This window comes from Thermobia domestica, chromosome 3 (assembly GCF_964235325.1).
Source record: "Thermobia domestica chromosome 3, izTheDome1.hap1.1, whole genome shotgun sequence".
In the NCBI taxonomy this organism is placed as follows: Eukaryota; Metazoa; Arthropoda; class Insecta; order Zygentoma; family Lepismatidae; genus Thermobia; species Thermobia domestica.
Genome location: NC_137456.1, coordinates 38947374 through 39091552, shown reverse-complemented (window position 1 = coordinate 39091552; position 144179 = coordinate 38947374). Strand labels below are relative to the sequence as shown.

General features: G+C 35.6%; 5 protein-coding genes across 9 annotated transcripts in view; 3 read left to right on the top strand and 2 right to left on the bottom strand.

The window, feature by feature from the left end:
• Positions 1-45915, bottom strand: part of LOC145680307 (uncharacterized) — a 47175-nt gene extending 1260 nt beyond the window's left edge. Inside the window, exons 1-7 of one of the 3 annotated variants that reach the window (XM_081750672.1) lie at positions 45796-45915; positions 40297-40481; positions 29681-29941; positions 14840-15139; positions 13282-13590; positions 11118-11888; positions 1-8601 (exon numbers count right to left, since the gene is read on the bottom strand). The exon at positions 1-8601 is cut by the window's left edge and continues 1260 nt beyond it. In XM_081750672.1, the coding sequence (XP_081606798.1) occupies positions 8414-8601; positions 11118-11888; positions 13282-13590; positions 14840-15139; positions 29681-29941; positions 40297-40468 (2001 nt within the window). In that variant the 5' untranslated portion in view covers positions 40469-40481; positions 45796-45915 and the 3' untranslated portion in view covers positions 1-8413. Of the gene's footprint in view, positions 8602-11117; positions 11889-13281; positions 13591-14839; positions 15140-29680; positions 29942-40296; positions 40482-45581; positions 45730-45795 lie in introns of those variants that run through there. The other 2 variants (XM_081750673.1, XM_081750674.1) reach the window with 2 other exon arrangements.
• On the top strand, positions 22266-26443 carry LOC145680308 (uncharacterized). Its single transcript, XM_081750675.1, has 2 exons — positions 22266-22878; positions 25772-26443. The coding sequence occupies exons 1-2, from the start codon at positions 22275-22277 to the stop codon at positions 25792-25794; spliced, it is 627 nt and encodes a 208-aa protein (XP_081606801.1). The 5' UTR covers positions 22266-22274; the 3' UTR covers positions 25795-26443.
• A 3078-nt stretch (positions 45916-48993) lies between the features above and the next one.
• LOC145680306 (uncharacterized protein C16orf52 homolog A) lies at positions 48994-63810 on the top strand. The gene is made up of 3 exons (XM_081750671.1): positions 48994-49235; positions 52685-52897; positions 59501-63810. Exons 1-3 carry the CDS (start codon positions 49133-49135, stop codon positions 59686-59688), a joined length of 504 nt encoding a protein of 167 aa, XP_081606797.1. The 5' UTR covers positions 48994-49132; the 3' UTR covers positions 59689-63810.
• Positions 63811-75546: 11736 nt separating this feature from the next.
• On the bottom strand, positions 75547-107110 carry LOC145680304 (ribosomal RNA-processing protein 7 homolog A). 2 transcript variants are annotated; one of them, XM_081750667.1, is made up of 7 exons: positions 106935-107110; positions 94425-94564; positions 90623-90748; positions 88154-88277; positions 86174-86339; positions 83419-83549; positions 75547-80078 (listed from the first exon to the last, which is right to left on the bottom strand). In XM_081750667.1, the coding sequence occupies exons 1-7, from the start codon at positions 106969-106971 to the stop codon at positions 79993-79995; spliced, it is 810 nt and encodes a 269-aa protein (XP_081606793.1). In that variant the 5' UTR covers positions 106972-107110; the 3' UTR covers positions 75547-79992. The 2 variants fall into 2 exon arrangements, with proteins under 2 accessions (XP_081606793.1, XP_081606794.1); XM_081750668.1 differs by lacking the exon at positions 106935-107110 and adding an exon at positions 106772-106912.
• Positions 107024-138390, top strand: Naa60 (N-alpha-acetyltransferase 60). Of its 2 annotated transcripts, XM_081750670.1 has the most exons (7): positions 107024-107243; positions 110237-110302; positions 117650-117761; positions 120296-120460; positions 123536-123762; positions 127971-128075; positions 134179-138390. In XM_081750670.1, coding segments are annotated over exons 2-7 (771 nt in total). In that variant the 5' UTR covers positions 107024-107243; positions 110237-110300; the 3' UTR covers positions 134339-138390. The 2 variants fall into 2 exon arrangements, with proteins under 2 accessions (XP_081606796.1, XP_081606795.1); XM_081750669.1 differs by lacking the exon at positions 110237-110302.
• Positions 138391-144179: the final 5789 nt, after the last annotated feature.

Below are 144179 nucleotides of genomic sequence, written 5' to 3'. Positions count from 1 at the left end.
CTGAAATAATCTTCCAAATAGCTTTATACGCATCATGCAATACACGAGTAATTCAAGATTATTCATCCAATTCGAAATGAAATGAAATCTCTAATGTCTCACATGATGTCAAAGGTTACAGCAGACAGAAAATTAATGTAAGTGAATTATTATTAAAAGGACTGGTCAGAGTGGTAATATGCAAAGAAATGGAGAAACTCCGAGCAACTCATGACACAACACTAGCCACCATAAATTCAAGATATACTCCTGAGTCATATGTTTCTTCATCCTATTATGAATGACTATCTTTTCTGTTTATGAAAATAAAGCTATTATATATTCATAAAATAGAGTGCAAAATTTACTTTACATACCTCACAGACACTATATATGACCTTCTATGGTCAAACAAACGAAATATGAAATTAATTCTTTGAGTTTTACGTCTCACGGTTATGTTGGGTAGACTAAAGGAGACAGTGATAAGAGATGAATGAAATGGTGGAATGAGAAAGTGGGAGGAAACGGGAGAACCCCGAGAAAACCCACGCATACGGTATTTGTCCATCACAAATTTTATGTGGCGCGAGCTGGGATCGAACCAGGGACCCCATGTACCAGAGGTGAACACTGTACCACAGTCAAACAGACGAGGTTTAAACAATTCCTGCACTATGGTCTAATATGTCTGTTATCAGTGAAAGGAAGGCACGATAAATGCGAATATTGAGTTCATTTAACGTTGGGATAATGATAGCACATACAAATTATTCTTAATATGCACGCAAACTGAAACTTCAGAAAACAAAATGCCTTTTATTGGCTATTCCTATGTTCACACTGCCTTTCTCGTAGGCGTTGGTAAATAAATCTACAGTGTCATTTTTTAAAAATTTCTTTGGACAACTATTTCAGATATCACTAAACCTAACAGTGATTTCTGGAACACACACTAGATTCCTAATATTGTTATTGGTATACTTATTACTACGACTCATTGTGCTTCCACAAGATAGAAAGATACGTTGTTATAATTACTCTTTTGGATTGGCTACAATGGACATTTTCCATTTCTATTTAAAATGTTTTTATAAATATACCTCATGTTACCGATTGAATGAGAGAGATCTAAACAATTTTTACTCTACACGACAAAAATAAATATATAATAAACTATATTATTAGATCAACATTCGTGTTACTCGGATATACGATATTAACCATAATTTCGTTCTTAGTATGACCACTTCTGTTTTGCTCCACTTTGTCATAAAATAACAGGATAAAACTACTTTGTGTTTTAAGAAATCAATATAGTAATTACTAAAATAAAGTGACTGAAGATATAACATATCCGATACTCTTATTCAGTTGGCAACATACATTAAATATTTTAAAATAGTCGACTAAAAATCTTGATAAAGACTGCGTGAACATCGTTATTTCAACCAACCATTTAATGAATCTCTATATAATTAGTCTGGCTATGTTCTTAAAACTTTCTATTATTGTTACCTTCGCAGTCCTTTTAAGATTGGCCTTTCCTATTTAGAGCATAAGTTCATACTTCTTAAATACTATAAGAAGATAAATAAAGATCATTTCCTTAAGTTTGATAGGATTATTATTTTACAGTTTATATATCAATTTTATATATCAATTATTACTATTATTGTTTTTAAATATTTACGAAAATGATATAAATATAAAAGCGATTTCAAGAAGTTTTGTTGAGCACTTTCTTCACGAGTTAAAAGTTGTGTATTTTAAAACTGGCGTCTCAAGATAATGTTCTATAACACCGTTTCTCGTCTCACCTTCCATGTCATCTACCAATTACATTCTGGCTTTCCTTAGAACCTACTTTAACTCTGTTGCTAATCCCAATAAACTTATTCCAGTTTATATTACATACTGGCCGGATCACTTGCACTCCATCTATCGCGTTCAAGAATGATTTATACAAGGAACTACCTTCATGATTCTATCTACAACAGATATAATTGTTACAATATTATCTAGGTTGGTTGGTTCTATTGGAGAGTGTAGCGTCCCTTCTGAATTCGGATTCCACCTACAGTTTAAGGTGGAATCCGAACCACCATAATGAGCTCTTCGAGGTTCACCGACCGAAAGTTAAACCCAGAACCCCGCACCCAAGCCAAGCGTGCTAGCTACTAGACCGGCAGGGAGGGTTGTTACAAAATTAGCGTAGTATCGTCTACATCCATCATGAAATGTACTTAAATCAGGATAATTTAGGTAATAAAGAATTTATAAATTGTACAGCAGCTGGAGAAAAAGGCACGAAAAAGATTATTTTGCATTGTAAATTTTAAAAGATACAATCAACTAATTTTCGTGCTTATTATTCTTCCACAAATTATTTATAGTATTAGTGATATTACAAGGAATTAGGTGGTGTAAAACAGTACTAATTAAATTTATTTAAGAGGTATTAAATGACAAAAAAGGCTGGGAATGAATCCGCAACGCAGAACTATAGTCGTCTCGATTCACTCTTTGCCGTGAGTGAATCACGATAAGGAAAGCAAAAAGGGAGATAGTGGTGATGGGATCTGTAATCTTGAACCGCCGATTTTAAAATAAAATTGTATAACTGTAATGACACACGTTATGGTGAATAAATTGCTTAATAATGCTATGTTTTATTATTATTACTGTATGTATTTTGAAAAAAAAAGTGAAAATAAATTTAAAATACAATGAAAAATACTAAAGTTGATATTTTTTCTAGGATGTATTCTAACTTATGATAGAATACTACACAACAATAACTAAAACAAAAGCTTTGAAAATACATTGATATTTCTCTCAAATCTTTCTCTTAATAATTCGACGGGACATCTTCAAGCTCCGAGAAGCATTTAATTAAGGAAAAAATACAAAATAATTTCTTGTGTACATTTCAAAATTATTACACTGTCAAAATATAACACGAAGACCTCTGCTGAGAGTTACGTACACATTGGTAAGTATACTATTATTTTAATATTTACATAAGCAATATATATTGCGTGATTGTTACGTTACTTATTTTGTATTAACTATCATAGAAAATCAAATGGACAATTATAGTTTTTTTTTTTTTTTTTCCAGCAGTATAAATACCACTGTAGTCCTCAGCTGTTACAAAATTATCTTCAGTACTCTCAATATTTAAGTTAAATACTAAAATACACACTGAACTTCAAAAGTGATGTATAGAAGAACAATACGCCAGCATTGTTAATACTTTGAAAATATATATTTATAAGAGAAATAAATAAATAAGTACTCGGTAGGTACTTTCTTATCAATCTTCTTTTATCGTGACTATAAATATTCAGTGGTAAGTTAAAGCCTATATAAAATTTGCCTTTGTATTAAACACAAGTTTAATTTTTTGTGCTACCACACACAGTCATATTTGTACTGTTATCTAGTGGAGTGACTATTCTCACATCTTTGGCTACAGTTGCAAGATTTTTTACGCAATACAGAGTAAAATACTCAACTAAAAATACAGAGTGGAAACAATATTATTCCTGAATTTATGACTAGAACATATAGCAATATGCCCCTCAACTATAAACACCCCAACTAGACATGCAAAAGATTACTTATAAGTATATATAATATGTATTAACTATAATCACAAAACACTCTTTTAAAATACCACAATACTCTCAATTTAAAAGATCAATTTATTTTAATATTCAAGCAATTCAAAATTCATACACACATCACTCAAACAGACAAAAATAAACAAACACATGCTACATTTACATATAATATCAACATAAAGGTTTTGGAAAAATATGACATATACTTTGTAAAGCTCATGGTAAAATAATTTTCTTTGATATTAATTGCGAAGTTCTTCATTTAACAGCTTTAATAATGCCGGAATGAAAGTCCGTGTAATTTACTCTGTTTTAAAGTAAACTTAACTTGCGTATCAAGAACAAATTACATTTAAGCTAATCTTTGTAGCTGACTATCAAAGTAACTAAGTCTTCACCCATTCCACTGTTTACTTTCAATTAGCATCTCTCTCTTGATGAAATGACTTTCATTAATATAAAACACAATGTATCACGAAATGGCAAATATTTTATAAACTATGCTTTGTCCTATCATTAGATCCTTATACAACTCCGAGGTTATGAAGGACGGGTTCAATTATTCAAATGGAACCAGAATCACTAGTAAATTTTGTATTCCCACCAGTAGTTAACGTGCACCGAAAGATTACAGAAAAATTTCATTTTTATATTCATATTCAGACTTCTAAATATACATGACAAATACAATTGAACACTACAAATATTGAGAAGGAAAGTACGAAACGATATAGCAGGGTTGGGATGGAGAGTCACTACTGTTTTATCAACTGTAATTTCAGTCTAATTTCCGTGCAGACCACTGATGATGCATAAAAAGGAAACTAAAACACGATATCACACCTGACAAAACATAAACTTAACGAAGTCTATTTACTGGAATTGAAATGCTAGATTAGAGATGCTATCTCTTAAAGGAAAACTGATAACACAAAGGAAATGCACTTGAAACACGTCATAAGTCGAAAGGAATATTTCACTCTCATTCACAGACAAATGCGTAACAACAAATGGAGAAAATGCACTTCAGTTTAAAGGTACAAAAAATAGGAATGATGAAGGCTGGTATAAACGTCACCACAAAGGAATAGTCCGTTCGTTTAGTAACAGCAACACATTTTTATAATTAAACTTCAACACAATGATTACGCCACCACGATAGACCATAACACAAACACAAACAAACACATTCTCCACGGAATATAGACAAAAAAACAAATTTCTAGTCAGACATGTGGTTACTGCATCGAACAAAAAGAAGCCAATTACAAGGGATTAGTTTATTTTCAAAATTAAGTGAAGTGTATCTTGACTCATTTATTTTATATCAAATTCAAAAAGAAAGAACATTCAGTGTTCCTTTAATCGGCAAACTAATTTTAATTAATTAATATAAAATTAGTTCGTAATTCATACATAAAGAAAACTGAACTACTTCGTGGGTATAGAATATTAAATGAGAAAAGAACAGTTGACAGCTTACTGACTTACAAAATGTATTATACAGCTCTGAGTTTAAAAGATTTTCTTTTCCAGGATACTAAAGCTGAATGTGTTTCCACTTATATATGAAACCAGAAAATTTAAGTGGTATTTATTATTAACAGAAACATTTCCATGGTAAAGCGACTGAGATTAGTGAATGATATTTTGGTTGGAGAGCCGAATCTCTAATTATATATATGACCGGATTTAGGGAGGTGCAAAAGTGCACGTGCACTCCCCCCCCCCACTTCGTTGTAAATATGCACTACCTAAAGTTAGAAGCTAGCAGTGATTTTTGCAAAATCAGTAGTTTAAGTCAATTTTCTGAAGGTTGAAGCAAAGAATTCATCGACAGCAAACACTTGGCATTTCCAAAGGAATTCCGCATTCACATCACAGATGCCTAAAGGCATTTAAAAAACTCAGATTTAATTCAAATGTACTGGTAGTTATTGGTGCATTTCTCTCAGAGAATCCTGGATCCGGCCCTGTATATATATATATATACAAAATTGTACAGTTAATGATGAAGAATAATTATAGAGTGTGGGTCATACATACAAACATATCCATTTCGAATTGCTTTACTGAATAAAAATAAGGGGTAAATCTAATATTACCAACCACTCTTGTCTAACACACCACACATAATTTTCCATCTTGTTGTCAAGATCGGAAAATCACTCTACTTGTCAAACTATTGTCGAGAATTACCCAATCATCTTTATCTGTCACAGCCTTAATGCAGAAAGCTTCTTTTCCTTATTTCTAGTGTTCATCAAGCAGATTCAGAAGGAAGTTTGACTCTAACTAAGATACTCCTTCTCACTTTAAAAATCTACAAGTAGCAATCACCAAGGCACGCAACACATCACACCTTATTAAGAACTCCATTTGAATACATCATGGATGCAAAAACACGAAATTATTATTATTACTATTATTACTGATTATATACATTTGTAATTTTTCCAAACGATTATGTGGTCAGTGGATGGGAAGAGTGATAGAGGGAGACCAAGTAGGAAATGGATGGATATGGTCAAGGGTGAAAGTGGACCTGAAAAGTTAAGGGGGACGGATGATATCACGCCGTCCCCCGTGCCTATCTTTGCCTATTGTAATTGTTTAGGTAGTGGAGGGACGCCATACATATTTTCCGGAAGTGGGTGAACGACGTCCCCTGCGTTCCTCCTCACTTTTACCCCTGGATATAGTTAATAACGACCTCAAAAAGAAAGGTCTAACAGGGGAAGAACTCCTCTATAGGGCTTTATGAAGATTCATTAGAAAATTTGACCACACAAGAGGAAAAATATGGGAAAGCAGAAGATTGATTTTAATTTTTCTCGTTACGTTATAATGATGATTCGGAGAATGGTAGAGTAAAATCTATTTACATATCTGCTTCTTTAAAGGAACAATCTGATTAGTATTCCTATTCTTTCTGTAACTTTTCGTAACTGTACTTGGAGAATAAAGTCACAATAAGCTGGGACGATGTTATATGTATTACAAAAATTGTGTTTCTATTAACGTTAGACGTGGAAAGGAAGATAAGAACTGAGATCCTATAATTCTGTATGGAAAAACTTTAGTTTGCGAGTAGAACTACTACTTTTACAAAAAATGACATGAAATCTTTCAAGTTTTACGTCCCACGATTATGCCGGTTAGGCTAACGGAGACGGTGATCATTAGAAATGAAGGAAAATGGTGCTATGAAGAAAGTGGGAGGAAATATGAGAAACCGAGAAAACCCACACACATGGTGTACTGTCCACCATAAGGCTTACTTGGTGCAAGCTGGGATCGAACAAAGGATCTGAGATGAACAGTCTACCATTGAGTCACCGCGGTCCCTACTAGTTTTACAAACCCTGTTACCTGTACTTATATTAAACTCAAAACGAAATGAGATATTTGTACGGTTGTATAGACTTTAATTAGGTCAGTAGCTTAAAAAAATCTTGTACCTAGCTTTGTTCTTTCCCGTTCAATTTGGAAGTAAAACTGTCATACTTGCTACTTAGACGCTTACTTCACTAAATATTCTCGTTGTTTAACGTTCGTATTAAAAAAAATACCGTATTTACACATTTATAACACGTACTCGGTTTTCGGTAGAGAAAAGCTTTAAAAAATGTATCCCCATATAATGGGTATTATAATTCAGGTTCAAGAAGTGGTTTTATTTGGTTGCTGGCCATATATAAACCAAGACGGAATTGTTCGAGGCGATCACCTACGAAACCTGCACCAATACCTTGTTTCATCGTCTGTTGATATTTGTGTGTTAAACTCAGTGACTGTGAAACAGCGTGTGTTTTGTGTAGCTATGAGAATTATCTCGTATAACAAACATTTTTTTTTCTGGTTAACTTTTTTGTTTATTTGTTTGTATACAAGTTATATATGAGTAAATACGACATTACAATCTACACAAAAACAAAAAATAATGGAGACTAATATGGAAAATGGCTTTCTGCTACACATAACTCATTGAACAAACTTGTTAAAAAATCTTTTGTATATGATGCCGAATACAATCACACAAATTCACTTGCACAAATACTTTCGTACACACTCATTCACATGTATATCTTATAGGAATATTCAACTGCAGCCTTGCTGACGTTACACATATAATCGAAAATGAAATCTCACACTTATCAAATGTTAGTATGTTGGCAAGGTAATTAAGTGGAGCTAAAACCAAAAAGATACCTAGAGCATGCAATAAAAACACACACCCATCCATACACATAAAAATATATACCACAAAAACGGCACACCGTTAAGTTATTTTTATATTATTTATCACATCAGCTGCAGGTAAACAGGAGATTTTTTCAATTTCTCTCTAATCTCGACTTGTCGAAATTTTGTATCATATCAAAAAGTCAAAGACATGATGACGTCTACGATTAATTATTACGTTCAACATTAAAATTATAAAACAGGCATGAACTGGAGAACTGCATATTTTTCTGTATTAATTTCAAAATTGCTTACTACATAAATAATGCTAAGAGCAAATTCTGGAAGAAAATTTTCGAACTGGAATATAAATTACAAAGTACACACCTAATGAACAAGTATAAAGGCCAAGTCTTACATCTAAAAATATGTATTAGTCAGCACTCAAAATAGTAATCGCTTAAATATAAATCACGCTTGGTAAAGATGAAACGCTTATTAGCATCTCAATATGTGGTTGTCTTCGGAACCTCTTAGTTTTTATTACCACACATTTACCTCGAGATTCCAATAATACATTCATACTTCTTTTGCTTCCATTAATATATTTGACAGAGATTTCACTGGCGAGTTACAGCTTCATAAAGCTTTGGAAGTTCCTCTTCCAAGTGTATCACTTTAACTCTAGATTCCAACTGCCATTTGGCTACCATTGACGGAACAGTTGTTGAAATCTCTTTTTGACGGTAAGTGCTAAGGTAAGAGATCAGCTCCTGTGATCCGTCTTTATTCAGATCGGCAATAAGCACTGCAAAAGAGTAGACATGTTAACAATAAAATAATCACTGATATCATAAAATTAGGTCTATAAACGAGAATATGATAAAGTATTTTATATATATCAAATGTATTCTGCACTACGGTAATACTATATCGAACAGGATTCTTCCAAGTTATTTTCTGTAACATTTCATATTAAAATGGAGTAAATGTGAACGAATGGTAAAATTCTTGCTCGTATTCGGGAGTCTCCGCCTTCGAATCCAACAAGTGGTTGCCCTGACTAGAGTTTTCTCAGTTCTAGCAGATAAATACTGAAGTGGAAAGTTTTATATATACAATGGATGATTTCATTCCAAAGTTCAAGGCAGCGATTTCTAACCGGTGTACCACCTTACTTCGTACACAAATGTTGCGACAGTATAGTTAGGAACATTTTGGAGATATAAATGAAACGTTCTGAAATTATATGTATATAAAGTATGCCCGAGCTTTAAAGAATTGGAAATCAGTGATCCTCAAATGTCGACATGGTATTTCGGAACAGAACTTTTCAAGTCACGCTATGAAACCACTCTATTTTACAAGTGTTTTCGTTAAGTATTCTGCCTGTAACAAATCTTTCAATTAAAGCGATAATCATGTAAGTATTTATAGTTTGGATGCTTCCGTTTTGTTCTGCAATAAAAGTTTTCCTTTCGAGATGGCTGACTCATTATTTTTACAATGCCATGCGTTGAAGAAACGCATGAGTAGAGCGGATTACAAACTTTGTCTTAAGCTGTAATGCAATTTTCCAGTAAATCAGGAAAAGTTGTTCCAGGAGTGTATAAAGTCATGAACAATACTTACGCTGACAGTTGTTTGCGCCGTGGATACATATTTGACTTGTTTTCAAAATTTCAAGAAGATAAAAATACGTTGGAGGATAAATCTTGTTCTCGTTAGATATACATGCTGTTGGAGTGACTTACTAAGATATGTTCCTAAGAGCATCACCATGAATCGACAAAATTACAAAGAAAGTAATTTAATGCTTTTGCACCCGTCTTATCAGGAATAGAACTCTTACAGAAAACCAAGTGACTTCTGCTTCATCAGTGGCTTCGAAACTGATTTGTATGTTCCTTATCCCCACAGATATTTCTTTAAAATAAAATACATAAGATAAAATAAAAATAAAACTTTTGGCTTAGAAAGGAACCATCTGAGATCCTGGAATGTGTTGTGGCAGCAAAGATGAAGGAAAATCGCGTTCAAAAACCGAGTTTTTCAACTCTACAACACATCATGGTATATAAAAGAAAGTATCGTAATTGGAGATTATTCTGAATTAGTATAATTGAAAAAGTCGCATAAAGTTCTTTGTCTTCAGACAATACTTACTCCTCACTAATTAACAAGCAGAGTGTATTTTTTTCTCTCGTCTCTACGGACGCCTGCAGCACTTTATTTTTTCCAAGGGGAGGGCAAAATGCCGATTCCAAGGGGATGCAAAAGACTGACACATATGCACAGTCGCGATTACAATCACTCTTTCATGCATGCGTACACATAATACATAAAACAACAATTATTTACGCACATATTCTTATTAATTACACTAAACTACAATACTATAGTATTTTATGTAAATATATTAAGTACGAGGAAGGATAAGAAACTATACAAGGCGATATTTCTGGAGTTTCGTCTGTAATAGAGAAAGGAAGAGTGTGCGGTACTTTTAATACATGGAGTTGGCAACTGTGCAATTTCACCCACCCGCCACCTATGGCCCTAGTTGTACGTAAACACAGATGGCGACACGTATGGAAAACAAGTCTCGCGAAGAAATCCGCTCATTTACTCGAATTTCTGTGGGCGAAACATGTAACAGCAACTGAAATTCACCGGCAGCTGGTAAAGGTTTACGGAGAGATTGTAATATCTCGTCAGCATATAATAGAATGGTGTTGAAAGTTTGCGGCTGGTAGAGAAAACGTCACCGACGAGGAGCGCAGTGGCCGACCCAACACGGCATAAAGAGATTTGAACACAGCTCGCGTGGAGGAGCTGATTCAGGACAACAGGAGGATCACGTTATGGCATCTGATGGCGAAGGAGGCCGTTGTTTCGCTTCAGATGAGGAGGTAAAACATTTGGTGACAACTTGGTTGAACAAGCAAGGACAGGATTTTTACCAGGAGGAAATCTTTAAACTCATCCCATGATGCGACAAGTGCCTCAACCGATATAGAGACTATGTCGAAAAATAAACTTAATGAATGTACTATCTGTTTGCTATATTGGTTGTATGAAATAATAATATACTCGTTTCACTACAGGCTTTGTAAATGTACTTTCTGATCGCTCCTCTTATTATAGTATGTGAGAGCAAATTAGTATGTTTTAACATGTTATTTCTAAAAACTGAATATCCTTCGAAAAATGAGAGGGGGGGGGGGGGGCAACTGCCCCCATGCTGCCTGGTAAAGCTTCTCTTATTATTTTACTACATCTCCAACTAGTGCTATAAATAAAAATAAAATATTTTTCACTTACATGAATTGTCCTCCTGTGAAATGGTTGGTTGACAAATATTTTCCCCATTACTCTTGTCACAGATCTGTATTACATCACTTTGACTGGCATTAATCACATGAATATCAGTATCATTGAAAGTGAGTAACACAACGCGTTCTTTGAGCTCGTGGATGACAGTTGTGTTCTTTGGTTTTCCATAAGCATGACGTGGAGATCTTTTGTCAATATGCGAATGCTGCATCTCGTTATCACCAGGGACGTAGAATTTAGAGAATTTTGTATTGAACAAGACTGGCTGGATACCCTCAAAATTTTTATCTTCCATGTACGATGGCTTTTTGTCCATCTCAAAGGCATCTTCATCTACAAATGTTTTGCTTCCAGTTCTGCCTGCTTCCCTTAGTTCAGTCTGCGGGCTTCTTTTGTTGTTCGATCGGTCTTCAACATCCCACTGCCAAAACTTCATAACAAATCCTCGTACAGAGCCAACGGTGCTTTTGTTGAAATAAAATGAAACAGGATTGACGCCGAAAGTGTTTGCACTATTGTAACTCCAAATTGTTGCATTATGTCCCATTCTATCATCGGTGATCTGTACGTGTACCTCACATTGTGGACAAGTACCTTTGTTTACAATCGTTAGATGATGATTACTGACGGTCAGGGAAGACGGTCGAGATGACCTTTGTTGCTTGATTCCCCCCTTTCGTGCTGAATCAATCATAAATTTCCGAGAATCGTTTGATATTTTGCTTCGTAGTTCTTGGACGCTCATTGTCTTCACAGATTCTGCAAAGGAAAACAAAGGAAACATGGATTAACATTTATTTATCGAGTGTGCACAAATAAATAGTTATTATTATTTATTGCCTTTTTTCTACAGCAGCGAGGTTAGGGCCATAAGGCCCTCTCTCTCTTACAACCAACTATTAACAAAACAATTGAAAACTATTTGATACAATAAGAAAACACGATAACATTGATTCATATTACACACTCATATACATAAACACAAAACACACACAAGTTTAATAAGTATACAATATGAGCATAACTAATAAAATACAATAACGTTCCCGTTTCGTAATCGGAAGGTCCTGATCCCGAGGCCGGCCATCCTGGCTGATCGGCTGGTAAGGGTTTTCAGTTCCATCAAATGAACGCTTAGGCATAAATTTTAAATATACATATACATGACCTGGCCGACTTACTTTCTAATTCCTTTTTATCTTTTTAATGTAAATGTTTCCAATACAGGGAGATTTTCGGTGTTTTATATGAAACTTTGTTATTAAATGAATAAAAGAATATTAACAACTGCACGATCAATTCGGTATCATCTTAGTAAATCACTTATACACAATTTCTATGTCATTTTGCTGATTAAAATATTCAAGAAGGGAACGTTTAACACACTTCTTATTGGTATGAGTAGTCCTGAACTTTATTCTGGTAGATCTAGTCTACAGAGCATAATAGTGAGACGTAAAATAATTTACTAATAAACATACGGAAGAGTTGAAAGAAGTCGGATATATTATTGGAATAAAAAAACTTTCTTACGAAATATTAAGAGTAAAGTATTACACACGAGTTTATTAATCCACATGCACTTATTTTTAAGTCAAATACCAAGAATATGGAAGTTGCTAACGCTGGATTTGGAAATGTGGGTACCAATGATCCTAACTTGATCGAGTTGGCACAGAAAAGAATCTACTATTTCTGCAGCGATACAACGAGAAGAAATCAGTGGTTGGCAAAGTGTGCTTAAAACAAACTACGCGAAGTTGTCACAAAGTATTGGGTAAGATATGCATATAAGATTGTAGCTGTAACATACTGTATGATCCCGACTTAAAAATAAATAAATAAAATAAAATAAAAACACTAGAAAGTTAAAATCTCAAAGACCAAGTGAACCTTTAAGGCTAGTTACTACAATTATTTGTATGTAGCTGCCCTCAGCGAAATAGAAGATGTCTTTTAAATTACATATACAGCATTAGTAAAAGATTTACTTTTTAATAAAAGTTGTACTTCGTATATTACCTAACAACAAAATACGTAAGTCATTAAACGTAAGTAATGCTTGAAACATTAACCTCAAAAGTTCACATTTTCTTAATATGATCAAATGTTACTTTTCAATTTCTAAGATTAACATCTATCAGCCAATTACCTGCACCAGATGAATCCTGACATGTATAGGAAACTGTCAGATCTTCAAGCATCAAATGGTGGACAGATGTGCAACTAGGCACTGTGTACGGCTGCCCCACCAAACTTCCCATCCTGCCAGAGACTAGGAGTAATACATTATGCGATTCTGGTTCTGAGGAAGTAGCGTCTGGAGACGCCATACTACAAGCTACTGCCAATTCGTTTACTTTGTCTCCATCTAGATCAGGTAAAATGAGTGGAAAATCTAAATGTCGGAATTTGGTCTCATTGAATTCACCATGGTCATGCAAATACCATACAGACAAACCTGGAAAAATAAACAAACAATAAAATAACAGACTTTCTTTTTGCATACTTGTATTACTTATTTTACTTACATTCTATGAAGTGTGTTCAAGTTCTAAGGTCTCCTATTTTTTCAGATACGGTAAGAAGATGGAAGGATGCAGTTCAATTTAAAATACGTGGATACTGTTTGTGAGTTCGTGATACAGAAGTTAACACCGCACAGCACTCGTAGTTTCTACAGTGCTAGAGTATCTAGTGTTTTCGATACTACAAATAGCGACATTCAATGTGTAAGAACTGCGTTATGTCATCCTGTTTCTCCACTTGCGTGGTATATCACTTAGGGCTAAGAATATTCAACAACTCGGTGAGAGATGTAGTGAAGATATAATGGATGTAAAAAATGTGTATTTATAAATGCGAAAGTTTAAAGAAGATCGAAAGTCGTGTGATAACCACGGCCAGGTCGGACCAATAATATGACTGTGCAAGTGGAGGAAGTTGTTATGGAGGATTGCGAAATAAGTGTGCGTGATATCGCCTCTAGATTTAGCATTTCCATTGGATGGTTGAGAAAATGAGAGATATCTCTTATCATTTTTGCTCTACGGAAACCAGTATTGAAACGGAAGTAATAGTAAATTTGAACCACGTCCGGTTCCAGTAGAATACTTTGGATAGCCATGTTATATTGTCCTGAGACGTTGAATCGTTTTGAGAAAAAATACACTTCTCACTATTTATTACTGTTTTCGTTCTCTGACGATAAACGTTGAAACCGGAAATGCCTAATTTGAACCACTTCCAGTTTGAATAGAGGATTAACGGAGGAGATGGAACCTATTCTTCGGACGCTGAACCTGTCGACAGACGAACGAACAAAGCCGTTTTGTAACTTTTCGATACTTACAAATAGCATAGCTTGGAAGTCTAAAAATAGAAGACAGAACTTGAAAGCACCTCCTATGACACGAAGATAGACCAGCCCTCCCCGTTGGTCTAGTGGCGAGTATATGTCTTATAGCCTTCAGTAAGTGAAAAGTTAATTTCTTTATTCAGAGTCTTCGAAGTTCTTCCACTCTTACGCTTCTCGATTTTAATTTACACTCATACACTTGACCAGCTGAATTGTTTCAGTATAGAATGCCACAAATCATGGAATAAGATTTCATAACTACCCTCGTTCTACTGTGAGGGCTACTAGATCTACTTATACATAAACTGATAAAACAATCTATCTATATATAAAAACTGATAACCAAACTTACCAGTAAGAGGATTTACAACAGACAGCAGTCCATCTCGTCCAACAACTATACAGTCGTTTACATTATCCCCATTAACGTCGATTAAATCACAGTTAACAGACAATGGCTCTTTGTAGAATTTGCTCATCCACATCAATTGACCATCCACACCACTCAAGCACACGAGACCACCACTATTCTTGTTTGACACAGGTGTTCGGGAATAACGACTAGATATATTCTTCTCTCCATGGAACATTACAACAACATTTCTACCAGTCTTTGAAGCATTAGGAACAACTTCAATATACCGTTTCAATTCTATAAGAGGAAAAAAATACAAATTGTAAATAATACTACTACGCTTAATGATACTTCGCAACGGACACATTTTTATATGTAAAGTGAATCTTACCAAGCTACACAATCACTTAAGAAGAGTGATTATTACCACTGCTTAAATCTGGAGGGAAATAGATATTAAAAACAAGAATTTTAGGAATAATCCAAAAAAATGCATCAAAAGATTGTGATCTTGGCCAATAACAACATTTTTGAACGGCCCCTAAATCGAATTTTCGTATTTTCAACGAAATAAGCACATCATACGGGAGTTCAGTAATAGTTTGGGTTTGACTATACTGTATGTAGTTCTAGATGTACGGCGTACAAGAAAGATTTCAACTGAATGAAATATATTGGATCTTTGATCAGGGGCCACAAAATTTTTGAATGGCTCCTAAATCGATTTTTCGTATTTTCTATGGAATAAGCACATCATACTGAGTTGTGATAGTTTTGGATTGGGTACACTGTATGTAGTTCTCCAGATATAATTCATTTAAGAAAAATTTTGATTGAATATATTGGGCCTTTTGATCCAATAAGAGTTGCTTGCAAAACATTCCTACATTTCAATTAAATTTTAAATTCACTTGATTCCTTTCACATCCTAAACGGGATTTTATAAAAGCAATACATCAACTTATTGAAATATGAGCTTATGTCTGATTTGCTAGAACACTTATTTGCTTTCTATTTCTTTTACGTATACTTCTGAAACATTCTTAACACATTTAATCTTATCATTCGTATATACCAGCGCATGTTAAAAAATATTTTAAAAACGGCCAACTGGTTATAGCAAAGAAAAGGAGAAAAATTTGTAATAAATAAATTAAAATTTTTAAATAAATCTTACCTAATCTTGTCCCTCTCATCAACCTGGAAACGAACTTTTTTTTTTTTTTTTTTTTTTAAACATAGATTATCAATTTGGAGAAAGAAAAAATTCTGTTAGTCATTGAAGAAATACTACTAATACTAAGTATTAATATACATTTAATGCCTTTCTAGCACAACGGTATTCATTATTTCAGGTGTTATATAAACTATCCGGGAACTTGCAGCAGCAACACTCTGATAAAGAGACTTCAATTTATTACTCAAGAGCAAGGAAGAAAAATTCTGTCCTTTGTATTACATCTGATATTCTAGAAGATACGAATAAATATTTATTATTTTACTGTAAATAAATAATTATCTTCGAAAAGAACTATTTTATTAAAGGACTCCGCACAATACTTATGGAAATTGAATTTCGGTGGAAGTGCTTGAAATCGTAATATGTTGTAGATGTTACGATCCTTTAAAAAGTCTCAATGGGCACAACCAACAATTTCTGACCGTTTGGCCACTACGAGGCCATTCCTTGAAAACAGCAAAGGATAACGATATTCTGGGATTTTGGTGAAATTGTATGAAATCGTGAAAAGGTTTCGATCTTTCATCCTATCTCACAACCCGGAAAAGGGATTGAGAGAATAGCTGCCACCACCCATTTACGCATAGGTAACATCCCGATATCCATATTGTGGGACGAAGGGAAGTCCTGGTAAACCCTAGACAGGATGACCGGCCTGGACCGAACCTCTCGAATGGTAACAAATGCTCTACCACCTGATCTACAGTTGCTCGGAAGCCACAAATTAAGTCTTTCCCAGGATCACGACATCTGTAACATATCACAGTTTCATTCATTTTCACCGAATACAGAATATAGTTATCTTTGGTTGCTTTCAAAAAAGTGGCCCTGTACTGGCTAAGCGGTCGTTGATTGATGGTTGTGCCAACTGAAACTTTTTTCCTCAGAATCTCAATATCTACAACATATCACGATATCAAGCAATTCCACTGAAATCCAATTACAATAAGGATTGTGCGGGGTCCTTTTCAAATGCATTGTTGAAGTAACAATTCCAATAGATTTGACAATAGAGTGTATGTCAATGAGGACTCATCATTTACTTGATGACATATACATATGCAACGTTACTGTCAATTTAATGGCAATCAATTAAGGAGTTTGATGTAATAAGGGCATAAGCGAGTTTACGCCCTGTTTGCATCAAACGCATTTGTGGCTTTTGCCATGCTTGTTTAGCCTCCTGGTAACATTTCAATTCAAGATTGGAATAAAATGCTGCATATTACAGTTTTATGTAAGAAAAAAACACTATTTAAATTTTCGACATCGTTTTTCTCCAACTGCATGTTTCAGACTTACGCCCTTATTGCATCAAACTCCTCGATTGTAACAATTTATTTAATGGAATCTCCGATTGTATATAAGTGTAATTGTTATAAGTGTAAATATTTCAAGCGTTTGCTTATTTAGTTATTTAACAATTGATAATAAATAAATATTTAGTCTGGAGTTTTTTTTTTTTTTTTTTTTTAATATATAGACTGCAATCTATGCTCGATCCTTCATGACTAGTTCTTTTAAGTTACAGATGCTCCATCTAAATAATGATATCATTATTATAATTAATAGCAACATAATTTGAATGTACATTCAATATTTTTATCATTCTTTTTCCATTGCTTATATCATGACCTAAAGCTATACTTCCATATGTATGAGAAAATACATCATTTTTACATATGTATAAAAATAAATAATTTTATTTTCATTTTACATATTGAGTTTATATTCATTTTACAAAGGATAACTTCCTATTGGGTCAATCCATCTGAAGTGGTCCAAAAATTGTGAAAATGTTTGCTCGATCATCTCCGAAAATTCTAAAAATTTGAGTGTGACGAACCGTGTGTATGAGAAAAACTTTTGCGTCTAAATAAATATGCAGGGTAGCAAACCAATACATGAAATCACCAGAAAAACTAGAGAAAATTACACTTTTGAACAGGCTGTATTTTGGGGCATAAAGTGGGGGGTTCATAAGTTTTGTGCTGAATACTATTGCATGTAAAGATTGTGCAGAAATATTCACAGCTATGATACTACTGGCATCTTAGATTTATGGGGGTCTGAAACTTGAATTTGAGATTTTGATGCCATTTTTGGGACGTAATATCTCAGGAGGGCAAAGTGCTAAAAATTGCTGCTTATGCCACAAAGTAATCCTGCAAACTATTGCAAAAAAAACATGACTGACATTACATGGAGAAAAAAAGTGAGGACATGGTAAAAACGCGAAAAAAGCACCTGCGTAACGATGGTCGTAGCCCGGAAAAATTTAAATGTTTGAATATGTTTCATGCTAAATCTCAAAAACTACGCATGGTGCAGCAATTAGGACCGCTTTTGTTTGTGTTCAGTTGTGCAAAAGCTTGCGAGTGGCGTTTGTTCCATCTTTCTAGCTCCATGATTATTGCCACATCTATATGGTAAAGGGGTTAGCTCCCCCTTGCACTCACGATACCCATCGTCGAACTGGACTGCGGTACTAAAACTCCAAAATGAAATTTCGTGACCTTTTTTCACCAAACCATAAAATTCTGTAACATTCTCAAGAGCAAATTTGGGAGCGAATTAGGCCGAATTTTCATGCATGCGATAGAAGTGAGCTTTGCTTGCAATTTGGTTGCGTCAAAAGCCCACCAGAGACATTTTTGGTGGTGAATTTTGACGTTTTACAAACAAAATTTTCCAGTCTGTACTTACATTTGTACAGATTCAAAAAAATCGTGGCCCAAAAGCTAAATTTCTTGAGTTTCATGACCGTTTTCTGATTTCATGACTTTCGTGGGCGAGAGACACCCTGTACAATTATGCAAAATTTCAACTTTCCACGTCAACCGGAAGTACCCGTCATTTTATGTCAGCTCATACAGTTTCATATATGTACTAGCCTGTGGCTAGCTGGGGGCTCCGCCCCTGGACCCCGCGTTTGCTCGGCCTACGGCCTCGTTTCTCTTAGGTATCAGCCTTTGCATGAACAGTAAATTTCGCGCATTTGCTCTTCATATTTCCTGAATTTGACCAGCTGGGGGCTTCGCCCCTACAGCCCCGTCTTTGCTCGGCCTACAGCCTCGCACTTTTTAAACCCACAATTCTACCGAATTTCAAGTTTCTTTTCCTATTTCGACTACCTAAAAGATAAGATTTTGTATCCCCCCCAAAAAAAACGCCTATTTAAATAACATGGGGATTTCTTCATCCCTCCTTTAAAAACTTTAAAAATTAACTATTCACTTTTGGCAATTTTCCTGTCGTTTATTCCAGGAAGATTACAATCATGCCAGATTTCATCATTCTAATCCTTCCAGAAGTGCCTAAACATTTTGAGGTTGTAACCCACCCAAGTTTCATAATAAAATGAAATTTTGTAAAAGGAAAATTTTTGTGAGATGAAACTCCAGTTTACTGTTAAGTTGGTTCTTTTCTTGGAGTTGGAAGCACTGCTTAACCTTCGGTTAGATTGCGTGAGTCGTCGATCGGGATGACGTCACGTTGCAGCCGAGGTTCTGGCTTTAAGACTGAAGCGCTTCGCAGTGTATAAAATGAGGTAAGAGTGATAGGTCCTCTGAATGAATTAATGGGTCTTTAAATTAATATTCTTTCCGTATAATCGTATAGTTTAGTTAACTTCTTTTGAAATCTATAACAATTCCTGACTATGGTTATTATTTAGAAGCATTATTATTATTCAATATATTTTGGAAGCACATATTTCTAAAAATATTGCGAAAGGAAAAGTAAGAAAGTAAAAATAGTTAATTGAATAGTTCATGTTACTGGTTTTGTGTAGGCAGAATTATGCCTTGAGTTAAAACATGTTAATTCTTGTTTTCCTTGTTAAAACTAAAGTAAAGTCGCTAGTCAGGAAGTTTAATATATTGAAATTACGGAAAATATTAAGGCTAGTGGAGACTTCAAATGAATGATATATGTCTTAGATCCGCTTTTGAAAAAGGAAAGAAAAAAGAAAGGATTTTATAGAATTACAGTTGAGCTATTGTTCGTAATTCATGCATTTTGACCCATATTTAAGAAATCATTTCCTCCCACATTTTCATTCCAAAGAAAGCCACTTTGCAGTAACTTCGAGTTCCATACATTTTTGATTATATTGTTATATAGGTTTCTAAATTCTATATTTTGGATTTACGATTGGTTATAATAATACTTCAGAAAATTTTGTTACTTGGGAAAAAAAAAATCCTTTTGGGAAAAATGTTACTTGCTAACGGCGATTTCGATTAATGATATTATTACTTGTTAAAATTGTTGAATGTTTTCTATATTACTATTTATATAACACGTTTCGGATTTGTTATAATAAAAATTTTCCATTTTGTTAGAAAACTTTTTTACATTTTACAAGTAGTTCTAGAAGTTTTCCTGATTATCTTAATAGTGATATTTTTGCATACAGTATAAGCCTTTTCCAGTATTGAACCTCACTCTTCACGTCGTCATTATTCTCAGCCGTGGGGGAGTGGAATTCTCCTTTCTCTCTCCTTTTAAAATTCTTGTATTCTAAAGGGGGAAGTGGGGTGACGTCCGTTCTCGCAGGACTGTGGGTAGTGGGGGCTATTTAAAGATTATATGTGTATCGTTCATCCGTTACATATATAATTTTTAACTAAAAATAAATTTTATACACTGCCCTGGAAAGGCAAATTTATGCTGGCTTCGAGGTCCGGTTCGGGGAGGTCCAGCAAAAGTGTTCCCCTTTATATTCTAAAATTTATGTGTATTTCTTTGGTGAAATTAACCTCTAAATTAAATAACATATTTTCATTATATTATGCCTTTCTTGTTGAGTAATATAAATGTTGTATATGAATGGTAACGTAAAATACTTAATACAGTGTTGCCGGGGTCGGATACAAAATTTATGGTTTAGTAGGTCATTGAGTAATAAGCAGATAATTATTGATAAGGTTGTAAAATTAATAGTAATTATCCTTTTGGTTTCTTTGAGCTTAATATTTTGTGGTGTTCTTGTAAGGATGGCACAGTCAAAGGAGACGCATGTAAAGTCTAGATTTTCGGATTCTTCAAGTTCTAGTGGGGATGAATTTCTTGGATATTCTTATGAATTTAGTAATCCTATGTTTGATCATTCAAGGCCTTCAGCCCATATTCAAGTGAATCATCACGAACCTTTACTAGGTGGTCAAAGTAGACCATTTCAGGATCAAAATTATAACGTGGATCCACAAAGTAATGTGGGACACAGTACACGGTTTGCGAATTCCTCGCCTAATTTAAGAGCAGGAGGGAGTCTGAGCTTTCAAAATAAATATAGAGACCGACCATTTAATATGGCAGCTTCATTAAATTTAAATTTTGAGAAATTTGCTTCGGAAGGAATCTATAAATCTTTGTTGCATGATATTAATAGTCTACCTATAATAGATGGTACCAATACTGAGTCTACATTTCAGTTTTTATTAAAACTTGATAGTATTGTCAGAGGTAAGGGTTTGCCTTTAGATCTTGTGTTGGTAGCTTGTCTTTCTCGTACTAAAGGAGAAATGCAAGAAGTAATACAATCGTTTATTGGGGACGCTTCCCCTTGGCAAACAGTTTGTAGACATTTAGTGGTGCGATTTATTTCCACTATTGGTAGAACACAATTCATGCGACTATTTTTCTACGTTCCCATGCGGGAGGATCATTCATTATATGAGTTCGTAGATAATAAATTATCGATTATTCACGTACTTGATATGTCCTTTGATGAAGCCACCATTTGTAGTTTAATTACTAATATGGTAACGCCTTCTGCCCATCAATTTCTAGCTGAAAGAGGTATGCCTATCGATTTAAATCAATTGTATTTAGCTGCAGAACACTATGACGCCTTGCATAGATATAGGAAAGATTATTATCGATTACGTAATCAAGGTAGTAGCGTACGGGACTTGGTACCACCCCGTAAATCATCTTCCTTTATCGGAGCGAAGAATACAAAACAGCAAGTAGTGTTGCAATCTCGTGAACCAAGAAATTTACATAAAACTTTAGTTTCTCCAGCTATGTATTCTTTACCATCTAACTATAATAATCTTGATAAGGCGGAATTTTCTCATAACCATAATTTAGAATCTCAGTACTTAACTCATAATAACTCAGATGTAAATCAGAATGATAGTGAATTGAAAAAAACTATTGGCGATTTCTGTTTATATTGCGGGTATGCGTTTTAAGTGCTTAATTGATACTGGGAGTACGAACTCTTATTTGGCTCGACATCTTTATGATGAACTTAGAAAAAAATGTAAAATAAAAGCAGAAAAGGTGAACGTTCAGACTATCGGCTTAGGAAATGTACAAGTTAAAGTGGATATGAGAGTAAGACTATATTTTAAAATTGGAAGACATCAGTTTAGTGAAATTTTTTTCATTGTGGACTCTAATGAGTTTGATCTTCTGCTTGGAAATGACTTTCATACAAAATACAACGCCATAATAGACATTGCTTGTAATTTATATAATATAAAAGCTCGGAAGTTAGTGGTTCCTATGATCCGAGCTGATGAACTTTTGTGTGTCCAGACTTCTCTCGCTTCTGCATATACTTCTAGGAATGGGGTGAGTGGAAAGCAGCCGCCATGCGACCTTGGTTGTCCGAAAGCTACACCTCAACCTAGATCTTTTGGTAATTCTCATCAGATTTTGACTCCATCGACATCAGTAACCAGAGACAGCGGAGTTAATACCACGTTTGACCCAGGAGTGGAATTCGTTTTTGATCAGTCCATATTGCATCCACCGGAGACTAAACCGGAGGAATCTCAAGGTAATTATACGGTTCCTGATCAATTATTACTATGTGATTCTAATTTACAGGAATATGTTAATAACTTGTTAACTTCATATTCTGTTGTTATTGGAAACAAAATTGGTAGAGTAAAAAATTTCACTTACAAAATTGAACTTGCCGATAAAACTCCCATTCGATTGCAACCTTATCAGCTTCCAACGCATAAGCAAAAGGAATTAGATTCTTTTATTGCCCAGCTTTTAAAAGACGATATTATAGAGGAAGTAGATTATTCTCCCTACACATCACCCTGCTTTCTAGTAACAAATTCAGATGGAAGCAGGCGGCTTGTAATTTCATACGGAGAGGTGAACAAAAAGGTTATGGTAAACAGCTATCCTTCTCCTAACATGGAGAATGTAATATCTAGTATCTCGGACAATAATATCTTTTCAAAACTTGATTGTAAATCCTGTTTTCATCAAATTCCTCTGTCTGAAGAGAGTAGAAATATTACTGCTTTTGTGACAAAAAATAAAATCTATCGATATAAATCGGTACCAATGGGATTAGTGTTATCACCTTTTGTTTTAAGTAATTTGATGTCAAAAGTCTTTGAAGGGTTAATTGGTAAGAATTTAGAGATATATTTTCATGACATAATTTTATTTAGCAAAGATATTGAGAGTCATAAAGCTCTATTAGAGGAGGTATTATCTCGACTAAGAAATTGGGGAATTACTATATCAGAAAAGAAGTCCTGTCTATTTCAAACTAGTATTAAATATTTAGGGTTTCGTTTTGAAAATGGCAACATGTCAATAGACCCTGAGAGAATTAAAGCTATCCAGGAGATACCAAAACCAAAGAACAGAAAAGGAGTGAACAGAATATGTTCATTTTTCTCGTTCTATTCTAAATTTATTTATGGGTATTCAGAGTTAATTGCTCCCCTTCAAGAATTAAGATCTGTAAAAAAGCCTTTTAAATGGACTAAAGTTCATGATGAAGCCCTACAAAAATTAAAAGATGCCTTTTGTAGTCAGGTCATTTTGAAAGTCCCAGATATGAATTCCAACTTCGTAATACATTGTGATAGCTCTTTGCGTCATTTTTCTGGGGTTCTCAGCCAATATGATTCGGAAGGGAATCTTAGACCTGTATCAATGTTTAGTCGGGCAATTCCACAATCTGATTGGAGTAAAAATATATACGAATTAGAACTTAAGGCTCTTTCTTTATCTTTGGAAAAATTTGAGTATTACTTGGCAAATCCCTTTGTAGTATATACTGATAGTAAGAGTTTAACTTGGTTACTTAATAACCATAAAAGACAAAGGAGATATGGAACAATGTTAGAGAAAATCTCGAGGTTTAAATTTCGTATAGTCCATGTAAGATCAAAAATAAATAGTATAGCCGATTTCCTTTCAAGGGTTGGAAACCATCTAGAATTCTATACAAAAGACGATAATACAATAGAAGTCGTAAAAGATCATAATAAAACAGTAAACTTGTCTTTCCTTAATTTTTGGCAAAATCCTGTGTTTAATGTGCCTCTTACAGATCACCAGAGGAAGGATCCTGAATTAAGAGAGATTATCAATAGGTTAGAGCAAAAGGAAGAAGTTCCTCCGTATGTATTAAGAAATAAGATCTTGTTTAAAAAGACTAAAGGTAAAGGGAATAATGGATTTAGAATTGTAATACCTAATTCTTTAATTCAGTCGATTATTGAGTATTCTCATTGTCCAATAATTCATGGTGGGCATATGGGATATCGAAAAACCATTGCTAAGGTCGCTGAAAAGTATACCTGGCCTACTTTATATTCTGACATTAAGAATTTTATACAATCTTGTCATTTGTGCCAAACCTGTAAAGATTCCAATCGAAAACCTATGGGTCAATATTTTACAAAAAAGGTACTGCACCCAAATTATACTTGGTTTATTGATATTGCGGGGAAATTGCCTAGTAGTTCTGGATTTGAATATATTTTAATTGTCACTGACGCCTATAGTCGCTTTGTCTTTTTAGAACCTTTAAGACGACTAACCTCAAAAATCATCTGTAATAAGTTACAGGAATTATTTCTTCGATACGGCTTTCCTGGTAAAGTCCTAAGTGATGGCGCTTCTTATTTCGTGAGTGATTACTTCTTGAAATTCTTGTATAGCTATGGCATACAGAGTGTAAAATTCTCCCCATATAACCCACAATCGAACAGAGCCGAACGCACGGTGAGATCGGTTAAAAATTTAATTCGTATTTATGTTGATAAGTCTCAACAGAATTGGGCCCAATTACTATCTAAAATTGCTTTTACTATTAACATAAGTATGAATGAAACTACTGGGACTAGTCCATGTGAACTTTATATGGGACGAAAATTTTACCATCCATTAGATGTTAAATGGTTGATGGATTTAGATCTTTTAGACGATGACCAGGATAAAGAGCAAAAATTAGTTAATATAAATAATAATATTGAACGCGCTTGGAAACATAGTGCGAAAGTTTATACTCAAAAACATAGTCCTGTTAATTTAAATATTGATGATTTAGTATTGGTTAAAAGGTTCATGAAAATTTCAGCAGAGAAACATTTCAATCCAAAAATCGCCCCTCAGTGGGAAGGCCCATACCGCCTTATTTCTAAACCTACACCAAATACAGTTTGGCTAGAAAATATTGAAAGACCATATGTTCATATAAAACGCCATGTTCGTTTTTGTAAGAAATATTTTCCACCAAGACAAGTTAATCAATCTAACCCATAAGGTAACACAGAAAAAAAAGATGATTTGATGTAAGAATTGAGGTTAACTAAATTATTAATATTGTACTTATATATATATTTATATATTTTAGGATGTTTGTTCGAACAAATTTTGTGTGTTGTATGTATTTTTTTTTATTCCTGCAGGAATGCCTCGTCCGAGAAAGTGAGAGGTCAACCCTTTTCATTTTGTAAATACCTCATCATCATCCTTTGTGTATGTTGTGTAAGGAATTGGAAAATTTACTGTAGAAGTTTGTAAAGAAGGCGTTAGCATTTGAATATTTATGGAAGATTTGGTAATGTATTGAAATTATTTTATTATTCAACTTGGGATTTGTTATGGTTAGGAATTTTTTTTTTGACCGACCCTCGGATATTATGTAACCCACCCAAGTTTCATAATAAAATGAAATTTTGTAAAAGGAAAATTTTTGTGAGATGAAACTCCAGTTTACTGTTAAGTTGGTTCTTTTCTTGGAGTTGGAAGCACTGCTTAACCTTCGGTTAGATTGCGTGAGTCGTCGATCGGGATGACGTCACGTTGCAGCCGAGGTTCTGGCTTTAAGACTGAAGCGCTTCGCAGTGTATAAAATGAGGTAAGAGTGATAGGTCCTCTGAATGAATTAATGGGTCTTTAAATTAATATTCTTTCCGTATAATCGTATAGTTTAGTTAACTTCTTTTGAAATCTATAACAATTCCTGACTATGGTTATTATTTAGAAGCATTATTATTATTCAATATATTTTGGAAGCACATATTTCTAAAAATATTGCGAAAGGAAAAGTAAGAAAGTAAAAATAGTTAATTGAATAGTTCATGTTACTGGTTTTGTGTAGGCAGAATTATGCCTTGAGTTAAAACATGTTAATTCTTGTTTTCCTTGTTAAAACTAAAGTAAAGTCGCTAGTCAGGAAGTTTAATATATTGAAATTACGGAAAATATTAAGGCTAGTGGAGACTTCAAATGAATGATATATGTCTTAGATCCGCTTTTGAAAAAGGAAAGAAAAAAGAAAGGATTTTATAGAATTACAGTTGAGCTATTGTTCGTAATTCATGCATTTTGACCCATATTTAAGAAATCATTTCCTCCCACATTTTCATTCCAAAGAAAGCCACTTTGCAGTAACTTCGAGTTCCATACATTTTTGATTATATTGTTATATAGGTTTCTAAATTCTATATTTTGGATTTACGATTGGTTATAATAATACTTCAGAAAATTTTGTTACTTGGGAAAAAAAAAATCCTTTTGGGAAAAATGTTACTTGCTAACGGCGATTTCGATTAATGATATTATTACTTGTTAAAATTGTTGAATGTTTTCTATATTACTATTTATATAACACGTTTCGGATTTGTTATAATAAAAATTTTCCATTTTGTTAGAAAACTTTTTTACATTTTACAAGTAGTTCTAGAAGTTTTCCTGATTATCTTAATAGTGATATTTTTGCATACAGTATAAGCCTTTTCCAGTATTGAACCTCACTCTTCACGTCGTCATTATTCTCAGCCGTGGGGGAGTGGAATTCTCCTTTCTCTCTCCTTTTAAAATTCTTGTATTCTAAAGGGGGAAGTGGGGTGACGTCCGTTCTCGCAGGACTGTGGGTAGTGGGGGCTATTTAAAGATTATATGTGTATCGTTCATCCGTTACATGGTGTATGCCCAGAAAACCACCCTAAAGTTTGAAATTTTTATTACTGGTGATTCACTTAGATAATACTAACGAATATGTACAAGCATACCGAATTTCAAGTTTTTGTTCTAATTCAAAGTACCTAAAACATGAGATGATACGTCAAAAAAACACCCATCTAAATAACATGGGGAAATTCTTCATCCCCGTTTTTGGCCACCTAAAACTTAAAAAGGTTTACTTTTAACAGTTTTCCTGTCGGTTAGTCCAGAAAAGCTACAATCATGCCAAATTTCAACTTTCCACGTTAACCGGAAGTATCCCTTTAATTTATGCCAGTTCATGTAGTTTTATATATAGTTAGGATAACGTATTATATACCTTCTAGATCGTAACGATAGTAATAATTACTGGTATTTATATAAAATATAGCAGAAATCTGCATGCATATGCACATCATTTATCATTTTCATCGCACGATTATATAACTACGAACTAAATTTTTAAGTGAATTTATTCATTAAAGCAGTACTACACGCGAATGAAGTTACAATAGGAATTCAACAAAACAAGCTACGTTATAAACATGGGCTTGTACATATGTTACGTTCCTCAAAGGCAAACATAACTAAAATCAACAATACGTATATTTATTAGTAGTTATTTATTTTAATGATACGACTTGCGAGAAGTAGGGTCGTAACAAATTTTATTGTTAATTCCATACAAGTACATACCTTGGCTATTTTTCTACATAATCACCATGAAGCTTCAAGTATTTTTGGCAACGTGGTACAAGTTTTTGTAGACCCTCTGCATAGAAATCTGCCGCCTGAGACTTCAGCCAGTTGAAAACTGATTTCTTGAGAACTTTATTGCCATTGAAACGTTGCGAAGCAAGTCACCTTCTATACAAGTACACACTGTGGCTAGTTTTCTACATCGTCACTATGAAGCTTTAAGTATTTTTGATAGGTGGCACACAAGTTTTTGTAGATCCTCTGTGTAGAAATCTGTTGCCGGATTCTTGAGAATGTCATTGTCATTAAAACGATGCGAAGCAAGTTGCTTTTTCAGGCGAAAGGAAAGAAAGAAAAAAAAAAAAAGAAAAAAAAGTGGAGGGATTTTGGACTTTCCCATCACCTTTTATTATAACAGTTTTCTCTTGAGTCCAATGACCATGCGTCTTAGGACGTGTTGGATAGATGCCTCTCAATGACCATGCATCTTAGATAATTTAGTAATTAGGTGCCTCTCAATGACTGAGTGTCTTAGACAAGAAGTAAAGGAGCACAATGGCCAGGCGTCTTAGAGAGATGATGGTTTGATCAACCGGACGAGATTGATGCCTTTTGTGCTGTCTAGTCTCCTTTTATGGAGAAATGTTTTCCGACAGCTTGCCTCTGCGTGACTTGCCGACGGTTGGCGATGCGACGTCTCCTTCATGAGTGTCGTCTGAAGTGTGTTTACTTCAAGCGCGTGGTGTAGAAACACGTGGAACCTTACATATTTATTTATCTATAAGTAGTATGTGCGTAAAGGAGAATGTCTCACCGTTAAGAAAAGACAACAATAGATACAATCTGTTAATTAACAGTGGAATTTACTACATATACAATACACAAATAATAATTCCTTCCAGCAAAACAAAAACTGTCAATTATTATAGGCAAAAAACATCTATCTTTTCAGCGACAAAAAAGTTCGTTTTTCTCGATTTTCTCAAAACTAAACACGAGAATTTAGCTACAAACATATTTTGTTCTGTTTGATGTGACCTATTGACTGATTTGTGTCTTGATCTTCGGATAATAATTTAACAGAAATTAAAATTTAGGGATTATTCATACGTTTAGGTTGTCTCTCCCCATCGTGCTTGTGCTATAATGGAGATCTTGATCTTCTCTTGAAAAGTTAATCCTTTTTCCCGTATTCATAAAAATGTTAGAGTTTTTATCTTCTTGTTAAAGCATAAATTACAAATGCTGTGTTTTAATACACTCGAAGTTCAAGTTATCATATTTTCATATTTTGAGGTATTCATATTGAACACAGCGTTCATAATGTATGCTTTTTTTTAAAAAAAAAAAAGAAAAAAAATGCTCTATCTTCTAAGAAAAAGAGGAAAATTACAACTTTACATTAAGAAAATCAAACGGATATTCAACTTAAAAAGTTTTTTCAACAGGCCACGCTTGACCCAATTTTGGAAGCGAGAATCAAATTTACTTTTTCTTTTTAATGGAACTCTACAAAAATGAAGGAATCCTACATGTTGGTAGTTTACCAGTAGAGTTATGGCCATTGAAGAAGTTGCCGGAGAGCAGCGAAACAATACAACGTAAGGTATATTTATTTGTAAGTTAAAAGCTAGCCACACTTAATCTGTGTTAAAGATAGTTTTTCTTACCTATTCCATCCATCCTCTGTTCCCAGGAACTCTTGATCGCTGGCCTTTGAGGCCCGCATGTAGCTAAATCACAAGGTAACACCCACAAAAATATCACAATTGTCAATACACAGCATATCAGAGAACATACGAAGCACGCTTTTCTCATAAGTGACATGCGATTGGTATTGGTTGCTTTCCCTGATGACGGAGGCAATTGCTCTGTAAATCCATTGATAGCCACTTCAGGATTACTTAGAGGCTTATACTCCATTTTCTGACCTGTTAAAAAACAAAAATAAAAAAATACAGTGTACAGCAACAACAACCACACGCTAAATCCTTTAGCTTAAAAAAGTTTCCTAATCATTATACAATATACATTTTCTACTAATTCTCAAAAACTCAATTTACTAAAAATACTAAAATTAATCATTTTATGATAACAACTTAATTCGTTAACTTTATTGCATTTACTCATTCAAAATATATAGATCGTATGGTTCTTGGTAACGACAAGAATCTTAATAGCCGTCGGGAAGTGGAATCACTACCTAGCACAATAAGCCATAATTACGTGACATTATGAGCTCATGCAAGACTATTTTCACGCGTCGAAGAGTACAGTAGATTTCTAATTCTACGGAAGAATTAACTCTTCTTTCTGGTTTTATTGTTGATGTATGCAAATTATATTCTCGATTAAAAACACTCGTAAAAGAGGATATCGCAAAAATTTTAACTGCACATGTCTAACGAGTCAGTACGTTGGGTTCCGCGTTTGTTGATTCCTCTTCAGAGATAAACACGGGGTGATATCTTGAGTCATTTGTTGAATCTTTGGGACCAAGATGAGGAGGATATTTTTGCCCGTCTGATATCTACGGACAAATATTGGATCTATCTATATAATACTGAGACAAAAGAGATCAAAAGAAGTGAAAGCATTTCTCCTCATTTCCAACCCAAAAGGCAAAGATGCAAAAGTATGCAGGGAAGATTTTTTTTTTTTTTTTAAACTGTCGTGGGGTCATTTTTACATGGGAAGGGTGGTACTATCACTGGCACATACTAGTCAGTGGAAGCTACTGGATGTAGCTTTGAAATATAGCCGCAATAGCCCTATTCTCCTGATCTAGAACGAGGCGACTTCTTCCTGTTCCAAGAGATGAATTCACTTCGGGGTCACAATTGTTACAATACAGAAAATGTTATAATGGAGGTGGAACAATGGTTTTCCATGCAATCTGCGGAGTTCTACAATCACGGCCTTGACGTATTTTAAAATGAAAAGAAAAATGTAACTCTTCACACAAACTATGTAGAAGTCTTAAGAAGAACATAAAGTTCAACACTCTGCCTCTATTAGTTGATGGTAATAATTAAAACTTTTCGACATTCCCTCGTAATAAGAAGTATCAATGGAAAGAAAAGCCTCCCCCCAAACTTTTCAAGTTCTGGTAAAGCTGGCACGTCGTTAATCAATTTGCCGCTGGGAAGATACGCTACCAACGACAAGAATTTTATGTCCTCCATTTTCCGTCCACCAGTTAGCAAGTAACGTAATTTTCAATGAAAATCTGGTAAAGAGCCACCCTCTGGGCGCTCAATTTGTACGTAATACTCCGACTTTAAATAAATGGATTGCACCTATAAGCAAAAGTTATAAGGTCTTGCACCAGAACGCCTTGAAACAGAAAGCAAGAACTAAGAGCATGCTTTTACTTTAATGCTTAAAAGTTACTTTGAATAAACTGACGTTATTGCATTAATTAACTAGAACATTTTGAAGGATTCCAGTCATACAAGAGTATGTCAAAAGTTCTGTAATATTTCTGTCATTTACTTGCTTTACGTCAAAATACAACGAAAGCCTGATACATGAAGTAAAGACCCATCGTGTTGCCTATCTAAACACATCTATTGTCGGTTCTTCCATCACACTCTAATACTAGTTCTTGTCTTTCGAGATGATGAAGTTCTGTAATATAGCTTCTTCTTGATTGTTAAAAAACTGCGAACTCATAATGTGTGCCATGGATTGAAATTTAGGACACAACCTCGGAATTCATGATTTTCGGCCTTCCTGACCTTTGCTGATTAACGAAGTTCTTGCAACTCGAGCGAAATTTCTCGAACCAACTGACTGCTATTATGTGATTACCTACCCCTTTAACTTTTCGAACAACGAATGTTTCCGGTTGCTCTCACGGCGTTATAATTCAGTTCGAATTCATTAAGCTTTCCTGAATTCGACTTTGTTGTATCTTCACTTTTGCGGCTGAAATCACACACAGAAAGCAACATTACAGAAAATTTAAAGGCACAAATTACTACATTTGTACCTGTGCTAGTGAGCATCTTAGACAGCTTTACATGGTTCGGTCACGTAACATACATGTCGTAAAAAATGCAAAACTTATGACTTATCCTTAACAATCAACAGCAAAAGCATTCTTCCCTTTGACTGCTAAAACTAAAATACATCAGGTCAGGTCCAGTACTTTTGCCAGTATCACAAACACCTTGACAGATGCAACCTAATTTACACCTAACATTTCAACCAAGGAACGATAGTTGATAAGCCTGTAGAGCACTGAAACAAGCTTTTGCTGTGGATTTGACGTACAAAGAAATTTCTCTAGTCTGACACTATCTCTATTGTTTGGAGGGTTGTCCAATAAGTACCATGTATCAATGACATTAGGATTAGCTCTGTATATAATGTATTACTTCAATATATCATACGTAAGTTAGGAAATGATTGAAATTAATTATGGAACGATTGAAAGAAATACGTTTGTAAAGCTTTGTCTCCATTCATGGATCTACTCCAATTTCCTGTCAATCTCGTCATTCGAATATCTGGAATTCAGCAAATATTCTGTAATCTGGGCGCTTAAAAAAGAAGAAAATGTAATAATAATGAAACAAATTCTAATTAACCTACATATTCTTCGGAATGGAAATAATATGAACTCCGTGTTACACACAGTGTAGGATATATAGAGAAAAATTCAACTTTCTAGAGTACTTTTTTTTTTTTTTTTTTTTTTTTTTTTTTTTTTTTTTTAAGTTTTACTTCTCTTCTCACGCTTTTAGATGCTGAGTTCCAGAAAATCCTGTCTCATTCATGGCCAAAAGTCTGAGCAGAACATAGTGGAAAATTTCATTTGCATACGTCAAATTGTTTCGAATATATATTGAATGAAGAAGAAAGATTGAAACCCCCATTTTGCTTAACATTTCACATTTCATTGAACACCATCTTCAGACTAGTGTTCGATGACAAAATTTGTACAAAGTTTTCAAGTTCCTAATCCGAACAATTTTGAAGATCTGTTAAATAACAAAGAATCCTTCAAGACCCCTTTTCCCTCTTAAAGGTAGCTTTCCTTAGAACTCTATTGTCTTCAGTCTAGAGTTCAAAGATAACATTTGCAAAAATTTCAAATACCTACACAGGAGTAGTGGAGTTCCGGTAAGAGTCGAAGAAGAAGTTCACAGTAGGAGACACATTTCCTAAAGCACACTTATCACTAGCTTACGGTTCATTGGCAAAGTTAGCACGTACAAAATTCTAAGTCTTTAAGAGCAGTAGTTTCGGAGATATGGTGAACAGTGGAAAAAATATAAAGGTTCCAATCCCTCCCCTCCCCCTCCTTTCCATGATGTATTTTGCAAGTATAGTCTTATTTCCAGCCTAACGTTCAAAAACATCTAAAAAAAAAAAAAATCAAGTTTTCCAGCGTCTCCCCTCCTAAGCCGTATGGGCCGCAATTCGTAAAGCTTATAATTGTACTTAGTCTGTAATATAAGAACATTTCTACAGAAACTCAAAATTTAGAAGTTTCGAAGAACTGTTGAACAACAAAAACTAACATTCAACAGTCCTCCTCCTCTTGGGTCAATTTCATAAAATTCTGTTTATTGTAAATATTTGTTGAAAAAGTTCAATTTTCTATTTCAAATGTTTCAGAGACTTGGAAGTAGCATATATTACTTTCAAAAACTCCTTTCTACCCTATTTTCCAATTAGTCTGTACCACTCAGAGAAGATTCCTACAAAATTTCACGGTTCTACGTCAAATAGTCTCGCAGATCTGGTTAACGGCTAGAAAGATTCACTCTCTTTTTTCCCTGCCCAGGGATCCAGGTTTGAAAATCTCAGTCTTATTATTAATCAGAAAACACAGAGAATATTCATATAAAATGTAAAACTTCAATGCCTAATTGTATTGGAGATGAAAGAAAAAAAAAAAATCAAGTCCCTTTTGCATCATTAGAGTCGTACTTCACAAAATCCCATCTTATCTACAGAATGGAATGCAACGAGAATATTTAAAGAAAAAAAAATCTAGGTTCATGCATAAGTTTCAGACATCTGGTAAATCTTTTAAAAAATATTACACCCCGGCCGCATATCTATCCAAATCAGATTTTACGTAGACTACGATGCAAGAAAAATAATTAAACAAAATTTCACGTTTCTACACTTATTAGTTAAGGAGATCTGCAGAAAACCCAAAAAACATTCATGTACTTCTCTTCTTCCTTAGGGGTTGCATTTAGCAACACATCGTCTTATCTATAGCCTAGTACCCAAGGAATATTTGTATTCAATTTCAACGTTCTACGCAAAGTAGTTTCGGAAATCTGATAAATGCCAAAAATATTATATCAAATTCAAGTCCCTTCTGTTTGGGGTTTACATTTCGCAAATCTTGTCTTATATACAACCTACGACCCAAAGAGACTATTTAAAAAAAATGAAGTTTTATGCCCAATCGATTCGAAGATCTGTTGATGGTGAATCAGTGGATTTACTCATACATACAAGGTGGTAGGTAACTCCACCGAAAATTTTGGGAAGTGATTTCTTATATGAAATGAAAGAAGAAAGTTCTAATAAATATGGGACGAAAAACGTCTCCTTTCAGAGTTATGAACCGCCGAAAATTCGAAAATTCACGTTTCGAAACGCTCTGCTTTATAAGCTATCAGACCGATCCCAAGTGGTTTAAGGAATTATAAAGGAACTAGCATGCGCTCTATCTAAATATCTATGTTCTACCGTGGTCAGTTATCGGCGAAACGAACTGTAGAAAGGAAGTTGAGGTATAGGGATACTCGTTTAAGTACTAATGGTGCGTTCGTTTCGCCGATAACAGAGGATGGTAAAACATGGATATTTAGATAGATCGCATACTACTTCCTATGTAATTCCTTAAACCGCTTGGGATAGGTCCTATAGTTTCTAAGGCAGAGCATTTCGAAACATGATTTTTCGAATTTTCGGCGGTTCATAATTCTGAAAGGATTCGTTTTTTCGACCTATGTTTATCAGAACATTTTTCTTTCATTTCATATAAATCACCTCAGAAGGTTTTCGGTGGAGTTACCTACAACCCTGTATATTATTTGTTTATATCTACAGGCAAGAGAGATATAATTGAATGGGATGCAGTAGGCTATAAGAAACATTCTGTATATTAGAAACGAATTGCCATACATATGTATACACACAACTAAATAGAAAAAACATCAGTTATTCGAGTATGATCACGACTTATCAATACTTCCAACCAATCACATGACAGCATGTGGTGCTAAGGTCAACGGAAACTTTATTTCAATCTGATACAGAAGTTTATCCAGTTGAATATTAAAGTTGCAACATACGAGAAAATGAGAGAAGAACTCAAAAGTTACAACTGGTTGAATGTAGATAGCACTTTTATGCACAAGGCAACTGCGATGAAGTCAGTGTGGTTAAGTTTCCAGTAAGTATTTTAGCTGACAGACATACAAAATAACAAGACTGTTATTCTTAGACATTAGTCACCGAGATAAAGGATATATTGGTGTTACTGACACTGACCAATCCATTAATAGCGTTCGACTGTCTATCAGTGAATACTCCCTGACTGTGGAATCTGTGCACATTATTATTATTATTATTATTACCCAAGTTACGAACTCAGATTTAATGCGAACAAATATGAAAAGCGCTGGGACTCATCAGGAAGAATCCACAAGACGGGAAGTTTGCGTTTCCTTTATTGTACTATCCGCATATCTCTTTAGGATAACATCCCTTGACACATGATTCTATCGGAAAATAGAAAAAAAAAAAAAAAAAAAAAAAAGGACCTGAATACCTAGTGATGCATTCGATAAGATTAAGCAATGCAAGTGCAGTTAACCCTCCATTTAACGGCCTATTGAGGCGAAAGGAGTTCGTAAAATTGGACGCTCATTAAATCGCGAATTGTGATATGAACAATATTTGTAATAGAATATTACTGGAAATTGTGTTGTATGATGCAAATGTACAATATTTAATGTACACTCATGTTCAAAATTATTGTCGCATGTCTATAAATATGTTGTTGTAGGAATATAATTTGATAACGAATTTGCCCGGTATTTCTTATAATGTTAGTATGTGTATAATCGGCAAAGACATGTATGTGGCAAATTTCATGTCAAAATAGCAGTAAATACGAAGAAAACGAAAATAAAACTTTCTTGTCCATTTACCAACATTTTGCTTTACTCATTCTAATTTTCGTATTTATAATTCTTTTCCTATGAAATTTACCACAAATATACATTTCCAGATTATACACATTGTATCAGTATTAAAAGTACCCTGCTAAATCATTATCATAAAAAATCAAAGATCTAAAGTGCCTGAAATGCTCTTAATAAGTTAACACCTTCGGATATGACTATATTTGTTACATTAGCCAAATTCTGTCCGTTAAATCGTGAGTTGTGTTTGAAGTTCGATTAACTGAGGGTTTGCTGTACTCTTACAATGTTCAAAACTTGAGGGAAATACACTGTCTCGTTACTGAATAAGAACCAAGAGTAAAATTAATTGCTATGAATTAACTCATTCCCCAAATGCTTTATTTATATCATACACTATGTCTTGACCACTGATCGAACACAGGACTATGTACACCAAAAACGCATTCAGGTAATAAGAAAGGCACAGTGAGTTGGGGTGTTGTGCATTTATATAAATGTAAGTATGTAGTGCATGGTATTTGTTACTCAAATTTTAAGAAATCAGGTACAAAAAGTAGTAAGTTAGGCAGTATGTCAGGAGAGACATTTCCATGGCCCGGAAAGAAAGGGTTGAGTGGGAACAAGTTACCACAAGAAAAAAATACTAGGTAATACGACATTCTCCAATATTTTGAGAGTTTTCAATGTATTATTACTACTGTTTTCATTTTTTAAAATTTGATTTAGATATAGGCAAAATAATGGGAACAGTTATAATAATAAACTAATTATGCTATTAATAATTTCATTTTCATGGTATAAGGCAATTACGATGGATGTGGAAGGTTTATCTACAAACATGCTGTTGCTAGTATTAAATTACCTGACAACTTTCGTACTTTACAAAATAGTTACATACACTATATGCACACCGTGCAATAAATTTACTTTCCACCTACCTACAGATGAACTGACATTATTCGCAATATAAGTATCCGCTTCCATAATTCACAATATCAAATAGACCTCTAAGTAAAATCGTAAAAATGAAACAAAAACTTAAGAGCTGTATTCTTCAACTTTGTGAGAGATTTTAAAACCCTAGTCAAAAAGAATGAAACAGAACAAATGAAGAATTAAATAAAATTTAATGTAGTAAATCAAAAATCACTGCATTTAAATCCGTCAAATATTACGCTAACTATTTTATCACGAATCAAATGTCAGTGAACGTTACACCATATAAGGTAAAATTCTTTATTGTGCCCTCGTTGTTCAAAAACTTAACTTTGTTAAAAATACAAATTTTTAGGTCTTGTGATAGCAAGACTGAAATAACGAATTTTCAAAGAAAATGTGTTACTGTCTTTTAAAATGTTGGTACTATGTTTTCCAGAAAAATCCTCTCCCATTTCTATTCATTATAACTTTGTAACGTATTGCACAATAGTCTTTAAAAATTCACATCGCACCACTGTGCACTGAGATGATCCCGAGACTGCGAGCAATTACTGATTCCAAGATATCAAATCAGAAGAAGAGACAGTGCGAGCTGTGGTATGAAGAACTGAAGAATCGTGAGTTCTGGTGCGTCGAAGTTTAACAGTGTGTGTACATATAAACCAAACATTAAATAATAATAATAAAAAGAAGTGGCACATAATTTCAGACAGACGGTATCACTATTTCACTCTCGCAGTCAGAAGCAATTTCGATTTGCTCTCTTTGGAACTGTCACCTCAGTCTTGATTCACGATAACCTGCACGGACAAGTCGCTGAACTGTAACCAGCCCATCAGTTCGATTGGTCAGGTTGTATACCTCACAGGATGTGCCGGTGACCACAGCGACACCTACCATTCAGATACAAATCGTGTTTTAAATGGCTCCCTTTTTCATACCAGATGTTTTCATATTTTTGTTCATTCCCTGTACACCATGGGCTGATATGTCACCAGACATGTTTTCTGTAACTTTTGAATGTGTAAATATCAGACAGAATTATACGCAGAAACGCCAAGAAATCTGGATGACATTTAAGTAAATATATTTTAAGTCATCGCAGCAATTTCGGATAAGCAGCAACAGAAAGCATTCTGAGTTTCAAGACGAGCTTGCAGGAATGCATAGATATGAATAGGGTTTAAACGGAAGAGGAGATGATGATGCCAAACAAAGTGCTATGCCGAAAGACTTTAATTTATTGAAATATACATCTGTTCGTCACAAAGTCATAATGAAATGAAATACGGTAAACACCTTTGGAAAACTGAGCATTACGGTACTCAAAAGTGCCTACGCAAATGAGGAAAACAAGGAAGTTTTTTATTCTTTGCTTCAAAGCAATTGTTTAACATAATTCCTTTATCTTATTCAGTCAGTAGAGATGATATTTGATGTATCATTAATAGAGTAGGTATGAGTAACTCATTCCTGGTGCGCAGGATTGACCACACACACACATATATATTATGTTTATAGGCTTCCTCGTTTCATCTGGTTATTCATTATTATAGTAATACTTTTTATTATTTCTATTGTAATTTCCAAAATTAATTCTAATCGCATGCTTCACCCATCGATAACTTCTTCGTTTACCCTTTTAAAAGCTGAAGATACGGGAGAGGATCAAATAAAAACCTCTAAAATGCAATCAAATGCCGTAAAGTTAGACCATTGCTTCGATACGTGGCAGTAATATGCCTTGAGTTGCACTTAATGTCCGACAGTGGCAAAGTGTTCCTGGAAGAACGACGAACGTGGCAGCGTCAGTATCAAGATAACAGCCCCACTGTCCATATGCACCGCGTTAGACCAGCGTTCGGTGATCAGGTATTTCACCAGTGAAAGTGTGGACCCAATTGAAATTCATCGCAGGATGGCAACAATTATGGTGATTCGTGTTTGTCCCTGCAGCAAATATACGTGTGGTGTAGGAAGTTTAAAAGTGGCATAACATCTGTGGAAGATGCTCCTCGACCGGGAAAGGGTCACCGCGTAATGAAAAACATTGCGTTAGCGGAACAGCTTGTAAAGGAAAATAGGCTTATTATGCTAAAAGAAATCACCACAATCGTGAATATTAGCTTTGGTTCAGCTCAACACATTGTGCATAATGTTCTGCACTTCAATAAGGCATCTGCAAAATGGGTCCCACGTAAGTTGACTGCTGAAATGAAAATTGGACAGGATTGTTACAGGCGAAATATCTACCAGAAATAAACAAACAAACGAACGAGAAAAAGAAAGAGCAAGGAATGGCGGTATAGCTCTTCGCCGAAAGCAAAAACATTCCGCACTCAACCATCAGCAGAAAAGGTCATGCTCACTCTCTTCTGAGATGTAAAGGAAGTAATTTCGGAACAGTACATAGAAAAAGGAATGACAGTAACCATTTCGTATTCAAACCTGCTGAAAAATTAACTTGGCCCTGCAATCACGCGTAAACGACGTGGACTTCTATCCTCAGATGTCCTCCTACTGCATACTGCCCGTTTGACCATTGGGACTATCGATGACATCAAATTTGTGTCTCATTCATCCACACTATTCACCAGACCTTGCCCCAATTACTTTCATGTGTTTGGAGCACTCAGAAGCTATGGGAAGCAAGCATTTCAATAGTGATAAAGAGGTGAAAAATGCGGTGCGCGAGTGGCTACAATCTCGACTAAAACAATTCTTGCAACGTGGTACCCACTCTCTTTCGAAGCGAAGGAATACTTGCATTCAAAGTCAAGGGGACTACGTTGAAAAATAAGACGCAATATTCTCCTTTTCATTGTCAGATTCTAACATGTATTGCACATTTAAGGTTTTCACTTGATCCTCCCTCATAATTGCACGTGGAGTTGAATTAAAGCTTCGTTCCTTTCTATTACTGTTTACTCATTATTGTCTCTAATATTGTTTGTATGTGAACGCACTTCCAAGAAGCCACAACTCTACGCTAATTTTTATCATTCTCATTGAAGAGTCAAAGATAATTCTCAATCCAGCTTTAATTTCTAGCGCGAACAATCTTTGATACAGAAGGGCTTAACTTACAAGAGATTCGCTATCTTACTCTATATACAATACCACATATATTACAGGTAAAATATTATTTTTGATCTTACCGTTTCGTTTTTCCAGGGAATCTCTATTTACAGCTGCTAATGTCTTATTTATACCATGTTTACCATGTTGATGAGCAACACTATTTAGTTCTTCCTCTGAAGAATCCGTGTCACTGATGCTCTGTGGAAGGGGAGAGTATACAGCTCCCTGAGTTGTATTACCTCCTGACATCTAGTGAAGACTTCTGAAAGTATATGGACAATGATTGTAGTTCATCAATAATAGCTCTAGAGCATATGCCGAAAAAAGAAACAGTAAGTGGACTATAACTTTGAACTGTAATTGAAGTACAGAGCAATTAACGAAAGCAGAGTGAATAACGTTTTCTGCAGAGTCCGCCTGAAAAATGTATACACGCTTTGTCATCCTGTATCAGGATACTGGCATTGACAACTGTTCTGCAATTTAACTATGTTGTAGTATGGTATTTCGCTCACCAGATGTCGGTACTGTCAGCACGGTTAGTGAGATAAGAAAATGACAGGAGCACGCTTGACGTCCGAGCAGCGTAAGTACGTTTTGAAGTGTTTTATCAGGTTTGAGAATGCCATCGAAGTGTAGCGTCAGTGGAGAGAGGAGTTTGGTACTGAACCACCAACCCGCCTAACAATCAAACGCATTGTTGACAAGTGTGAGGTGCATGGAACGACGTGCGGTCGCTGCAGCTACAGCGGTCAATGTGTCAATTGAAACTGATGCACATGCCTCCGTAATCTTCTGGCGAAGGTTCTCGAGTGTCCCAAGCAACGGCCAACATTTTGAACATCTAATGTAAACATATGCTTACTTGGAGGTTTGTAACACGTGTACGGCTTGTGCATGTACAGATTTTCTTGCAATATTTTCTCAGTTGTTCTGGAGCGCTTTTTGTATCCAACGATATTTTCAACTCCTTAATAAGAGAAATTACGTGATCTTTCAAATGATATGTTCATCTATGTCCTTCGACTTCACAGGGAAAAAATATAGCGATTTAAGTAAATGACTGTATGTGCGTTCTCAAAATTGGCTTTCACCACTTTTGATAGATATTTCATGGATTAGGAATATACTTATGTCGGTTTACATTACATTTTCAAATCTTTTATCAAATTCCCAGTAAGTAAAGTGAATTTCAATATATCGGCGTTGATCACAGCATTGTACTGCTTAATTGAAGTAAGATTTGGCGTTGCGTTCTTTCACCTTCGTTCAAAAAACTTTTGAATACAGTAAACTTTCTAATCTTTCGGAGGCTTTAAAAAAAATTAGCCAGAGGTAACACGAAAAGATAAAACAAGGGCCCTCAAATTTTCCTATAGTTACTATTATACCAAGTTTCATGAAAATCTACCATGGTGGGGTGAACACTCGGGAATAGAATAAAACAACTTTATTGTTCTGTAAACATGATTTCGGGCATTTTGCAACTGATGCATATATAACACTTGTGTACCGATCGCTTTTAGGAATTCACGTATATACACAAGTTTCCTGGATTGGCCCTCTTACTTTAGCAGAAGCATGATGTTCTAATATCTGCCCGACAATGTTGCTTTACACATTCCAAAAAATCTACAGAAAATGCCAAGGTTAGAGCATTGTAAAAGAGGATGTTAGTAGGGTATTTATCAGCTAGAACTGTGTCAGTGCGAAATTATTAGTATCAGAACAAGATGATTTGGAAGAGGCTAAACATCACTCTCGAATCTAACAACAATTATTGCCCACTACAATTTTCAAAATAGACCAACTGGCTACTTCAGACCAACTATTGACCAAATCAAGGATAATTAATGTCTATAATATCTCTACACCTTTAATTGCTATTTACACGGTGTTTATTACAATTTATTATGCCCAAGCTATTGATTTAGAACTGTGCGTAACTGAGGAACAAATCCCCCTACGTCATAAGTCATAATATTTAACATGCTTATATAACAGGTCAACATTATGCCAAGTTTGATCCCGATCGGATGAGTTTCGTTGAACTGGTACGATATATATAGTGTCCTTGAAAATAAACATCTGCTATCGACAAAACGTACTATGCATTCAAATGAAGATATAACGTAACAATAATACTACATCAGCTTGTCATTATTGAACTTTTCGTTTCGGTGGGTCAATTGCTATCTCAAAACATCATCGTAAAGACTGAATATGTAAGGTTTACAGGAGGAAGACAGAGTAGTGTAGTGGTTAACCCATCTATACAACAAGCGAGGACCCGGGTTTGACTTTCGTCGTAGTTATATTTTTGTTCTTTGAAATGTCACCAAGGGTCAAAATTAGGTGTTGGGAAAAATAAGTCAGCTGTACCCTTCTAACAGCTGCTCTCTTTCAGGGATGGCATTTTAGTACCTCCACCAAGTCCATCGACGGCTCCGGTACTGTGACTTATAGTGTGTCACCGTAAATCACCTCGTTTATGGGTATACCCACCGTCGCTAACGTGCCTGCTCCGTACGGACGCATCTCCTCCCTACTGCTCGAGCGCCCTGCTACGCTTTTGGCCTGACTTGATTAGATAGTATTCATGGTTAGATTCTACCATGTAAGATTTCAGTGAAATTGAGGATAACCTCCGAACTGATGGGAACTTCTGTTTCCTCTGAAAAAGAATAAGAATCATTAGGACGACGACATATATGCTGGCTTAATTTGATGCTAGCCATGTATGGTGAGAGACGATGAGATGACTGAAGTTTGAGACTACTGCAACGCACCGATGAACACGTAGTGTTTCCGAAGATTCGTTTGATAAAGGAACGACTAGGATTTTTAGATCCTAACTCTTAGATGGTGAGGAACTTTGAGATAGTAATAACCAGCTTCACAAATTCCAGCAGCGTAGGCAAACTGAGAGTACGAATGTGGAAGTGTTAGAAGCAGTTCACTTGGCTTCGTACTTTTAATTTGAGATAATTCTACTGCGTGTTGCTTGCAACTTCTGACTTACTCTCCTCGTCGATTGCGTTTAAAAGACTTCAACAAGAAATTACTACACGGCTAACATTCAGGAGACGATGTGGTTTTATTGTGAGTTAGACTGTTCTAATGCTGTCCAACTTAAACAGCTTCTCTGCTGATTGTTTCCACTAACAGTGTTCCATTTCTTAATTTTCTTATATCTTTCACCTGTCCAACTGTGTAATTTATTACTATATTAACAACAAAAGAGAACAAGCCTTTAATCACACTCGGACGGTTAGAATCATTACTGATACTTTGAGCAGACTTTTTAATTGCAAAATAGCGAACCACTGAAGCTGCAATATAGTATAGTCTTTTTTACAGAATATAAATATAGTCTTTTCCATTATATCAATACTTATAGAACCTCCCTGCATTTGTTCTTGGGTTTCGGAGTTATTTACGGGGAAGCTTGGCCATGAAGAATTTGATGACTTAATTATAAGTGTTCTTTTTAACATAATAAATTAAAAAAGTGTGCTCGCCCTAACACCACAACAATGTGTTTGCACGAAGAACTAACGCTAGTCCCTTACCAATCCCCTGGGCACACCCTCACAGAAGGATCGACATGGAGAAGAAGAATGGAAGGTGCACCAATCATTCCTGTCGACAAAAGCATATAGCCCCAGAATAGAAAGGAAAAGGAAACCAACTGATGAATTACCAGAAATAACAACATAAACAGAAAATGATTAAGAACAGAAAAATGGTGCGAAATATTTTTAAACTTTTCTTTTTTGCATTTTAAGGATTCTATTATAATAAAGTAAACAAACACTGGGCTCACACAAACAGATCAGGATGGTGCACGTCACGTCTACTTCAAGCAAAGGAAGACGTCCAGTGATTAAACCCGCGAGTCTTGCAGCGGTATTCGCAACTGAAAGGACAGTCAAAGAACATGAAATTAAAAGGTAATCAAATGAATGATAAAGCTGCTTTCTCATCCCCACTCCCTTCCGACGAAATGAGAAGTTAAATTTAAACTAAACACACAAAATTGTTATAAGAATGATCGCAAGAAGCGCAACTGAAAGGTGATGTTCAAACATAACAAAACCTATATTCCGCGGCGAATTGCCAATTCCAATATTTGGAATAATTTTAGAACGGAGAAATGATTCATAAACATCTGTCCATTTTCTCCCATATTCGAGACGACTTTTACGACTGCACTGAATTGAAAAAAAAAAAAAAAAAAAAAAACTGAACCTGGTATTGTTCATATAAGGGCAACTCCATTAATTAGGAATTGGTAATGTCATGTAATCTGAACTCTTAAAAGATTGCATTTATACCTCGAATATTTAACTTGTACTACCTCGTCAGTGAATTCAGGGTAATTAGAAAGTCTGAAATGACTACGAAGAACGGTATACAAATCATACTTGCTTCCACAATCACATATTCAAATCTGCGGGAGTCACTCGGGCATAATAATACTAATCAATGTATCAAATAAGTTAATTACTATCCGCAAAGAAGAGGATTGGTTTACTCTTGTTACAATATAAACAATGTGACAAAATCACTTGTTCTGCACATAGTTCACTCTTGCCTAACAAATTTCAACACGATACACACATGTTCTAATGCGGACTAAAGTTCTTCAGGATAATAAATAATAATGTATGAGGAATTGGCTACTGGGGCATTTATTCCAAAGTTGGGCGTCCGCTTTCGCCACGTTTTTTCGCTGTTATCTCCTCTGCACACTTTGTGTAATTTGTTATTAGGTTCATTAATCCATGCTCTTCACAAACTTTTAAAAGATTTTGCTCGTTATCAAGTATTGCTTCACAAATGTTAAAACTGTTAGTTCATTGCCCTTGTACATTCGCCATGTTGATAACATAAATGCTCGTTTCTTTCCCACAATGCAACTGTTTGGTTACCTTGCGCCAAGTAGTTCCCTCCGCTCACCGTATAGTCCCATGTTTATAGCCGCATATATATAACAAATAAACAGATTTTTCGAGAGACTTATATATTATTAAGCACACAAAAGATCAAATTATCCATATCTTTCCTGTAAATTTTAAAAATTTTGCTGGAAACGGACGCCCAACTTTGGAATTTAACCCGCTACTGGTATGAGATACATTTACCAGTAATTTTTATTTGCCTTTAGCTCTAGCTACACAATGACACATGAACTATCTCCTAGTCACCTCCAACTGCTGCTCACGTGAGCTGGTACTAAACAATACAATACACGATCTCTAATCTTAAAAGACCCATTATCTTTCATGTGGAGATAATATATACTCCTCTGCCTCCTAAGTGAAACAACTATTTAGTACATAATTGAAATAGAACATACGCACATCACCACTGATTAGATTAATCGGAAGTATCTATAGATTTCCCTCATAATTTCGACATTTACTGCAGAAGTACGAAAAAACACTAGTATTTAGTTAACTTGAATGTTTGTACTGCTATATAACATATATCAAATAAGTTATTTATAACTATTTCACTACTTTTAAAACAAAAATTATTAGTAAGTTTTCAGAAACAAAACATTTCATTACCGTCACTGTTTTATAGTTATTCATCTGTTTTCCCCTGGCAGTATCGCATAGTTGCCTCATTCATTTTCTTTGAAGCACCACAAACGCAACGCGAAAAATGTTACTACTGTCTTGAACAAGATTTGTCGTCAATTTATAAAGGTACTAAACGTGTATAATGAATAGATTCGATTTGTAGAAAAAATAACAGTAATTAGTACAGAAAAAGTAATAGAAAATCTACGAAGTAACTAGGAATGCAATGGATGTACCCGATTGCAATGAAATGAGCTGAGCGAGCTTAAACTACGTAATCATTCCTGGCCATTATGCAATAATAAATGCCATTTTTAATTGTTGACAAAAAAATCGCGTGAAAACTTTTTCCCCATGTTAAGTCTATGCAAGCGTTTTTCGGTGACTATTCCTCGATGGTACATCGGATTTTTTATTTCGACCTATGTTGTCTCTCAGCATGACATACTCTATCAGCGTGCTAAGTTTTCTTGAGATCGGCCAAACGGTCTAGGAGGAAGCGTTTTTCGGTCATTATTCCTCGATGGTACAACGGATTTTTTATTTCGACCTATGTTGTCACTCAGCACGACATACTCTATCAGCGTGCTAAGTTTGGTTGAGATCGGCCAAACGGTCTAGGAGGAAGCGTTTTTCGGTCATTATTCCTCGATGGTACATCGGATTTTTTATTTCGACCTATGTTGTCACTCAGCACGACATACTCTATCAGCGTGCTAAGTTTGGTTGAGATCGGCCAAACGGTCTAGGAGGAGTTCGCGGACAACCAAACGGCTAACCCGAGTATAAGAGCTTCGCTTCGCTCAGTTCAATAAACATGATAAGGTGCAAAACATGAAAAGTAAACGTCACAATCAAAGCCGGATCCAGATTTTTCTGAAGGGGGATGCACCAATAACTACCAGTATATTTGAATTAAATTTGAATTTTTTAAAATTTCTTTTTAAGCACCTGTAGTTTGAATAGGGAATTGCCCTGGAAATGTTCAGTGTCTGTTCTCGGGAATCGAACCCATACCTTTCCGAATTAACGCTCTACCTACTGAGTCACGACCTCTTTGTATCGGTATAATTTTCAGTATATCTAGTATAGTTAGCTTGCTGCTTAAGATCAGGAATTTCTTTAAACATGGACACTTGGAATATGATGACTACTTATATCGTACAGAATTCTTATGGAAGAATTGCTACTTTTATTGGTAGATTTTCATTTTAGATAGTGCATATTTACAAGGAAGGGGATGCACATGCACCTGTGCACTCCCTTAAATCTGGCCCTGGTCACAATCAGAAAAAGATAAAGCCAAAATCAAGAAAGAAGTTTAGACAATAAAAGAGGGCTAAATGGACCGGGCTAAAAAGATGCGGAAAGGGGGAAAATGTATGATGAAAATAAGTAAAGGAAAGAAATGGATATAAGACCGAGTAAGTATACAAAGAAGATGCAAGTACGTGTGGTGTATGATGTACAGTTTGGTTCTTTTTACGGATTCGATTCCTTGCAATCCATTCCAAACAAGGATTCGTTCCCCCGATTGCGACAAGTTATATGGTTCCGAGTTTTGTGGCTTTCCAATCTGATTCCCCTATACAAGGATTCGATCTTTCCTCTGGATCGAATTCTTTAGTTCCGATGAACTGAATAATTCCAAGTTCTTGTACGCCTGTCCAAAGTGATACTCCTTTACAACCAAAAAACTTTAGTCAACTGATAAGTTATTGCAAAGCTTCATTTTGGAAGGTGGGGAGGAAAGCGTGCAAAAATGGGTTACTTTTTCGAGACACGTACAGACAGTGGTGCTATTCTAATTTTTTAACAATCGGTTCTCCTCTCTCTCTCTCCATATATATATAAGGCGTATTCCATAAGTAAGGGCCATCGATGTATAGTGAAATATGGACAGGCTGGAACACAATTTCAAGCATGCAACGCCAATGACAGACTATTGACGTAGCCACTCAGTGGTTGTCTTCAGTTAGTAGGAGTTTGGTAGTCGTAGAAGGCAGATCGCAATGACCGCGAGAATTGTTCCTCCCTCTAGTTGTGAAGTGCGCGGTGTGATACGATTTTTGATTGCCAAAGGAACTTCTGCTGTTGATATCCATCGGGAATTGTGCTTAGTGTATGAATCTACAAATAATAAGTGCAGGAAAGGTTCGCAAATGGAGTCGCGAGTTTCAAAATAGTGGCACCGATGCGCAAGATGAAGACCGGAGTTTCAGGCCTGGTGTACAGCCGGATGACCTCGTAAAGCAGGTAAACCAAAAACTGCAAAGTGATTGGCAATTGACGATCAATGCTCTGGCTCATGATTTTTCCCATATTGCACGAACCACCATCTACAGGATTTTCACACAAACGTTTGGATATCACAAGTTGAGTGCAAGATGCATCCCGAAAATGCTAATGGACCAGCACAAAGAGCAACAAATGTGCAGTGCCCGACAGTTTTTGGATCGCTATCGACAACAGGGAGGTCGCTATTGACGACAGATTTGTTTTCCCACATTGTGACGGTTGACGAGACGTGGATCTCATACACCAACGCCGAATTCAAACAACAGTCCATGCAGTGGCGCCATTCAGGTTCCCCCAAACCAAAAAGGTTTAAGCAATCGCCGCACTCGAGTCGCAAACATATTTATCTATTCTATTGCGCAGTAGATTTACTTATTTTATTTTATTTATTTTGCTCCCTGTCGTGCACAGGTCCGTATCCAGGGGGGTCTAGGGGGGCGCCCCCTAAATTTTTGCTGGCCCCCTCTAAAATTTTACGATAGGCTTGCAAATGAACTATAATATAGTGATGAACTATATTATGGTTAGATCGTGACTCCCTAACTTCAGCCGGGCCTCCCCTAAATTTTTGGGCTGACTACCGGCCTGGTCGTGCATTGTCCATCTGATCTTAAGTATTCCTTTTGTAGGATCCCATCCATATCAATGCATCAACATGGACCACAATTGCTTCCGTCCCGTGGCATCATCAATCGAACCCGTTGCGCAATCCTTCAACTCCATTGAATGAATCCGTCTTTTGATTCTGCCAGAATCAATCCGGTTCTTTTCGGAGAATCGAACTTTTCATCCTACTTAAGGATTCGGTCTTTTGGAACGAATCGTTCCGGAACTACCAATCAGTCACTTTGCTGAAAAGAATTCAGCAGGAGCGCGTACTTGCGTACGCTATGTACGCGTAGAATGTACTTTTTTCTAATTGTCAAGTATTTCTTGCATGTGAAAGTTACGAAAGAAAATGCCAAATGAAACTACACTCGTTACATTTTTTTAGTTATTAATTACGTTCTTAAGAAAGTGAATCATGGATAAGCTGACAATAATATCAGGAGTATTATTTACAGCTGCTAATGTTTTCGCTGTAGTTAGTTTGGCAATGCCAGACTGGATTGTCACTACTGTGGGAGGTTAGTAAGCAAATCAAATCAAATCAAATGTTTGTTTCCTATGCAGATGAAGAGTACATTAACTTTTTTGTGCAGGTCAAGGTAAGGCACATAACTCGATTATAGGCCTGTGGTGAAAAATTATAATTCATTAATTGTCTTCCAAATCATGTACACTGGATCTGACATTACACCATTTAGCATAAAAGAAATTTAAGGGGGCTACTAGAAGTATTTCGTGAAAAATTGGTACTGGTGTGGTTTTGGAGTACCACATTTTGGAAGATTTACGGGTAAAATTGAATATTTTGTATGAAATGAGAAATTTATAAGGAACTTATTTCTGCAGGCGAGAAAATCTTGTACAAAGTAAGAATATAGTATACATGAAGCTGCATCAGGTCCCGAAGGAGCAGGACGCTCATACTTTTAGGGATTATTCATTGAGTATGTACGAACTTACAAAGGGGGTAACAAAGCGACTTTTATTTACTTATCGACTGGTACGAAAATAAAAAAGAACGTACCTGTACTTTATATCTGCATGTGTAGTGCCCTTGTACTTTATCTCTGACTGTGTGTGTGTGTGGGGGGGGGATTTAACGCATATCGCATGTCTTGTGCACATGGATACTTCTTACTATTGCACTACGTAAAAAATTTATGGTATTTCGTGTAGAAGTGGCAATAAGAACACAGAAGAAACGCAGATCAAAGGGTTCCCATGTATACTATTGTGGATAAAATAAGTGAGGGCGGTAGGGTGCGGTCTTGGGAGGCAGGTGCGTCAGCGGTGGTGGGTATACGTATAAACGAGGATAGTGGAAAAACACTTTGCATGTCATAAAATGCATGGCTTATATGATTCACAGTTTTGGGAAAGATGTTAAATGCCTTCCAAAAAAGTACCAAAATGTAATAAGTTAGATTAGGTTCAATTAGATGATGTTCTTTTCTGTAGTTTCAGTTCGTTTCCAGTTAACGACATACTATTTGTCTGTATAATAGACCATGCCTTTTACACAATTTCAATAACTGACACTCCTTATTTGTGTATAACTCGGTAAAACTCAAACACGATTTGTCACAATATTGTCATTTACGCACTATTTCCACACTGCCTTTCCCAACAACCATAACCTGTGTGCCAAATAGTCCCTTTCGCCTCCACATATGGTGCTGCTTACAACAAGTATTTTCTTAAATTGAACTATTCTCCTCACAAGACTTTTATTCACTCTTCGTCATAAACCAAAAAAAAAAATCTCCAATTCATCTGGTTAATTTTCTAAAATTGGTCCGGCGGTACAGCAGTTAACCCGAGTATCCATAAGTAGGACCGCTTTAGAAAGGTATAGTAGAGTAGAGTCGTGTTAATTTACTGTGTGGTACTCCATAAGCAGTACATATTGAAATAAAATGTGTTTTGAAGGCAGACTACATACTGATCATTAATGTGCATCAAAATGCATGTGTTTTTTTTTTTTTTTTTCAGTATACTCGCCGCTGACGTGCCTGCCGCCGGGTCCTACGAACGCGCTGCCGCATGGGCCTCACTAATGCGCTCTGCCCTGACTCGGTTAGACAACATTCGTGCTTTTTAAGAACCATTTAGCACATGTTTGTTTGTGTTTTGAAGTTGTTCGTACTCTATGTAGTTTTTATGTCAAACTATAAATCCGTTGAAACATGCTTACGTAGTTAGTGAATAATATTAATAATAACAGGAAATTAACAGAATTGAAGGAGAGAAATGAAACAGGAGTAACTGTGAGTAAGGTATATTAACTAACTCACTCACTCTATGGCCTATGGAACGTGGAGGTTCAATTCTGCGTTCACAAAAGCTCTACACTGACTTCTCTGTGAGTAAGGTATATTAACTAACTAACTCACTCACTCTATGGCCTATGGAACTGGGTGGTTCCATGCCGCGTTCAGAAAAGCTCTCCACTGACTTCTATCCTTAGCCAGTTGAATCCAGTTTTTACTTTGTATCCCTGTTTCTGCGAGATCCATCTTAGTATTATCCAGATTCCAAAACCTACTTCTCGCTAGTTCTTATCTTTTTTGCAATATGTATTGAATCCGCAAGTTGTAATGTACTTCTATCATTTCCAATTTCGGTGGAAAGATAAGGATGGTACCTAAAGGTATTCTTGGGATGTTTAATTAATTAAAAAAAAAAAAGCAAAAAAAAAAAAAAAAAAAAAACGCTTATCTCTGTTTCAGTTTTTACTTTATAGTGATCAACATTGGAACCAGATGTGGTTGACTTCTGCCATTTTCAGTTTGAATAAAAGGTTAAGAGTAAGTGTAATAACTTTTCGTAGAAAACTAAATCGATTCTTTAAAAAAAAATAAAATAAAATAAAGATAAATAAATAAAGTTTTTGATCTATGTAGATCAATATTGAGACTGGAAGTTGTAGTAAATTTATATCACTTCCGATTTTACTACATTGTTAAAGATGGAGATGAAAGTTCTTGGGACGCTGGAACAATTGCAAGAACTATGTCTCGCTATATGTTACTGTCTTTGCTCTATAGTAATCAATGTTAAACCGAAAATGGCTAATTTCTACCTCTACCCATGGGTAAATCATCTTTATTAACGAACTTTTCGAAATAATTATTTTAGCTATCGATCCCAGGAGACGGAATTCAATAATTCACTTGCATTTAGTAGTTCGCGTGTGAAGCAACAGTCGTACGGGCGTACGAACTAATATTACAAAATTGTAAATCCTACTTCGGTGAGCCTGATAAATTGACGTGTGTTTGTCATATTTGGTTGTATTAGGTAGTAATCCTGTGGAACAGAGAACGTTGAAGTATTGAAAGTCTAGGTCGTGTTATATGAATAGTTTTCGTTATGTTGAGAAAGTGGTATCGGTATACCTTGATACTGAAAACAAGAAAACATCGAAAATTATCCAAATACTGAAAACTATTAAAAATTCAACATCGAAAAATCCCGACATTTCAAACTATCGATCGATACATCGAAATATCGCAAGTCCTACCCTCGACCCTGTGCGCGTGCTAACCAAACTCACGAAATCGGCGCTCACGAGTTCGGAACTCAGTCTCACTCGACCTCAACCTCACGAAGTGAGCGTGAGGTCGAATAAGTGTGAGATCAGACTAGTGAGGTGAGCGTGAGGCCAGATTGGTGATGTGAGCGTGAGGTTAGGTCAAAGTGGTCACCTCTTCTTACCTCAGGGGCCGCGATGGCTCAGTGGTAGAGCGTCATTTCTGGTGCTTGGGTTTTCTTGGAGTTCTCTCTTTTCTTCCCATTTTATTCATTCCACCATTGCCTTCATGAGTAGATTATTTGATCACTTGAAAAATGCATTGAATTGTGGTAGTTGTGTGTAAATGTAATATGCTTGTAGGGCCTTCACTAGGTCTCAATTCGTAGTCTTGTCATTTTCGTATAATTAATTAAAGATTTTATTTTACTTCAGGTGATACAAAGCTAGGTTTAATGTGGACTTGTATGACCTTATACAATAGACCACAGATGTGCTTCACTCCTGATCTCCAACCAGAATGGCTGCTAACGTTAATCTGTATTTTCGTTGGCTGCATCTGCATCACCACTACAGTCATCCTTTTGGCATCATCTCACTGGGATAGAAATGTTATTCCGTACGCACGATGGGTTGGATTCACAGCAAGTATGTATTCATGTCTTATAGTTTCTAGTAGGCTTAATTTTAGTATATAGTGGCCATGTGGAATTAACGTCTTTCATAAATATTATGAAAAAAAGTTTCACTCACCTGATGCGTCGTATTTTAAGTTTTCCGATCACTGAACAACCACTGTTTGTTATGTTTTTTGAATCGATACATTTTATGATTAAACTTGTATTGACAATCTCAATTTTTAACGTGTTCTTGTCCATTGTAAGCCTACAGATACTGTCTCTGATGACAATCCTGTAAAATCCGATTTTTAATAATTTTCAGAATATCTGTAGCCTGTAAAAAGAGGCTTGTAAATAATTTTTCATTTTTAGCTCTTTTCAATTCATATTGTTATGGTCGTGGGCGGCGATTAGGGGAGGGGCAAAGGGGGGGCAGTTGCCCCCCCACTTTTCTGAAATGGCCTTTTAATATATATAGTTTCAATCAGGGAAATTCGTATATTAACATTGATATACAAATATTCAGATCATGTCTTGCCCCCCACTTTTAACGTCCAATCGCCGCCACTGGTTATGGTGGTATATTTACTACTTATTCTATAGGATTTTCATTAAAAAAAAGAAAAGGATGTATGAAGTGTGTTGAAAAGATATCGAATCTTATTTTTTCCCACGTAAACCAATGGAATGCGGGAGACTTTCTTCAGTGGAGATGTAGAGGGGACACTCGTGCGCAGTCGTGATATTTTTTTTCAGCTCGTGGAAAGCGTCATTCGCTAGCAGTCGGCCAACAAGTAATGACGTGTAGTGAGCGGTCGTCGGATTTCAGTTTTCTGTGAAATGACAGAAAAACTTGAGCAGCGATATTGCATGAAATTTTACCAAAAGCTTGGCGATACCCAAGCGGAAACTATTCAGATCGGTGCATTCAATTTTGAACGAGAATTTGGGCATGAGTAGACTGTCCGCGAAATTTGATTCAGGATTTCGTCACCAAATACAACATTGCTTTGAGTCGTGAGGCTCCCTACACACCCGACATTGCTCCGTGATACTTTTAGTTATTTCCCGAGCTGAAAATGGCACTAAAAGGGATCCGATTTGAGTCAAGAGAAGAAGACATCATGCGGAATGCGACGACACCGTTCCTCACCATTTTAAAAACTGTGTTGCAGAAGTATTTCCAACAATGGCGGGAATCCTGGGAGAAGTGTGTGAATTACCAAGGAGACTATATTTTGAAGGGGATTAGTGTTCCGGATTTCCAAATCAATAAATGTATTTTTGCCAATCAAAGGTTCGACACTTTTTGAACACACCTCGTATATTTCGAACTGAGTGCTCTATAACAACAAAGTTTGCTGCTTGTAGTCACAGTAAACCACACGCAAAGGAAAGGACGTGGCAGGTAGCCTGAAGTTGATAAATGGTAGTGGTGACGGGCGTAGTCAATGGTTTTGCAGGGATACTACCCGTGGATCCATGACTACGAATACACTTCCGACAGCTGCTCTTCTGCTTCTTCCCTTTTCCTCCTCTGTTTTTCTCAGGTTGTAAGACTGTGTTCCTACGTCATAATTGGAAATTACTTCGATCTGTGGGCTTGCTGCATTTAAATCACGAAGCTTTTCTTGATTCGACAAAGGCAAAAGTGGTTGTGAAAAGTCATGGAAAAACTTAAAAATAAGACGCATCGGGCGAATGAAATGTTTAATATAAAGCATATGTAAATAAGTAATATTTTTTCTGACCAGAGTATATACTTATTTATCAAAATTAAAATACGGCTTAACAGTTTCAATAACTTACTTTATCTTCTTCAGACATTACTTGGGAGAGATGTCTTCATAATTTCTTGTTGTGGATAATTTAATGTTATGAAGATATCTGTTCCAAGTGATGGCTGGAGAAAGCATATATGCATAAATCATTGCACATTGTGCTGAACAAATGTGTTCTTATGAAATAAATTGACGCATATAACAACCTACTACTCAATGTATCTAAATGACATAATTTGTCTTTTAGCCGTATTTAATAAGATTCAGCTAAATATTAAGTATTCTTACGAGGGGCAGTCAGAAATTTCCCGGAATTTTCTTGTAGCTTTTAATAGGGTTACTTAATCGTCTTCAACAGTAGGCACCTTCGAAATACACACAAGTTCTCCACCACTCCTACTATTCTTGAAAAGGCCGACGAAAGTCCCCTTATGATAACTTCCGAAGTTCAGTCATTATCGCGTTGGTATTGGTCCCATCTTTAGCCCATCTTTGAGGCTCATTTTCAGCTTTGAGAAGAGCCAAACATCCGATGGAGCTAAACTGTTTCTAAGGCTATCAAAGCCTCTGAAGCAGATTTTCTCTCAATATGCACATGAACTTGATATTTTGGACGTTACTCGAACTGCGACATTGTGCCAACTGATCACCACACATTCCTCGTTCTGCTGCATTACTCATATACTGCCTGTTGTGATGTGTTAATTAATACTTATCAGATTCATAATTAGGCAATCTAAGGATTGTACTGTATAAGATTCATTGTGATTGCATAACAAATACCAAAACTAGAACAACATTCCGGGAATTTTTTGACTGCCCCTCGCATATATCCATAAATATAAACATATTGAAGAAATATGTTTCAATGGTAGATGTTAAATACTGTTTAGCGCTCATCGCTGGTTTAGTGACCATCGCCCGAGCCGTGGGTGCACGAGGTCCCAGTGCTCCCAGTCAATTCCTAATCGGAGAGACTTATAAAAATTTTAACGCATTATGGTGGTTCGGATTCCACCTTAAACTGTAGATCCAAGTCTCATATAGCCTTGGTGCTGAACAGGCACACTAAACTTCAATAATCAAACAAACCAATTAAATGCTATTTTAGTACATATTTATTATTTTTTAATATTCTGTCTGTTGTTGAGCGTAAGCATCCCACAAATTATGCTTTCATAATTGATTTGAAGATGTATTCCTTGCTAAAGAGAAGTGTCTTACCAATCGTAATTCTAGTATATGACATTGTGTAAATTCTAGAATATACACAGAGAAACGGTTCACAACACGAAGATTATTCATTCATATTTACAACATTTTGGGTACTGAATAAAGTGGAGTGCAGGATGATAAATCAACTTAGAAGGCTGCAATAATATATTTAAAGCCTTTATCATATATACGATTCGTTATATCCGTGCAGCAACTGTTGTTTAATTAAATCAATTAAAACTCAGTCACTGAGTAGTAGGTTTTTAAATGTATTCGTACCTAAATTAAAAAGAAATAATAATAATATTTGGGGCGTTCAGAGCACAAGGGAAGGGAATCAAGTGTAACTGCCGAAGTTGTGAGAAGGGGACAAAGTTTGTACGGTATGCGTAAGTGCATGAAAAGATAACAGTGTTTTCTTCTTTGCATTATAAGAGTTATTTACAAATATCTGCACATGAAACTTTAAGTTCTGAAAGGAGCTTTAGATAGAGATCTTAGAGATGGAATATATCTAAAGTGAAAAAAAATAATACGTTATAATAATAATAATAAAAAAAAACTTGATTCCCTTGTGCACTGATCGCGCCATTTATCCTGTTGTGTGTTTGATATCATTCCTTAATAATAATAATAAAGTTGAATTTCACCATGGAGATAAAATGTGTGCTTTCATTAAATACGTATATGTATATTGGTGCGGAATATAAGTAAGAACATCCAATAATCGTATCTTATTTGCCTATTTTTTTGTGCTACGTCCTAGATAAACAAATATACGTCATCAACTTCTTAATATTAGATGTAGTGTCCAATACAGTACGAAACTCCTGTTTTTGTATGAGGGAAATATGTGTGTCTTGTGAATAGTTGTCATGATCAGACATTGTACAGAATTAAAACTTGATTTTACACTACTTCACTTAGAATAATTTCAGTTTTTAATTATTAATATGCGTCTTGTTACGTCATTAAGTATCTTGTACAGGATCATTTTGGAATTACTTGGATGTTCATGTAGTTTGCAATATAGAACAAAATTACGGCACTTAGGGGGTTCTTTAAATGTATGGATAGGGACACTTTCATTTATAAACATTCAAGTCATTTTTAGATTGAGTCAAGTTAGTGTGTGATGTATTCTTTCATAAGATGTACAGTATTTTCTTATATGAACGCTAGCATACCCACGCTACCTACAGGACAGCCAAACTAAATGACAAATACTGGTAACAATAAATAAGTGTAATATTATATTCTAATGGAATTTGAAATTTGAGAGTGGCAAAGTACAACGACACTGGAAGTGTAAATTCATTAGAAAAGCTTGCTAGAGCAATTTTAAGACTAAGAAATGCGACTGAATTCATCCACCTTCTCCAGATTTAATATATTGACATCTGTCTCTGAGGGATCGCAAAAGTTGTGGCGATACATGAAAAATCAGCTACTCTGGCGCCGCTTCGGGATGAAATTGAAACTATATGATTAACAAGAAATGCACTGAATATTTTGGCCAGCATTCCTAAAAGAGTAGTTTCCTGTAATAAATATCTGGACGGTTATGGTAACTCCTTTGAATTTCTGTTATAATTCTAGAGACTTCTATTTATCCGATATCTCGGTATAAATTTAAAAGTGGGTCAGAAACATGGACATATTGCAAGAATGATGAAAAAGGACTGGAAGCTTTCGAAATGTGGGTGTAGAAAAAATAATGGAGAAATTAGCTGGGTCGAGCGGAAAATGAATGAGAGGGTGTTAGAAATTGTGGGGGAGAAAAGAACAACTTTAGATATTATATTAACAAGAGGAAGAGAAATTGGTTGGGACATCGGCTAAGAAGGAACTGTATCATGAGGGACGTGCTAGATGATATGGTGGCAGGAAAAAGAGGGAGGGGGCGAAGGAGACTACAATTAATGGACGATACGGGAAGAAGAGGTTAGCGGAAGGCCGTGGAGCCTGGAAACTTCTCAGTTGCAGTAAGTAACCTGCCAATAATGACAGAATACTCATGACGATGACTGCTTTTATACTAGTTTTCCATTTGATTTAGTGTCGTGAATATTGAAAACTGATCCAAGTATATCTTTTCGCCTTATATTTGGAAGATAGTGGCTTCGATCCCCGGTTTGGCTGCTACAGTTCATTTTGCTAGTTTTCTTCGTACCCCCAGATAAGTGGTGAAGAATTTAAATCAAGGTCTTCGCTAATATACCTGGGGGCGACTGAGCCGTAGGTCACAGTTTATGCAAGAGTAGTGTAGTGGCCAAGTCAGACCCAAATTTTAAGAATTGCTGTTAAATGTTACTCTTTATTTAATGAAGTTGGTTGGAGTTCTACATAAGCCCTACATGTCTGTGTCTGAATGTTCTGCTCTTTGAGTTCTAGCTCACCTTAACGTTATAAACCACTTATGTGGGTTGGAATGGCCAAAGTCTTACCCCTGTGGTTCAAAAATGGGTATGGCAATCTGGTTGTTTCGAGCTGGAATAGAGGAACAATTTGAGAATTAGGGTTATGCAAGGATTGTGTATTTATAGATTCATTACATAGGTAGTCACTTCTTAATTAATATTCCACCAACAGGGCTCATAGCGAGTCACTTTTTTTAAACTAAAAGTTACTTTTTTTTTTTTTTTTTTTTCAAGTTGGTCACTAAAAGTTACTTTTTTTCAAATTTGAGGTAGAGTGACTTTTTCGTGTAATTTATCTTTCGCAGTGGCAGTTTTCTAAGAAAAATATAAAAAAAAAATTAATGGAAAAGGGCAGAAACTTGTTACTCATTACTCTTCTGAAAGCTTCAGTACTTGCTGCCACATGTGAAACAGTCAGCTTTATTCTCACTACAGCTTTTATTCTATCTAAAGCACAGTGGATGGTTGGTGGATGCTTAAGCTCTCAAGGTGGGGTTGAGAACCCATCTGTGTCTATTCTTTCTTTTATCATAATAGTCTTTTAGTTTTCTCTCGTAATAGTTAACGCTTCGCTCAACGTTGTATGTGTGTGTGTTTGTGTGGTTCATAATGTTCGTCTTGTGCTATGCTTCTTGTATGCTCTTCTTAAGAGTGGGTGATGAATATTTCGAATATTTCATGGCTTTGAGAACTCTCAACATTGAAGTTAAATATAATGTCTGGGATGAAGAAATTCGGAAATAGGCCAGAACTGGTTCCACTTACTCAGAAGCTTCTTATATCTGCTAAGTCTGCTTACCATAACTACAAAGCATACTTAGAAAACCTAAGAAAGGAGGAAGCTCAAAAAGAAGAAGAAAAGATGAAACAAAACAACAAACAAAGGGAGAGGTAATGGAGAAATTGACAAACGAAAAAAGCGGCATAATGAGATTTTGGTCGTTTTTCCGTGTGCTTTTGGTCACTCTTCAACTATTTACAAGAGATCAGACCACTATGAGCCCTGCACCAATATGATGCACTGTGACTCTTTACAGTCTCAAGGAGCTAATGTTACGGTTCAGTGCCAGAAAACTCCCTTAAAAGCAAATAAGCGAAAGGTTATACTAAATGCGTCCTAAGAAGACAAATAAGCGAAAGGTTATGCTAAATATATCATAAGAAAAATGCCTTTTTATATTCAAAATTAACAAAATATATTATTTTATTTTTCAGTGGTGCTGTTCTGTTTAGCTGCCGTTATATTTCCTATTGGCTTCCATGTTGAAGAAATCGGAGGACAGCCCTATCAGCTACCCAATAGCTATCAGGTTGGAACGTCGTATATTCTTTTTGTTCTTGCACTGTGGATAACAGTCATTTCAGAGCTTTTCGCTGGAAAAGTGTGTCTACCACATTTTTAAACTAAGTATTGTGTGCTATGAATTCCTTCATAAAGACTACTTTGTTTACCGAAGAACTGAATGGACAGTTCTATTGTTGAGCATCATTGAAGGTAGTCTGTGGATATGCATGTATAGAGTCTTCCGTTTATGATGGATCTTCCATACATATTCATGTTATTGTCATAAAGTGTTCCACTCGAATGTGCAAGTCAAACTAACTTAAAACTACAAACCTGAGGGTGTTAATATAAAACTGAGAGTGACAGTGAGATGCTGTGCATATGATATAGTAAAATGCTTGTAATGTATGTATGTAAAAATGTGAGCAAACTACTTGTATATATGGTGTATACATCAGTAGCTTTCTTATTGTTTGTAGTTTAAGTAAAGTGGATGTACCAGAACAATGGATTAATCATTGTAATGTTTTATTTATTTATTCATATATATATATTAACATGTACACTCATGTCCAAAATGAGTCATGTTATGTCGCATATCTATAATTGTCTTCTTGTAAGAATATAATTTGATAATAATTTTGCAGGGTATTTTTAATACTGATACTATGTGTATAATCGGGAAATTTATATTTGTAGTAAATTTCATAGGAAAAGAATTATAAATCGGCCATTCCATTCTTACGGACGGGACATTTTAGCTCACGATTGTAACAAAAAAACAAAATTCTAAAAAATATACAGGATTGTTTATATATCTTAAGATTGGTAGCTGAGCCCTTTTTATCTAACCTTATTTTTTAATAACAGAAATCGATTTTACCGTCTTTATGATGATCAGTAACTAAACTTACGGACGGGACATAATTTGGACACATGTTGTTGTAGACGTCAACTTGAGCGTCATTTTCTGCGAATTGCAAAATTTTAGCAAGCTTATTTTTTTTTTCTGTTGGGCTTAAACTATTTACCTACATGTTGCCTCACATTTCATCTCAGAAAATTTATATTTCACTCAATAAAAAAAAAGTCAGTAATCTTACGGACGGGACCAAGAATTATCTTACGGACAGGACAAAAAAATAATTGCTAAAAAGGGCTTCTTGGAACACTCTTTACTGTCTGAACTGAGTTATTACCCACAAAAGAACTAAAACTAGACATAATGTTTACAGATTCGAGAAACAGAAAGGAATTATGCACTTGAACTCTTTTAAAAATTAACACAACTACATGTAACAAGTACATAGCATATTAGTCTTTTAAATTTGCAATATTACTAGAAAACTACAAATATTCCGTCTGGCCTACGATATTAAGACAATGAGATTGGATGAGACTTGTAACTTCACAGAATTTTTCACTACAAAAATTCAATAACATCATTCTTCTCAACACCACCTTAAGTGACAACAATTGTTTGTGTGTGTGTTTAATTTCTTCGAACACTTTAACCAATTTGGCTACTTTTAATGTCACTCTGATTAACTTATTGGGGGTTATCACATTATTATCCGGAATCCGAGTAAATATCACTGAATTTCACTTGCGCAGGCTTTCGGACGGTCTTCAATCTCTTCACTTGGATCTAAACCTGAAGATTCTAGCTCAGCGTGCTTCCACACTTCGTAACAACTTGTCTCACATTGAACAGTTCTTCCGGTTTCAATCTGACGCTCATCAACAGGGCGAAAATAATGTCGAGACTGAACTTGCGGGATAGAACAAACGCGGGTCCACCTTTTCTCGAGAATATCCCTGTGTTCACTCACAATTTCTTCACCAACGAAGAATAACTGAATTCCGTCGGGCTTACAAAGCTCAGTGCAGCATTTGAAAATTCTTTGCTGTAGAAACCTCCATCTGTCGAGACTTAACCCTTTCCCACACCATTCTCTTGAGTGCGCCTTCTACACTGTCCACGGCTCCTTTCCCGTGAGAAGTTGCAAAAAAGTTCCACTCACCAGTCACCCCAAAGTCATTTTTTATCATACACATGTTTGCCAGGGTAAATTTATTTTTGAAAGAAAACATCTGAGCCATCTGAGAAAACATTCATATGCTGAATTTTGTGTTTTGCCTTTAAGTCAGTAATTAAAGTTTTCAAAAAGATCCACACACAGGACTTGCCGTGGCTCGTATTGTTACTAATAATCGCATAGCACTGCTTTGAATTTTTCATCCAGGCCACACCACGAAAAATAGTGACTTGAGTTTGGTTCCAATGTAGTTCCCTGTATTTCGTCTTGTGCCACACAGGAATAATTTTCTGCAAAATCTACTTGCAGAACAACTTCACCACACTTCAAGTTCTCTTTTTTCATTTGAAAGTAAGATTCTTGGGTCATCTTAACAAAGCAGCGAGTCTTAAATTTTAACAAGCTTTCTCGTATCACATTTACTGCATCTGGGACAGTCCCATGAACAGTACAACGAGTTGGGTGTCCGTTCACATCAACCCACTGCTTCCAAAAAATTTCTTCACTTAAATCACAATCACTACCAACAAAAGCTGAAAGATCTGTTGTACAAAGCTGGCAGTTTCGAGTCATGCAATTTTCGTTGGTCACATCACAGCAAACGCCTTTAAGATCTTTGGCGGTTTTAGGAAAACCATGTATTGCCTTGACCAGTTCACTCACAATGAAATTGAAGTTCGCGTGAAACTTACAGACACAAACATTATGTGGCATATTAGAACTAAGCATAATGTGTGTTGGTCTCAATTCGTAGAGCTTACTTTTCTTTACTTTAATTTCAGGATACTGTGTATGAAACAAAGCAAATGTTTGTTTTACTGTCATTAAAAGGTGTCTTTTTTTTTTTTTTTTTAATTTTTCCATTATCAGTTTTAACGCTCTTGAAATCGCACTTTCCAGGAGCTTGCCTACTTATGTCGTCACGGCTGTAAAAATCTTGAACCTTTTGTATAGTTTCGTTGCTGAGGATTGTAGCCCCCTTTCAGTGATGACAACAAATAGTAACTGTATCGAGTACTTCTTACGGACGGGACACATTTTCTTAATTCGCTAATTTGTTAAATATGAATCACTGGTTGATCATACTTTGAATTTAAATTGAAATTACATTTCTTCCTTTACATATGTGTTTTCAGAACGTTATTATTATTCTACAGAACATAAAAAGAATTTCTTTACCTTTTTTCTTACGGACGGGACATCCGAAACACTTTTAAGTGCTGAGCTATTTCTAGGAGAATCAGAAGTGATAATCCACTGCCGAACACTGCATCATACACACAACAGACAATGACTTTTTCCCTCCAAGTGTTGCTTTCTCAAAGTCAGTAACATGGATAAATAAGTGTTGCCAACAAACGCCTGAAATATTTCCCGGCAATGCACAGGAAGTTCAGTAAATTCAAGCTGCCAAAATTGGACAAAATAAATTTTAATTGCGTTTATTTATTTTTCACTCAATGATACACATTCTTCGCTAACTTAAGGCATATTTTCAGTTAAATACCAACAACATGAAAATTTCACTACAAGGTTTACTTTTGCATGGAATGGCCGAAATACGAAAATTAGAATGAGTAAAACAAAATGTTGCTAAATGGACAACAGTTTTATTTCCGTTTTATTGTTCTTATTTACTGCTCTTTTGATATAAAATTTGCCACGTACATGTCTTTGCCGATTATACATATACTAACATTATAAGAAATACCGGACGAATTAGTTATCAAATTATATTCCTATAAAAACATATTTATAGACATGCGACAATAATTTTGGACATGAGTGTACATGCATATTATATGTTAACATTATATTTTAAAGAATGATTTATTTAAATTTTAAGTTAATGTTTGAGAACTAGTCGTTCAAAAAATATGTAAAAATGAAACTAGTCATGAATATTTAGAAATTTTTACATGTATTAAATGTTATATTTCTAAAAATGTGTTATTATTAATCTAAATTAAATCGCACCCTCTCAGATACCCTCTAGTTTGATTAACATAATTCATAAATAAGTTGATCTCAAATTAATTTGATATTGACTCAAAGTATATGTTTTTATACAAATAACATCCGAATGTAGAAAGAACGTCTAAAGCCAATAAGTTTCTAAACGAACTAAATTAGAAAGACAGTAGCAGCCAGCTATTGCAAATTAAGCAAAATAATAATAATAAATAAATTATTAAAATGAAATAAAAAATAAACAAAGGGTACGACATATATTGTTTATTTATTTATTTATTTCTTGATTCGACAAAGGCAAAAGTGGTTGTGAAAAGTCATGGGAAAACTTAAAAATAAGACGCATCGGGCGAATGAAATGTTTGATATAAAGCATATGTAAATAAGTAATATTTTTTCTGACCAGAGTATATACTTATTTATCAAAATTAAAATACGGCTTAACAGTTTCAATAACTTATGCTTCTTCAGACATTACTTGGGAGAGATGTCTTCATAATTTCTTGTTGTGGATAATTTAATGTTATGAAGATATCTGTTCCAAGTGATGGCTGGAGAAAGCATATATGCATAAATCATTGCACATTCTGCTGAACAAATGTGTTCTTATGAAATAAATTGACGCATATAACAACCTACTACTCAATGTATCTAAATGACATAATTTGTCTTTTAGCCGTATTTAATAAGATTCAGCTAAATATTAAGTATTCTTACGAGGGGCAGTCAGAAATTTCCCGGAATTTTCTTGTAGCTTTTAATAGGGTTACTTAATCGTCTTCAACAGTAGGCACCTTCGAAATACACACAAGTTCTCCACCACTCCTACTATTCTTGAAAAGGCCGACGAAAGTCCCCTTATGATAACTTCCGAAGTTCAGTCATTATCGCGTTGGTTTTGGTCCCATCTTTAGCCCACCTTTGAGGCTCATTTTCAGCTTTGAGAAGAGCCAAACATCCGATGGAGCTAAACTGTTTCTAAGGCTATCAAAGCCTCTGAAGCAGATTTTCTCTCAATATGCTCATGAACTTGATATTTTGGACGTTACTCGAACTGCGACATTGTGCCAACTGATCACCACACATTCCTCGTTCAGCTGCATTACTTATACACTGCCTGTTGTGATGTGTTAATTAATACTTATCAGATTCATAATTAGGCAATCTAAGGATTGTACTGTATAAGATTCATTGTGATTGCATAACAAATACCAAAACTAGAACAACATTCCGGGAATTTTTTGACTGCCCCTCGCATATATCCATAAATATAAACATATTGAAGAAATATGTTTCAATGGTAGATGTTAAATACTGTTTAGCGCTCATCGCTGGTTTAGTGACCATCGCCCGAGCCGTGGGTGCACGAGGTCCCAGTGCTCCCAGTCAATTCCTAATCGGAGAGACTTATAAAAATTTTAACGCATTATGGTGGTTCGGATTCCACCTTAAACTGTAGATCCAAGTCTCATATAGCCTTGGTGCTGAACAGGCACACTAAACTTCAATAATCAAACAAACCAATTAAATGCTATTTTAGTACATATTTATTATTTTTTAATATTCTGTCTGTTGTTGAGCGTAAGCATCCCACAAATTATGCTTTCATAATTGATTTAAAGATGTATTCGTTGCTGAAGAGAAGCGTCTTAACAATCGTAATTCTAGTATATGACATTGTGTAAATTCTAGAATATACACAGAGAAACGGTTCACAATACGAAGATTATTCATTCATATTTACAACATTTTGGGTACTGAATAAAGTGGAGTGCAGGATGATAAATCAACTTAGAAGGCTGCAATAATATATTTAAAGCCTTTATCATATATACGATTCGTTATATCCGTGCAGCAACTGTTGTTTAATTAAATCAATTAAAACTCAGTCACTGAGTAGTAGGTTTTTAAATGTATTCGTACCTAAATTAAAAAGAAATAATAATAATATTTGGGGCGTTCAGAGCACAAGGGAAGGGAATCAAGTGTAACTGCCGAAGTTGTGAGAAGGGGACAAAGTTTGTACGGTATGCGTAAGTACATGAAAAGATAACAGTGTTTTCTTCTTTGCATTATAAGAGTTATTTACAAATATCTGCACATGAAACTTTAAGTTCTGAAAGGAGCTTTAGATAGAGATCTTAGAGATGGAATATATCTAAAGTGAAAAAAAATAATACGTTATAATAATAATAAAAAAAAAAAAAACTTGATTCCCTTGTGCACTGATCGCGCCATTTATCCTGTTGTGTGTTTGATATCATTCCTTAATAATAATAATAAAGTTGAATTTCACCATGGAGATAAAATGTGTGCTTTCATTAAATACGTATATGTATATTGGTGCGGAATATAAGTAAGAACATCCAATAATCGTATCTTATTTGCCTATTTTTTTGTGCTACGTCCTAGATAAACAAATATACGTCATCAACTTCTTAATGTTAGATGTAGTGTCCAATACAGTACGAAACTCCTGTTTTTGTATGAGGGAAATATGTGTGTCTTGTGAATAGTTGTCATGATCAGACATTGTACAGAATTAAAACTTGATTTTACACTACTTCACTTAGAATAATTTCAGTTTTTAATTATTAATATGCGTCTTGTTACGTCATTAAGTATCTTGTACAGGATCATTTTGGAATTACTTGGATGTTCATGTAGTTTGCAATATAGAACAAAATTACGGCACTTAGGGGGTTCTTTAAATGTATGGATAGGGACACTTTCATTTATAAACATTCAAGTCATTTTTAGATTGAGTCAAGTTAGTGTGTGATGTATTCTTTCATAAGATGTACAGTATTTTCTTATATGAACGCTAGCATACCCACGCTACCTACAGGACAGCCAAACTAAATGACAAATACTGGTAACAATAAATAAGTGTAATATTATATTCTAATGGAATTTGAAATTTGAGAGTGGCAAAGTACAACGACACTGGAAGTGTAAATTCATTAGAAAAGCTTGCTAGAGCAATTTTAAGACTAAGAAATGCGACTGAATTCATCCACCTTCTCCAGATTTAATATATTGACATCTGTCTCTGAGGGATCGCAAAAGTTGTGGCGATACATGAAAAATCAGCTACTCTGGCGCCGCTTCGGGATGAAATTGAAACTATATGATTAACAAGAAATGCACTGAATATTTTGGCCAGCATTCCTAAAACAGTAGTTTCCTGTAATAAATATCTGGACGGTTATGGTAACTCCTTTGAATTTCTGTTATAATTCTAGAGACTTCTATTTATCCGATATCTCGGTATAAATTTAAAAGTGGGTCAGAAACATGGACATATTGCAAGAATGATGAAAAAGGACTGGAAGCTTTCGAAATGTGGGTGTAGAAAAAATAATGGAGAAATTAGCTGGGTCGAGCGGAAAATGAATGAGAGGGTGTTAGAAATTGTGGGGGAGAAAAGAACAACTTTAGATATTATATTAACAAGAGGAAGAGAAATTGGTTGGGACATCGGCTAAGAAGGAACTGTATCATGAGGGACGTGCTAGATGATATGGTGGCAGGAAAAAGAGGGAGGGGGCGAAGGAGACTACAATTAATGGACGATACGGGAAGAAGAGGTTAGCGGAAGGCCGTGGAGCCTGGAAACTTCTCAGTTGCAGTAAGTAACCTGCCAATAATGACAGAATACTCATGACGATGACTGCTTTTATACTAGTTTTCCATTTGATTTAGTGTCGTGAATATTGAAAACTGATCCAAGTATATCTTTTCGCCTTATATTTGGAAGATAGTGGCTTCGATCCCCGGTTTGGCTGCTACAGTTCATTTTGCTAGTTTTCTTCGTACCCCCAGATAAGTGGTGAAGAATTTAAATCAAGGTCTTCGCTAATATACCTGGGGGCGACTGAGCCGTAGGTCACAGTTTATGCAAGAGTAGTGTAGTGGCCAAGTCAGACCCAAATTTTAAGAATTGCTGTTAAATGTTACTCTTTATTTAATGAAGTTGGTTGGAGTTCTACATAAGCCCTACATGTCTGTGTCTGAATGTTCTGCTCTTTGAGTTCTAGCTCACCTTAACGTTATAAACCACTTATGTGGGTTGGAATGGCCAAAGTCTTACCCCTGTGGTTCAAAAATGGGTATGGCAATCTGGTTGTTTCGAGCTGGAATAGAGGAACAATTTGAGAATTAGGGTTATGCAAGGATTGTGTATTTATAGATTCATTACATAGGTAGTCACTTCTTAATTAATATTCCACCAACAGGGCTCATAGCGAGTCACTTTTTTTAAACTAAAAGTTACTTTTTTTTTTTTTTTCAAGTTGGTCACTAAAAGTTACTTTTTTTCAAATTTGAGGTAGAGTGACTTTTTCGTGTAATTTATCTTTCGCAGTGGCAGTTTTCTAAGAAAAATATAAAAAAAAAATTAATGGAAAAGGGCAGAAACTTGTTACTCATTACTCTTCTGAAAGCTTCAGTACTTGCTGCCACATGTGAAACAGTCAGCTTTATTCTCACTACAGCTTTTATTCTATCTAAAGCACAGTGGATGGTTGGTGGATGCTTAAGCTCTCAAGGTGGGGTTGAGAACCCATCTGTGTCTATTCTTTCTTTTATCATAATAGTCTTTTAGTTTTCTCTCGTAATAGTTAACGCTTCGCTCAACGTTGTATGTGTGTGTGTTTGTGTGGTTCATAATGTTCGTCTTGTGCTATGCTTCTTGTATGCTCTTCTTAAGAGTGGGTGATGAATATTTCGAATATTTCATGGCTTTGAGAACTCTCAACATTGAAGTTAAATATAATGTCTGGGATGAAGAAATTCGGAAATAGGCCAGAACTGGTTCCACTTACTCAGAAGCTTCTTATATCTGCTAAGTCTGCTTACCATAACTACAAAGCATACTTAGAAAACCTAAGAAAGGAGGAAGCTCAAAAAGAAGAAGAAAAGATGAAACAAAACAACAAACAAAGGGAGAGGTAATGGAGAAATTGACAAACGAAAAAAGCGGCATAATGAGATTTTGGTCGTTTTTCCGTGTGCTTTTGGTCACTCTTCAACTATTTACAAGAGATCAGACCACTATGAGCCCTGCACCAATATGATGCACTGTGACTCTTTACAGTCTCAAGGAGCTAATGTTACGGTTCAGTGCCAGAAAACTCCCTTAAAAGCAAATAAGCGAAAGGTTATACTAAATACGTTGTAAGAAAACAAATAAGCGAAAGGTTATGCTAAATATATCATAAGAAAAATGCCTTTTTATATTCAAAATTAACAAAATATATTTATTTATTTATTTTTCAGTGGTGCTGTTCTGTTTAGCTGCCGTTATATTTCCTATTGGCTTCCATGTTGAAGAAATCGGAGGACAGCCCTATCAGTTACCCAATAGCTATCAGGTTGGAACGTCGTATATTCTTTTTGTTCTTGCACTGTGGATAACTGTCATTTCAGAGCTTTTCGCTGGAAAAGTGTGTCTACCACATTTTTAAACTAAGTATTGTGTGCTATGACTTCCTTCATAAAGACTACTTTGTTTACCGAAGAACTGAATGGACAGTTCTATTGTTGAGCATCATTGAAGGTAGTCTGTGGATATGCATGTATAGAGTCTTCCGTTTATGATGGATGTTCCACACATATTCATTTATTGTCATAAAGTGCTCCACTCGAATGTTCAAGTCAAACTAACTTCAAACTACAAACTTGAGGGTATTAATATAAAACTGAAAGTGACAGTGATTCTCATGGATGTTGTGCATGTGATATAGTAAAGTGCTTGTAATGTATGTATGTAAAAATGTGAGCAAACTACATGTATATATGGTGTATACATCAGTAACTTTCTTATTGTTTGTAGTTTATTTAAGTAAAGTGGATATACCAGAAGAACGGATTAATCATTGTAATGTTTTATTTATTTATTTATTCATATATATATATTAACATGTACACTCATGTCCAAAATGAGTCATGTTATGTCGCATATCTATAACTGTTTTCTTGTAAGAATATAATTTGATAATAATTTTGCAGGGTACTTTTAATACTGATACTATGTGTATAATCGGGAAATTTATATTTGTAGTAAATTTCATAGGAAAAGAATTATAAATACGAAAATTAGAATGAGTAAAACAAAATGTTGCTAAATGGACAACAGTTTTATTTCCGTTTTATTGTTCTTATTTACTGCTCGTTTGATATAAAATTTGCCACATACATGTCTTTGCCGATTACACATATACTAACATTATAAGAAATACCGGACGAATTAGTTATCAAATTATATTCCTATAAAACATATTTATAGACATGCGACAATAATTTTGGACATGAGTGTACATGCATATTATATGTTAACATTGTATTTTAAAGAATGATGTATTTAAATTTTAAGTTAATGTTTGAGAACTAGTCGTTCAAAAAATATGTAAAAATGAAACTAGTCATGAATATTTAGAAATTTTTACATGTATTAAATGTTATATTTCTAAAAATGTGTTATTATTTATCTAAATTAAATCGCACCCTCTCAGATACCCTTTAGTTTGAATAAAATAATTCATAAATAAATTGATCTCAAATTAATTTGATATTGACTCAAAGTATATGTTTTTATACAAATAACATTCGAATGTAGAAAGAACGTCTAAAGCCAATAAGTTTCTAAACGAACTAAATTAGAAAGACAGTAGCAGCCAGCTATTGCAAATTAAGCAAAATAATAATAATAAATAAATTATTAAAATGAAATAAAAAATAAACAAAGGGTACGACATATATTGTTTATTTATTTATGGCCGAGTGAAATGATTTGTACCTAAATGAGGATATGAGAATTATATAAGAAGTCGAGGGTTCGATTCTTGGTGTTGGTTAACGGTAAATGGTCACGAGCGGTACAAAGGTCCTGGTGGAAGGAAAAAAGAATAATCAGGGTTGCTACGCATTTTGCGAAATGAAATTCCCTGATTTTTCCAGGTCAAATTCGAAATTTTTTCAGGTACAATAAGCGAGAAACCAGTTTTTTTTATAAGCCTGCAGTTAACTAATCATATATACAAAGTACTCACTAGACTCCGGAACAAGAACTGTCTTCACAATGGTGAAAAAATAAAATAAAACACCTAGCACTTTCGGTCATATACTATAGCCGTCCTGTTCCAGTCTCTGGTGAGTATATTGAATTTGTCAGTTAATGTCTTCCACGTGCAATGGAGATTGTAATCATATATATTTTAACTATACAAAATTGGAAATTATGCACAATTGAGTGTCATCACAATAATAAAATAAGAAATTACTGTGAAAATGTTTAAGTATTAATGAAATAAACATTAAATAATAACGGTTTCCTTGATGTCCTTTGATTTAATGCACGTAGTTTTTCTGGAAAGTTTTAGATGTAGACAATTCTTTGGTCACACACAAACACTTATTCAGTACTACTATGTTGCATTGGCACGCTTAGAACGTTTATTAGGTAATTCACTATGTGTCATTAAGAAACTCTCTCTTCACATTTCCACGAACTTCCCCCAAAGCACACTAAAGTTTATAACAATAATAAGGGGGGGAAAAAAAGCTGGACACTAATGTATGGGTTTTACTTTTGTAATGTGCGAATTTGATCTTCAAATGCCCTTTGATTTAATACACATAGTTTTTCTGAAAATTTTAGATTTAGACAATTCTTCTGTCACATAAACACTTACTCAGTAGTTCACTATGTTTCATTGTGACGCTTAAAACGTTTATTAGGTACTTCACTATGTGTCATTAAGAAACTTCATCTCTTCACATTTCCACAAACTTAACCCAAAGCACACTAAAGTTTATAACAGCAATAATGAAGAAAGAAAAAAAAAAAAAAACTGAACAATAACGTACGAGTTTTACTTTTGTAATGTGCGAATCTGATCTTCGAGCAATTGTGCTACTTCCTTAGCGTCGGCAAGTACTTTCCTCTTCTTTTCTTCCAAAATCTTCACTTGCTCCCTTCTTCGTTTCTGCACCATCCTAGTTTTCTCACGTTCCTTGTCCTCCATTTTCTTCTGCTGAAGCCTTTCGTGATATCTTGTTCGGGCATTTCTCACGTAATGGATCATTCCCTTAGTAATTTCAACCTTCTCAACACCTCCAGCTTTTTCTACTGCTTCCCAAATCAATCTCTGTGCCACGAGTGACTCTTGAATTGATTTTCAATTAGGCATTCTTTATTTATTGAAAATCCTCGTTCTACAGCAGCATTCCCGTGTGAAAGTACGAATATCTTCTTAAGGATTGGCATCAGTTCGGTTCCACTACATGCAGTAACATTCTTCCAGAATGTATCAAGTCGGATTGTCCGTGAGTAATTTCTCATCCCTTCCAGAAACTTGGGATCCGAACATGAAATTGTGAATTCCCTCTCTACACGATCAGCACACATTCCAGAAATCCACTTGTTTCCGACAAACGTCTCAAGGCACGAACGAAGCCGTTTCTTTGCAACTTCCGGGTTTCTAGAGATTACATCGGGATCACAAAACGACAGACTTCTCGTGAACTGGAATTTCAGAGGAGTCTTCAAGCAAATTTGTGCAAAGTGTCTGCAGACATTTTCGACAACTCTGTTTGAACAAAAGTATATCTTTCGGAGAAGCATTCTCAACTTGTTTAATAGCATCACGAACGCCATATCCCAAGTTGATGTTCCTTGTGCTAACTAAGTTCTCGGGATCTGTTATATTAATCTTAGCAATGTTTGTAGCTGTAGCCATTACATCAGTTTTCACGATTCTATTCATTGCAGTTGTCACTATGTTTGATAATTCAGAATACAAGAAGGGAACCATGGGTTGTTCGGCCTGAAATGTCTTCAAAAAGGGTTCAACATCAGAAGCAAGCAATTTAAAAAATGCTAATTTTGGACCAATCATTTTATCTTCTAAATATTTCTTCATAGTGTCGTAACTTGCGGATTTTGGTTCTTTTTTCTCTCTCTTCGCTACGTCAACATACTTAACTAAGTTCTTAAGCACTTCTAGTGCTCTATCAGCTACTTCCGTATTCTCATTCCAACGTACGGCACAAAATTTCTTCGGAAACTTTGATGAACCAGTAAAGGAGACATAATCTGCTCTTCTTGCGGGTACGTTCTTAAATACATTATATATAGCTCTTAAAAAATCTACGATATTCCACTGGGTAGATTTTATTGCAGTTTTGAAAGAATTATTCACATTTTGTAGGCCACCTGTACCAAATTCTAGGAGAACTGGACCCCCATCTAACTCTTCACACAATTCTTCTTTAAAGTTCCCGTAGAAACTTAATATTAACATTCGGTCCATCCATTGAGACATGCAGAAGACGTTTTAAGTCAAAGGACTGAAGTTTTTCTTTGAACGCGACTAACAGATCGGCTTCTGTTGAGTGTCCTAAAAATGACGATCCAAAGTATTTGATAACAACCTTCTCTTCCTTCTTACTCCAAAATCTGATCATAAAGTCCATTTGTTGAGCTTGGCTTATTTTATTTAGGCTTTCATCAAAAGAAATACAAAAACAATCACAATCAGATGCATCGCTTATTGTTTGTTTTAAGAAATACGGTGCTAAACCATAAACTAGACAATATGCCATGTTTGCTCTGCCGATTGCGATTTCCTTAGCTATGTCACTGTCAGGGAACATAATTGGAAACAAGTTTAAAATTTGGCCAGTTGCAGAGAGGGACGAATGAACATAAACTGACTGCAAGCACCATAATATTTCTGCTTTTGTTGTTTGCTCCTTGGTAAGAAATTTTCGCATTCCACGGGTTGTTGTGTCTGTGGTTGGTCCAGAGATTGAAGCCTTTGTGTCGAGTCAAGGGATTATCACTACACACATGGATTTTAGTCTCAGTAGTGGGTTAAGAAACTGAAGCTTTACATGTCGAATCAGGGGCATTATCACTATAGGCACGGCTTTTATTGACAGTCTCTGGAGTAGGTCCAGAAACTGAAGCCTTATTTGTCAAGTCATGGGAATTGTCACTACAGATAGATGCAGCAACCACTTCATTTTATTCACACATGGATACCGGTTTGTCTTTGGAAAACATGAACATGTCCGCTATACCGGGTGATTTAGCAGCACTTACTGCGGCCTTATGCTTTCTACCTTTCATGTCGCTAACAAGCGCTAGTTTCCCCATGTTGCTAAGAGAAGCACTTTTCCTACAGATTTTACAGTAAAATGAGAATTTGTCCGATTCACAAGGCAGAAGCCACGAAGAGAAGTCACTATTTGTAAGCCACTGGGAATTTAAAGAACACAACCTATACACTATACAAAATGTAACATATTTCTGCAGAAACTTCATTTTATGAGAACCTTATAAAACAGGCGCCATTCTTGACGAACTGTGTATTCTGTGGTGCACATATCCATAGAAATGTCCGTTGTTCGACTTGTTTGGATGTGAAACTCAGCAAGTGAACGTGCTCTCATATTGCCATCTATTGGGCAGAAATTTCCCGTAACGAACTGCCATAGCAATGTATTGATCTAAGTTAATAAAATAAAATCAAGTACAGAATTCAAACTAACAGAAATGAAATATTATTTTCACTTTATAACCAGTCTATTCATTTTCTGTTATCCTGAAGTATTTTTCTTCAACCATTACTTTTTCTTCTTGAGGAAGAGAAACAAACAAAAGATAACAAACATGTTAAACATTTGAAACTAATTTTTAACAAGGAGCAAAACATCGCATTTTAAGCTTTTTCTGTTCTTATTCGTGATATTTGGGGGTGGTGTACGCCACACTATACTGCTCATAATGATATATGTGTGGCAAATTCTAAAAATGACTCTTGATTTCCTTTGCTCTTACAGTACTAGTTTTGGTAGTTGTAATTACAAGTTCTAGGAATTACATAATTTTAAGCAGTGTTGCAAACTTTACAAATATTTATAACATTTTCCGAAAGGTTTGAAATATTAAGCAGTTGTAAACGGCTTTGTGATCCTTGCGTCTATCGAAAACCATCTAGGTGGTTGGGTGTGATACTTACCTAAGTATTTTTAGAAATAAACGCTTTTGAAAGACGTTTTCATAAATAAAAATAAAATCTGACCGAAGTAAACACTTATTGTCACTAACCTGTATTATAGTTTCAGCATTTTAACACTGTCTTCATAAGACAGAAAGACAAAGATGTACTTCCCAAATTGTAACACAGATTCGTAATAATTAGTGTTTGCTTTTGTCAAATTTGTTACTTTCAAAGTAGAATGAGCAGTGTTCAGATCAAATTTTCAGTTGCTTGTAATTTTGTTCCTATTTTTTTTTTCCAAATCCGTCATATCACATAATAGTTTTCGATACTAAGTACTTTGTGTATTGTGCATGTCAGTCTCAGTTGCGGTTTTACAGTTGTAGAGGCTTCCATAATTTGAATGTTTGTGATAATGTAGCGTCCTTACAGTTGTAACAGTGAATAATTGATTTCCTTCTGCTGATATTTGCATCACACAAAATAAAATTTTAAAAAATCTTTTAGTTTAAATGCTGCAAGGGCGTTTTAGGATAAATGTGCCACTTTCTATAGTAAGGGATGTATGCATACACAAAATTGTTCCTTCCTAATATTTCTTGAATCAATTTCACAGCCACCTCGAGCAAAACTATCAAGCATGTAGTCATTGCACTGTTTGTTTCGTTTCCTTCAATTCGCCGTCAAAAAATTGATGAATAATGGAAAAAATTCTTAGTATGTTAGCAGCTCCTAGGGAAATACACATTCAGCTCTTGCGTTCAACAAGATTCTGTATGTTTCATGATGCAAATTAAGGGATCATTACAGAAAGTCAAATATACTTGAGAAGAAAATATATACACTACATCTTGCAACATACACCCCTCCGTCCACTGATAATTAAGTATCTTGCACTGTGGCTCAATGTAGGACAAGGGATTCGTCTGAAGTATAAATTAAATACTGAAGACAATAGCAATTATAAAATATTCCTTTATTACAGAATTCGGATAAAAATGCCATATTTAACGTTTTATAAACACCTTCGTTTATTTTACGTAAAATTTTTCTTACATAATTAAATAATTAAAATCTTTCACTAAAACGACTTCATGTCTGAAAATCCATTAAGTATTATAATTTTAATAAAATTTTCCTCAATCGTCCCGTTCAACAATTGTTGATCTTCGGAATGGTTTTAGTCCTGTCTTCAGGAAAAGGCAGAACACATGAATATGCTAGGATTTATTAAGAACCTGGATGATGCAACACGATAAAACTTGTAACATATTTTATTAATTAGTACACTTTACCAACTATAGCATGTAATAACTAAACGTAATCGGTCATGTAATTCATGCTGATCATTATATATATATACACACAGGGTGGTCAATTCATCTGGAACATCCGTGATAACGGAGAAATCAAAAAAGGGAGAAAAGCGAAACTTTGCACGAAGCAACTATAAGGAGGGGGACATAGTTTTACGTATTAAACAGCACCAACTAGTGAACAGTGTCGCCATCCCAGTATAAAGTTATATTTTTTCAAATAGCACTACGTCAGATTATTACATATTTCAGATCAGTACGTTAAACGGAAACTTAAGTACCACACTTATTATTCAGTGTTGCAAACTAAGGATGTTATGGTATCACAAACATCCAAAATTTGGAAGCATCTATCACACTACAACAAAACGGAGATGGACAACACAATGAACATCGGAAGTACCTTAGAGTTGGATAATATGGTCATAGTATGACTTGTTTTGAATGAATAGCAAAGAAGTTACAAGGGCTTGAAAATTTGATTTTTTTTTTGAAAGTCTTTATTTCGAAAATATGCTTAGGTAAGTATCATTTCTAATTACTTGCGTGGTTTGCAATTGGCAAACAAATCGTTTTGTCGTTTACAGCACTTTGATATCTTAAACCGTTCCGGAGATATGATAAACATTGATAAGTTCGCAGCACTGCTGAAAGTGGCGTATTTCTGGACAATATTTAAACTAATTGTTGTTTTCTTCTCTTTTATAGCATTAATAACTCTTAGTAGATCTCATTACAACAAGTCCTCGCAATTACATGATTTAAGCAGTGTTGCAAACTTCAGCAATGTTTATCATATCTCCGGAATGGTTGGAGATATCGAAGTGCTGTAAACGGTAAAATAATTCATTGCAAAACACACAAGTAATTAGATATGATACTTATCTAAGCATGTTTTCAAAATAAAGCCTTTCAAAAAAATTCAAATTTTCAAGCCCTTGTAACTTCTTTGCTATTCATTCAAAACAAGTCATACTATGACCATAGTATCCAACTCTAAGGTACTTCCGATGTTCATTGTGTTGTCCATCTCCGTTTTGTTGTATATGTGATAGATGCTTCCAAATTTTGGATGTTTGTGATACCATAACATCCTTAGTTTGCAACACTGAATAATAAATGTGGTACTTAAGTTTCCGTTTAACGTACTGATCTGAAATATGTAATAATCTGACGTAGTGCTATTTGAAAAAATATAACTTTATACTGGGATGGCGACACTGTTCACTAGTTGGTGCTGTTTAATACGTAAAACTATGTCCCCCTCCTTATAGTTGCTTCAAGCAAAGTTTGGCTTTTCTCTGTTATCATGGATGTTCCAGATAAATTGTATACCCTGTATATATATATATATATATATATATATATATATATATATATATATATATATATATATATTTGGAAGTTATAAATCGATGGAACCTGTGCTTCGGTCAATCTAACCGAATCAAGACTGATTTTTTTTTCTTTTTTTAAAAAAGTAAATAATGACTCAAACGCCTAATTTTCAATTTAGAACTGAATCGAATTATTTGAAATCTTTTGAAGTTTGATATTCATAATTCTTTAATTCTGAATTTCGTATCTTTACCTTGATGGTATAACTAATATTTGTTTGAATTTGCAAACAAGCTCATAAACGTCATATACTGATGTGTGTTTCTTAACTTTTTGTTTGGGGGAAGGGGGAGGGAGAAAATAGTCGTAACATTCAATTTAACCCTATAAACTCTTTAACGAAATATTAATCCTTTTTTTTTTTTTTTTTTTTTTTTTTTCAATTAGCACAGTATATAAGTACGGACATATAAATATTTCCGTCTATTTGTACGAAACTGTTCCTTTTCAAGGAATCCATAATTTGCATCAACAGTTTTGTAGTGAGTGGATGATATCCATTTTATTTACCTATTCCATGAATGAAAAGAAAATGAAAAAATCAAGACCAGTATTTTGTTTGAAAGTTTTTTGCATTCGTTAGCCTTAATCACCGGTATGCCTGTTGTCCCCAAACAGTAGAAATTTACAGATTATAGAAGTTTTTATGGTTACTCACATCATCATCTGGTGTTTGTATGCAAAACATCTTCCTTACCATAGGATGACAAAGGGAAACAGTGTTAGAATCAAAAAGAACATACGAGATTCAAAGCTGAAGAAGGTACTGATATCAGACACTTAAAAATTCAGAGTAATAAATTGATATAGTTAGTTAAAAATGCATTTCTCTTACATTAAGCATCTGGCAAACCGTACTCCTGCGAACTGTTTCGGAGTACTCTTCATTTCTTGGTAGGTGCATCAAAAGACAACTCGCTGCTACACAAACCACATAGTGTAAGGAATTCTCTCATCCATCCTGTAAACCGAATGTACTGTGAATAAACTTAAAAGATTGTTTGTAACTTTTTCGTCTCTTCACAATTTTAAGTGACAGAAAAACCTTCTTGTGATATATATTTCTTTTGTTCGCTCAGAAATAACAAACAATCAATAAACGTTTTAAAACTCCGACACACTATATATCTTGAAAACACGAAGTTCTACGTAGAAAAAATTAGTTTGGAACGATTTTGAACACTGAAGTTGTGTATTGTTGTGTGATCGAAATTTGTAGAAAGAACCAATAAAAAACGAAAAAGCACTGAGGAATGCTCCGAAATGCAGTTCGCAGGAGTATGTTTTGGCGTATACTTAAGGTAAGAGGACTGCATTTTTTAACTAATAGATACACATCCCATCGTATTAATAAGCAATTGATACTGTTAGCGTTATAATATATTCAGAAATGGAGTATCAAGTATTTAAGTCATTTTTTTTATCCAATTTGCTGTATAAAAATGAAACTAGTCTTGTGGAATCGCATCACGGGGAAACGGCTAAACAGTTTAAAATGAGTTTTGAAACAGAGTATCTACATCAACCTGGGTTCTTATCATATCACTTCAACTGAAGGGCGTAGGGGAAGAGGGGTTCAAAGTTTATTCCAAAAAATGGAGTATCTCATGGGTTTTTACCATTAAAGGGTTCCTACTGGTCAGGGAAGTCAGGGAAAATGGTGCAGGTCAGGTAAGCTCAGGGGAAAAGACTGGAAATCAGGGAAATTTTATAAAATATACTTTCTCCAACATTAACTGTACACCAATTTCAGCTTAGCCAACCGTTATATGGAACGTTGGTCAGATTTTTATGGGAGGTAAGTGGAATGTACGTATGAGCAACTTATTTCTATTTGTCTCTATAGAATAATTGTTCTCATATATAAATATTCAGCGTTATTTACTCCTTATTTACGTGTCAACGTCCTCTGACACCTTTAATGAAAGTCAGGGAATTTCCTACTAAAGGTCAGGGAGATGTCAGGGAAATAGATATTCAGATCAGTAGGAACCCTCTATTGTATTTTCATTGAAATGCATATCCTAAGGCGAGAAGGAGGTTCAAATATTTTCCCTGTGCGAAGAAGAAGCATTTCAGCTAGTTAAAATAAAAGAAAATTAAATCTTGATTCGAGCATATTAGCTAAAATATACAGTTCCATTGATTCGTCATTTCTGTACTTGGAATGAACAAAACTATCAGCATGAGGAACATTACAGGTCGGTGAAGTGTACTGTCAGGGGACTTAAGTTTTATCGTACTATACTGTTCAGGCTCTTTAAAAATTCGAGGCTTTCTCATGACTTTCTTCTTGTTTATATTTCTTGCTTTTAAACAGTTTTTTCCTTGAAGATATAACCAAAACGATTTCGGGCATTAGGAAGGGTAGAAGGTGTTCCACAAGCCTGTGGGCTAGGTACTACATATAATTTCTATATAAACGCTTTCCTGTACGAACGGAATTTTACGACTTCCGGATTTGTTATACACTCACACATACACTTCAAGTATTGCTTAGGTAATTCATTTTTAGTACATTTCACTCTCAGTTTTGCTGCAACAGAACAACAAACAGCGTTTTGCCTTTATTTGAAAGTCAATTCAGTTATACGCTCTAAAACGGCTTTAAAATTTTCCCAGATTGTGGCACGTAATTTTCTGTTTCCACATGTTATTTATAAATAAGAAGTTCCTTCACCAATAACCATCAAAACGGTTTAAATCTTCTTGACTGTTTTAGCATCGCTATTTTCTTTTTATCTTCTTCGAATTTCTGTCGCAATTCCGCCAAGTCTGAGGAAAAAGAAACACATTAATTTAAAAATTGCTTATAGAATGTAAGGAACACATTGTATCATAACATAACAAAGGATTTTAATGATCCAGTAAAAATCTTGATTAAAATATTAATTTGGATTTTATTTACGTATTTACGAGGCACATCCACAAAATAAATGTTCTAGGGCCCTCGCGGGCAGAGGGAATTTGTTATTGCTATGTTGGCCATACTGACGTGTAGCTTAGTTCCTATCCTCTCTAGCGAGCCCAATCACGCGTCAGTACGAGCAAAACTGTGGCCACAGTAACGTCTCCGTGAAAGATGTCGAAAATCTACCGGCAAGTGCGAGATTCGCAGCGTTATCCGTTATCTAGTTGTGAAGGGGAAATCCTTGTCTGAAGTTTTTAACGAGATCAAATCAGTTTATGGCGAAGGAATTATGAATCGTACGAGTGTGCTTAAGTGGTGGTGTGAATTTAAAAACGGTCATAGAAATATGCACGATGAGCAAAGAAGTGGAAGAGCGTCGAGTTTGACTGATATGCGCATTCTTCTGACCTGGCATCTTTAGACTACCATCTGTTCATCTTCCTGAAGATGCACATGGGTGGGAAAAAAATTTTCAACTGACGACGAAGTTAAGCTGAAGAATTTGGCAAAGAGGTGGCGGCAGACTTCTTTGACCAAAGCATAAAAAAATTAATCCCTCGTCTCGCTAAAAGCACCGAGAGAGTTGGCGACTACATAGAAAAATAGTTTACATATGTACTGATGTAAGCATGTAAAAGTTTTGTTTTAAATAATTTTTTTTAAAACCTACAAAAATCTAATACACTTATTTTCTGGATGTGCCTCGTATTTTCGTTTTATTTCCAAATTATTTCCCTTAGGTTTTTAACCTTATTTATCTGGAGCTTCCCTTTGTGAACCTTGCATACTTCACATGAACCCTCCCTGCTGCTAGTTGGTCTAACCCCTTTTGTGATTGCAGATGCAGCATTGAATTTTCAAGTTTTCAATAAGGCTCGTAATACTAATAATTCCCATTATTTATTTATTTTAAGCAAAACTTCTGTATACAATGTAGTGCAGTATTACTTTTTACGAGCTTTGTTCTACTCAATAGTTATTTGCGTTTGTTCGGTATTTAATTTAACACTTTTTTCTTACAACATTCGTACTATTTGTAATTACGAACATAGTTTATTTATGTCAGTAGATTCCGTACCCTCGCTCGCTCTTCACTTCCTTTCAGGGGGCGCGTCCCCAGATTGGAAACCACTACCTTAAGCTAACGGACGATGACAAATAAATAATAATAATAATGAAATAAGAGGCGAAATGACAATAAATAACACCCAAGCCGTCGGATTCGACTCCGCGAGGCATATTTTGTGATGCCTTAGACAACACAATTAGTATCCATAATTAATTTTCCTCTTACGTGAATCAGTTATTTGTAGGCAACACTGCTTTACATCATGCATTGTAGCGTCACAATAGAAAACTAACTAGAGTTCCTTCGTTCCCTGTTAACAGATTGGGCATTAGCACAGTGATAGACAAACTACGGCCCTCTCAAAGGTTCAACCTGGCCCACGACATGATTTCTAACCTGACTAATTAAACGAAGAATTGGATTACTTCGCGAGAGTTGTCTAGAAACACAGACTGAAAGATGAGCACTTAACTTCACTTCAGAGTCAGTCCATCCCAGTTAGAACTGGACTGAGAAACTTCAGGGAAATGAAATTTTTCAGTTTTACGTCCCAGGGTTATGCCGGCTAGGCTAAAGGAAACAGTGATGATACGAAATGACTGGAATGGTGGAATGAAGAAAGGGGGAAGAAACTGGAGAACCCTGAAAAAAGCACGCACATGGTGTTCGTTCACCACAAAGTTCACTCGGTGCGAGCTGGGATCGCACCAGGGATCCCATGCACCAGAGGTGAATGCTCTACCACTGAGCCACCGCGTCCCCATTGAAACAATAATAAGGATTAGCATAACAAGAATATAGATTATATTGGCCCGCCTAAAGTTTCTTCCTTTGGTTCTCTCTTAAAAATGTTCGCCTATTACTGGAATAATACGGTTTACACATTTATAATACGTTTGGTAATCGAACATCGTGCACCAAGTATTTCTGTGTGAATGTTTTAAAATAGTTATGAATGTGACAAGGAACAGATTACAAATGAAAGGAAAAGTACACATAAGAAATGGTACAAGAAACGAATATTCTATATAGGAAGCGGCCAAGCAGTAAGAATATCGCCATCAACTCCACAGGAAGCAAAAACTTTACACCTTTGCCGCACGGTGTCACTACTGTTGGTAGTAAATGTAAATTGTTCAGAGTTACAGTTTGCGGTCTAATCCAATAGGGGTGCTTTTGCATATCCTAACAATAATAGAAAGTTATGTACGAAACAGACTTATTAAAACATGTTTCATTCAAAAGTTTCATATTATAATTAAGTTACGATTGCGTGAAAATTTAAACTGTGTAATCTGTAACTTTCCATCTGATGAAGGATTGGATTCCTTTGAGAATCGTGGTCTTTAGTGGCATAAAGGAAACAAAGTCCATGGTTTAATGAGTAATGCTTCTCCCTAGCACAATTAGATTTTTCAGAGAATGCTTTAGTAGTACAGCGGAAACAAAGTTTAAGGTTTGACATTAATGTTTCTTCATCCAGCGTCGTTGGATTATTTACAGAATTTGTGCTTCATCAGTGATATGGCCAAAACAAAGTTTAAAGTCTCATGCTTCTTTCTCCAGTGTAGTTTTGTGTGTATGTGTGTGCGCGCGGAGAATCGAGCCTTTGCTGGCACAGAGGAAGCAATGTTTAATGAACAACTAATGCTTCTTCCCTCAGCGTTGTTGGTTGCTTAGAAAATCGGATGCTTTAGTGATATAGAGGAAACAAAATTTACAGTTTAAAGACTAATGCTTCTTCCCCCAGCGTAGTTGGATTTTTCAGATAATGGATGTTTTAGTGACAGAGAAAACATTTAATCTTTAATGACTAATACATCTTCACTCAGCGTAGTAAAATTGCATCTATTATTTGACTGAAAAAAGAAATTGTTCACAGACAAGAAATCATTGCCATTCCTCCACAACTGTTTGGCCTTTTAAGTTACTAATTTTTTTCAATATTCACAATGTATCATGTTAATGGAAACAGACTGTACTAGTTGATTGGCAGTCTTATTAATTTTGACATATAGTTATAGCTTATTTCCGAATGTGATGGTGGTCATAATGTTGGTTCGAGAGAGATGATATAATCACTGTTTTGCTTGGTGATAAATCGATCGAATTTATAAAAACAAAACATAACTTACGTTTCATCTTGGATTCTCTAATCTGGAACGTGTAGAAGTTCACCAGTTCCTTTTTCGATCTTTTCTTTCTTTCTTTAGACATTACTCTGTTTTGTCTTGCTTCTGTTCGCTTAAATCCAGGCTTCCTTCCCCTGAAAATAAATATTTTCAATCATAAAAACTAAACACATTTCCTTACAATGAGAAAAAAGCACAGATTTTTTACCTTTTCATATTCTCCTTCATGTTTTAAATCCTTTTTGAATTTTAAACAAGCTGATGATGGAAGAAGGTACTTCCGAAAGCGCTTCTTACATGTAGAAGAAAACTGATATTTTTTGCGATGAGTATTAACCTTTTTTATTTGTTTCTCATTAAATATCATCACCGCTCGCAGTATTGTGATGTTTCCTTACAATTTAACAGAAAGTCACTAAACAACTATGAGAGACCTACAAACAGAAACCTAACATCTGATAAAATACGAGAGATCATTTAATTATTCCTTGTATGCAGTGGTTATTCTATTTTTTAACAACCGGTTCTGTATATATACATACATATCATATATATATAGAAAGAGAGTTGCAAAACCGACAATTTTATGGGGCTTACAAAAATTCATGTGTGCAATTATATTTTGGAGACGTGTACATTACATTTAAAATAATAGTATGCAAGATCAGACAATAATGTTCATAAACTTATCGCGGTAAAAGTATTACGTACTTCATTTCTGTATTATCGTGACTGCCAACAGATATTCCTCTTTGGTAACTTATACCCCACCGTTAGTACCTCATCGATTCTACAAAGCAATTTTGGAACGCGTTTTGGGAATAACCTTCAGAACTGCCATAAAGAATGTATTCAGAACATCCTTCTTGTTTTTACTGTCATCAAAATTCTTCCGATTAATGCTTTCTCTATTTCTGTGTTTCGGAAACGTCATTGAGGTTATATCAGGTGAAAAGGAAGGATGTTCCACCATCGTTATTATTGTTTGTCGCTATAGTTCAAGTCTCAGCATTATCTCAATGGTACAATAAAATACACATAAAAAATCCTAAAGAAGACAGTCACCAATCAACAGTTAATACACAGGGTTTGTATAAAAAGTAATGGGACCAAGTTCACGGAGCAAAATGTATTGAAGCAATCGGTACAAATCATCAAAATGTTTTAAAATAGGGGCCTTCGGCGTCGGCACACTTTTATCAATGAGTTTTCCACGTTGGAAGACGCCCTGGAAGTTCTTTACTGAAATGTCCTTCAAGCAGCGCGTCGAAGCCGATTGAACTCTGCTACGGTCCCATGGGATGTATTTTGAGAGCTGTCTTCACTCGAAAAAAAAGTTCGTCGGGGCCTGATCGGAACTGTAGATAGGTTGGGAAAGCATTGTGATGCCGTTCCGGGCCAGGTAGTCGTAGACCACGAAGGAGGTGTGACATGGTGCATTGTCATGATACAGCTTCTAATTGGCAACGTCTGGCCTTACTCACATTACCCTTCCCTTCCATCTTTTCAGCACCTCCAAATAGAAAGCATCCGTGACAGTTTGTCCCTCAGGTACAAATTCGTAATGAGCCACACCCTTAGTGTAAAAGAAGACAAGAGCATGGTTTTATACTTCGACCTGATCATTCGAGCCTTTTTTTGGAGAGGGGTTGTCGCTGTGTACGTGGCACTTCGTTCTCTTTTCTCTCTCAGGGTCATATTCAAACATCCACGTTTTATCGCCGGTTATCACACTGTTCAAAAACTCAGGATCTGTTTGAATGCGCTGCAAAAGATCGAAAAAACACACGGATTTGCCTTTGGTCATCTATCAAAATTTTCGGAACGAGCTTAGCATAGATTTTTCTCATCTGCAAATCCTCGGTAATGATGGTATGGTGAGTACAGTAATTTTATCAATTCCTAAGCAGTCAGCGATCATTCGAATTCTTAATCGCTGGTCTGAGTTCAACACATGATGCACACGTTGCACATTGTACTCGGTTCTTCTCATGAAGGATCTCTGCGCGGGATTCGTTTTTCACATCGACCATCTTTGAAGCACTTGTGTCATCTCAAAACAACAGCTTTTGACAGGCTTTCACTCCCAAACATTTATTAGATCATGATCAACGTTTCCGTAGCCAATTTTCCGAGCTCACACACAGAATTTACTTACATAGCGCTGTTCGATAGAACGTTGTATTTTTAAGCTTCGACCGAGCCTATACAGAATTCTCTTAAACCATAATACGAACTGCAAGGAAGCTCATAGGCGACTGATGCTAGGTGAGTTTCGAAGCTTACTTCCCTCTCCATCAAACCCGTTTGGAGCAAGAGCGCTGCGACGTACAGTCGCGTCAGAAAAAAAAAATGTTCTCATTATTTTTATACAGACCCTGTAGCTGGGAAACGCTAATAACCAACGTCATCAAATCATAGCAAGGTTTGATATAGCATTGATAAAGTGGCGAGTTCGCAACTTAATTGTAAGGTGTTGAGTGCTAGTTTACACATCAGTGAAATTTTCATATTTGCTTAAAGGCGAAAACTGGCGTATTTCTAATTATATTATTAAAGAGATAACTGATTTACTTCGTTCACTGCATCTGTAAGACTAGTCGGCTGAAACTATACAGGGAAACTCTTACACGCGCAATCAACCAAGTAAGTGTTTCATTCATGTTTTTAATAATTTCAAATTTTATACAATTACCTTGCCCTGATCATTAGTTTCTAGCAAAATAATAACAATAATATTAAAGTTCGGAACACTAACTTCTTTGTTACTGTGATCCATCCTTCTTCATCTTCTTGACCTACGGCTTCTTTATCTTTCTCCGATTGTTCTTTCATTCTGCGATCATAATCCTCCATAAACACGTCAATGTCCTTTTGAAGAGCTTCTACATCCGGAATTTGTCTATTATATTCCTTGATCCATTCTGTAATTTAATAATAATAATAATAATAATAATAATAATAATAATAATAATAATAATAATAATAATAATAATAAAAATAATAATAATAATAATAATGAAAGTTTTCATCACTTAGGTGAACAGATTACTTCTAGAGCGTATGGAAGACATTGTAATACCTAGAATTACTCACCTACAGCCTTTCTATTTCAAGCGTGCCCCTGCTGGCGCTGCTGTCGGTGTGTGTTTTCCCGTACCTTCCTCGAAAGAGGAGGGACAAGTTGCTCCGGCCGAGATCTTTCAATTGTTTGATGCGGAAGCACTGTCACAATAAATTATTTCATGGACTTCGCTTTGCACTGTTTTATTAGCCATTCTAAGTAGCTTACAATCTTCACTGGTCAAGACCAAACGACTGAATGACAAATTGGCAACACAGCCGAGGTCATTCTCTTCTTTACCCTAAACAAAGAGAGGGTTTCCTCCGTTAAGAAGGTTGCAGGGTGGGGCCGATGTATATTTTACATATTTTCTGAGGGCACATTTGAAACAGAAAGGCTCTAGTAACGTTCCTCGTAATTTTTTCTCCCATATTTCAAGTGAGACACGAGGAAACTCATCTCCAGAAGTACACAATGGCTTTTAAGTCTTTTATCACATGATCTTGCGATTATTTTTGTGCCTCAACAGTAGTTATTTATTAATACTGCGTAAAATTTTATCGATACTTATGGTCGCCTACCTTTTCCAATAAATGTAGGTTGCTCTTATTATTTTTCTATGTAACAATATACATATGTTGCTCTAATGTTAGTTCATCAACTAAATTTACTAGTAACCTTAGTTTTTTTTTCCTATAAATTCTTCTTAATCATAACGACGCCAAAATCAATTAGCTAATACACAATTAAAGTGCTATATGAACAATCTAACTAGGTCAAATTATTTAAAAAATTTTTTGTTATCATATATATAATTCTCAAAATCGATGTGTGGACATTACAGCCACACCAACTATTTTTCTATGTTTGTAATCATATTTAAATCTCAAATTTTTATTTTATGTAATTCATAACGCATTACAATCAACAAATATACAATACAGCCCCGTACTGAATTTTATATCATTTCTTATTGTTACCAAACAGGTAGACCTAGTTTCTTTTATTATTCTTTTTACTTATAACTTGAGTCCGGAACAGAGAAAGCAAATAAATCCATAAACTAGAATGTTACACTTGATCAATGCAGGGGTGTATACCTACTTTTGGGCCACAATCTTTTTCTAATTTTTTTGGTTTCATTTTAATGATATAACTGATAATAATACCGTCCCAACCCCTATCAAGATTTCTTTTATCTGTGGTCAGTTTTTTTTTTTTTTTTTTTTTTTTGTCATTATGAAATATTCTTCAAATACGTTTATTTCAATATTTAAGGTAGCACCGTATAGAACTCAGGCTGGGGTCGAACCAGGGTTCCCTCGCCCAAGAGGGAGCGCTCTACCATTAAGCCTCTATGCCCTCCAATATTATGATTCAAGATCACTCAACTTTCTACACAGTTACTCTCCTTCGTGGCTTAAAGTTAGCTTTCTCGCGTATCACACGAAAGACTTGGGCGTAATTTCGCAGTGGGATGAAGTTCGAATCTCAAGTCAAACTGTGGAACCACGTCTTATATAGCCTTCATGTTACAGAAACTTTGAATTTCGTATAATCAATGGACACGTTGTCTTGAGAAAACCTCTAAATAGAACAGTAAAAATAATAAAAAATAAAAAATCCGGAAAAGTCAATGTGTGATGCTAAACAAGTCTTAGTTGTAAAACTTACTTTGAATTCCAGTTACTATTGGAGCTTCCTTCGTTGACAGAATCTGTGGTTCCAAGACGTGCGATGACAATGCACTTTTTACTGCTTTAGGCTCTGTAAAAACTACATACGCAACTTTAAAGCCCTGCAAAAGACAAATTTACAATTTATTAACGTGGGATGCTAAAATTTTAACAGGTATTTGAAATATAGTCTCTTTAAAATTTTATTCTTGATTTTACTACCATTGCATTTATTTGTCATCGCAGCATTTGTTCAATCATCTGCGAAATCTCTTGCATGAAGGAGGATCCGAAACTAAGTTACAAGACCGATATTTCTGGATTTTCGTCTCCTATAAAGGAATAAGACGTGTGCGGTAATTTTAATACATTGCGTTGGCAACTGTGCAGAGTTTCAGCCACTCATCATCTACGGCGCTGTTGTAGATAAGCACAAATTGCGACTCGTTTGGAAAACTGGTCTTGCGAAAGAGTCCGTTCAGTTATTCCATTTCTGTGGGCGAAACACAAACTGCGGCTCAAATTCATCGGCAGCTGGTAGAGGTTTACGGAGAGACTGTAATTCTCACCAAGAGGTCATCTTCCTTCACGACAACGCGCGCCGGCCTACAGCTCAGAGAACCAGCACACTGTTGAAGCGGTTTCGTTGGGACATCATCGACCACCCTTCCTATAGCCCGGACCTCGCTCCAAGCGACGATCATTCTTCCCGCAGTTGAAGGAGCACATCGAAGGCCCACGATTCACTTCAGACGAGGAAGTGAAACACTTTGTGACAATTTGGCAGAACATGCAAGGATAGGATTTTTACCAGGAGGGAATCTTCACACTCATCCTACGATGCGATAAGTGCCTCAGCCGATACGGAAATGAAATGAAATCTGAGTTTTACGTCCCACAGTTATGCCGGTTAGGCTAAAGGAGACGGTGATGATGAGTAATGAATGAAATGGTGGAATGAAGAAAGTGGGAGGAAACGGGACAACCCCGAGAAAACCCACGTACACGGTGTTTGTCCACCACAAAGTTCACTTGGCGGGGGCTCGGATCGAACCCGGGACCCCAAGCACCAAAGGTGAACGCTCTACCACTGAGCCACCGCGGCCCTCTCAGCCGATACGGGGACTATCTCGAAAAATAACCTAATGTATTTACTATCTATTGGTTGTAGAAATAATATACTCAAGTTTCACTGCAGGCTTTGTAAGCTTACTTTCTGATCACCTCCTCGTATGTTCTTTAATCCTATTTTCTGTTTAAAATTCACTTCAGTCAAATGGTTTTGCCATCTCGCAGAAATAGCACCAAATAGCTCGAAGAAAAACAGTAGCGAACAAGGGAAGGAAAAGAAAACTCCAGAACTTATCCATTATATGGGCATGAACCATACGCGTAAAGGAAGAATTTCCTAAAAGCATCAAAGAAACTTACAGTCACCAATGAAAAAGACACGTTACAACTGTGAAAAGATACCCCCTTCTTTCTGCCTGAAAAACATAATCTAAAACTTTACTACATGGTCATGACAAAGGATAACTAACATGGAAGTATTTTAAATAGGTTGAATTAGGGAGTGGGCTGATCCAAGGTTAACTTGATAAGATGGCTCTACGTTAAAGAAGGTAATACCAAATGCGATTGTGGAGAAGACCAAACATTTAACTGTGTGCTCCAATGTCGCCTGTGTCCAACATCCTGCACGGAAGAGGAGGACAATGCACTGATTGTACTCAAATTTTAGTCAAATGTTATACAATGTTTGTAACTGTTTATATATATATATATATATATATATATATATATATATATATATATATATATATGCATATTTCTAATACAAGAATAACAAAAATCTAATTTTTATATTGTATTTGGTCACATCAATATGCAGTCTTGTTCAAAAAAATCTAGCTCATGTAGCCTTATAAAACCTTCGATTACCTACAGCGAAAATAAGTTAGATAAATGTGCATCATCTTTGGCTCTCTAAATTTTTTGTTTCAAGCTAAACTAATGAATTGTCCTACACATGGTTGTCACAAAATAGCAACACCATCTTTTAAAGGGAGATGGGTAGCTAGGTTCTTTGAACAAAACAGTGTGTACTATTTCGGTCCCAAGTAATTTCATGATCTCCAGATCAAAGGTGAGTTTATTTATTTAACCTAAAAATATCACCCATTCTTCCACGTGTTCCGAGGAAGATAGTGGGAGGTTAGCTATTGAAATTATCAGCAGTATAAATACAGGGATTTGAATATTTGGGAAATGTGTAATATACGTTCCAATATTTTTCTTCTCAAGAGTTAGTGTGTTAACACCTAGAAAGCACTCTATATACTACTTTCAATTTGAGTTATAACGAGAAAGTCAGATTTACTATACGAATAAATAAAAATACATAAGTTTAAAAAATTGTTGTTTCTGATCGAAACCCAAATAACAGGTCACCATGTTACAATCTTACCTTGATTGGTTCGTGTTCACGAAAGAATCTTGATCTCTCTTTCGGTGGAAGACCAGCAGTAGGTTTCTGATGGAAATAAATTGTTTTCACTTCACCGAATTGACTAAATATTCTACTCAGCGAGTCCTGAAAAAGAAATTTTACGAATCAATGATAATTTACTTATACACAAGGTATACATACTTATACCGTAGATTGAATAACAAAATCCCAATGTAAATATACGAAACGAACAATATTATACATGACAATACTTTGGTAAAGAGGACTACAGGAACAAGCGTTTCCACGTTTCAATCATTCTGAAAGTCCTTCATAAAAGTTCGCGTATACAAACGCCAGACACTTGATAATTTACTTTTATTTCCTATGAACATTAGAATTCGCCAAGTTTATTGAAGTTTTGCAGACATTTTGCTTCGAAAGCATCACTAGAAATTTAACTTTGGAGAACTGAGTTTCAACCACCGCATATGGTCATCAAAATTGTCATGTATTATTATTGATTTTGCACTATTTTTTATAATAATAATTACTTATGCACATATAATATTTAACTTTTCGAACCATTTTACCCATTAGTTTTCCGTCCTATTACCTGGGTCTGTTTTACTCTACTCAGTGGTGTATTACTATGGTCAGGGGCGCATCCAAGGGGGTGGGAGCTATAGCCCTCCCCCCTTGACGCTCAGGTATACGCTGGATAAAATGGACTTCAATCCTGCTTTACACTGGATAAAGCGGCAAACTATGGTTTAGCCCCTCCTTTGATCATATCCTGGGTCCGCCACTGACTATGGTTATTTTTAGTTAAGGATGTGTATGTATGTCTGGCAACTGCGGTTTCAAATTGAAAATAAAAGCTTCTAAAAAGATTTGACGATGGTGCTAAACTTTTCTTTAGCACTTCTCAAAAACTACAACTATTCTTATTTGTGATATAATAAGCAGTACATACACAATATAAAAATTCTACTAACTTTTGTTGTTAATATTTATGTGAGAATGTTGCAAAAGAAATTTAGGAAGTATCTTAACATATTCTACGAATGAAATATTAATTTGCCAGTTTAGCACAGATATTTAAATTTTAGCAGTTTCGACAGAGTATAAAAATGTCCTTTTCTAGTCAGTTATTATGACAATGGAATGAAATTTGTTTCAACTTAGTAGATAAAATCATAGCAGTTTTTAAACCAAAAAGTGCCATAAAAAAAGCCATGACACTTAAAATAAATTATATTAAACAAATTAAATACGTAAATTTTTAATCCAAAGAATATTCCGAGAAGTTTTGTACAAAATAAATAAAGGGGAAATAAAAATACAAGACTGATGTTGAAAACAAAATGAAATAGTGTGTATGAAATAAATAAATAAAATAAAACTATTGTGTACATATTTACTAAGGAATTTATGATGTTTGCTTTCCGTTACAGCATGAGTTGCTCAAATATATTACTGATTAGCTTTTACAGAGTCTACTGCGGTAGAACAGACGTCCATCTAACGATCAATAATTTATTTGACAACCATATGTCTCCGGAAAACAGAACTCAAACTTAGCCCAAGGAAGTTTCCAGAACATATTTCATGACAACTGAGACTTCAGCATCAAGACCTGCAGTCTGTTATCTGTCACCTCCGTGGAGAAGGTTGCAGACACCTAACTACCGGCACAATGATAATAACCTCTCAGTTGAAAGGAAATTGATGATGACCGAAAACCAAAAGGTATGAAATAGCTATACTGGAAAAAATGGCTACAAAGACTAGAACTAAAACTCGGCAAGGAAGATTTTGATAAAGATTGAGCAACGAAAATAAATTAAATCATGAAATCACATCTGAAATCTTGAACTATTTGGTTGTATCTATCCCCGGTCACACATACACACTAATATCCCTTGGATTATAGAATAGTCATTGAGTTATACTTTACGGTAAACTGGCAGACTTATTTGTCAACTTATATCAAATATAGAACAAGTTATTTACGTGGGAAATTGAAATAGTTGAAATTTTATAAAATGAAAATACCTCCAAAATAAAATTTTGATTAAAACACAAGGGAATAGTGGTAGACTAGTGGTTTGGCAAGGCGAAAGCCACTTACCGAGCTAATGTTTAAGTGCTTCACATCATATCACAAAGCATCAAAAGATTTTTTGTGACTTCTGTATACAATGTACCTAAGTGGAACGGCACTGTGACAATCTATCTACCCTTTCAAGAATCCCTTAAGGTCGCAGCATGGTGGCGGAGCGTCAACGTAATTCTTGGAAGAAAGACCTAGTTACCAATACCTATTGTTAACTACGAACACTGCTACGACAGAACACTAGTCACAAAATTCCACATAACAAAATGAGCTGAGATGATGGAAAATTTTGATGTTACGAGAATTTCCCTAGGTTTAGGTCCAAAATATTCTACAGTGGAACACTTTAGTTCAATTTGTCAGCATTACAATCAAATAGATCCTTTACTTGACATCTTCCAGTTCTAACCGAAATGAGGAGCGAGCATATATGTTACTTCCGTGTGGGCATCTAGCTGTCCGTATAGGAGAAACTTCATTTCCATAATATCGTAATCAAATTTGCCCTTTCTGGAAATTAGTTCTTGGACCTTATCTTTAACCAGATGATTCCGTCCACACCCAAAAAATATAAAACAGTGCACATTCTACGTTCTATTTTGAAAGATTCTGGAGATTTTCTCGGAAAATAAACATACTTTTATTAATTTCTAGAGACCAAACGATAAGGAGATGTTTTCTCTTCCACTTATTTTAAGAACAATAAAGTATTTATCAAGTATTATACAGGTGTTTCAAAATTACCGAAACATTATATATTAGAAAAATATATAATGTATCAAAGTATAATCATCTATGTAGCGAATATGCTAATTTAAACAAGGGATTTTATATAAATTATCCGGTTTGGGTACAAAACCTCGCGGACCAAAACCTCGCAGGACAAAATCTCGCCGGGCAAAAACATCGCCGCCCAAAACGTCGCGCCCCAAAATATCGCCTGAGCAAAATGTGAATGTTCCAACAGATGATAAGGATGACGGTATAAAAGACGCTGTTTCAGAAGAAGTATCAAAGGTATTTGACTAAGTCCCGCGATACCATAGGAAAAGCTATTTCTGTATTAGAGGATTTCAAGGTGAAGGTAGGGCGACAGGATGTTTTTAAACTGGTTATAGGGAAAGAAAGTCTGCATAAGGAAAGTAATAACAACTAACGGGGTTAGCTTCGTGAACTTTAGAACATCCAAAAACTTAAAATTTTAACAAAAATCTAATAATATTTACGAAAGTATGAAATAATATATGAGTTTTTACGACGTCCCTTGATTATGTCCTGTAGGTTAAAGGAGACGTAGATGACCAGGATGAAGGAAATGATCGAATAAAAAAAGTGGGAGGAAACGGGAATAACCCGAGAAAGCCCACGCACACGATGTTTTATATCTTCTTCTTCTTTTGGCCCGGCGAGATTTTGGGCGGCGAGGTTTTGACCCGGCGAGATTTTGTCCCGCGAGGTTTTAGCCCGGCGAGATTTTGTTCCGCGAGGTTTTGGCCGGCGATGTTTCGGCCGCGAGATTTTGTCCGTATCCCAAATTATCCTACGTCATACACAATTACTAACAACATAAATTTTTCATTTCATAATAGATTAAAATTCTTTTTACGTTAGGACGAGGAACGTTTAGATACTTAAGCAAGTAATGCATACTTCGTCACGTCTTAGTCTTATTTGTCATAATAATATGTAAGTAAATATTACCTTGGTACAATAGGGTGGCACATTGACAACGAATAACGTACGATTTGGAGGCTTCGCTTCATTCTTCTCACGTACTGCATGTTCTTTGTAGAATAACCAGTGCTGGGCGCTTGAAGATTCATTAAATTTCACTGGCAACACTGAAAAATCACCGAAATGCAGAAATAATATGTTTACTCTACATTTTATACACACATACAGACCACAAAACGATTCTTACGTTAGTAAACCAAGTCGAACTGAAATTAACATAAAAAATACTCATTTGTTGTTCCTATACAGTTATGGATTTGTTTTAAAAAATCTATTAGATGTCGAATTTTCGCTGACTGCTGTAAACACTGTCAAGACAAGTAAAGAACAACGTTGCAATGAGGGGAAGATAGATAGGAATTAATTACATAGGTAATAAATTAAACCAGTAACATATTTACACTGTAAAGATTAACTTTCTGAGAATTAACAGTATACAATTCTTCATTAATAATAGATCCATTGCAGTTTTAAACGGAAGGGGAGGGGAGCTACGAGGGCAAGGTGGAAAGTTCTTGGCCTGACAGTGAAAGACTGCAAATTTCAGTTCAAAAATGATTTTACTTTTCGACATAATCTTCTTTAACTTCAATACACTTGGTCCAGTGTTTCTCCAACATCAGTATTTCTTCCCGGGAGTGAGAGTCTGGAAGGTTGTGAAAATAGTCATCCACGACCCTCTCAACTTCTTCATTCGATGTGAAGCGCTTCCCAGAAAGAAATTTCTTAAAGTTTGGGAACAGATAGAAGTCCGATGGTGCCAAATCAGGAGAATATGGGGGATGGCTGAGCAAATCGTACCCCAAATCCCGCACTTTTCCCATCGCTAACGCACCCTTGTGCACAGGTGTTGCCCTGGTAAAAGATGATTTTCTTCTTCAAGCCAGGCCTCTTCTCTCGAATTTTGGCATCCAGCTGGTCAAGAAGGTTGGAGTAATATTAGTCTGTAATTGTTCTCTCTTTTGCAAGGTAATCAATTAACAGGATTCCTTTTGCATCCCAAAACACACATCGGACCTTTCCGGCCGATACTATCGTCTTCGCTTTCTTCGGCGCTGCATTCATTTCTGGCGTGTAGTGGTATATCCATATCTCATCCATTGTCACAAATCGCCGCACAAAATCGGTCGGATCCCTTTTGAATCGGTCCAAAGATTGCTGCGAAAATCGTTTTCGCATTTGCTTTTGGTCGGTAGTCAGCAAATGCGGCACACATTTTACTCAGAGCTTTCGTATCCCTAGTTCTTTGTACAAGATGTTTCACATCCGTTCCTCTGATATCCCCAACTCTCAGCTCTGGCACTCACCTTCACTCGCCTGTCGTCTAACATGATATCATGCACTTTTTCGACTGTTTTCGTAGTGGTTGCGGTTTTCGGCCTTCCTTTACATGGGTCATCTTCGATGGATGTGCGACCACGTTTAAATTCAGCTGCCCACTTTTTAACGATTGACTTGGAAGGAGCATAGTCCCCGTAAACTTTTGTCAACTTCGGTTGAATTTCCGTACGGGTTAATCCATCCAAAACGAAAAATTTGGTTACCGCACGATATTCAAGTATATCCATTTTCACAACTAACACGCAAGACGTTTAACTGCAACAATGCCTGCACACAAACTACCGTACTTGTGAGAACAAATTGACACTTGTTATACGAACAACTGAAAAGCGCCCCCAGGCAAGAACAATAAAATTTTGCCGTTTGGAGTGCCATCTCTGGGTCAGGCCGAGAACTTTTCACCCCGCCCTCGTATCAGTGGCTACGCAAAGGGAGGGTTACCGGGTTTAATCCCTTCCTTTTTTGCAAGATAATATAGAAAAATTTATCATTCAGCGTAGCAAGATACGTGTAAAAAAAAACACTCATGTCTTGAAGGGATATGAACTTGGTTACTTGAATCCCCCTCTCCTCCGTCCTTGATATCCTGTATACGTACTGCTATCAGTTATACTTACTATTTCTTTTAGTCAACGGAGGAAAATGGAAACCTAGAGCAACAATAAGCTGAGATCATAAGAGTCTCTTGAAGAAAATTCGCATCAATTTCTTTTCTTTTCTTTCTCTCTCTCTCTCTTTTCTCGAATTAACGTGTACTATTATTCGGTATTTTTGAGTTGAAAACAGTATGTCCAAAAGTTTTTTTTTAAGGCCTTGTTAACTATTTTTTAAAAATAATTTTGCTTATTTCTCTGCTGCTTTGAATTCGTCGAAAGCCTTCAACACCCCCCTTCAGTCAGGTGTTCAAGATGAGGGAGCACGATTTCTTTTGGGGGGACATTTTTACGATGAGTATTTGAACACACCTAGTATCCTGAATGGATAATGTTTTATGAAAAGGTATTTTTTCCTAGTCTCCTTTCGTCTTTCCTTTGATTTTTAGAAAAACACATACCAATCACAAAGCCAGTATCTAATATACGCGATGTAAAAAAAAAATCACCTGATCTTGAGCAGACTTAGCATAGCAGTTGGTTGGGTTATTCATTTGGAGTTCAGCGTTCCTTTCAGTACCGATACCATATAGGACGTGGATCTGCATCTTAACGTGGGATCCACCGATAATCGAACTTGGGTCTCTTGTACCAAAGGTGCGTAGGCTAACCATATAGTATAGGATTTGGAATGGAAGTAGATCTTGACTTGTTTAGTACGACTGCGACATATTTTCATGTGCCGACCTTCGGTGCACGAGTTATTAACCACCAGAGTTGGGATCAGGATTTGTAAATTTTCGAAGAAACAAAAAGAAAAAAACTTGAACTAGAAAACAAATCAATGAACAAAGCAACGTTTTAAAATAAACGTTGCTTTGATAAGTGATTTTTTTTCTAGTTCAGTTGTTTAAAATAGCAAAGCTAATATGAACAAATCAGTTAAAGATAAACAATGTTACATGAATTAGGGGAAATACACGTAAGCAACATGTAACTTTAATAATAATAATAATAATAATAATAATAATAATAATAATAATAATAATAATAATAATAATAATAATGATAATAATAATAATAGAAAATGAAGAAACGTGGTTTTATTGTTTGAACTTATTCTCTCATATAGCTTGGATTACCACTCGTTTAGGAGTTTAGATTTCTGGGCTTTCGGCGTCTAAGGCCATTTAGTCCGTCACGTCTTGAGGGATGACGTCCCTCGGCGAGCACACAATCCGGGAAAAGGGAAGAAAGTATTGGAGAAGGAAGGAAGCGGCCTGAGACCTATAAGTTAGGTACCACCCCGGCATTTGCCTGGTGTGAATGAGGAAAATCCAGGAAAACCTCATTCAGGATGACTGGCCTGAAAAAGCGTTGGACATTTTTCCGACCGAGTGGCCCCACCGGGAATCGAACCCGGGACCGCTCCCACCGAAGGATTACCACTCGTTGTAAATGAGAAGAAAACTGTTCACTACTTCTTAGCTTGTCATAGCAACTACTTTTACTTTTATTGCAACTACTTGTTTTACTATATATACATTCTTACAACTCGATGATAATAGGAATAATGATGATGTCATCGTTTCTATATTACCATGGACAAACAGTTACCCGGAGGGGTCAATCCTCTGGACTAGGATAGACCTACACCCATTCAGAGAACAAGCCCTTCGTGTACATACTATTCCAGTGTAACATGGAAAGTAAGACTCAAATACAAGCCGGATTCGAACTCGGGACAAAGTCTTGGCTTAAGCTCGGTCGTCGATTCTCACTGCTCGTGTGAATACCACAGACCTTTGACTGTGGTTTGGCAACCCAACCCAATGAAAGGCATGAATACGAAGCGCGAGCACCTCAACTTCCCAGATTACGTAAGCGCTCAAGAAAGAAAAAAAACCTATCGACCTAAACTTTTGAATCTGAAATCGATATTTAAAAAGAAAGAAAAAATATTGAACTTCTAGAATTATACGAAATTTAAGCATCAGACGAACGGGAAAGATAATAAAGGTTATGACTGTATGGTGACAAATTACGGAGATAAATGAAGTTTAATCTTCGGCCACATGAAAGCAAGTAGTGAAATCATATTACATAAACTGACAATAGAGCATAATGTGCCAGTATTTCAAACCTACTGTCTTAGTAACTAACTCAGATAGTGTGTGTAATCATACAAGTAATGCAAAGGTATGTGTTTTTATAATATATGAAGTATTTTTTTAAACTATCTTCATTTATACGTATACGAACTATCGCTGACGGACTTGCTCTCTACGAACGGACTACCTTGCTGCGCTCCTGCCTTGATTCGGTTAGATGGCATTCGTAATTTTTGGTGGCCACTAAGTTCAAATCGGTTTCTTTTTAAGTTGGCCCGTGCACTGTAGTTTCCATGCCATATGACCACTGTTTTCAGTATTTCCTAATATGACAGAGTTTGCAACACTGAATATTTGAAAGCTGTTGCTTTTGCGCAGTAATACAATATAAATGTATATTTAGTAATGAATAAAGAAAGCAGGGATTCAACAAACACTTGCGAAGTACAATAACAACTTAACTGTTGTATCGCCGGACAATTTTAGAAAATTTACCAGATGAATTGGAGAATTTATTTTAGTTGGTGAGGTAGAGTGAGTGAAAGTCAGGTGACGGGAATATGTGAAGTTAAGAAAATAATTGTTGTTAGTTGTTTTTGATGTTGTAAGCAGCACTATATGTATAGGCGGAAGGGACTATTTGGCGGAGAGGTACACTTGTTATAATTATTGGAAAAGGTAGTGTGGAAATGGTGCGTGAATAACAAGATTGTTACATATCGTGTTTGAGTTTTCTCAAATTATACAAAAATAAAGATTGTCAGTTGTTGAAATTATGTGAAAAGCATGATCTACTAAACTGCCGAACAGTTTGTCGTAAGTGTAGAAACGAATTAGAACCACAGAAAAGAAGAATATCTAACAAAACCTGAACTAATCTAACCTAATTTAGCACATTTTGGTACTTCTTGATGGCATTCTTAGTATCTCCCCCCAAACTGTGCAAGCCACGCATTTTATAACATAAAGTGCTTTTCCACTATTCTCGATTATGCGTATACCCACCACCACTGACGCGCCTGAATTTAACGGACGCCCCCCCTTGCTACCGTACGGGCCCCTGCCCTGATTCGGTTACATAACATTCGTGCTTTTCAGTGGCCACCAAAGGTATTGCCACTACTGTCTTTAAAAGTTATTTAAAAAAACATTTTTAAAAACCAATACACATTTCACCACTTTTGGCCATTCTGTTTCTGCTTATGGCCACATTTCTGCCCCACTTAGGGCGACTCAAAATAAATATAAAAATCAAGTTCCAAATTTAGGTTTATTAAGTAAAAAGACATCAAAAATCATTTACTTATACATGAAATTAGCCTAGGTATAGGGCTCTTGCCTACTTATGTCTGAATGCTAAAGTTATATATAGGCTACGTTACAAAATGTATTTATCTTTAGCATTTTATATATAGTTTGCAATTTTATCTATAACAAAAAGTTGCCTAGTAGAATATCTTACATAGGTCAAAACTAGTAGAGCACAGAACGATATCGATGTTGTAGTGTTTTTAAACTGTTTTTACAGCTCCAGAAAATACATTTACCACCATTCGAGCCCGTTCTTTAAAGCTCGGTTCTAGCAATTTATCAATAATGTTCAAAGTATTTACTTGTGGTATATCATTCTCAATATTTAAAACTGTGCTTTCTTTGAGTGCACATGAGCTCCTTCATGTCTAAGCGGTTAGCGTACACGCCTTTCGCGGGAGACCCGGGTTCGATTTCCGCCGGGAGCTCATATGGTTCGAATTCCACGTTAGTCAGTAGGTCCACGCTTCATATAGCCTAGCTGCTGAAAGGGGCGCTACACTTAAAATCAACTCTTTTTGAGTCCATACATTTGACATTAAACAGCAACACACTTGTATTCTGTCACACGGAAAGATTTCATTAAGATTAAATTTAGGCTCGGCATATGTGTTTTATACGAAGTGTAGCAGGCTAGGACTATTGCGTTTCGTTCCATTATATAATTAGGTAGGGTTAAGAAATTTTCTTTTTCTTTCTTTTTTCTTTTCTTTTTTTTTTTTTTTTTTTTTGTTACGTCAAAATATGTTTTATTATGTAATTTAAAGTTAACTTAATATTTAGGCCTATTAATGGATTTGCCTATTTAGGCCTACATGAAAAATATGTTGCAGTGTCAATAAAACACTATTTTTGTCATTTTTATTAATAAATATTCAAATCACTATCACAATTGCAAAAGGTGGCCATAAACAGTAACAAGTATGAAACGACTTATGGCCACTTACTGGCCACAATTGGTTACTCACGGAATATTCTGACCCACTATGGGCATTGCATTTATTTGTTATGCTTTGAGGTTCTGGCAGTTACGATAGCATTATAAAGGAAATATAGCATTTTTTGTTACCAGAGAACTAAGTTTCTACTTTCTAGACCACCAGATAAATTTTCTACATTTTTTTGAAAAACTCAAAACTCTTTAAGAAATTTCACAAGAAATTGGAGAAATTTCACAACTCAAAAAATGTAACAGCATATCCATATTCATTAGGTTCACAATGCGTACTGACTGAAACTGTTGCTTAAACTCTACTGTTTTTAATAAGCTTTAGGTCTGGTATGGACTTTTGGGTTTCAGGTGGATCAACGATAAATTTCGAAAAAATAATTATTGAGGCTTAACAACAATTGAAAATGTATTATTATGCAAAATTTAATGGGTACCCCATTGGGGTTCGGGAGTAACATGGGGTATCTAATTTCTTCATTTTTAAATATTTTGAAACGTACGTCTCCGATATGTTCTATAGAACGTTACAGATAGCAGTTAATCGAAGACCGCAACTGGTTCCCAAAATATGGGGAAATAAGGAGTGACACCACAGATGTGTGGGGTTTGTCTACTAGATGGTACAATTTCGAAAAACTGGTTACTGAGGCCTAACAAAAATAACAGAAGAAGTTAAAATCCAAAAAGACACTAATCTGTGCGTTTTAGGGGTACCATGGGGGTCGCAAAACATCCATTTCTAAACATTATCGGGATATGCCTTAACAAAGCTTTTAACAACAATAGAAGTGTTAGTTTTTCGAAAACCCCAATCCGATACACTAATGGTTACCGAAATGTGGGGAAATAAAAAGCGGTACTATAGCTATGTGGGGTTTGCGTGCTAGACGGTAGAAATTTGAAAAACAAATTATTAAGGCCTAACAACAATTCCAAGGACATCCATAATCCATAACAACCGTACACCCCTATGGGGTTTTTAAGGGTATCATGGGGTTTTTGAAACTCCCATTTCTATTTCAGTTTCATTCGGGTAGGTTAAACACTACATCCATCTGTGTTGAATAGTGAAAACTCCATGTCAATATCTGAAAAAGTAACCGAGCTATTAGGAATTCTATTTTTGATGACGTCATAAATATAGAGATTCTTATGGATATGGACTTTTGGGACTCTGCTATAAGGAGGAGAAATTTCACGAAAATTATATATGTGCCTCAATAGACAGTCCAATGGGCGTTCTGTAGTAAAATATGATTGTACCTCTATGGGTTATGTGAGAACCCCATTACAGTTTCTACAAAAATTACTTTAGATTTAAAATTCTTTCGGGCTGCTTAAAGAAAACTCAAGTGTGTTGAATACTGAAAACTCCATGTCAATATCTTAAAAAGTAACAGAGTTAGTAGGAATTACATTTTTGATGACTTCATAGATATATTCTTTACGACGTCATCAAATATGTAATTGCTCATATCTCCGTTACTTTCTTAGATATTAACATGCAGTTTTCAGTATTCGACACAGTTTAGTGTATTATTTAAGCTGCCCGACAGAACTTAAAATTTGAAATAATCTTTTTGTAGAAATTCTAATGGATTCCCACTTAACCCATAGGGGTACCATCATATTTTACTACAGAAGGCCCATTATACTGTCTACTAAAGTACATATATTAGTTTTGTGAAATTTCTCCTCCTTATAGCAGAGACCCAAAAGTCCATATCTCTAAGAACCTCTATATTTATGACGTCATCAAATATGTAATTCGTCATATCTCCGTTACTTTATTAGATATTGACATGCAGTTTTCAGTATTCGACACAGCAAGTGTATTTTTTAAAATGCTTGAGAGAAATTAAAAAAATGAAGTAATCTTTTTGTAGAGACAATAGTGGGGTTCTCACTTAGCCCATAAGAGTACAATCATATTTTACTACAGAGCGCCCATTAGACTGTCTATTAAGGCACATACGATGTGTGGCAATTAAATGACGGAGGCTGCCCACCTTCTGTCGCGCAGGATCGTGGGGAAGGGATGTATCTAATGATGTGTTGTTGATCTTGAACCTTCAAGAGCAGCCACTGTTTGTTTCATGATTCTGAAAGCTTTTCTTTTCTTTGCAGGCTTGCATGGAGAGGACAGTGTTCTGTAGTAGTACCGGAATCGTGGGGAACAATAAAGGTGAGCAGCGCATTAACATCAAATACTATGTCACGTGCACGAGTTCTCGAATGGCACAAACGATTTTAAGAAGGTAGGACGCCCTTTGAGTTCAAGAACGGACGAAAATGTTCAAAAATTTAATGAACTTGTGCGGAAAGACAGACATCTAAGCATTCGAATGATCGCTGACATGGCGAACATTAACAAAGATACAGTAAGACAAATTTTCATGACAATTTAAACATGACAAAAGTTGGTGCAAAAATTGTCCCGAAAAACCTCTCTCAGAACAAAAAGACATTCGAACGACCTTTTGCTGTGACGTCATGGAACGACTCAAAGCAGAACCAGACTTGGTAGCACGTGTCATCACATGTGATGGAACATGGATTTTCCAGTATGACCCGGGACTAAGCGTCAATCCATGCATTGGAAGACTCCCACATCGCTAAGAATGAAAAAAGCACGAATGAGCAAGTCCAATGTGAAAGCAATGCTCATCGTTTTTTTCGATATCAGGGGTCCTCAGAATCAAACGGTGAATCAGACCTACTACAAAGAAGTCCTAAGCAAGCTGAGGTAAAGAATAAGGAAGAAGAGACCGGCGGGCTTTATATCTCGCCTGCATAGTTGAATATAAAGAGACAATGCGCCTGATCATAATGCCCTTTCTGTGAAGCAGCTTTTAGCAGCCAAGCGCATTACTGTGTTTGACCATCCCTCGTATTCCCCGGACCTGGCTCCCTGCGACTTTTATCTATTACCAAAAGTGAAAACTGCATTGAAGGAAACACATTTTCAGTCTGTGGAAGAAGTGAAACGGAAAACGGCAGAGTTGTTAAACAGGGTGATATCAGATGACTTAAAGCATTGCTTTGAACAATGGAAGGCACGTATGCAGCGGTGTATAGATAGGGGAGAGAAGTATATTGAAGGGGATAACAGTCAATTGTAACTTTCTTTGCAATACATCACATTTATAACACCAGTTTCGTTATTCAATTGCCACACCTCGTATATAATTTTTGTGAAATTTCTCCTATTTATAGCAGAGACCCAAGAGCCCATATCCATAAGAATCTCTATATTTATGACGTCATCAAAAATAGAATTCCTAATAGCTCGGTTACTTTTTCAGATATTGACATGGAGTTTTCACTATTCAACACAGATGGATGTAGTGTTTAACCTACCCGAATGAAACTGAAATAGAAATGAGAGTTTCAAAAACCCCATGATACCCCTAAACCCCATAGGGGTGTACGGTTGTTATGGATTATGGATGTCCTTGGAATTGTTGTTAGGCCTTAATAATTAGTTTTTCAAATTTCTACCGTCTAGCACGCAAACCCCACATAGCTATAGTACCGCTTTTTATTTCCCCACATTTCGGTAACCATTAGTGTATCGGATTGGGGTTTTCGAAAAACTAACACTTCTATTGTTGTTAAAAGCTTTGTTAAGGCATATCCCGATAATGTTTAGAAATGGATGTTTTGCGACCCCCATGGTACCCCTAAAACGCACAGATTAGTGTCCTTTTGGATTTTAACTTCTTCTGTTATTTTTGTTAGGCCTCAGTAACCAGTTTTTCGAAATTGTACCATCTAGTAGGCAAACCCCACACATCTGTGGTGTCACTCCTTATTTCCCCATATTTTGGGAACCAGTTGCGGTCTTCGATTAACTGCTATCTGTAACGTTCTATAGAACATATCGGAGACGTACGTTTCAAAATATTTAAAAATGAAGAAATTAGATACCCCATGTTACTCCCGAACCCCAATGGGGTACCCATTAAATTTTGCATAATAATACATTTTCAATTGTTGTTAAGCCTCAATAATTATTTTTTTCGAAATTTATCGTTGATCCACCTGAAACCCAAAAGTCCATACCAGACCTAAAGCTTATTAAAAACAGTAGAGTTTAAGCAACAGTTTCAGTCAGTACGCATTGTGAACCTAATGAATATGGATATGCTGTTACATTTTTTGAGTTGTGAAATTTCTTAAAGAGTTTTGAGTTTTTCAAAAAAATGTAGAAAATTTATCTGGTGGTCTAGAAAGTAGAAACTTAGTTCTCTGGTAACAAAAAATGCTATATTTCCTTTATAATGCTATCGTAACTGCCAGAACCTCAAAGCATAACAAATAAATGCAATGCCCATAGTGGGTCAGAATATTCCGTGAGTAACCAATTGTGGCCAGTAAGTGGCCATAAGTCGTTTCATACTTGTTACTGTTTATGGCCACCTTTTGCAATTGTGATAGTGATTTGAATATTTATTAATAAAAATGACAAAAATAGTGTTTTATTGACACTGCAACATATTTTTCATGTAGGCCTAATAAATTTTGCATAATAATACATTTTCAATTGTTGTTAAGCCTCAATAATTATTTTTTCGAAATTTATCGTCGATCCACCCTAAATCCAAAAGTCTATACCCTACCAAGTTTTGTTTCAATTGGTTGCAGACAGCATGAAGCTTAATAAACGACTACTAACATGAAAATGTTCATAAGTGGTATGGTGGCCACAAACGGTATCACCACCCTATTTATACTGAGCTCTCCTAAAGTCAGTCTGCAAGGAGTAATTGAGCTTCTAAAAGAAATACAAAGCTCTAATCTAACCTGAAAATATAAGAAATGTGTTAAAATTTCGTAAAACTGTCTGCTTGAGTTGGTTCGTGGGCTTGTGTATAGGCCACTCCCCCCAGTTCTTTGTCACCAGAGCTGGAAGAGTTACTACTACTACTACTACTACTTATATCGAGAACAGAACCCAACCAACCCCTGCGGGGCTTGTAACCCATTCCTACTACTACTACTACTACCATTACTATTGCTACTAACTACTACTACTACTACTTATACTAAAGCTTCCTTACCACAAGATTTACATTCTAAATCTTTATAACAAGCGATTCCGATTCATTATGAACTAATATGAATCGTCAGAATCACTATGATTCATTTAAAATCACTGGAGGGAGCGGGCTATACTCAATCCGGTTCGTGTTTTATGCACCGTAGTTTCTATGTCATATGGTCACTGTTATCAGTATTTCCGGGCAAGGTTCTAGAACACAGGTCTCCCTCCCACTTAGCTGTAATAAAGACAGAAAACAACGTGCCCTGCGGGGCTCTAACCCGCACTCACTCGCTAACGCTCGCTCGGCAATACTATGTGAATTAAGTATTAACTTTGGTATAGAAAAGAACCAACCTAGCTATTTACCTATATGGGGGGGCCTGTGTTCTAGAACTTTTCGTATATGACAGAGTTAAAGAATGAAGAAACCAGGGAATTAACAAACATCTGAGAAGTACAATTACAACTGAAGTAGGGAAATGAATGAGTAATTGCGAGTGCAATATATTTACTATAAGTAAATAAATTAAAATAATGCTTACATCGCTTATGTTTACACCCTCCGATCACGGGGGTCCATTAGCGGAATCTTTGCCATGGATCGATTACGCAGTAGGCGAAAAACAACACTAAATTTGCACTCTTATGCTGGCCTCTACACTTTTCAACTGCACAGAGTTCATTCTATACTAAATCAAGTAGCCATGTTCCCAATTCCATTATCATGCTGGGTCAAATTTAATATATGTGATCGAATAGGGAATCCAACTCAAAAGGATTACCAAATTATAAATTTTAATATTTGCCTTGCACTATGAACAACACCACATATTGTCACTACTTTCATATATACTAAGAAACATATATTTTATAAAGTAAAAATAATAACACTACTATCATAGGTAAGTTGATTCCTTATTTTCACTATCGCGGTGATGGAAATGAAAAATGGACAATACCTCTCATTTTCACGTGTTTAATTAACATGCATATTGTACATTAACGTTTATCATCTTTCCCTCAAGAAATTAAAGAATACAAAATACATGGATAGAAAATAACATATATCCTAATCCAGGAATATGTCTTTATCACAGAAGTTACTTGTTAAAGAAATCATACCGTGAAATCCTTGCACCACTGTTCCCGCTGCAGCCATTTTTGTTGTAATGTTTAAATGTTTATAGAGAAAACAAATGAAAGTCGAGTTAAAAGGCCAAAGGAATATGGCATCTTTGTGAGACGACAGACGAAATTGGTGTCATAATAATTTGATAATTTATGTATAATAGGATAAAGGATATTTTACGTGTTTAGACAGATCGCTCAAACGTCGTTTGCCCTAAACGATGAAGAATTTTAAGAGGAAGAAGTAGGGAATCACAAGATACAATGTAGTTTCAGTGGACATTTAATGGCTGGCATTAGCTGGTAAGTATAAGAAAACAATGTCTACTTAAATGTGTAAAACTATGTGTATGTTTAATTAATATATTGTAATTTGATTTTAGGTGTAAGAAGTGCATCCTAATTGTTAACAATAAGATTCTTATGTTGTTTTGTTCAAACTGTCACACTTCCTACTTTCGTCAATATATTGACTGAGTAAGGACGGTCGATGTAAGAGGCGGTACCAACTTATAATTTTCTTGTTGTAATAGGTGTATGAAAAATGAATTGAACTTGAAACATTCATGGTATGAAACGATAATTGTTAGCTTAGATATATCTCGGAATAAAATGAGGATTCAAACAAGGAATTTATCAGAAGGATAGACTAAATATTAAACCACATCCGTTGCTGTGAACGAGAACTACGATTCACATCTTCGTATATAGTATCCTATATTAAAATAACAATAGGACTATTTAATCTTATCATTCAAAGGAATATGTAATAGCACTGTATAATGATTTCTTTCTGTTTTAAAATAGCATTGTAAGTTGAAAAACGCAGTTTTGATTTACATATACAGAAGTAACAGCTTACTAGGTTCAGATTTTTTAAATTTAACATGGACAAAGGAATTTAAGGATAATTTGGTATATAGAATTTGGTAAGTCTTTACTTTGGCCATTTCGATTCATTCATTTCTTGGATTTAGTGATTTGATCTTTCGGTTCCGGTTTTGAGAACTTACCTGCTTGCCCATAGGTTAGTAGCTAGGTTGATTCCTTTCTGTACCAAAGTTTAATATTTAATTCACCATAGTATTGCCGAGTGAGCGTCAGCGAGTGAAGGCAAGTTAGAGCTCCGCAGGGTACGTTGTATTCTGTCTTTGTTACGAATCGGTTCATTCAATGAAATGACCAAAGCAAGGACTTACCATAGAATTTATTTATAAAAGTTTAAATATGTGTCTGTGTTGTAATTTTCGCGCGATATTGCATACTGGAATTATACGAAAGCAGTCTATTACTAGTTAGCCCACTCTTAAGGCAGACTTTGTCACAATGACTTCTCATAATCCTTTGTCTAACATTTATATTTGTAAACTAAGTGTATAATATCAAGATATAATTCATAATTATAATTTTATGATTATTATTTTTTTTAATGATTCATCGTATTAGAGAGTGAGAAAGGCACGGGATTAATTGGCTCGCTATGTTGAATTATCCAGAATGGAATTTTTATGTACCCTATTGGTTACGTGTAGCCATTAAGTATTAGACAGTCATAGAGGCGACTCTTGAGGGAGAACAGTGGGGGCACGGTCACGAATTATCTCTGGTGGTGGAGTCTCTAGACCAGCGTTTCCCAACCTTTTTCAAGTTGCGGCACACTACAGGTGTAACTTGAACTCTCGCGGCACACCCATATATATATATATATATATATATATATATATATATATATATATATATATATATATATATATATATATATATATATATATATATATATATATATATAAATTACTATTATTATCTGTAAATATAAAATACTGTGGTATTTTTAGGTGATTACTGATCTTACAGAGAAAAAAGCTCGATCACTGATTTTCCCCCGTGTTAAATCGTTATGCTTATTTTTCATTCTAATTTTAAAATAGAAAAAAATTGCAATGAAATATACGACTCGGGTTTTTAAAAATCTACTTTCTCTTTCGAAAACTGTATCTAACCTTTCACTAAAAGGGATCACTAAATAACGAACAAATGAACAAATCTCCTATACTTTTAAAACACAAATGTAGGTGATTTGTATGCATGTTTTTCTTGTTGAATTTATTGAATGATATGTTAAAATTTCAAGTTACGAAATAGTCTGCAACAATAAAGAAGCAATAATGGTCATGACAATGATAAATACGTTTTTCAACATTAAAAATGTACAGAAAAGTAACACAGTACGAAACTTAAAATTGAAGATTTATAATAGAGTAGAGGTTCATAGTAATGTGAAATACAAATATACATTTCCCTTATGTCTTGCAATTTGGTTTCTATAGAATTAATAATTTGTGTCGATTTCCTCGCGGCACACCAGCGGCCCATTCGCGGCACACCAGTGTGCCGCGGCACACCGGTTGGGAAACGCTGCTCTAGACCGATTCCCGACCAAGTAAGTTTGTGGTGGACAACATCGTGTCCGTGAGTTTTCTCGAGGTATTCACGACTCCTCCAAATTTCTCCGCCAATCCTTCTATCATCATTCATTTGTATTAATCATCGTCTCCTTTACCCTAAAGAGCATAATTTGTTGCATAATAAAAGCATATTTCATTATTGAGGAAAATTAAAATTTTATCGCTTGAAACGAAGGGAAGAAATGTTATCTACAAGAATTAGCATAGTAGTTGAGTCTTCTTCCGTGAGGTTGAAGTGATGACATTTTAAGTTCTCACTGATGTCTTCTCTCAAGAACCGCCATTGTACAATCGATAAACCACTATTCTAAGTACCGTATATATAAATTGAACAAAGATAAGGGTATTACTTAGTTTCTCCTCCAAATCACTTGGTAGTGATTACTGTTTGTTGTTTGTAACTGTTGTTTAGTCATGAATGTAAATACAATGTGGGCGTATAGCATAAAAATTACAGTGTATAAACACGAACTAACATGTGCTAGGTGTCCACTAATGAACACGAATGCTATCTAAGCAAGTCAGTACAGGAGCGCAGCAGGGGAGTTAGAGCGGAAGCAGCGTCCCTAGATGCAGGCGCGTCAGCGACGGTGGGTATACGCATAAACGAGCTTTTTACAACCTTTACAAGGGCTCACTGTATGTCGTAGTGCCGGCTTCGAAGACACCGGTGAATTTGGGGGAGAAACTATATACCATCGAAAGATAATTTTACTTGTTATATACTGTAGTTCTAAAATACCCATTTCTTTCAGTTCATAATTTGTTGGTAACGAATAATAACATTTTATAACTAGTACTTAAATGTATGTGCATACGTACTCCTTTCAGATACAAATCAAGAAGATGCATTATGGTGACCATAAAGTGTGACTAATTCGGATAACATTTGTTCATGTAGGTTTTATTTTCATGCAATATACTATTCACGTATGGGAATTAGTTACAAATTTTGTTATTGTCTGAATATATTTGTCTTTATTTGGTTTTCAGCATGTTATTTCGGAATTATCTTTTCGTCATTCTTGTAAGTGATATTTAAATCAACTGTATTTGAGGGCTTGATGTCACTTTAAAAATAATTTTGGGTAACATGTCTTTTAAATAGTTTGTACTATTTTAATGCACGAATCTTTATTGGGTTTTGCTTGATGTGTGTTAAACAGCTTTGCACAATTATTGAATCACATAAAATACAGTATTTTAGCACTATGTAGCCAATATATATTTAAACTATCATATATTTATATACGTGGAGAACATTCTTGTTTGTGGCTATTGCACAGTTGCCAGCAAAAATCATACCAAGATCATATACATTCTCTTATCGGAAACTTCGAAATGAAGTCATAACTCAAATATCAAACACTTTTCCTAGTATCTGGGAAATTAAAAGACTTCTAACTAACGGTTTGAGTGCTCACTGGCATCTTCATCAATGATTTCGGTTTGCTGTTTAAACACATAGGTGGCTTCCTGTGGAGCCTCTCTGAGGAAGAAAAGTAAATGAAATCTTTACTTCTCAAACTATAATGGTTTCACAGGAAGGCAGGAGACTATCCAAATGTAAATGGTGTAACGGCGAATAGAATTCACTGATAAAGATCTGAGCGAAGATCAAAACCGTGTGATAGAATTTTTAATTGCGCCTTGTAAAGTCCAGAGTTATTCATTATGTATCCTGTACTAACAATTAAATATATGTAAGTCATGTGTATGAAAATTTGAGGACTACTTTTCTTTCAGAAGGTTTTAAATAAATAGATATTTTTCGTATATCGTTTGAAACTTGTTTGCAAAGGGCGCTAGGAAAGTTTTGCAATAGAACAGAAAGGATCATCACAGGAGTTTGCAAGTCAGCACGTGTTTAGACACGTCCAAATCTGCACTGTAGAAGCTCTACTCATTGCCTCAGTGGGAGTTGATTTTCACCTGTGTTAGTGAAAAGAAGTGGAAATGTCATCGTGGTCAAAAACTGAATACCTGGCAATTTTGCACGTGGTTTAAGTGTTGATCAGTTGTTTAGAGGAAATTACTCCTGTGCTTGGAAAGGATTCTCCTAATCGTACAATGATATTTAGGCGGTACCAAGAGTTTCAAAAAGGAAATTTCAGCCTTGAGGACGCTCCAATGTCAGATCGGCCATCTTCATCTGTGACTGCGTCGCAGTAAAGAAAATGCCTGAGACAGATAGACGGGTTTATCCATCAAATAGAGGTATGCTTGGGCATTAATGCACCAGCAGTTCGCGCTGTTCTCCGCGATCACCTTCGAGTTAGAAAGCTTTGTACCCTTTGGGTACCACATGATTTGACCGACGAGCAGGTCGCACACCGTGTTTCATGATGCCGTCAAATGTTGAAAAAAATTCAAAATGGAAGATCTTCCTTTGTGAACAGTATTGTGACAGGTGACGAATCTTGGCTCTATTACTATGACGTCCCGACCAAGGCTCAAAATGAAGTGTGGGTGTTCGAAGATGAGGAAACCCCGTGGCTATTCAAAAGTCCACATCATTATGAAGAGAATGGTGGCGGTATTTTTTCGTGTACGAGGAATTGTCGAGCGAGTTGTCTTAGAAACACAGAAGACAGTTACATTGAAGTGATGTACCGAGGAATGTCTGCCTAAAGTTTTTACAGTTCGCAAACAGCTGCGCCCAAACTCAAGGATGGGCACATGGTTTCTTCACCACTATAACGCTTCAGCGCACTGTTCGAAAGTTTACTCAGAGTATTTGACTAGCACTGGACTAAAACTATTAGAACACCCTCCGTACAGTCCAGATCTCGCTCCCTGGCGTTTGCACTGTTGCCACATGTGAAGGCCAGACTGAAAGAAATGCGTTTTACAAACGATGACGCCCTATTGAGGGCTTGAGATGATGAGTGTGCCCAGATCTCTGCAGAGGTTCTTCGACGACTATTTTCGAAAGCTGGTAAAATAGATAATGTGTGGTTGAAAGTACTTTGAAAAAGTATAAGAAATAAGGTCGTATTGCAAAACTTCTCTACTGCCCTTTGTACAACTGAAGCATAAAAAACACTATCGAACGAGAGTACAGAATGTTCAAAAGTGTTTGAATTCAGTTTCCTTTGACGAGAGAAAGAGGTAATTTGGTTTGTTAGGTTATCATAAACATTTTTCTAGTGATCTGTTTATTTCAAAGTTAACGATGAGAGAATTGTGAGGATGGATATAATATTTTGCTGCCGATTGTACATGCTTTAAGGCTTTCTTTGCACTTTTATGTAGCCTGGCAAGAATTAAATATTTCTCACGATAGCATTTTCTTAAGGGTTTCGAACAAATTAGCTCTTTCTTGTGACTAAGTTTTTATCTGAATTTATTTTATACAGACTAAGGAGAGATTATCCGCTATCTACTTTGCGCTAATCACTACTTTGTTCTGAAACACCGATGTTGTTGTTCCCTTGGCCCCAGTTTATCTGCTTAGGGTTTAAAGCAGAACATTTTGTTGCCGTATATTTAGCTTCTCAGAATAGTGGAAGACGGATTTCGATTTTTCTATTTATTTAGTTTGAAGGAAATGAGAATAGTGGGATAGTGACCGAAAAATTACATATTTTTCATATGAAATCGAGCTTACTGGCTTAAGAAATAATTATTCATTATCAGAAAGGTGAATATTTTTGAGAAAAAAAATAAGTCATAAGTCCCATTAAACATTCTATTGCACATCTGTTGTTATTTTATATATTATGAATTGGCCTCTCCCAACCCCTTCAGCAAGTTTAGAAATAGAACACTTCGCTTCTGCTCATGAAATGTGGAAAAGATAGAAAGGAAAAATGATAGTAAATTTGGGCATTAATCAGGATAGAGTTGTGTTTAATTACTGCATTTTAAGGGTCACGGGGCAGTAGAGTTGCTACGTCAAGTAAATACATACGAATTTTCATTTTGAGTAAAGGGGTTAGAACACTGAAAACGTATTTGTAACCAATAAAACGAGTAAGAAGAAATAGAATAATGCACTTTGTAATATTTATTATGGTGACATTAAAATATCTTCATTTAGGTCTAAAATGTCTATCAAGTATTTATTTATTTATTTTTTTTAAACAAGTAGATTTACTAGTACGCTCGCCAACTAAAGTTCCAAAAGAAAAAAAATGGATTCCACGCGAGCGAATTAATAATAATATTATTATCGTCCCTACTTGCTTTTAAGAAAACCTGTACATTTGATGACTCACAATTCAGAAGCCGATGATGTGTGCAGGAAATATTCCAGATGCTATTAAGCAGGTCGAGGGTCCTTCACCATGCTATTTGATGAAAATCGGTTGATTCCACCTGGGAACTACGACATAAGCTGTCCTTATAATGTAGATTTTTTGATTCGAAACTAAATTTGTGGACCTACAGTCAAGTGATTAACAAATAGAGGTTGCTTTAGGAATAAATTAGGTTAGGAAGATCGGACAGCTCGAAGAAGACAACATGGGACTTCCAAAATTTTCTGTTTGGAAAACATGGATACATAACAAAATAGGCATTGTAAATTTGAACTATTTTGACTTGATCCTGTGCTTTGCATTACAAGTTCTTGATAAAGTTTTATGTGGAACTTCCTATAAATGGCTTCAAGTATGCTTAGTCTTATGAATGTTAAGGTTTTTCATTACCCTGCTTCATGATTTTGTGAATGATATTGCATTTTTTTTTTTTTTTAATTTTAAGAAACGCATCATAGCATGATTCGCGTTGAATAACTGCAATAATGACAAATGGAATTAATTTTTTCATGTTCGCATAAAATGAACAAATGAATTTAAGGCTAATAAATTTCAACTTTGTAAATACTGCATGCTATCGTTGTTACTCAGTATTTACATATTAAGCAGCTATCTGTAGCTTCGCATAGAAAATACAAAACTATCTACTAAAAGCTTGCGCTCTTATGCACTCTTACTACCGTTAAATGTCTTCCTTGTGTATGAACGAATGCGTGATCTAATGTCAATAGAGGCAAGTGACGAGCCGTTACAAAACTGTAGATGACTGAACAATTTGACTGTCAGGGGTAATCATCTTATTCAGCGACTGCTATAGGTTTATAATTACAGCACAATGGAGCAGGTGACTACCCGATACAACCGATAGCAACTCAAAAACATACCTTTTATACCCACATAACCATGCACTCTATACCTGCAAACTTCCCAGTGTCACGCGGCATCAGCAATGTCAGCAACATGGCGAGTGCAACAAACATACAAATTGAACGATAGAAAAATGAAACATCTGCTCGTTTGATAAGTCAAAATTTTTACGTCATTTTGTTCATGTGCATGTGTTTTTGGCGGTAGCCCCATCATGGACCCCTCGTACATGGTGTCAATAGTGCATTTCAGTGGCGGCTGGTGCATAGTGTGGAACATGTTTACATGACAAGTTCTAAGTGGTAATGGACGGGCATTTAGCTAGTATCCGATATTTCGATCTGGGTATGTCTCACCCTGTAGCGCTTTTTCTCCTCAAATAACGCACCTAGAGCCTTTCTGTTTCAAGAGTGCCCTAGGAAAATATGTGGAACATACTTCGGCCCCATCCCGCCGCCCTCTTATGGAAGAAACTCTCCCTTTGCTTTCGGGAAAAAGAGAAAGACCTCAGCTGTGTTGCCAATTTGTTACTCAGTCGTTTGGTCATGACGAGTGAAGATCGTAGGCTACTTAGAATGACTAACAAGACAGAGCACAGCGAAGTCTGTGAAATGATTCATTGTGGTAACGCTTCCGCATCCAACTATTGAACGATTGGCCAGAGCAACTTGTCTTTTCCTCTTTCGAGGAAAGTACGGGAAAACACAATTCGATAAAAGCGCCAGCAGGGGCACATTTGAATTAGAAAGGATCTTGCTACCTCTCACATCATGTGGAGGAATGGATTGAGGAACAGAGTGCAGACTTGGGTTCGTTGTATGTCTAAAGTGGACCTGTCAGCTGCAGTATCAGGTTGTCGCATATGCCAGGCATTTGGGGAGAATGCTGTGAAAAAACACACCACCAGGCATTGATTCCAGAAATGCTGTTCGGGAGTTCAGACTTTCGAATGAACCTTGCAGTAGACGACAGCATATGTTGGATGACGAGGCCTTGAAAACAGTCATCGAGAAGGACAATGGTCTAACGTGTGATGAACTTTCAGAATGGTTTCTATGTTTTCGCTGAAACAATTACACTGCACCTGCATGGGATAGAGAATTCATACAAGTTAAGCAAATGAGTACTTTACACATTGTCGGCAGCAGGGTTGGCTGGTTTAAACCAACTGTTTTTTTTTTTAAAAAAAAAAACCAACTGGTTTAAACCAAAAAACACAAGATGTTCGTAAAAGTGTAAGTATTCGTAAAATCTTTATAAACATACATTTGTGGGTTATCACGTTTCACTCCCGTATATTATTCGTATTATATTCAGACCTAAATTCCTCATTCAGTACTCAAATAGATTATGCTACAAAAGCAACTTTTGTTCTTTTTATAAGTTTATGAATGTTTCTTTTGGGATTTCGTTGTAGTTTGTTATTATTGTTATGCAAATTGCAATCAAAGAAAAATTCTAAATGTTGTTTCGTTTTAATAATGTTTACTATTGGTAAAATATTTAAATACATCAAAGTGCTGTACTTTTTTTTTGGGGGGGGGGTCATACAAACCCCACGAGAGGCATTTATTGAAATCAGAAAATACTGATCTTTGGTATCTATTTATGTATAAATGGATCAGAACCAAAGTGGACTCAAATTAATTCGTATCTTCATTCATTTTTCTTGCTGATAAATTATGCAAATTAAGTCGTTGCATTTCTTTAACTTGGACTAATAAAAGTCGTAGTAAACTAACTTGGACTAAATTAGTTGTTCTGTATTCTGCAATATTTTGAAATTGTCCATATGTAATTCTGTATAATGGTTTCACTTGTACAACTGTTTTATTTATTTATTATTTTTTTTGCCCTGAAATGGCACTTGACAATTATATGAACAAGTATGTAAAGATCAGTACAACGTTTTTTTTCTTTTTTTTTCTTTTTTCTTTTTTTTTTTTTTTTTAATCAGGAGTCCTTTGTGAGTGATTTGGCAGACGTATCGCCAGTTAATCCCGGTTTCGAGTTCAAATAGAGGACAATTTCTCTCGGATGTAAGCCGAGAAGTGGTTTGGATTTCGTTTTAAGTTCATGTAACCCCTTCCAGCATAACCCAGTTGTTGTATAACAACACCAAGGCGAAACAAACTTATTTCTGTCCATATGTGGTATAAATACATGGAGCAAATTATTTAAACCAAAAAAACCGGGTTTAAACCAATGAAACCTGGTTTTTTGGTTTTTTCAATAAAAACCATGGTTTTTGCCAACCCTAGTCGGCAGTCAACAAGGAGCAACGATGACAAGTGACTCCTCGATGAGATTCCCAGGCGTATCAGACATTGGTTGTCGCCACGTGACCCTATTCCTCACACCTCAAGATCACCTCTGCCCTATAAAAGGTTTCTGTGTGGTATGCTTTCTGCTTTCTATGTGGTGGAATTGTCGACAAGTGTCGACAATTATTTATTACTAGCAGAATACCCGTTCTTAACACGGGGAGAATACGTTTCATTTTGAACATAAAGGGGGGAATTTGGACTTAATCGGCTTCGAAAGTGTCATTGTTCATCTCAGTGACTCCAAGGACTATGGATTCAACACTAATATGGGTCATTTTCGATCATTTTTATGTATCTTCCCCTCCCCCAAGTTGCGGAGCTGAATTTGGATTTAGAGGGCATTGGAAGTACCACTGTTCATCACAACCACCCCAGAAACTATGGATTTGACACTAATAACGATCATTTTCGATTATTTTTAAATATCTTCCCCCTCTCTAAAGTTGCACCGTCAAAGTGAAACGATAAAAACCATCCCAGGCCTGAACCTCATCTATGTTAATAATTTAATCGAGATCGGTCAAGTGGTGGTATATATAGATAGATAGATAGATAGATAGATAGATAGATATTGATTAATATTTTGTTTCTATTTCTTCCCTTTCCTATTTGATAAGGCGATTAACGAAAGTGCTTTATAATGTACCTTTCGATAAGATATTACTTACACAATTGTCTGAGTTCTGCGTATTGTACCTATTAATTTCTGTACGTAAGCAGTGAAATATACGCTTTATACTTAGACCATCTTTTGCTTGTCTAATAGTGGTATTGTATTCTTTGTATAGGTATGCTGGAGATGTAGTACGGAAGTCAAAATCCTGCATGACTAAACCAGTACCACTTTGCAGTCTATCTAACTTACAATTGCGATTCCTCTGTCCATCTGATCTGGAAGAGGTAAGTGAAATATTTGCGTAGGGAGAATAATATGCGGAAATTTATTTCCTCTCAGTTATGACAAAACCATGAATAGAGAGTTATTCAGAAAGTAATGCCTCCAAGTGATACCTTTATTTGTGTTTGACAGGTAGCACCGATACAGGTATCAGTGGATAGCTTGCAATGTCAGCTACAAATAATGGTATCATTTTTCAACATAGTCTCCCATTGTGGGCAACACATTTGCGCCAACGCTAAACAAGATTTTTCATGCAGCAGCCGGCGAAGAATTGTGGTGGCTGCTGGCGACACCATTGCTGAACTGCTGCTTCCCCCTCCGCGTCACAACTGTAGTGTTTAAAGGTGATCCTTAAGTTTGGAGAAGAGCCAAAAATCGCAGAGAGGAAGATCCGGACTATAGGCAGGCTGAGGCAGAATGTCAACAATACTTTGCCAGTAGATGGAACAACTTTGAATTGGCGGAGGAGAGGACGTGTAGCGGTATTCCATCGACTGGGCTTCGTTTCCGGGTCGTAATGGTGTGTCCATGACTCGTCGCCGTCGAAGAATGTTCCTGGGCGCACAACCTTCCGCAGTAAGAAATTCAATGACAGCCCGCTGTTTCAACCGGAAATACCACTGGATGCCATGGATTGCTCCATTACTCTAGAGCGAGAAAAGATAGGAAGGTAAAATAAGTGATATTCTTTAGCTTAAACATCAGTGCATTAATGATAAACAGTTCCGAATGTTTGCAGCACTATTGTCCAAGTAGTGGGCTTGGAGGTATTACTTTGTAGATCATTCTCATACTGAAAAAGGAAAGACAGAAAATACGGTCTTAATAGTCATAGTGGTATTATTGTAACTTTCCGTTTTTTTTTTTTTTTTTATTATTATTATTATTATTATATGAATTCAAATTAAATATTGATAAACCGAAAGACTTTGATTGATGGATATAATTTTGTTACGTTCCTTGTTCATGTTACATTATTACATTCCTTATTACATAAAAATGCCACACACGTGTAATTTAGATCATTCAACGGTTGTAGAATAAAACTTATATATGTTGTTGGTTTACTTAACTTTAGCACCTCTTTTCATCATCTAGGCTATATGAGACACGTACTTACAGTTTAAGATGGAATCCGGACCACAGTAATGAGTTCAAATTTCAATGCTCTCCTACCGTGGAACCAACCCGGGAGCCTGTACACAAAAGATACACACGTTAGCCACACAAGACTAGACAGAAAATGAAATTTCTAGTTCAACTTTCCATTTCTAGGCATTTTGCCCTTTAGCCTAAGAGAAAGTGATGATTAATGAAGAATTGGTGGAATGAGAATGTGGGAAGAAACGGGAGAACCGTCGAGAAGACCCACGAATACGATGCTGTCAACCAGAAACTAATATCCGGGATCGAACTAGGGACCCCTAGTACCAGAGGTGAGCGCTCTACCACACAATCACCGTATGCCTCTAGTCACTAGACCGGCGGGGAGGGCAGACCTTAGAAATGTTTACATCTATGTATTAAAAAAATGAGTTAAAGAAAGTTTTAGAATAGAACTTCCTGAAAAAACAGAAGGAAGGCCAACTATTTATAGAGGACAGCGTAGAAGTGATGCAGTAAACCATAAAAATACTGTTCCTAAGGCCTGCCCCGCCTCCTTGTTTTAATAATTAAACTACATCTCCCGAGGCAGCAAATGAAAATTTTCATACGTTATGATATCCAAAAGAAAGAAAATCTGCGAACAGTTTCGAGAGACATTCCTCCCCTTTTCCTCAGCGCATCTAAAGGATTTTTTAAGCTACATGAAACCATAATGTATGAAATTCTAGGGTTGTCCATTACGCCGAGTAAAAGCGATAGGAAAAGTTTATAGTTCGATGGTAAGATTTCTTAACTATGGGAATGAAAATTTCTTGTATGTACTTCTACGAAAGACCATAAATATCAAACACCCAATTGATAACCTTGACTATCATGTAATCATGTAAGACTAACATTCAATTATTGGTCTTGAACTGCAAATCATTCAGCAAATTGATGATGTAATATACATCGACAGCAATTTTATAGACTTGAGATAAATACACATTCAAGAAGAACTTAAAGATATGCATCCCATTGTATCAGTTAGAAAAGAAATTTCCGAGACCTTAATATGATGTACGATAAACAAATAATTCCAAGAGTACACTATGTTTTCTAGTTCCTTCTTAAAAGTAATGAGTAAATCCTAAATGATGAACCACGTAATCGAACAAGAAGGAGCTTGTATAATTTGATAGATATTTATTGCGAAATGATACATTTTTTGAATTTTATATTTTATGTCAGTCGTGTCTGAAAATTGGGATGTAGGCAAGTTCAGAGTATTTGAGGGAAGTATTTCGAGCCATTTTACAAATTAAGAGGTGAATGGAAAAAATAAAACGCGGAACTCGACAGTATATACGTACAATCGGGAAGAATTTTATTTTCTTTTGATTTGTGCAGTGCGTTATTTTAATGATGTTTCCTATCCACTTTCCAGGTCCGTGCCCTTTGTCAAGATTGGTTTCCTATTTATTACCCTGATTCCTGGTATGAAGACATTACCTCAAACCCCAAATTCTACTCTCTAGCAGCAGTTTACAATGGTATTATCATTGGATTAATTGTCGCTGAAATTAAAGGCTGTGTCCAACTGAACAGAGAGGTAAGGTTAGAAGTCTAGACATACAAATATGTTTTATCTACTTGCTTCGGAAATTGATATTTACAAATACTTACTCAAAATATAAATGGAACAGTAATATAATTTTGCTGTTCACAGTTGCAGTGTAGACCTGTATTGGAATTTTGAATATCTACTGAATAGAAAATATGTCCATCTTACTCTGAATTAGAATAAACTTCTTAATTAAGATTCTGATAGGAGTGTTTAATTTCGTTTGTTTTTTTGTATATATATTCTTTTTGCACCCTCTCATTATCGTTACTATTTTTTTGTTGCATAATCATTTTTGTCAACTTAAATATCAATTTTAATAAAAATTTAGGGGTTAACAAATGTAAGTCAGTACATCTAGAAAGAGGGAAAATAGCAAACACTGAAGGATTCTCAATTGATGAACATCACAAAATAGATGATTTAAAAGAAGGAGAACAGTACAAATATTCTGGAATGAAACAACACAATGAAACGCATATTGCAGAAAGATAGCTTACCAATGCTAACAAAGTTAAAGCCATCAACACTTTTGCAGTTGTCCTCATTACATATTCATTTGGGTTAATCAAATGGACTGAGACTGATTTAGTTAATTTAACACGAACGATCCGGACTCTAATGACAGAATTCAGAATGCGCAATAGAGCGAATGGTACTTCCTACAGAAGAAGGTGGCATTGGTATCGCAGATATACCAAAACTCCACCACGAACAGATTGAAGACCTTCGCTAATATTTCACCACCAGAAAAGAAACGAATCATCTGTTTCATGTAACATGCGATGCAGACACAAAAGCTACACCACTCCATCTAGCCGTGACAGAGTTCACTACAAACCATGAATCAGACGAACGAAACCATAGCAAATGGAAATCAAAAGTACTCCACGGAACCTTGAAGAATCATTTAAAAGACAGTAACATAGATAAACAGCAATTAACTGCCTGGCTCAAGAAAACTGGACTCTTTTCTGAAATAGTAGGATTTAGGATGGCCATCCAGGACTGAGTGATAGCAACCCGAAACTACTGTAAATTCAAACTGAAGCAAGAAGTACCGGATGAAAATGCAGAGAATATGGAGACACATCAGAAACTATTGAACACATCACAGGTTCATGCCGTATAATGACTCCCACAGACTGTCTACAAAGACATAACAATTTCAAAAAGTAGTCACCGGTTTTTGGCATATAACATGGAATTGCTGATGCCAAGCAATACTACAAATATCAGCCAAGTCCAGTACTTGCAAACGACAATTATAAATTCTACTGGGATAGGGAAGTAAGAACAGATGTCACGGTACCAGCAAAAAGACTTGACATCACTGATATCAATAAAATTGAGCAAGAAGTAACCTTTATAGATGAAGCAGTACCATTGACTCATAACACCGTACAACATTCAGTATAAAAATAAGCAAATATAAAAACTGGCAGACGAAATCAAGAAGCTGTGGAAGTGTCAGAAAGTTATAGTAAGACCAATCATTATCTCAGCCACTGCAATTGTTCCGAAAAGTACTGTGTCGCAACTTGAGCAGACAAACGCAAAACATCTTCTGACAAACCTATAAAAATCAGTAATACTAGACACCTGTCATATGGTCAGGAAGTTCTTTGGAGAAGAAGAACTCTTCAAATAATCTGCACTTGTCATAGACGGGTGTCAGATTATTAAGCTGAAACAGGTTTAAACCGAGATATAGCAATAATAATAATAAGAAGAAGAAGAAGAAATTTACTGTAGAACAACTCTACTTTTCTGATAAGCCAAAAATAGCGAGAGTAAGATATGAGTAATTTTAAACAACTTTTAGTCTTCTCAAAAATCATAGAACCAGCAACGAGTAATCAGCTTGCAAAAAATATGTGATATATATATATCTGATGTCCAAAATATTTTTTGGAATGGAAGACTATAAACTCAGTTACTTTTTAGTTACGTAGAATAAATACGCTAAACACTACATAAATTGCAATTGAGATATGATCTGCAGGTTCGAATGGAATAGGAACGACAAAAAGTGAAAAAGCTTATTTTCTGGAGTACGCATCAGTGGTGAATCCACGGGGGAGAGGCACTACCCTAAGGTCAATTGATTTTGCGATAAATAGACTCACTTTTATTCTCATGCACAGGGCTAGACGGTTCCTGGTCATCAGATCGCCATGGTAACTGAAAATACGAGTTTGCGTCTAGATTAAGCGAAAACTCATAGGATTATGTATCAAATTAGATTTGTATTATTGTGTCGTCTGGTTTCGGAACTGGCGCTTAAATGAGAAGAAAGTTTTTCGAACGATATATACGAGAGAATTTAATAACAAGCCTTTTGGAATTTTACGTCCCACAATTGCTCCTTAGACTAAAAGATACAATAAGAAATGAATAGTGAAAGAACAACATAAAACATCCATGATTTGTGCGGAATTCAAATCCGTATCAGACAGCTCTTTCTGTCTCCTGTTTGCCGCCTGCAAATGTTGATAATGAAATAAATAAATAAAATTAATGACAATCTCGTGAATTCTTGTTATACACATTAGAGTAGGGCACAGAGCAATGATAAAAATTAGGGAGCAATATCAATGAGAATAGGACGATAGTTCGATTTACGCATGGAATGAGTTTAGATCTCATGCAAGTGAAGGCTACTTCATAGAAAATAAATTTGTTCATGAAAGAAGATAAAATTTTCTTGGGAAGTAGGAATACTTCATGGTAATATTATGTCCATTCATGAAAAACTAGGTAAGTTAGATTAGGGAAGGGGAGTGATTATTCCGTTAAAATTCTGAGATTTAAATATCAATCCCCTTCGTTGTACGTAGCATGTGTCATGTCACGCCTCAGAAGGAAAAGTTTCTTAAGTTTATAGAATAAGACTGATTGTAGGAATGCAAATGGAGTTAATAGATCAGGTGAAAAGCCTTCACTTCAGAACCCTGAATAATTTTATTCACTGCATGATATGTGATACTTCATTGTATATTTTTCATGTTTCTGTTACTACGATTGTCTTTTCTAAAGTATATTTAATCTTTGTAATTGCAGGACAGAGGAATTCTTTCTCCCTCCTTCAGTTCCAAGACAGAAATAGGTTACATTTTGAGTTTAGGCGTTTGTAAGGAGTACCGTCGGAATGGCATTGCTTCGTTACTCCTTGACAACTTGATTTCCCACCTAACAACCATAGAACATGCCAGCTGCAAGGCTATTTATCTGCATGTTCTTACCACGAATTCTGCAGCAATACGTTTTTATGAACATCGTAATTTTAGGTGAGGAAAGACTACACAGTCTTTTTATCATTTAATTTATATCTATCAAAGAATATAACCACTACTTCACTCATCACAAGGGAATTGTAACACGTCGCTCATTTGGACACACCTAAAATTTTCTTTGTTCTTTAATTTTTTCTCCCTACTTTTTCCTTCTCCTATTGGAGAAAGCTTTTAGCGAAAACACTCATTGTGTGCTATTTTATATTTTAGTGTTGTGATTATTTTGTTACTTTTTGTTTGTTTGTTTGTTTGTTGTTGTTGGTAAGGAATTCATTTTCTGTTTGATCAATTTGTTAATTCCTGTGGATATGCAGTATTTTAACGTTCAGGCACATTATATGTACTTTTCGTTTCGATAATATAATTCCTGAAAGTTGGGATTATATTGAATTGATGAGATTGAAATGCCCTACTGTTATGTGTCGCTTTCAAAGGCTAAGGAAACGAAAAATGCAATACTTGACTAGTCAGAGTAATCTCCGCTGCGTCCATACACTTTTGTCGTTGGGTAATGAACGAATGGACTCTATGAAGACAGAAGTTTGCGATACGAAAAAGATTTTAACCGCATGTAGTTCTTTACTACTAAGAAATAGTCGAGATAGTCTGTGGAAAAGACATCAAGTGAAAACGCTGGGTGAGGAAGGGTTCTCTACTGCAACTCGTAAAAATCCTGCATCATCTTGTGAGCGAATACATGACCATGTATTTCGTGCAGCATGAGAACACCATGTCTGTTGACAATTAATAGCATGCGAACAAGCTCGCGGGGCATTTCAGCACTGTCTTTGTCCCGACAGAAAAAGACGTGATGGATCACACCATCACACCAACCACCATAGATCATCACACCAACAGCAATACCCTCTACGAGTGGAGGAGTGGTTTTGGAAACCCTCCTGGACGTTGGTCACGATCCAACTATGTTCTGACCATTTACGGTTGTCGTAATAAATCCATTTTTCATCAGAAATGATAATTCGCAAAGGAAACTTCTCTGATGTTCCGTACATTTGAGAGAATTGCACACCTCCAGATTGCGATTCCGGTGTTAGCTCGTGTAGCACCCATAAATCCAGTTTTTTTGATTGTGCGGCGTCCTGAACGATAATGATATGGTGTGTACCTAAATCGTCTGCAGTTACACGAACATTTTTCCGAGAACTGGCCTTTATGGTGTTCCTGAGGAGTTCATCAGAACACACTGTTGGTCGGTGGCCGCGGGGTTCATTTTTCAGTGTTGTGTCACCGACACGAAATATCAGAAATCAACGGCGTATTGTGCATTCATTCATTATTCCTGACCCAGATGCACTATTGATATTTTTTGCGACTAGATGTGCAGAACGTCGCAGCTCCAACCCGTAAAGGAAAATCCCTCGGATTTGTGTTGTTCATGGGGCATTTTCATATAACCTTGTTCAGCAACATACGGCCCCTGACCAATTGGGCATTCAGCCTGTTCTGAACACGTACGAAGTTCATGTTTTAAGATCCATGAGCTCGGTCTGTTCATTGGTTGCTTTATAGAGGATATCTTCTCATCAAATGTAAGAATAGTCATTTCAGTTGCACCAACACAATGCCTTGAAGGTCAGTTTCTTTATAAACTTGAAAAATTCTTCCTTATTTTTGTCGCCAATTATTCACTTATAAAATAGGCTTAGCATGTTTATTTTCAAATGTAATTGGTAAAGTTAAAACTTTAGGGAACTCTGTATGTTTTGCAGTATTACAGAGGTTCATTCATTTATATTGTGAGTCGAAGTCTATGTGCAACTGTACCGCACATGCGAAACCCATCCCATGAGATTGCTGCGACGCAAGCAACAGTATCTCATTAGTCACGCAATAGAACAGTGTGGTCGTGCGTAGTCCAAGGTGTTCACAATCTGGAAAATCATTGAAATTCAGGGAAGTAAAAATGTATCAAGGAAAGTCAGGGAAATGACAGATTGGTCTGGAAAAGTCAGGAAAGAATCGATTTAGGTCCATTGTTCAGTTATTGAATTTATGAATTAGTAACTGTAATATCAGCCTAATGCATATGTTTGTAAATTTACATTCTTTTGGATTAAAGAAAATTGTGAAAAGAAAGAAACAAGTGGAGAGAGCACAAGGCCAGCTGTGGGGAAGGTGGAAACTGGGGTTTCAATAAATTATTCAATGGTCAGAGAAATCTAGAACTTTAGTCATGAAAAGTTAGGGAAAAGTCAAGAGAATTTTTTACGACAAATTGTATAGACACTCTGAATGCTACCGAAACTGAACAGATTTTGGGAGGGGTTCATTCTGGCCTTTTTCGACGTTATCGTTGAAACGTGTCAAGTGCGTAATTTTCGTGTAGGCCGTGCTACTGTGAATCTATACGTCGCAGAGTCCTTGATCCACCACGCGAATGCAAACAGCTTAAAAACTGGCCTCTTGAAAGAGGACTCCGCTATTGCGTGTAATTCGGCGAATGGTGACCTCCGAAAATCCCTCCCCTCTGCCACAGCGTGCGATGGCCAGCAAATTCACTATCGTTTTCAAAAGCATTGTACACGTCCTGAAACCGTGTCATGTGACTGAGCAAAAAAAGAACTGCAAGAGGGTTTATGAACGTCATCTCGCGGGTAATCATTACCCTTTTGTTGTTACCCTTAATGAGGCATGGATTTACCTCACAGACTGTTGTAAAGTTCGTGTCATTACATACAGACCTGTTGACGCCAAGGGCAGAACATTCTTACGCCATTGCTCAGTTTACCAAAAGGGCTCATGATTGTTGCCGGTTTGTCATACAAGGGCAAAAGCGTCTCTGAAAGGTGGAGCAAACCGTCAAAATCAATGCTGTGTACTACCAGACTCATGTCCTGACTGAAATGTATCAGCATGAAATCCCAGCATTGAAGTACGGACAAAACGAGAACTAGATTGAACTGCACGAAGAGAAGTTATCCAGCCACACGACGAAAACATTGCTGGAATTCTATCGCTGTATGGAACAGGTAAATGGAATTTCAGCATTTCCTTTCTCTGACATCCCTTCAATAGTCCGATGTCAGGCCAGTGGAATATTGTGTTTTCCGGTTTCTCAAGAGGCGCCTGTCCCATAGTCCAATATGTAGTGTCTCCGGCCTATAAAAGAATGGGATGCAATACCCATAGTCCAACTGCAACGTAGTCTTTTGCAATTGAAACTCTGATGCCGGGCATTAGAAAGTAGAGGTTGCCTGCAGATCGAACACAACCAGTGGTAGAAGTACGACATTTCCTATGTAAGTGGCATATTCAAATTCGGCTCAATATAAATGAATCAACCTCTGTATTCATAATTGATATTGAGTAGTGAGAAACAATTTTGATACACCTATACCATATTAATTCGTCTATTAAAGAAATAAATGAGTTGTATTATATTTCTTTGAATATAATTTAAATGTTAAAAATGTGAATATAAATATGAATATTGTTTTGAGAATATATTTTTTGATTTGTATTGGAAAGGGTTGATGGTTTGTTAGCTAACAGTTTATTGTTTGATATTAAAATGATAATACAATCAACAGATTTTGTGTATAGCTTTCTATAAAGCACAATTTAAGGGAATATTTATTCCTGGCATTTAGGTAAGTGCTATTTAGTTTATACAGAAATTTATGAATTTATTTAAACAACAAACACAACAATAATAGTTTTATCTTCACATTTAATGTAAGCCATTGCAATTTGATGAATTTGAAGCAATTTAAACTAATTTAAAATGATTTAAAGCAAATTTGAAACTAATTTAAATAATTGGTAATAATGGTGATGTATTTAATGATGTATAATTGATTATGAAGCCTGTTAATGGAAAACCTGGCCAACAGTCTTGAATGTCAATAGTTGTTATAACAAAGACTAAAGGAAGGTAAAAGGACAGCTTACTGGCCAGGAGAGTGTGCTGCCATTGTAGAAGCCTTCAACGTAGAAAAAACAATTTGAATTTTAAAATTCAATTTAATTTATAATTTATTATTACAAGTGAGGCTTTATATACTGTTTTGGCAAGACACTTTCCCTTTCACCAGAAGTTGTTTGTGTTTTATTACAGAGCTGATGTAAACCTCTGACGTGTTTCAAAGAATGTTGCTATTGCTTTTTTTTTAAAAAAAAATACATTTTATAAAATTTGATTAAACGACACAATATTTCTAATACAGAGCGAAATATTTCAGGTTACATTCCTTCCTGCCATATTACTACTCAATAAAAGGAAAATGTAAGGATGGCTTTACTTACGTGCTTTACATTAATGGAGGACATCCACCATGGGGAATATAATATCCTTTTAAATAGATACAGTGAACTATATTTGTAGTTTAGAATTGACATTATTTTATTTGTAATGATACAGGCGTACATTAGTATTATTATTTAGTGTAGATATTCATTATGAAGTCCGTATATTGGGTATTCTAAAAATGATGCCCACGGACCACAGAACACTACAGAGGTTGTTCAGTCTACATTTGGCCAATTTCGACTTACCTAAAAATTTAGAAGAATCCTTGGCGCCAGGTCCGTAAGTGTTTGATGTGTTTCCCTTTGTTCCTAACAATAGCCCGACAGCGTAATTTCCACTGTAATAGGCTTCTCTGAAGAACTGGGAGGGAAATCTTGTCCCATTCCCTTTGCACAGTTTTCCAAAGTCCTTCCACAGTTGTCACACGCCGTTTTCCCAAAGCCCGCTTCAGCAATCCAAATCTACAATAGTCCATAGGACTTGCATCTGGAGATTTAACAGGTACCTATTGAAAGGTATCACCTGTATACCACTTGCCTCCTCCATCTCCCTGTAGAATGCGAAGGACGATCGTGAGGTATGTGATGAGACCTTGTCCATGTGAATGCGCACCAGATTGGCGTCATTTCCGTACATTGTTGGAATCTCATGCTCGTAGATCGGCCGCATGATCTGCTCCTGAAAATACTGCGAATTTATTTTGCAGTTCTTCGCCACCCTACGAATCTTAAGTGTACCTCGGTAACAGTAGCCAGTAACGACCATGAACCCTTGTGGGAAGGATTCTTTACAGACACGGACCCACCTTCTGAAGTTCTTGGCGTCTTTCTCTCGGTACATGATGGCTCTCGGTTTGCCGCAGTCGGAAAGGTAAATCCATGCTTCATCGAGTGTTACGACGTACATCCACTTTTGTTTTGCCAGATGCCGTTCGTACAGCTTCCGAGCGTTACACTTTCGTTCCTTTTGGCGGGCATCCGTGAGAAGATGGCCGCGAGTTTTCATGACTTTTGCAGTTTGAGTTGATGGTGTAACGTCCGGCTCACAGTCCCCAAAGACACGTCAAGACGATTAGCCATACACCTTTGTGTTGGCAGATTTTCTTGCATTGCCATTTTGCGAAGTTTCCTCTGCATGGTGGAGGTGGCCTTGGTGCATTCCCGTTTCCTAGGCAACTTGGTTGGTGATTCAAATGGTGAAGCTTCGTTGCCCTTGTACTTTTTAATAACATTTTTTATTCCACTTAAACTTATGTTGCAGCCATTCTTCTTGCACTGTTTTCTAATGACAGAAACACTAAAGTGGGCGTCATAAAGAGCCGCAACATAGCCTTCCCAAATCCGGCTTAGTTTGGGCGGCATTTTGGTCACAGAGCGGAAACCCACACACTTGGAAACAATTTTAACACAACACTCACAACAATGGTCGTGTTTTGTGCGTCATTGTCGTCCGCGCGGAAAAACAACTCCGTTCCCAGGAAGCCACTGCACAACACTGCAGGACGCCACGAGCCAGGTCGGGTGAGTCCATTCTGCCCGGGAGGGGGAAGGAACGAAATCGGCCAAACGTAGGCTGAACAGTCTCTGTATATTACAATTTAAAATAAACCAAAAGATATATATCCAAGTCCTCGTCTGGAGACGCGAATTGCACTATGTGGCAGCGTCGCAGATAAAGAACTATAGGTTAGATGTACCAATCCATCAAATAATTACGTCAATTTTTCCGAGATGGCAGTGAAAGTCAATAGACGTTGACACTAACAACACTTACAATTGATGTAACTATTTGATGGATTTGTAGAGCAATGCTAATGGTTCCAAGTTAATATGCGATGTTGCCACATTGAAATTTTGATTCCCCATAGCGGGAAGGAGAGTCTGAAGGACATTCCATCATATAATATTTTCGCTTTATTTTGACCTGGAGAATAGTACTTAGTGGTCCGTGGGTACCACTTTTAGAACACGCAATATACATATATATATTATAGAAATTGTGTATATTTAGATATTCTATTTCGATATCTGAGTTGCCGTCCCATGCTGAGGATTTGGTTTCGTAAAGGAAGTGGGCATAACCTCAATCGTATCATGTGCTTTGACTAGAAAGCTTAGTCAATTCCAGTCTGCTTATTCGTGGTGACAGAGGTAACTCATAGGTAAAAATTTGTATCTATCTATACAGAAGGATGAATGTAAATTTTTCCGGGGGGAATCCTGAACAAATTAGACAAAATATGTTAACATATATGAGTGAAAAAACCTTGCTATTGCAAAATGGAAAATCTTTCCCAGTTTTTCGTCCTTCATTGATTTTTTCTTACCGTACCGATCCGATTTGAATCAACCTTCGCATGGTGGCAGAATTTGACAAGATTACACACGCACACACTTCATACAGGACACGTAAGTTTGACCCTCCACTGTACACGTGTTGTGGTTGCCGATCGTTTTTTGTTTTCAATGTGTCATGTGGATCTTTCTCTTCCGTCAGCAGTAACCAGTTCACCTGTGAGTGTCGTGGTGTGGTAAAATGGGCGACCTGACAGACTTCCAAAGAGGCATGATTGTTGGTGCCCGTCTTGTTGGAGCTTCAGTGGCAACAGTGGCGAACATTGTGGGGGTATCGAAAGGCACTGTGTCCAATGTCACGAGGGCATACACAATTCATGGGCAAACGACGTCTGCAAAGCACAACAGTGGTCGAGATACAATCCTGTGAGATAGGGACCGGAGGACATTTAAACGGATTGCAGCAGCTAAAAAGAAGACCACTGCAATGAAAATTACGTCTGAACTCAATTCCGGCCTACAGAATCCGGTTTCATCGAAAACAGTCCGACGGGAACTTCATAAAATGAAAATTCATGGCAGTACCGCTATCGCCAAACCCCTGGTCACAGCAGTAAATGCGAAGAGGCGTATCCAGCGGTGCAAGGACCACAAGGCGTAGACCCATGAGCAGTGGAAACACATAATGTGGTCCGATGAATCGACCTTCACTTTGTTTCCAACAACCGGTCGTGTTTACGTATGGAGAACACCGTCGCAAGCCTGTGATACAAACTGTCTGCTCCCAACTGCAAAGCATGGGGGTGGTTCTGTTACAGCATGGGCAGTGATATCGTGGTTATCTGCAGGTACCATCATAGCCCTACATGGAATGATGAATGCTGAGGACATTTTGGGGGACCAGGTTCTACCCATGGCCCAAATATTGTTCCCTGATGGTGATGGCCTCTACCAAGATGATTTGGCACCCTGTCACGCTGCAAAAACGGTGATACCATGGTTTGAGGAGCATAACCAGGAGCTATCACACCTCCCCTGGGTCCCACAGTCACCAGATCTGAACATCATTGAGCCATTGTGGTCTGAGTCAGAAAGGCATGTTCGGTCTCATTACCCTCCACCAGCATCCCTTAAGGAACTGGTGCATGTTTTGGAGGAACAATGATACAAAATTCCACACACCACGATTCAGGAGTTGTATACGTCCATTCCATGTCCGTTCCAAGCTGTTTTGGACGCAAAAGGAGACCCCACACCATACTAGGTATGATTTTCACAGTTTTGCTAACGTTTTAGATTTTTTTGTCTAACTCATATATATATATATATATATATGTTATTAAATTTTGTGTCACATTTTCACATTAGTTGGCGCGCATACATCTGTCGCGAGGAGCACAGGGTAGTAGTGAACGGGAAAAAACCTTACTAAACGTGATCCCTGAGTATTGAAGAGGATTGTCACTAAGAAATGTAAGGGGAATGTAGAAGAAAATTGTAACCAAAGGACGTAGGGGGAATGAGGAAGAGGATTGCTGCCAAGGGGCGTAGAGGGAATGCGGAACTAAGTCAATACCTGGAACAGCCTGTTAAATAATCATACTCTGACGCTAGTTTCATAACCTGAAGATCTGTGATTGGGTTGCTATTTCCAGATTATTGATCACCGCCAACAACGCTTTAGCACTAACAAAATGATACCAGGAACTCATAATATGGTTCAGTTGACTTTTCTTCAACTTTTTGCCAAGATGCAGGTCGTGTTTATGTATGGTGGACATCCAAAGAAATATATACTTCGAACTGTCTGCGCTCCGGCTTTTTTTTTTTTTTTTTGTGCCAAAAAAGAAGCAGCTCTTATGATGCCGTGGCCTGCAATTTCGTGGTATTCGTGCGCCATTGATTACGCTTTCAAGAAGTATTGCTGCTAATAAATATTTGTATGGTATCAGGTACATCCTATGTTTCAGATGTTGTTTTCTGCTAGTGATGCAATTTTCCAAGATGACATTTTGCTGATCCACGCTGCTGGAGGTGTTGAGGAGTGTTTTTATAAACATCATGATGAAGTACAATTCCCATGACAAGCCCAATACCCAAACCTCAGCACTATTGAACACCTGCGGTGAGTTCTGCCCAATGCTCTAGCCGCACTGAAATAACGCTTGTCGTAAGATTAGCGAGATCTGGGTCAGACGATAAATAGCTGACCGTTCGTACTCTCCAGATGGCGTTAGAATTGTAACTTTCACCCAGGGTTGAAAGGATAAATGGGGAGCTTGAAAGGAAGAAGTAACGAGCTTCTGTCTAGAAAGCGAGCACTAACGGCGAGAAGAGCCGATGTGCTGAGCACCATTATCCTAAAGGTGTGAATGTCACATAACAGCAGATAAACCCTGACCCCCTGAGAGCCGTTGCATCAGGAGTTAAGTTTAACTTTCGTGGTCAGTTTTGGAGCTCTGTATCCGGAGCAGGTATCTTCCTCAATCCTCGCTTGCTGCGCTGCGTGAAGAATAATACAGTATTCCACTAGAAATCATTCATGGCTTATAAGCCTTCATTCCTCGACGAATCAGAGCTGTTCTGCAGGCTAACGATGTTTCCACGGTGCATTAATCAGTTAAGTTGGAGGGAATTGAAAGGAAAAATAACATATGCATATAAATTATCTGTTGAAGTTAAATTTCTACCGCGGTTCAGGGCATTCGACAACTCAGGAGGGCTTTATCTCTTGAAAGCGTTCTGGAAGAAGCTCTATAGTTGTCCTAACTTGACTTATGAGGACCCTGTTTCTTATATTTGCCATTTATTCTTAGTTTCATACAGAAGCACTTAAAAAAAAAAGTGAAATGTGGCATCATCATAAGTGATTGAATTCCTTTGATTTCCTCTTCTCTATTTCTCGTTTTCATACTTATGTGAACTTTTATCGTGTGAAAGTGCGTTCGTTTTTTCGTGCATTTTCACACGTGGAAGTACATTTCCATGTGTGGTACTTTCGAACAAAGTTTAAGGCTCGAAGTTAAACTCGACAATAATCTTTAATGAAAACCTATTCTTCACGCAAGCTTCTGAATTAGGATTCGGAAACATGAGTAATCACACTTGGTTGGTAATAGGTAAGGATGTTATAAAAATGAGGATCTGCCTATACTAGGTACAACAAAATCGTGAAGCCATATGTCACAGTTGTGCCACGTCCACTCCTTCCGCTCCGCCCAAGAGGATCGCAATGTTTTGAGGCGACATTCATGGCGGAAACGAGATAGCCAATCAGACGTACTGATGGTTTTTATTATTATTTTGCTTTATTGAACTAATAGGAAAAAGATACATATGGTCAGGTCCTCTAATTTATAACACCCTTGTTAATAGGGCTACTTTCGAACTATCGGATGTTCCTCCTTTTCATTCGCATTAAGAATCATCCGGGAAGACTCAAAACTCACAATTTCAGAGAAAACTGTTTTATTACTTGATACCTGTTATCTGTTAGCATCTGAGCAACGATATATTCTAAATTCTAAAATAGTTGTTCAGTTTAATATGCCTGTTGTTTTGTTTTTGCGTGCTTATTAAATGGGGGAGACAATGATTTTCTTTATGTAATACAAAATATCGTAAAATTAACTAATTTCAGTCGCGAAAGGCAGAAATAGCTTAATAAAAGCTTTTTTTTTTTTATTATTTATTTATTTATTGCATATAATCTAGGTGAAAGCTTGCTTATACACAAGCTGATACATTGTGGAAGATTTCGAACATAATATTCTCTTATTATGAACATTGTATATGTATCATGTTATTTGTAATGAAAACATGTGTGTCTTCCTTAACATTTCTCACTGATTACCTAAAGCACTACTGCGGAATATTGTATCGAAGTGACCCGTGCTCCATCCCGTACTGGCTGTGGGGAAAGATGCAGGGAGCAATTCAGTGGGTATGGCCTGGAATGCGACGGATTGTTCAGAACACAACAGCGTTATTTTCGTATTACAGCTAATGGTAACTGCTATCCTGTGATAATTGTTGTCCTACTTAAAAACACTGGCGTAACAAAATCTCTTGAAGACCGAGGGAGAGTCTGCCATACGATGTTCTCGAGGTGACTGATAGTTCTCGTTATAATTGTGACTCCCATTTTCTGGTGATAAAACTGTTAATCCTATTTTGAAGTTATGAAAAAGGAAGGAAGGAAATCAGTATTACATCATCAGCCAAAATATATTTCACTTTGTGTTCTAAGCAACGTAAAACAATTGTAATTATTATATATATATATATTTCTATTTGTCAGCAACTCAATGGTTAATATATTACTATTACGATTAAAAAGTTATTTTGGATAGAAGAAGGTATCTGCATGTGCTGGTTGCATGATTAAAGATAACGTTTATTATCTGAAATATTGTCAATATTTTTAAGTTATATATATTTGTTAATATAATATATTGTAGAACTTAAGCATAATAGACAGTTGCTGACATTAATAGAGTGTTAATTTATGAAATAACTTAAGTAAAAATAAGAAAAAGACCAATCTGTCTGTAAAGACTCTAGTCTTGCCAATCACAACACCCAGGAACGTTAAGATTTGTTTATTAAGGTTTATGAATAGCATTTTTTTAATTATGTTTCAGACCTTTGTAAAAATCACATAAATCACAGTGACTGTAGTAGCTTTCGATATAAGGAGGGAAAAAGGTTTGAGTAATGACAATAGTTTAATTGTGTTGCAGAAAATAAAAATAGAAATCTACTAGTTGGTTATTTTGTACAGCTTTAAATATATATATATATATATATATATTTGTGGTCGGACATTCTAATGTTACTTTTGTTGAGAAAATACGAATTTAGACTTCGTATCGGATCTAGTTTTTTAGGATTCCACATTTAGCAGTATTTCTCTGAAATATAAAACCAGTATGAACGTTAATAGTGTTTCTGCTAGTCGTATTTTTGTGTTGTGACGTTTATGTATGTTTCATTACAGATCAAGTAAGAGAAGTATTGTAATTGAAACACTATTAGATGGTTAGCAGTAGGTAAGTTTGCTCCGATAGTACAACGCAGTGCACCGCAAACTGAAAATGCCATATTAATAATTATATATATACATACACACATAATTGATATTTTCACTGTGATAATAATTATTATTATTTGTAATTGACAAAACGACAGTATGATCATTGTCATTTTACATGTTTACGTGTCAATATTCGATATGTAATTTTGTATTCAATTGCCTGTCAAATTGCCATATTAAGTAAGTATTGTTTCATGCATAATATATTTCATTAGTTTTTTCTCTTTTTTTATTTTTTATTTTTAAAATGAACGAAAAAGCAGTAAATGTAACGATTATGTCGTCAAAAATAGATTCCATATTAGTTAGTGCAGACACATCATTCTCTGAAAATATGTGTATAACCTATGACATAGTTAAGGGTGCCCATTTATCAAGATCCAAGAAAGAGCAGTTGGAGAATTGGATGAAATTCCGCAGTAAGAATCCTATAAATATAGTAAATCTTTAGAAAAACTCGAGGAAGATTTACTTTTCTTTGGTTCCCTAATTCGTACAGTTTGTAAAATTATGGTCTGTCGAAGCGACACTAGATTTGTAGCTGATTTTTTTAATTATTATTATTTATTTAGTGTATTGAGTTGAAGTAAATTTGCGATGAAAACTAGATGATGTAGAAAATGTTAACACATTGGTAACGTTCACGTCTCATATAAAAACCACAATAAATAAATTAAAAAAAACTAAATTGATATGACTTGTGATAAATTACTGGTAACGTGTAATCAGTTATTATTATTGAAATTCCAAAATATTTCTCACAAATCGACGATGTTAACTACATATTTATACGTTTATAACATTACTGGATATTAGATTACTGAAATTAATTATAGCGTTATTTGTTCGAAATATTCCGTATAAAGCAAGAACGTTTTCTAGTACCTGTGTGTTGTGATGAGTAAGAAACAGAGGTGCGAAAAATACTCTTATGGTGCATGATTGAAATGTAAAGTTATAATACAGGTAACAAAACAATTGTGTATATATATATATATATATATATATAAAAGAAAAGTTCATTACTTATTGTTACGCTAGAATGGCTGAAAAAAATTCACGTAGTAGAGCAGAAACATAAAAAAGACAGTCACGAAAATATGTATACAAAGGTCACATAATTTAGGAGTAGAAATAACATGCTTTACAGATGCCATATTTCATACAACGTTTTTCATAGTTACCAGAGTAGACATGTACAGTTTGTTAATTATTTTTTCATAATATATTGATTTCTTTCCGTTGTTTGCATACACATTTTGATGAAGTATAATTTTGAATGGTAAACTCAAGCAATTTTTATTGAATTATTTTTTAATAAATGTAAAGTATATGTTTGTTTTTTTGAGTGTTTATACTGTTGAAATAAACAGCATCTTATGTTAGAAATATTGTGTATTGCAAATTGTACACCAGATCCAATAGCGGCATTATTTATAGCGAATCTTACTTAAATTGGGAACGGATATTATTTTGTTGTTGCGACCTGAAGATATAATTAATGATGTAGTTAATTTCATAATTATAATATTTAAGTTATGAATTGCGATATTAAATAAGATGTGCTCCTGATTTTTCAGTTTCTTTTGTGCGCAAGAAGCGTAGCAAAAGTGCTTGTATAAAAGTTACAATAGTAATCGTCAAAAACTCATTAAAAGATACTGACTAAAGGATTAAATAGTTGAGTTATCAGTATTTTCTTGTGTATTATTTTGAGGATATAAGTGGGTCTTTCAATATACAGGTTCCTCTAAGCTGTAAAAAAGTTTATTTGTAAGATACATTTTTAAACTATACATTCATGTGTAGTTGGGTCCTTCCTCACCTCTGCATATAATCCTCATTGAGATTCAGGCATTTGTCTCACCGTTACACCAATTTGACCAAACCGTTTAAAATAAAATAATAATAATAAAAACACTCCCGCTTCATTTCTTCATCATCAGTTGACAGGAGACCGGGTCGCTTATATCGAACCTGAACTCTTCTTCAGGGAAACGCAATTTGATATAAGCGACCTCGTCTCTTATGAGAAGAACTTGACGATAACGCCGACCCACCCCCTTGGTACTCAAACAAGACATAAAATTGAAGATTTAGGTAGGGAAAGGCTGCCCCACTGTTCATATAGCCACAATTTAGTGCCGAATTATTTCCATCTTTTTACTGTATTAAAGTCTCATTGCAAAGTAAACGTTTCGAAACAGATGGTGAAGTGAAGCGGAATGTGAAAAAGAGTGGTAAATAGCCAGAGCCATGATTTATTGCAAAGGGTTTGGATAAATTGCCGCAACAGTGAGACAAATGCCTGAATCTCAATGAGAATTATGTGGAGAGGTGAGGAAGGGCCCACCTAAACATGTATGTATTGTTTACAAATGTATCTTAAAAAATAAATATTTTACAACTTAGGGAAATTTATATATTGAACGACCCACATACTTTCGTGGTTACGTATCACTTAGTCTTGCGACTTTTTAGAAGAGAGAAAACGATTTCTCAAACTATGAACCTCTCATACCTAACATATATGTCGTTTGAATATGACGAAGGATATTACTTGATATCAGCTCGAAACATCTGATATGTATATCTTACGCCCTTTTGTAACATAACTGTTGGCATTCCCTTTGTTAGATGAGGTTTGACACTGTATTATTCAACTGAGAAATCATAACACTAAAAATCAGATTGAATATTTATTTTGTTGGCCAGTTATTTTAAATCTGATTTAAACTGCCCGTTGAGTAAAACAACAGCTGTTTATTGAAAAAAAAAAAAAAGTGTAAAAGTTTCGCCAGCTATCCACTTTCGCTTTATCAGACACTATGAATACACAGATAGTGACAGATTTAATACAAGAGACAGCGAAAAAAAAGCACCTGATTCCTGATTGGCTTCCATAGGCTGCTACGCTTTTCATCGTTTTCACCAGAATATAAAATAGAAACAAAAATCGTTAATTTCTTTTCCTCTCCACCCTCTTTATACTATATACATTCACATCTTATAACTAGGTCTAGTCTAATTTACAAAATAATCTTACAAATGACTCTTAAATATGAATACTAAATAAATAAATAATATAAATAATAAACAATTAAATAACACTACACAATAATACTAAAGAAATCAATACTTTAGTATTCATATTTAAGAGTTATTTGTAAGGTTATTTTGTAAATTAGGTTAGGCCTAGTTATAAGATGTGAATGTATAGAGTATAAAGGGAGTGGGGAGGAATTAACGATTTTCATTTCTATTTTATATTTTGGTTTTCTGATGAAAGGGGATTGGCTGTAGCAGCCTATGGTAGCCAATCAGGAATCAGGGATTTTTTCGCTGTATCTTATATTAAATCTGTCACTACCTGTCTTATGTCTGATGAAGCCAAAATGGATAGTTGATGAAACTGTTACACGTTATTTTTTTTTTTTTTAATACAATAAGTGTATTATTCTGCTCAGCGAGTAGTTTAAATCGGATTTGTTAAAAGCCAAATTTGTACAATGGAAAATATTACAGTTATTTTAATACATAAAGACCAAGGCAGACGACAAATTAGTTTATTTTAGGTGTTTGGAGGTTGTTTGGTTTCGATTGGAGTTAAGCATCTCTTTCAGCATCTAGGGTGTATGAGACGTGGGCTGACCTAAGTTTAACCATCGTAAAGCATTCAAATTTTAAAAAGCTGGGAATCAAACTCGGGACTGTGTGCAACAAAGACGCACGCTAACCACTAGACCAACTGGGAGGGCTAGGTGCTTGGAGAGAAAAGTTATTGGCACATGTAATATGTCAAGTTGTATTCAGATAATTTACCCGTTTACAATAAATTTCAATGAATTCATTTATTTCCAGCCAATTTTGAACAAATAAGTATGCTATTTAAATATGTTAATAAAGCATTTTGAAATAAATGCACAGTAAAGTTTTAAAGAAAAATGCAAACCTTTGTTCTTTTACTGAAGACCTCTTGATTTGAACAAGTCAATTGCATATGCCTTAGGGAAATACTCTATTATAAATATTAACTTAAGGGTCATCTGTATCTTTTTTCCTTTTTTTAACCTACTACGTCAGAATTTTGCAGATCATGCTAGTGTCTTCGCGGGAGATCCAAAGAACTAATTCACAGTACTGTAATACTACTAGTAGAAAAATGTCTACACTTAAATAAATTTCTAATTTCGTTATTTATACCAACGTGATGATGATGAATCCAGTGAAACTATATTTAACCATATCCGTCCATGGGGTCATGAGAAAATAATCCCCAAAGAAATATTTATATTCCAAATTCGAGGTAATTATTCTCGTGAACCCTGTGGACCGATATGGTTAAAATTAGTACCATTAGATTCAGTGTTCTCAAATTAGTGTAGAAATTGAAATTTTACCCAATCGTGGCAACGTTTTAACAGTAGCATGAGCGTTAATTCTTGCAATTGATTTTTTTTAAGACATAGGCAAGACAATGTAAAAGGTGAGGGATTAAAAGATGAAAGTGAGAATGGCAAATATATGTAGTTTGAATTCATTTACAGGTTGAAATTAGTAACAAGAAGAAAGATATCCTTATATTTTCCATTTTATTCCTATGTTATGTTTTAATTCGTTGTGTTTTATCGTATTGATAACGATATCAGGAAGAAAATGGAAGATTTGATGTAAAGACTTACACACAAGGAGCATCAGAAATATGTGAAGTCAGACATGAAAAACGAAAATAAAACGTAGGTTTACGTAGGTTTATGTGATACCTGTAGGGTAAATACGACGGATGATTAATGTAAGTAATTAGTGCTACTTGCCTTAATTCTCACTTCTGTTTCTATTCCCGAATCGCATTTTCATCAAATCCTTTTAACAAAACTATACAATATAAGCAATTCTATTCATGATAAGTTCTTTTTTCTTCTTCTTCTAATTTTTGTATTCCTCTGCATAGTGTTAACAATTATAATGTTTGTATATACTACTAGTAGTCTATATACTTGATATATCCATAAGTAGGTGATAAAAGTTACACAAAACCAGAGACTTATTGCAAAACTATTATAGAGTATGTTATATTCAGGCTAATTTATGTAGTTCCTATATCTTTAACACGAAAATTGAAATATTTAAAATGGTCTAGTTTAAGTTTAGGACAGTTTTAAGAAATTGGATAAATATGTTCTTGGTCGTGAAGGGGTTATTTCAGTTAATTGATTTATTGTTCAAGTTTTCATATTGCACATGTGCATATTTGTATATAATTAAATTAAATCTTTCAGTTTTGGAACGTTTCACGGTTATGTCATTTTGGCTAGGGAGATGATGATTAAAGCTAGAAGAATTTGTGGGATGAGATAGTGGGAGGAAATAGGAGTACCCCGAAAAAACGCAGGACACTATGTTGTCCACTACAAGCTTAGCCGGGGATCGAACCAGGGACCCCACGCATAAGAGGTAAGCGCTCTACCACTGAACCACTATGCTCCCTATGTATATTATTATATAATACATTAATAGAATTACCTTTCAGTACGTATTATTTTGTTCTGTTTTTCGATCAACTTCATATATTTCTAAAATCTTCATAAGGACTCTTCAGAAGAAAATTAGAATTGCATTTTTATTACAAGATAACGTTGATTCTTTTCTTGGTTGACCTGTTGTGTTCTAAGTTTGTCGTTACTTGAGAAGTCTGACATTGAGTATGTTGACACTATCAAACACCAATAAATTCCGCCATAATTTGTATCCGCAACATGCTCAATGGATACAACTATGGCAAAATTTATTGGTTTGTTAGTTAGCCAGCTCAATGCCAAGACTTTTCAAGTAGGTTATTATTTCTTAACTACGATCAATTTAGGACTCAACAGAACAAGCAAGAATAGAATCAAGGTATCTATATATTAAAATGCTGAGTTGATGTGTTTGTGGTTAAGAAAAATTTATATGTGGCCAATCCTGTCGACAGTGAGTTCTCGGGAACCGTAGGCTCTAGAAAGATGCCGTTTTCACTGAACGATTTCAAATTTTGTGTAGATAGTTCAGTTCTAATTGAATATTTTAAACATGTCCGTTATTTCTTAATTACTTATTTGAAGGGTACACTGGAAGTATTGAAATTTAAAAAAAGGTAAAGCAACATATCGTACGAGTTATACATTTCAACACCACACATTTATATACGGGGTTAGTATATCTCTTCGGCTTTTGTTTCATGGCCAAATGATAATGAAAAACGAATAATAATAATTTCTCCAGTGTAAGATGAAGCTTTATTGTTTGGAGTGATTTGCCCAATGAACATCATATATCACTGACATTATAATTAATTATGCATTACACAATTAATTCTACATTACATTATATGTAATGTATTTGCTTATTACATACTGCATGCAAGAGGAAAGAAAACACTGATCATACATGAATAAAAATTCCAACTTGAAGTAGGTTCAAGTCTTGCAAACGGTGCGAGATATTGGAAAAATAATCGAAAAAATTCCCCCTGTATGATACCCTTACCTTTTTATTATTATTATTATTATTATTATTATTATTATTATTATTATTATTATTATTATTATTATTATTATTATTATTAAGACGTCCTTCATTTATGTCTGTAAAGGGACATGTACAGATGTTGTGAGGAATGACAAGGAAATGAAGATTTCAGGAACTTGTGAAATCGAAAATGATCAGAAAAGGAGCAAAACAATACACACTAATAGGTAACTCTATTAATTCTATTATACGATTTATTGCGGTCCAATCTGCAATATCATTCATTAAAAAAAAATATCAGGTTTAATGAAATATTTCGCGTTTTCTTTGACACTTACTAATCATTTCTGCTAGCCTACTTGAAATCCAAATTGTTAAAGGGTAAATAAGTAAATTCAACTTATTTAGAAAGCTGCTTAACATTACCATCTTTTAAAAAATACGTTCTTCTGTGTGTATCATCAGTAGTCACACCCTTATGTATGAAATTATCATGGTTTCTAATATTAGGTCGAAAACTTAACACGTTAGCTGCCAAGGGTGAAATATATTGTTCACCGGTAGAGTGTCAAACGTGCTTGCTTACATTATTTTACTTTTGTTCATATTTTAGCAGCACAATGTTCAAGTTGAAATATAACCTAAGGCGACGTATTGAATCCGCGCGTATGAAAGTTGGGGGTCCGATCGGACCTACGTATGTGTTTTTTTTTTTTTTTCTTTCTTTATGGGCAAGGGAATAGTTACAGTTAAACTGACAACTATGTTTGATAGTCATTTGTTCATTATTATATGAACAAGCCAGTTTAGTGTGAGAAGTATGGACGAGTTTCTCTTGCTTTTAGTGCTAATAAGTAATTTCTTTGTGCAATGAGAAACGAAGAAATATGCGCAGAATTTCATCGCATTAGTAATAACAGATACAGATCTAAACCTTTCTGAAAATTCAGCAAACGATGGACACTTTACAATACTGGCATCTTGTCAAAATAAATTAGTGTAAGTCATTCAAAAAGCAACACGTAGGTCCGATGGGCCCTACAAAAACAGCAAATACTTGTTAATTGATAGTCAGCGCCTCTACCGGCGTTAATCAGCAACATCTAACAACTATATTGTGTGCGATAGAAACACTACAGTTCATTAACACTAGAGACAGCACATTACAATACATGTACTCGAACCACAACTCGACGTATTAGAAATTGTGGGTCCGATCTGGCCTACGAGGATATTTCTTAAATCACTCCAATGAGTCCGATCGGATTCGCATGGCAGCTAACGTGTTAAAATTAAAAGTTGGTATACACTAATATAAAATTCATATTTCTAATACATTTGTTCTGTACGGGTTAATAAATTTAAATGTGGTCTTCTGTAGGTACAGCCGGGACTAGTGGTGGTGTCGAGTAATTCAACTCTCTTGGAGGCTATATAGTGTGATGGGGAACGGCATATACCGTAAGGGTTGGTCTTGCATGATGACCTGTGCAACCGCCAATTGCACTAGATTTAAGATCCTGTCATGTGGTGGAGCCCAAGTTAATAGTAGATCCCCTTCTTCTTAACTTCCGTGTTGGATAAGGACGCAAGATACACAAAAAATTCTCTGTAACGACAGAGACCAAACATCACTGCAAAAAGCCAGAAAATTAGGACTTAAAATAATTAAAAGGGTATTAAGAATGTCTTCAATGCATTCTGGGCCAACTAGCTGTACTTAGCGCTTGTACTTTATAATTTCACTTCTCAGAACTTATCAACTTTTTGTAACATATTGGTTATTCTAGACAGTATACGAGTACGTAAAAAGATGGACTTCAATTTAAAACCTTCATAAAATCCCATGCTATTTTGACAAGACCGGTGCATTGTTAATTTGTTCATTTCGATTACTTTCCTTCAATAAATATACTGATTCGTATGTTTTATGCAACAACGAGGTCAGGAAGAAGAACCTACTATTGCAGGAGAATCCGTGTTGGATTTGTACCCCAGGCAGTTTTGTTGCAACAGATTTGAATCTACGGATACACGTATCTAAAGTGAGATCTCTAATTGTGAAACTACGAGGAAGCTATAATTTTCTTTTTCTTGTATCTGTTATTATCTAGGTACAGGAAGTTCTAGTTAACAGCTGGGCTCTATCAAAGCTCTTTCAACAACCCAAATTTATATATATATATATGATCTTTGACAGTACAGCTAACTACACCTGTGAAAGAGCTTTATAATAAATCTTTTT

Excerpts from the sequence above, each read along its gene's own strand:
- LOC145680308 (XM_081750675.1), top strand. The coding sequence starts at position 22,275 with ATGCGTTTTAAGTGCTTAATTGATACTGGGAGTACGAACTCTTATTTG. Across the intron at positions 22,879-25,771 it reads TAAACCGGAGGAATCTCAAG|GAATGCCTCGTCCGAGAAAG; the intron begins GTAATTATACGG and ends TTATTCCTGCAG.
- LOC145680306 (XM_081750671.1), top strand. The coding sequence starts at position 49,133 with ATGGATAAGCTGACAATAATATCAGGAGTATTATTTACAGCTGCTAAT. Across the intron at positions 49,236-52,684 it reads GATTGTCACTACTGTGGGAG|GTGATACAAAGCTAGGTTTA; the intron begins GTTAGTAAGCAA and ends ATTTTACTTCAG. Across the intron at positions 52,898-59,500 it reads ATGGGTTGGATTCACAGCAA|TGGTGCTGTTCTGTTTAGCT; the intron begins GTATGTATTCAT and ends TTTATTTTTCAG.
- LOC145680304 (XM_081750667.1), bottom strand. The coding sequence starts at position 106,971 with ATGGCTGCAGCGGGAACAGTGGTGCAAGGATTTCACG. Across the intron at positions 94,565-106,934 it reads AGTGGTGCAAGGATTTCACG|TGTTGCCAGTGAAATTTAAT; the intron begins GTATGATTTCTT and ends GTGATTTTTCAG. Across the intron at positions 90,749-94,424 it reads TGCCACCCTATTGTACCAAG|GACTCGCTGAGTAGAATATT; the intron begins GTAATATTTACT and ends TTTCTTTTTCAG.
- Naa60 (XM_081750669.1), top strand. Across the intron at positions 123,763-127,970 it reads TATGAACATCGTAATTTTAG|GTTACATTCCTTCCTGCCAT; the intron begins GTGAGGAAAGAC and ends GAAATATTTCAG. Across the intron at positions 128,076-134,178 it reads CATCCACCATGGGGAATATA|TGATTACCTAAAGCACTACT; the intron begins ATATCCTTTTAA and ends AACATTTCTCAC.